The sequence below is a fragment of the Eptesicus fuscus genome, chromosome 4 (genome assembly GCF_027574615.1).
Source record: "Eptesicus fuscus isolate TK198812 chromosome 4, DD_ASM_mEF_20220401, whole genome shotgun sequence".
Taxonomy (NCBI): Eukaryota; Metazoa; Chordata; class Mammalia; order Chiroptera; family Vespertilionidae; genus Eptesicus; species Eptesicus fuscus.
Window position 1 is genome coordinate 4585414 of NC_072476.1, and position 121896 is coordinate 4707309.

A 121896-nucleotide genomic window follows, 5' to 3' on the forward strand; every position below is an offset into this window, starting at 1 on the left:
CCAGATGGAATTTGCTGTGGTGAAGATGCTGTGAAGGTCTCTGAGATGGCAACAGAGGATTTAGAATATTCCATAAACTTAGCTGGCAAAGCAGCCACAGGGCTTAGAGGATTGACTCCAGTTGTTTTTAAATTTATCAATTTTGAGAGAGAGAGAGAGAAAGGCTTGTTCCAGTTCTGATTCATTTATTGGTTGATTCTTGCATGTGCCCTGACCGGGGAGCGAACATGCAACCTTGGCATATCGGGATGAGCTCTAACTACTGACTTACCCAGCCAGGGCTGGATTGACTTCAATTTTGAAAGACGTTCTACCATGAGTAACATGCTGCCAAACAGCATCACGTGCTACAGACAAATGGTTTGTGAAAGAAAGAGTCAATCAATGTGGCAAACTTTACTGTTGTCTTATTTTAAGAAATTGCCACAGCCACCGCTCCTTCAGCCTGATCAGTCAGCAGCCATCAACATCAAAGCAAGACCCATCACCAACAAAAAAGATTACACTCACTGATGGCTCAGATGACGGTTAACATAGCCTATATAATAAAAGGCTCATATGAAAATTATCCCCTCAACTGGGGAGTTCAACTGGGAGTTCAACCAGGGGGCAGGGCCGGCCCACCAACTGCCCTCAAACCCTCCCCACGGCCGGCCCCGCCCCCAATTGGCCTCCTCAACCCTGATAGGGGCAGGCTGGCCAGACCCCACGTGTGCACAAATTCGTGCACCGGGCCTCTAGTTTTAGAAATAAAGTGTTTTTAAATTAAGATGTATACATTGTTTTTTTAGACACAATGCTATTGCCCACTTCATAGACTACAGTGTAGTGTTAACATGACTTTTATATTCAGTGGGAACCAAAAAGTCTGTGTGGCTCACTTCATTGTGACACTTGCTCTATTGCAGTCATCTGGAGATGAACCCGCAATGTCCCGAGGGGTGCCTGCATAGGGTAAAATAATATTTCCAACTAGAGGAAAAAATAAAATAAAAAATAAAATTATACAGTGCAGTAATCAGTGTTGGGTTCATTAGTTAACCATTTGGAAGAACATAAGTTACAGCTGGATGTCTATCTGATTCCTTACACGAATTAAATTCCAGACGGATAAACAATTCAGTTGTAAATAAACAAAACAAGAAAAAAAAAGCATGCAAGTGTATACGCATACATAATTTTAATTGGAGAAAATATTTCTATGCAAGACACAAAACTCAGAAACTAAAAAGGAAAAACTGGCTACATAAAGCTTAAAATAGCTGCACAGAATAAAAATAGCACAGGCTAAGTTAAAAGGTAGTCAGCTAGAAAAATGAGTGTTGCACAATCCAGACTACAGACCAAAAACAAACAAACAAACACACCAAACAAAAAAACAATTTCCTTAATACACAAAGAATTCTTATAAATAAAAAGGAAAATATGAATATCTTTAAAATTGGACTAGAAATAAAAACATGTAGTTCATAGAGCCCTGGCTGGGCAGCTCAGTTGGTTAGATAGTCATCCTGTGTTCTGAGGTTGCGGTTCAATCCCCGGTCAGGGCACATACAAGAAGCAACCAGCTAACGCATCAATAAGTGGAACAACAAATTGACACCTCTCTCTCTCTCTCTCTCTCTCTCTCTCTCTCTCTCTCTCTCTCTCTCTCTCTAAAATCAATAAGTAGGAGGAAGGAGATGTGGGTGGGGGTCAGACTCCCTTTATTTGTAAAGGAGCATGAGCTGAGATGTGGTCCCCAAGGGGCCGGTGATCCCAAATGGTCGAGGGTGGCTTAGAAATGTGGGATATGGTTTTCTTTGGAGCCTCTCCCCTTCTCTGCCAACCAAGGCCCTATACTCAGCCTCCCCATCCCAAAACTTAAGGAGCTGTGGGAGCTTTGTGAAATCCCAAACAAAGGAGTGTTGCACAGAAGGGAAAGTTCAGGGCAAACACAAGGACTGGACTTAGCTTTCTAGGTGCCACGGTCAGTTGCTGGACACGGATTTATATATAAATATATATATATATAAGTGTATATATATACCCACTCATCACGGCCATTTTTGTTGTAACTATTTCTGTGTTTATAAATGCATTATCGCTGAGAATTTTCATATTTGATCTTTTGTTCATTTTTGTCCCTTTTCCCCCCACCCTGTCTTCTGATCAATGACATTTTTATTTTCCTTTGTCCTTTTTTTCCCCCCAATCATGTCAGATTTCAGAGAAAAGAAAATGGGGGGAAAAAAAGTCAGGAAACCAGTTGTTATAAAGCAATTTAAAATGAAGGAAAAACTTATGTACAAACCAAGGGGTGTTTTTAGAACCTTTTATAGAAATAAATTCATGTAAAAGGAAAAATAAATAAATAAAAATAAAAAAATAAAATCAATAAGTAAAAATAAATTTAAAAGATGTATTTCACAAATAAAAGAAATATAATTGCTTATAAGCCCATAAAAACTTCTCAACATCACTATTGACTGAAGAGATACAAATTAAAATGACATAACAGGTTGGCAAAAAGAAAAGTGCATAATAGAGCCCAAAATGAGCAAGAGGAAATAGTTGCTTTTATAGATTGCTGACAAGGGTATAAATTGGCACAATCTCTTTGAAAAGCATTTTGGTAAATTTATCACCTTTTTAAATATTCATACCTTTTGACACAGCTAGTCTACTTCTAGGAATCTATGCCACGGAACTCTCAAACACATAAACAGATGTGTAAATAGAATAATTTTTTAACAATCATGAACTAACAGAAAATTTGGAAGTACAGAAAAATAACTTTTTCTCTTAACCAACTGAGAGTAAATTGCAAACCCAACCTGGAAACATACCTAAATACATGTCACATCAACTAGATAGATGAGTAAATATCTCCTCCGAGCGAGGTAATTCTCAGCACAATCATTGAAATCAGAAATTGGCATTGATGTCCCTATCAGCTTCATAACTATTGCAATAGTGTGTTTTAAGCAAAGGAGTCCCTTTCAGAATCAAGCATTGCTTTCATTGTCAGCCTCTTAAGTCTCCTTCAACGGGCACAGCTCCTCAGTCCTCCTTTGACTCTCATAATCTTGGTACTTAAAAAAGTTCCTTTGAGGAACTTTGAGGAGTGCCCAGTTTCATGGGCTGTGGTTTCAAGAGCCTCACTCCTGATGGCCACTGTGACCATGCCATGAAGGTGGTGTCTGCCAGGCTTCCCTAATGTAAACTTACTCCTTTTCCTTTGTAATTTATAAATAGTTTGCAGGAAGTATTTTGAATTATGCAAACATCTTGTTCCTCATCAAACATTTTTTGGAAACAGTCTTACTAACTCATCTTTTTAAAGTGCATGATTTGATAAGTTTTGACGTAAGTATACAACTGTGAAACCATCACCCCAATCAAGATAATGAACATATCCATCATTCCCAAAAGTTTTCTCCTGACTTTGTAACCTTTTCCTCTCACCTTCCCTGAATCTTCCCCAACCCCAAGCAAGCATTGACCTACTCTCTATCACCATAGAATAAGTGGCATGGTCTAGAATTTTATATAAATGGAATCATACACTTTGTGCAATTTTTGGTCTGAGTTCTTGCTAGCAGCATCATTATTCTGAAGTTCATCCATGTTCTGTATAGTTCATTCCTTTGAAGTGCTGAACAATGTTCTATGATATGGATACATGCCAATTTGTTTATCCATTCTTCTGTCGATGGACAATTTGCTAGTTTGGAGGTATTCAAATGCAGCAGCTATGAACGTTCATGCACAGTCTTTGTGAGGACAAATACTTCCATATCTTTTGGCTAAGTAGGAATGTAATGGCTGGGTCCTATGGCAGGTGCATGCTTACCTTCCAAAGAAACTATCAAAATGGCTTTCCAAAGTAATCAATTCAATTTTTACATTCCCGCCAGCAAGAGCTACAGTTCCTTCACATCTTCACCAAGGACATTCTTATACTAGTAGGTGTGCAGTGGTACCTTACTGTGATTTTAGTTGGCATCTCCCTAATTCCTAGACATGTTGAGTATGTACATATCTTACTTACTGATGTGTGTGTTCAACTCTTTGGCCCATTTAAAAAACAGGTTGTTTTCTTATTATTGAGTTTTGTGGCTCCTTTATATATTCTGGATGCAAATTGTTTATTGAATATGTGTTTTGCAGATATTTGATCGCAGCCTGTGGCTTGTCCTTTTATTCTCTGGACAGTGTCTTTGGAAAAGCTGAAGCTCTTAAATTGGATGTTTTATGTATTGTGTTTTTGATGACTATAAAATCATGGCTAATCCAAGGTCACAAAGATTTCTCCTATATTTTCTTCTAGAAGTTTTGTAGTTTGGGGTTTTATATTTACATTTCTGATTTCACTTGGAGTTAATTTTTTTTTTTACATGATGTGAGGTATGATTTGACGTACTATTTTTTTTTTACATATGGATAGCCAGCAAATTTTATTGAAAAGACTGTCTTTGCTCCATTAAACTGCCCTTGCACCCGTTTGGAAAATAAACTGACCATATGCATGTAGGTTTATGTCTGGACTCTGTTCTGCTGCATTGATCTGTGTGTCGATCTTCATGCCAGTACCACACTGTCCAGATTACTGCAGCTTAATGTCTTGAAGTCAGATTGTCTACATCTTCCAATCTGGGTCTTTTTCAAGTTTGTTTTGGCCTCTAGGTCATTTGCTGTTCTATCTGAGATTTAGATTCAACTGGTCAGTTTTTACCAAACAAAGAGAGCCTGCTGGATTTTGATTATTATTATACTAAGTCTATACAACAATTCGGGAAGAACTGACATCTTAACAACACTGAGTTTTTCAATCCATAAACATTATATATCACTCAGTTTATTTAGGTTCTCTCTAATTTTTCTCAGCAGTATTTTGTAGGTCTCAGTGTATATATTGGTTTTGCACATTTTTGTCAAATTTATCTCTAAGTATTTCCCATTTTTATGCCATTGAAAATGGTTATAATTTGAAATTCCAAAATCCAATTATCATTGCTATTGCATAGAAATGCAATTGATTTTTATATATTGCTTCTATATTCTACAAGCTTGTAAAACTCACTTATTAAATCCAGTAGTGCTGTTTTGTAGATGCTATAGAATTTTCTGTATAGATGAAATGCTATGTGTGAATAAAGGCAGTTGTACTTCTTTCTTTCCATGCTTTTCCATTAGCTAGAACCTCTAGAACAGTATTGGATAGAAGAGTCTGAGTAGGCATGTTTGTCTTGTTCCTGATATTAGAGGGAAATATTCAGCATTTCATCATTGGTATGATGTTGCAGAATTTTTGTAGAAGCCTTCATCATGTTGAGGAAGTTTCCTTCTATTTCTAGTTTTCTATAAGGTTTGATTTTGCTTTGTTTTTTAAATCAGGAATGAATATTGTATTTTGTCAAAAGCTTTCTCTGCATGTATTGAGATGATAATATGGTGTTTCCTTTTTAGTTTTATAATATGATAAATTACATTGATTGCATTTCTGGGATAATACCACTTGGTTGTAAAATATTGTCATATTTATGTATGATTGGTAGGTTGTGGGTTTGTTTGTTTTAGTGTGTGTGTGTGTGTGTGTGTGTGTGTGTGTGTGTGTGTGTTTTGTTTTTGCTTTAAAATTGTGCATTTGTGTTAGAGATATAGGTCTGTGGTTTTCCTTTTTCTTTTTTTTACAATGTCTTAGTCTTTGGTACTAAAGTAATGTTGATCTTATAGAAGTAATTGGGAAATATGCTTCCTCGTTATCTAATTTTCTGGAAGAGTTTGGTAAACTTTGTTTTATTTACTTCTTTAGTTTTGGGTTGAATAAATAAAGCCATATGGACCTGGAATTTTCTTCGTGAAAAATTTTTAACTACAAAGTTAAAATTTTAAGTAGATATAAGACTATTTAGGTAACCTATTTCTTCTTGAGTGAGTTTTTGTAATTTGCGTCTTTCAAAGAATTTGTCCACTTAACTTAAATTGATGATTTTTTTTTTTTTTTTGGTGTAAACTGGTTCATGATATTTTCTTATTGTCACTTTAGTAGCTACAGAATTTGTAGTGATATCACCTCATTCATTTCTGATATTACTGCTTTGTGTTTTCTATCTTTTTTTCCTGGCTAATTTTATCACTCTTCTCAAATTTTGGTTTCACGATTTTTCTTTATTATTTTCCTGTTTCACTAATTTTTCACTCTGATCATTATTATTTCCTTTCTACTCTTTATTTTGGGCTTTATTTGCTTTTCCTAGTGTCTTCAGGTAGAAACTGAGATTGTTGAATTGAGACGTTTTCTAATATGGATATTTGGAGTGCTATTAATGTCCCTTTAAGCACTGTATTAGCTACATTCTACACGTTTTGGTATGCCGAGTTTTCATTTTCATTTATTCATACATTCTAATTTACCTATTGATTTCTCCTTTGACCTTTGGGTTATTTAGCAGTGTGCTATTTTGTTTCCAAGTCATTAGGGACTTCACAGATCTCTTTCTGATATCAATTTCTAATTTTATTCCATTGAGGTATGAGAACATATTGTATATGATGGAATTCTTTTTTAACTTATTGAGATTTATTTTAAGACTTAGAATGTTGTTTATCTTGCTAAATATTCTGCATGTGATTGAAAAGAATGTGTATTCTGTGGTTATTGTATGGAGTGTTCTTTTTCTTAAAAATATATTTCCATTGATCTCAGAGAGGAAGGGAGCGAGAGATAGAAACATCTATGATGAGAATCATTGATCGGCTGCCTCCTGCATATCCCACACTGGGGATTGAGCCCAAAACCCACATCAAACTGTGACCCCCTGGTTCATAGGTCGATGCTCAACTACTGAGCCACGCCAGCCAGGCTGTTATTTTTTTTTAAATCTTTATTGTTGAGAGTATTACAGATGTCCTCCTTTTTCCCCCTTTTGCCCCCCTCCACCCAGTTCCCACCCCACCTCAGGCCTTCACCATTAGAGTATTCTAATATGTCAACTCAAGTTGTTTGACAGTGTTGTTCAGATACTCTATGTGCTTACTGGCTTCCTGTCTATTTGTTCTAGCAAATACCTGGTATTGAGAGAAGGATGTTGAAATCTTTGGCTACAGTTGCAGATTTGTCCATTTTTCCTTGCAGTTATAGCATTTTTGCTGTATTCTAAAGCTCTTCTAGTAGCTGTATATACTTAGGATTATTGTTCCTTGTTGATGAATTGACTCTCCCCCCCGCCCCCCACCCGGTAATATTCAGTGTTCAAACATCTATTTTGTCTGTTATTAATATAACCACTTTAGGTTTCTTTTTATTAGTGTTAGCTTAGGTAGTTTATTTTCTCCATCCTTTTGCTTTTAATCTATTTGTATGTTAGTGTTTAAAGGGAATTTCTTACAGGCAGCATACAAATAGATCCTTCTCTCTCTCTCTTTTTTAAATCCAATCTGACTGTCTCTGACTTTGAATTAGGAAGCTTAGACTACTTATATTTGATGTGACTTAGTAGATTTTAAATTTACATTTGACTATTTGTTTTCTATTTGTTCTTTGTTTCCATTTTCCTTCCCCCATGCATACTTTTAGTTGAGTAATTACTATGATTCCATTTTACTTCTTTGTCAATGTCAGAACCATTCAATAGTTAGAGGACAGTCTTGCAACAAATAGTTAGAGAAAACAGAACATCCACATGCAAAAAGACAAAGTTGGGTCCTTACTTTACACCATTTTACTCCTTTGTTGGCTTATGAGATATAACTCTTTATTGTGTGATTTTAGGGGTTGCAGCAGGGTTTACCTTAAATTATAGTTAACATATCATCTACCTTAACTCAGAGTCTACCTTTAAGCAATAAAATATATCTTGGTAGATAGACATTACAGCAATATATCCGTTTTCCCCTTCCCAGATTTTGTGTTATTTCTGTCTTATATTTTATTTCTACCTATGTTGTAAACCCCACAATACACGTTTCTCATTTTAATTTTAAACAATTATCTTTTAATGACATTTAATTAATAAGAAATTTTTTTATATTTACCTATGATTTACCTACTTAGGTACTATTTGCAGTGTTCCTCCTTTTACATAACTATGTTTTCATCTCATCTCATTTTCCTTCTGTCTGAAGAACTTCATTTTACTTTACTTTATATTTATTTATTTATTTTAGTACAGGTCTGCTACCCAACCAAGATGAAGCAACAAATAATTCTTTTGGATTATCTAATTCTGAAAAGTCTTTATTTTATCTTTAATTTTGAAATTATTTTTTACAAGTAATAGAATTCTAGGTTGATCTTTTTTTTCTTTAAATGCTTGCACTTTCTGACAAAAAGTCTGCTGTCAGCTGACTCTTTATTCTGTGGTTTATAACATGTTTTCTTCTCTGGATGCCTTTAAGATGCTTCTCTTAATCACTGTCTTTAAATGATTTAATTATGATGTTACTTGATATATTCCCCATGATGTGTGTGTGTGTGTGTGTGTGTGTGTGTGTGTGTGTGTGTGTGTGTGTGTTGATATTCTTGGATCTGTGGTTTATAGTTTTCATCAAATTTGGGGAAAAATTTACTATTATTTCTACAAATAGTTCTCCTATTCCCCAGTTCTCTTATTTAGGGACTCAAATAATACATATATTGGGCTTTCAAGTTGTTTCATAGCTAATTGATGCTCTCTTTTTTTAACTTTTAGTCTTTTTTTATCTATTTCATTTTAGGTAGTTTCTGTTGGCTGTGTGTTACTAGTCTTTTCTTCTGCAACGTCTAGTCTGCTGTTAATCTCAGTCAGTATATTTTTTCTCAGATATTGTAGTTTTCATTTCCAAAAATAAAATGTCTTCTTTAAAAATATCTTCCAAGGTGTGACTTAACTTTAGAGTACATAGAATATGGTTTTAATAACCGTTTTAATGTTCTTTCCTCCTAATTTTAGCATCCATGCCATTTCTGGGTTGGTTTATTTCAATTGATTAGATTTTCTCCTCATTTCAATCATATTTTCCTACTTTTTTGCATGTCTGATAATTTTTTAAAAATATATATTTCAGAGAGGAAGGGAGAGGGAGAAAGAGATAGAAACATCAATGATGAGAGAGAATCTTTGATCAGCTCTCTCCTGCACACCCCACACTGAGGATTGAGCCTGCAACCTGGACATGTGCCCTGACCAAGAATTGAACTGTGACCTCCTGGTTCATGGGTCAATGCTCAACCACTGAGCCATGAGCCGGGCTGTCTGGTAATTTCCTATTGGAAGCCAGACATTGTGAATTTTCCCTTGTTGGGTGTTGATAAGTGTTCTTGGGTTTTGTTCAAATAGTTTGAACTTTCAAGGATGTCTTTTAAGCTTTGTTGGGTAGCACCAGAGCAGTGTGTATCTAGAGCTAACTTTGGTCCAATCATGAAGCAAAATCCTCCTGAGTATTTCACCTATTGTCCCAGGTGTTCTATCTCGTTGATGGGAACAGGAACTATTCTAAGCTCTCTGTGAGCCCTGGATATTGTTCCTTTAATTCCTTTTGTGTGGGTCTTCCCCAGTCTTGATATGTAGTTTTATGATATGCATGTACCACTCAGTTCTCAGCTAAAGAGCCAAGCATGAGCCTCTACAGATCTCTGGAGCTCTTCATCCCTGTGGTTCTCCTCTCTATAGTACTGTGACTTGTGAACTCTAGCCTCCTTGACCTCTCCAGACTCTCAGCTACACTGCCTCTACTTAGGGAGTCCACTCTGCTTGGGTTTCCCCTTCCCATACCACTGTACCATCATTGCCTGGAAACTCTCCTCAAACAGTAATCTAGGGAAATCATGGGGTTCACCCCCTTTGTTTCCCATCTCTCTAAGATCACAGTCTTCTATTATTAGACTAGAGGCCTGGTACACGAAATTCGTCCCTCAGCCCAGCCTGCACCCTCTCCAGTCTGGGACCCCTTGAGGGATGTCCGACTGCCCGTTTAGGCCCGGTAAATGGGCAGTCAGACATCCCTCTCACAATCCAGGACTGCTGGCTCCCAACCGCTCGCCTGCCTGCCTGCCTGCCTGCCTGATTGCCCCTAACCGCTTCTGCCTGCCAGCCTGATCACCCCCTCACTGCCCTCCCTTGCCAGCCTGGTTCTCCCCCAACTGCCTTCCCCTGCAGGCCTGGTTCCCCCCAACTGCCCTCCCCTGCAGGCCTGGTCCCCCTCAACTGCCCTCCCCTGCAGGTCTGGTTGCCCCCAACTGCCCTCCCTTGCAGGCCTGGTCCCTCCCAACTGCCCTCCCCTGCTGGCCATCTTGTGGAGGCCATCTTGTGTTCACATGGGGGTGGCCATCTTTGACCACATGGAGTGGCCATCTTGTGTGTTGGAGTGATGGTCAATTTGCATATTACCTCTTTATTATATAGGATGTTCAATGTCTTTTTTGTTTCATAAATTTTGTCTTTTTAGTTGTTTTGGAGGAAGGGTAAATAGAGCTTTTGTTGTTCCATCTTGGTTGGAAGTAGAAGTCCTTGTGCCTCATTTAATGTTTACTGAATGAGTAAGTGATATACATGTGTATCTATACAGAAATCTAGTTTTCTACTTTGTTGAGTGGATTATAATGCCTTAGTATAATTGTTTATTTTAATGTTCAAATTATCCCAAATTTGGTCAATGGGAATAAAAGTTTTTTAATATAAAAATGCTTACTGTAGCATTTCTCCACTAACGAATGGACTGAGAGTGAATAAGTTTAGCCCTTAAGAAAAAGCAGGGTGCCATCATTGCTTGTAGCATTCAAAGAAAAAAATAGGGAAACAACAACTGATTATTTTAGCAATGAATGTTGAGGGATGTATAAGAGGTTAAAATACCCACTTTGTCCTAAAAAAACAACAACAACAAGGATGATGCCTGGTGAGTCTGATGGAAAACAAGAGCATTATGGAAAGAACTAGAAGCCCAGTGCACGAAATTCGTGCACGACGGGGGGTTGTCCCTCAGCCCAGCCTGTACCCTCTCCAATCTGGGACTCCTGGAGGGATGTCCGATTGCCCTTTTAGGCCCAATCCTAGATCGGGCCTAAACGGGCAATCGGACATCCCTCTCACAATCCAGGACTGCTGGCTCCCAATTGCTTGCCTGCCTGCCTTCCTGATTGCCCCTAACCACTTCTGCCTGCCAGCCTGATCACCCCCTAACCACTCCGCTGCCAGCCTGGTTGATGCTTAACTGCTCCCTTGCCAGCCTGTTTGCCCCCAACTTCCCTACTCTGCCAGCCTGGTCACCCCTAACTGCCCTCCCTTGCAGGCTTGGTCCCTCTCAACTGCCCTCCCTTGCAGGCTTGGTCCCTCCCAACTGCCCTCTCCTGCTGGCCATCTTGTGGTGGCCATCTTGTGTCCACATGGGGGCAGGATCTTTGACCACATGGGGGCAGCTATATTGTGTGTTGCAGTGATGATCAATCTGTATATTACTCTTTTATTAGATAGGACTAGTAGCCCGTTTGCACGAAGATTCGTGCAATAGACCTTCATTCACCTGGCTGCCTGCACCAGTTTTCTGCCGGCACCGGGGACCCAGGCCTTGGCTGTGGCCACCGCCTTCTACCTTCTTTCAGGGTCCCGGCTTGGCCCTGGGCGGTGGCCTTGGGCTCAGCTGCACCCAGCGTCCCTGCGACCCGATCGCGATTGGAGCAGGCACCCCGCTGGCGCCCAAGGCCCGGAAAGCCCCGGGCAGCTTTCCGGGCCTTGGGCTCCGCCGCACCCCAGCCTGGTCCCTGCGACCCGATCGCAGGAGCGAGCCGAACCCCCAGGTCGGCTCGCTCCTGCGATCGGAGCAGGCACCCGGCTGGCGCCCAAGGCCCGGAAAGCCCAGGGCGGCTTTCTGGGCCTTGGGCTCCGCCGCACCCCAGCCAGGTCCCTGCGACCCGATCGCAGGAGCAGGCACCCGGCTGGCGCCCAAGGCCCGGAAAGCCCCGGGCGGCTTTCCGGGCCTTGGGCTCCGCCGCACCCCAGCATCCCTGCAACGGTTTCCTGGTGGGCGTGGTTGATGGGCGTGGCTTGGTTGGTGGGCGTGGCTTGGGCGTGGCGAAGGTGCAGTCAATTTGCATATTTGTGTATTATAAGGTAAGATAGAGGCCTGGTACAGGGGTGGGGGCCAGCTGGTTTGCCCTGAAGGGTGTCCCGGATCAGGGTGGGGTTCCCTTGGGGCGTGGGGCGGCCTGAGCGAGGGGCCTGTGATGGTTTGCAGGCCAGCCACGCCCCCTGGCAACCCAAGTGGAGGCCCTGGTATCTGGAATTTATTTTCCTTCTACAATTGAAACTTTGTAGCCTGGAGCAGAGCCAAGCCTGCTGCTCCCTCCGGGGCGGCAGCCATTTCTGTGGCAGTTAATTCACCTTCTATAATTGAAACTTTGTAGCCTTAAGCAGGTGCGCTCGGCCAAGGTGTGCGGAAAGCTTTGCTTCCCCTGTTGCCGGCGGCAACCCTGGCCTGCTCTCTCAAGCTCCATTCTGCCGCCATTTGTTTGAATTTGTTTACCTTCTATAATTGAAACTTTGTAGCTTGAGTGGAGGCTTAGGCCTGCAACGGCTATGGAAAGCTTGGCTTGCTCTGTTACCTGGGAAACCTTGCTCTCTGTGGCTGTAGCCATCATGGATGGGGTTAATTTGCATACTCACCCTGATTGGCTGGTGGGCGTGGCTTGGCTGGTGGGTGTGGCTTATGTAGCAGAGTGATGGTTAATTTGCATATTACCATTTTATTAGAGAGGATATTGTTTGCATCTGTAAGATAAAGCAAAACCCAGTAGTTTGAAGAAGCCAAACAGATGTCTAGGAGAATCTAGACAGGTCTTGCTAGAAGTCAAGATGGTAACAAGCAGGCACCTGGGAGAACAATGATGCTCCTTGACACATTATACAACTGCTTGGAGAAAAGACTACATTCATTCTTTATCATTCAACAAACAGTAATTCAATGCTTAATATGTCCTGGGCACTGCTCTGGGTGCAGGCAAATACAACACTGAACACAACAGACAAGTTGCCAGGAGTGGTTGGATAAAAACGAGTTATCTCATGAGAACATGAGAAACCCAACCCTAACTACTCAAGGGGTTCTCTCTAGATGGCTGAGTTTCTACCTGAATAGGAGGAGAAAGATTCAATAAGGTCTTAGTTAGTATTGTACTTGACTTCCATTTATATCACTATGAGCTTCAGAGAATCTCAGGGAAGGCTTGACAAAGGAGGATACATTTGAAATGGGCTCTGAAGTCTGAGTTTGTTAGGTAGCCATATTAAGGGAGGTGTTCTACTCAGAAGAAATAACATGTTCAAGTCACAGAGGCATTGAAAACATAAAACAGTATCAATAGTTCAGTATCACTGGAGTACAAAGTAGGAATTCTGGGAAATGGGGAAGGTTAGGTAGTACATTTCCGATACTATTCCATAGAATATTGGGAGCCATTCAAGAATTTTATTTTTATTTTTTATTATTTTTTAAAATATATTTTATTGATTTTTTACAGAGAGGAAGAGAGAGGGATAGAGAGTTAGAAACATCGATGAGAGAGAAACATCGATCAGCTGCCTCCTGCACACCCCCTACTGGGGATGTGCCCGCAACCAAGGTACATGCCCTTGACCGGAATCGAACCTGGGACCCTTGAGTCTGCAGGCCGACGCTCTATCCACTGAGCCAAACCGGTTTCGGCCCATTCAAGAATTTTAAGCATCAGCAGGACCTGAGTGATTTAGTCGTTAGACCACTTTGGTGGCCATAGCAAAGCATATAAAAACTATTCTTTCATTTAATAAATATTATTAAGGGCCCAAATGTACTAGGTGTTGTGCTAGATGCTAAAGACATAATGATGACAAGGTAGGCATGGTCCTTGCTCTCCTGGAGCTTGCAAAGACTCTGGAGAATCAAAGGTTAAACAAATAGTGGCAGAAATACTTTATGCAAATGTGCTCGTGCTGTGAAGAAATCGAGGATGCCTTTAGAATGTGTAACCGGAGACCTAATAGAGTCCAGGCAGACGGTGGTCTTCCCGAGGCAGTTACCTGGGGGGTCAGAGCTGAAGGATGGTTAGAAGCAGGCTGGAGGAAGGAGCTGCACCTTTCAGAAAACGGAAGAAAAACTTGGGATCGTCTGGAGCTTGGGGGAGTGCCTGGTGATGACATCGGAGAGACACGGCAGACCTTGTTAAAGATATTAGGCTTTGAATCAAGAGCCCTGCAAAGCCTTTGAGTTGTTTCAAGCTGGAGAGTGAGGTTTTCCTTTTAAGAAATATCTCTCAGGCTGCTATTTGGGGGATGCCTCTAAGAGGCTAGGAGTGAACATGTGCAATGCTGGAGCAACCGGACCGTTTCCTGGGATGGGACATGTAGCCCGGTGTTACCATTTTAGAAACATCTTATAGTTTCTTATAGAGTTAAAAAAATACAGTCATCCATAATTATATTCTAGCTATTTATCCAAGAGAAATGAAAACATATGTCTGCTGTCCCCAAAATAAGATTTGTACAAGAATGCAGCTTTATTCATAATAATGCCAAACTGGAAATAATCCAAATGTCCATCAGGAGGAGGATGGAAATCAAATTGTGGTGCATTCATTCAATGGAGTACTTTTCAGTATTAAAAAAGAATGAACTTCGATACATGCAGCAACATGAACGACTCTCACAGACTGTTCAGCAAGAGAAGCCATATATATATGACTCCATCTATATGTATAAAAGCCTAAGCGACCGTTACAACCGAATGACTGGACCACTGGTCAACTGGACCACTGGTCGACTGGTTGCTATGACGACACACTGACCAACAGGGGGCAGACACTCAATGCAGGAGCTGTCCCCTGGTGGTCAGTGCGCACCCACAGGCAACCTCCCACAGCCAACCTTCCACAGCCGGCCAACCTCCCATGGTCCCTCCCCCCGGCCAGCTGGCCCTGATCACCCGTCAGCCCCAATCGCCGGCCAGGCCGAGGGACCCCACCTGTGCACAAATTCATGCACCTAGCCTCTAGTTTAGAGCATATGGCCCTAGAACAGACTGGTGTAATTTATAGTAATATCAGTCAGAAAAGTGGTTTCCTGGTGTCAGGTGTGTGCATTGGGGAGAGCAAGTGAGCGACAGAAAGGGACACAAAAGCATTTTCTGGGGTGATGGAGGTGTTCTATATATTGATTATGGTAGTGGTCACCTGGGTGTATTTATTTGTCAAAACTCATTGACTTTTTCACTTCAAATGTGTGCATCTTATTGTATGTAAACTATACCATAACAACAACAAAAGAGGAAGATATGAGAAGCTGCAGTGTTTTCAGAGTGTACAGTGGTAAACAGGAAAGGAAGAATAAAAGAGAAGTTTGGAGACAAAATAACTTAGTGATGGATTGGATGAGGTGGAGGGTGAAGTCGAAACTGACGCTTAGTTTTCTGGCCGGGCAGCTTAGTGACTGGCAGTGTTATCACTGACAGGAGTGTGGTGGGAAACGATCCCTTTAGGGAAGTTTGTGTGTGGGGTGAGGAGGACGCAGAGAAGGAATAAGGAGGCTGCGTTTTGCAATGTCAGGCTGGGAGGCATCATTTGACCTCACTGCACTCCCCTTACCCTACTTTCCTTCCCATCTTGCTCCAAGCTTTCACTGCAGTATCAGGCTTTCTCAGGATTCACGCCTCCACACGTCTCCCTCCATAGCAATGGCTCACAGTAAAGTAATACCTGAGCACCACTCCTCAGAGAGTTTGGGGACCCACTGAAGTGTTTTTGGCTGTCACAAAGAATGTGTGTGTCGGGTGGGGGGCAGGGGCAGTGGTGCTATTAAGATTCAATGCAAGGAGCTGTGGGTGCTGGACAAGGATAGTCCCACAGAACGGAGACTTGCCCATCACTGAAGGTTCACATAGGTAAAGGCGTGCTTATAATTGTCTGAGGACCGAATGCCTTACTTTTGCAGTTGTAATATACCCTGAAATGTCCAGTAATGCAGTTAGCACATAAATGGAGGAAGAATTGTTTCCTAGTGGTTCAGAAATTGACTGGGCCTTGTTCTATATTCCAGAAAAATTATGCCTCCGACATCACATAGTCTTGGTCTGTGGATAACCAATGTGCCACTGCTGAGTCGATCTGCATCAGTGGTGGGGATTCTACCCAAGGGCCAGCGTCTGCCTGCCTTACCCAGACTTCCAGAGCAGACCAGCCCACACATGTGCTTAGCAAAAGGCATTAAATTAAATTAATTAATTAGTTTTTAAAATATATTTTTATTCATTTCAGAGAGGAAGGGAGAGGGAGAGAGAGATAGAAACATCAATGATGAGAGAGAATCATTGATCGGCTGCTTCCTGCATGCCTCCTACTGCGGATCGAGCCCACAACCCGAGCATGTGCCCTTGACTGGAATCGAACACGGGACCCTTCCAGTCTGCAGGCTGACGCTCTATCCACTGAGCCAAACCAGCTAGGGTGGCATTTTATTTTTTTATACTTACTTTTATCTTATCCCTCTTTTTATATCAGAGATAAGTCATTATCATATGTATTTTGAAATTATGTGTTAGGTAGTATATATTACCTATGTTTACTATTTGGGGATAGTAAGAAGTGGTGTTATAAAATATTTCTCAAAGGGGCTACAGTGTCCAATATGATTGAGAAAATGAAATCTACAATGTAGTAGTTAGTGACCTGGACTTGGGCGCCAAATTGCCTGGTTCTATCATACTAGTTATGTGACTTTGGGCAAGTTAATTATCCTCATCTCTAAAATGAGGGTGGCATTCCTACCCCATTGGACTATGTGAGGATGACAATAATGACTAGTTCATATCTGTAAAGTACTTAACTGGGAACAGTGTATGGCTGGCACATCTTTATTAAGTACCAGATAAGTTTTAGTTAAAACAAGTAACACACTCTCCAGGAAATTTTGTTCATGTTCATGCCTCAATTTCCATTTATACATTATTGTGGAGATTCTTCTAAATTTAAAAATATTTGAGTGTGCTTTACCTAAAAAATACATACATATCTCATGATGATATTTTATGGTAAAGTCTTGGGAGGAAAAAAAAAAAGCATCTTCTTTCAAGTACATAATTTCCCAAGTACCAGGCTAGTCATGTATTCTAGTCAGTAGAACAAGGAAGAGAGGGGTGGAGAATATATATTTTCTGGTGACTTCAGAAACCAAAGGAACAAAGCACCCAAGAAAGAAAGACAAATGGAGAATAAAAGGCCTTATTTAAATTTAAATTTGTACAGTCTCTATTTCTTATTATGCTTACTAAGAAGAAGCAAGGACCTTCCTGAGATAGTTCTAGATTCTTCCTGAACGATTCCATAAAAAGTTATTATTGAAAAAGCATTTAATACCACAGAAAATAAATTCTCTAACTGTAGACTTCAATCATAAGGCCTGCAAAAATTCTAATATTCATTTAATCTATGGAATATGCTTGTTGTAGAACATGGTATTTGCTTACTTAAATGAGCTGTGTCAATGAAACCCATGTTAACGTAAGGAACATTTAAACCTGTGAAGAATTTTTGTGAGTTTACTTGAGCCAAACTGTCAACAAAGGCCAGGAAGCTGAGTCTCAACGGATTGAGATAATGCTCCTGAGAATGGTAGTTTTGCATCTTGTTCTATACCAGTGATGAGCAACCTTTTGAGCTTGGTGTGTCAAACTTCGCCAAAAAACTGAGCATAACTCGGGTAGTGTGTCACTTTGAGGAAAAAACATTATTTTGCAAATGTTTCATCCTCGGCATGCGGCCGCCTCAGCGGCCGTGTGTCATCAGAAATGGCTACACGTGTCAGTGCTGACACGCGTGTCATAGGTTCGCCATCACTGTTTTATACATTACAATCAAAAGAGGAGACAGAAATGGATTACATGAAATGCATTGGTGATAGATTAGGGAGGTGGGAGAAAGCAAAGTGGGGAAACGTCTGGGATTGGATAAAAGGGAAAATGATAGATGCATACTTATTTTTCTTAGGTGGGTGCAGGATAGTTAACAGTCAACAATTAACTCAATAATAATAAAGGGATTTGTGGTGCCTGTGCTTTGAGGGGTCCGGAATAAGGAAAAGAACTTTGACATTCCAACAATATGTTATCGTAGATGCAAAAAGACAATAGCCAGGCTCAGTTAAGGTAAAGATTGACATTTGTCAGGGACGATACCAGCCTAGGACATGACTACCCACCATAAACTGCTTTTTTGTTTAAAAAGTTTTAATTTCAGACCCTCCTTTGTGGTTGCTTTAGGTCTTTGAGTTTGCAAGGCCGCCACGTAGGCCTTCCCTGAGCTAGTGAGGTCAGCACGCGGCCCCTTTTCGCTCACACCCATTACTCTATAGAGGACTCTGTTTCTGGTTTTGTTCCTAATTGATTATGCAAGTAAAGTAAAAATGGTGCCTCCAGTGGATCTAAAGTATGAAATCTGTTTTTGTCCACAAGGTCAAACCTCCAGCCTGAGCGTTGGCCGGTGTGGCTCAGTTGGTAGGGTGTCCTCCTGCGCACTGAAAGGTTGCCGGTCCTATTCCTGGTCAGGGCACATGCCCGGGGTTTCAGGCTCCATCCCCAGTAGGGGGCGTGCAGGAGGCAGCCAATCCATGTTTCTCTAACCGATGTTCTCTCCATCTCCCTTCCTCTCTCTCTAAAATCAATAAAAACATATTTAGAAGAAAAAAGAAACATCGAGTTATTCAAAGCTAAGAAAAGCCTAATTTAAAAAGTCAGCTAAACTTGACAGCTGTGCAAATGTTGATAGTATTACTGTTTTCATTGCCTTATGCTTTTGTGGAAAATTAGTCATAAGCCTGGCATGAAAGCATACTGTGATTCATATTTTTTAATTCCTAAAGAAATACTGTAATATATGTTTTTAAAATACATTTTTATTGATTTCAGAGAGGAAGGGAGAGGGAGAGAGAAACAGCAATGATGAGAATCTTTCTACTGGGGATCCTGTGCCCTGGGCATGTGCCCCCATTTGATAGGGAATCAAACTGGGACCTCCTGATTCATAGGTCAACGCTCAACCACTGAGCCACACTGCTGGGCAATTTTTAACATTTTAAGTAGAAATAACCATAAAGGAAAACGAAAGTAAATATACGTGTGGATGAATTGAGGGTAGGGACGATGGCAGGAAAAGGAAAGTAGCTAGCATTTATGTGGTGCCCCCTACATTTTACAGTTTTTAAACCTGATTAAAAAAAATTTTTTTTACACATACTCATTGTATAAAAAGAAAAACCACATACACACACAAACCAGATACATTAAAAGAAGAAAATTAACATTTTGGTGCGCGTGTTTTAGGACTTTGTGCATTCATTCATTCATTCATTCAGTTTTTATTACACATCTCCCCCAGAGAGGATGGGAACGGGGCAGTCGTGGTGGTTTTGTTTCCTTTTAATGGGAGAAATTTGGGCATTCTTTAAAGCCCGAGGAAGAACGTAGTTTAGGAAGAGGAAAATGGGATGAGAGAAAATCCATTCCTTCTCAGAATAAAGAACGGGTTAGGAAAAGAGGCATTGTGCGAGGATGGAAAGAAAGCACGCGAATGTAGGTACCTAATTTTACCTACAAGTGTGTCTATTGTCCGTCTGCCTTCCGCCCTTCCTGGTGGTTTGTATCTATCGGTTATCGATCCACATGCAGGCAGGTTTGTCTTCTCACGGTAGTCACACGTCTGTAGCTTACCGTGTCTGCACATGCAGCACCGTAAGTATCGTATGTTTCTTACGGGCGAGCTCCCTCGGGCCCGGCCTTCGCACCGGCTCCATCGTAACCTCTTCCCGGCGGACCCTGGTTCCCGCCGCGGCCGCTCGCTGCTGCCCCGCGGGGCCCTTTAAACCCCGCTCTACTTCCCGCTGGGCCAGGGCGCTGGCCTCCTTCCCCTCCGACTGTCCAATTAAACATGACAGCAGCCAGCAAGCACAATCGCCACCCCGTGCGGATGAATTAAAGTGACACCTATTTTTGGTCAGTGCTGCGGAATTTCTATCGTCTGTGTGCCGTGATGTCCGCCCGCGGGCCCGTGAGGGCCGGACCGCCCCCCGCCACGCTGGGCGCTGTGGCCGTTTTCAGCGCTTCGCCGCCACCCCCAGTGCCAGGACTTCATGTCTGAATGGCCATCTGTAGATACTGAGGAGTATTTCCTGCACAGGAACTCCGGCAAGGGCCAGGCCGAGGCCACGGCTCCGCCAGCTTAGGGGGGAAACCTCCTTCCACCTGCCACGCCGGCGCCGGGGTGTGCGCTCCCGGCCCGAGGGGGACGCGGGAGCAGAGGTTAAACCACCGGCTCAAGGTCACACTCAATCCCCGCCGCGCGAGCTCGTCAGGCGGCGGCAGGGGCAGAATTTGCGGTTTAGGAGATTTGTGTGTGCGTGTGTGCGCGTGTGTGTGTGCGTGTGTGTGTGTGCGTGTGTGTGTGTGTGTGTGTGTGTGTGTGAGAGAGAGAGAGAGAGAGAGAGAGAGAGAGAGAGAGAGAGAGAGATTGAGAGATTCTGTGGGGGAGGGGCCGGCGCAGGAAAGGGAACCGGTGTCGCAGCAGAGGAGAGGCCTCCGTCACATCGGAACGGCGCGGCGACGCCGTCGGGCTCGGGACCCCGGCCCCGCGCTGTGCGGGGCGCCCGGGCGGCGGCAGGAGGGACGGGCGGGGGGGCAGCGCCCGCGCCCTGGCGGTTGCCACGGGCTTGGCCGGTGCGCGGGCCCAGTTGCTAGGTCGTCCATCTTGAGGCGGCTGGCGGGGCGCCCCGGAAGGGGTTGCGGAGCAGGGCATTCACTTCCGGCCTGGGGCCTGCGGCGGCGGTGGTAGCTGCGGCGGCGGCAGCGGCGGGTCGGTGGAGAAAATGGCGCTGGCGCGGCTGCTCGGGCCTGTCCCCGCGGCGCTGCGCAGGGCTTGAGGCTCGCGGCCTCGCTCGCCCGCCCCACTCGCTCGTGCACTTTACACATGAGGTGAGCGGCGCTCGGCCTCCTCCGGCGGGCGAGCCGCGGGCGCTGCCGCAGGGCCCGCGACCGTAGGTGGCGGGGGGCCGAGCGCCCGAGCTGCGGGCCTGGGTGGGGGCGCGGGCTGCTCCGCTGCGGGCGCGGGCGGGAGCGGGGCCGCGGGCCGGCGGGGGTCGCCGGCCGCCCCTGGGCGCCGAGGGCTGCAGCCCCGCAGCCGCCAGGCCCGCCCCTCCCCCACCGGCCGCGCCGCCGCCTCTGCGGCAGCGGCTCCGCTTCAGGCGCGTCCCTCTTTTCCTCTTTCTTTCTTTCCAGAGAATTGGAAGCTAAAGCGACCAAAGACGTAGAGAGGAATCTTAGCAGGTAAGACGGGCGCGCCGGCCGCCTCCCGCCCCTGCAGTCGTGAGCTCCCACTTTGCGCCTTTTTTGGGTCCGCAAGTTCCCTGTGTCATTTTCTTCGCACGCAGGGAGCACACTCGGGGGAGAGGCCGCCGCGTCCTGGATGCGGGCTCGCGGGGAGCTGCGTAATTACGCGTGTTTGCCTTTATTTGGGGAACCAGCGAGGAGCAATTCTTGTAAACTTAGTTAAAGCATTCTCGCCCTTTTAGAATTTAATTAGGGGACTTGTGCATTAATTACTGTTGTAAGTGGTTGCAGGCATTGTGTGACTCATGATTGAGGCAGCCCTTAGGGCGTGCTGTCAAACTGTTTTGGCTTCCCCGTTATTACTTGGTAACTCAAATTGTTGCCTTTATAAAAAGATACTAAGTGTTCGCATTTTTTTTTTTCTCAACACTGTAGTCAGGAGGGTTCTGTTGCACTGGGAACGGTTTTGCCCTTGAACTTCACTAAGCAGAAACTGCGTTTTGTTTTCTTTCGAAACTACGATTCGTGTCTACGCTCTTTTATAGGCTGGTAAAATAATCTAAAATATGTTCCCAATACGTGGTTATCATTCTTACTGGGCTTGAGTGCTTTTGCACTGGTAACTGAAATCATCACCACAGAGGGGGTGTTTTCGTTTTTTTACTGATGCCTTTATGTCATCAAGTTTATGGAATTGTTTACTTTTATTGAGCTGTAATTGCTTAAGCGTCAAAGCAATCAATGCACCATGCTTAACTCTTTTTCAGTGTTCTGTCTTACAGTCTTTTCCTTTCCTATTCTCTGCTTTCTTTTGCATCACTTGGGACATTCAGAGAAACTTCCAGATTAACCTAATAAGTGAACAGCTTTGTTTCACTTGAACAGAATAAAATAAAATTTCTCCTGTCTCAGGTCTTCGTGTGGTTTTTGCTTGAGGATTGTAATGTTTAGGTTTATGTTGAGGTTAACACACAACGCCAATTGCCTGACTGTTTTTTGCCATATAGAATCATTTCAAATTGCTGGTCTTTTGAGTTTTTGAGATATGAATCTGTTAAAGTGATCTTTAAAGATTCTGTTCAGTTGGTGAAGGGTAGGCATCATTGACTACCAAGGAAGAGATTTTCTGTTACTTAAAATAATGATGGAACCATTTAAAGGAAATTAAGCCTGACATCACTGACTTAACTGTTTGTTGGACATTTAAATAAGTTTTGTTGTCAAAAGCTATTAGGGAAATGTTAAAGATACAAAACAGGTGGAGTTTTTAAGGTGTAATTTCAGCAGCAGGAAGGAGCTTGGAGTTTGGGTCTATTTCTCCCTCCATTTTTGCTTTGTCAGGTAACTATCAGTATAATTCCTGTAGAGGTTTTCTGGGACTTAATTAAAAAGTGGTCTCTACCACAGATACAGTTTTCATATGTGATTACAGTCAGTTAGATAGAACTTGGATTCTCTGTATCAGTTAAGTATCAGAGTTTGAATCCTAACTCTACCACTTACAACATGACCTTGACTCTTGGCAATTCACTTAGCCTCTCTGTGCCTAATGTATAAAACGACAGGCTTGGGCCAGACAGTTGCTAAGGTCTGTAGGCCCTTGGGTTATATAAAAAGGAGTCCAGTGTTGTCCCTGGCCATGGAAAGCTTGTACAGTCGACTAGGAAGACTACAGTAAGTCCATGAATAATTAATACAGGGGAGATGATGGTCGGGGTCCAGAGAAGACACCTTCTCATATGAATGAGCATCTTCAGTTGGTCAGAAGAGACAAAAAGGAAAATCGGAAGGAGGTTACAGGATAGTGTGTCCTGAGGACCATGAGAGGGGCACATTTCCTAGGGGGGAAAGTGTTCTGTGGAGGGAGAGATGTGAGGAGGAGGGCAAATGGTTCCTTTCACCTTTAGCTCTTGCTTCCTTTTTCCCAAATAGAGAGCATTTATGTATCTTTACCTATTGGTGCCCTCCCCAGGAAGAACGGGCATTGTTCACTTAGTAAACATTCTTGAGCATCTTCTATGTTCCAAATGCAAGCCAAGACCCTAGGGAGGAGAGGAATGAAAGTAGCTAAGTTTATTGAATGCTTATATCTGCCTGGTATACTTTCCCAAGGGCTTTAAATGGACTCATCTGATTCTTGGAACATTCTGTGAGGTAGGTGCTCTCATTATCCCTGTTTTATAGATGAAGACTTAGAGGCACAAGAAGGTTAAGTAACTTTCAGGAGATCATGCTACTGGAAATTGGAGGAGCTATCTGGCTTCAGACTATATTCTCTGATTAGAAACATGCTTTTTCATCTTGAAATATTTGAATATCTGGGGAGGCAGAAACCACAAATACATGCAATTCTTCTAGATCGAAGTTTCTCAACCTGGGCACTGTTGATGTTTTGGATCAGATCATTTATTATTGTAATGTCTGCCCTATGCATTGTAGACTGTTCAGTATCTGCCAGTAACACTCTCCATGCAATTGTGACTGTCAGAAATGTCTTCATATACTGCCAGAATCCCCCTTGGGGGCGGAGCGGGGGGGGGGGGGGGTCGGGGGTGCAAATTGTCCCAGTTGGAAACCACTGTTCTGGAGCTTTGTATTTTTTTCTGAAGATAACCATGTTGATGTTAAATCTTTAAATGTTAAATTAATTTAAACATCTTTTAATACCATGGGAGTGTAAATCCCATTGTGTGGACCCCTGGCTTCTAGTATCTGAAATGTCAAATTCATATTGCCAGAAATTCTCCTTTTCCTCTGCTAAGTTACAAGTTCTCAGGACCCTGTGCCAGGGAAGCAGGTCAGTAAAATTGGCACAAGAGATAATTTTCGTTTGCCACCCTAGGTAAGCTGTCTTTCTCCACTGTTGGCCAGTAAAATTGTCTCTTTATGTTAGTATCATGGACACTGAAAAGGGAACTGATCACCATTGGAACTGAGCTTTAAATAATGGAATCGATTTTGAAAAGCAGAGAAAAGGGCTGTGTAAGAACAGCAGGGGTAAAGGCACACGATCCAGAAAGTACAGGGAATTTTGAAATGGCAGTGAGTAGTTCAATTGGCATAAAAAGGTGGGGCAGATGAAGAGATTCTTGAATATCAGATTGAGGAGCTATTATATGTTTCAAAGTAGTAAGATGATAGAATGATAACTAGTGATCTAGGCAAAAGGTGATGCAGACCTGAACTGAAGTGGTGATAGAAAAGGCGAGATAGAAAACGTCCCTGAGGAAGTGGAACCAGGGACGAGTTGTGAGAGGAGTCTAAGTGGCCCTTCATCCTGGGTGAATGGGAGATTCACCCAGCCTCCGAACAGAGTAGAGGTCAGAACAGAAATAGCAGTTAGGGGCAGGAAGATAAGTTATATTTTCTAGTTGTAAAAAAGTCTAAGTCAACTGATTTAATTAAAAAATATTTTGGTGGCCAAAACCATGGAATTACTGCGTATTTAGAGCTGGACCATGACATTAAGTAGAGACCAGTCAGCATTCTGATCCCTTCATTTTACACAAGAGAAAGCTGTGGTTGAGACAGAGCCAATAACTTAGTCAAGGTTATATTCCCTTAACAAGTGACAGGCCTTTTGACTCCCACTGTCCCTACAGCTGTGCAGTGTTCTGTTCTACATTACACAGTAGAGAAAAAGATAGCTTTGGTTTCTGCTTTCTAAACATTTTAGAACAATTTTTCTCTATATTTTGGGCCCGTTCTAGCAAGGAATTTATCATAACGTAGGGCATATTGTCTAAAGCACCAGTGACATGCTTCATGTTACGCTGTTTGTTTTTCTAAACCAACATTAAATACCATCATGTAAGAGAAGTTGTTAACAACACTGTAGTACTGCATGATGTAGCATCTAAACAGACATTTGTATCTGAGGTGCTTTTGCCTGCCTGGGACAAATGCTGAATGAGAAAAGATGAGGAACAACAGGCATAAACCAGGGCATTCAGTGTCCCTTAGGGAGCGTGGACCCTGCTCCTGCAATTCATCAACCTCTGTCTGGAAAAACAGTCATTTGATTTGGTTCAGCTTTTCTGTTGCTTTCTTGTGAAACAGTTTGTAGGCCAGCAGATTTATATTGATAGGTTTCTTTCTAGCTTACTCCAGCAGCTATATGGTAAGTCATTTGATAGAATAAATGAATCATAAACGAAGCTTATCTTTAAAATGTGTAACAACCTTTTGGAAATTTAAATATAAATGTCATGAAAAAATCCGAGTGCTGTTCTGTAATCTCTTGTGAATTTTGGCATCTGACGTCAGTCTGCAAGTATGAGTTAAAGTCTTTTACAGTTGTGTTTTATGACAACCTCAGAAGTCTCGCCCATGATTGCAAAGACTAACGTTAGGTATGTGCTGTATGCATTCTGCTCAGACTGACTTATGATACACTTCTCACTCAAAATCGAAAAAATGTCCTCCCATTTGCAATTTAAAAAAATTTAACCCTAAGCAAAGAATCAAGAATGGTACGATGAACACCTGTACTGTACCTCTCTCTAGGTTTACCAAGTATAACTATTTGCCAAATTAGTTTTTTGTGCCATGTCATCACTAAACAACTTTCATGTCCCAGAAACAAGGGCATTCTAGGTAAAAACAAAAAATTATCACCACGCACAAGGAAGTTAACTTTGTTACTGTCTATTGGGTCCACATTCAGATGTTCTCTGTTGTTCCAACAACGTGTTTTTAAGTATGTTAAATATGAATTTAAGCCTCAATGCCTTAATCCGGGGCTGCATGTAGTTGCCTTGTCTGTAATTCCTTGCATCAGGAGCAGTTCCTTGTCCTTTTCTTCCCCTTTCGTGACTGACATTTTGGAATATCCAGACTAGTCATGTTTGCGGCTTCGGTTGGGGTTTACCTGGTGGTTTCTGTGTGAGTAGATTCAGCGAGACCTTTTGTGCAGGGCTGTCACATACGTGATGTGTGTGTTCTCAGTGTCTCGCCTGCCACCCTCCCATACACACCATTTTAAAGTAAATTAACACAGTTTACCCAGTATGCTCTATGTTTACCTTATACTAACTCAGTTTCTTTTATTTTACAATGTGCCAGACAATTCCTTTACTAGTAAACTGTCATCTAATTTAAATTGCTGAAATTACAATAATTACAGGTCTTTGATCAGTTGTAATGATTGAGGCCTTGTTGAAGGGTTATTCTGAAGGGAGCTCCCTTTTGGACATCAGAGTTGCCTGTTTTCAGCTTTCACCGGTGACAAACTTACAACCCTGGTAAGAGAACGGAACATAGGGCCTGGACTTGTGATATGCATTCTTGAAAAGAATGCCCTATTGAAGTTAGGGTGGCATTGTGCCACCAGAACAGGGGTTCTCGTCCTGAATTCCAGAGAGACCAGATGGCAAAGGGTCATGGAGATTTTAAGATTCAAAAGAGAAAGTAACATTCCACTAAGGCAGTGGTCGGCAAACTCATTCATCAACAGAGCCAAATATCAACAGTACAACGATTGAAATTTCTATAGAGGGCCAAATTTTTTAAACTTAAACTTCTTCTAACGCCAATTCTTCAAAATAGACTCGCCCAGGCCGTGGTATTTTGTGGAAGAGCCACACTCAAGGGGCCAAAGAGCCGCATGTGGCTCGCTAGCCGCAGTTTTCGGACCACGCCACTAAGGCATAGTTTTTATTTTCAAAACAAGCAAACATAAAACTAATATAGTTTAGGTTTCTTATTAAGGTAGTCTTATTTTTAAGTGATTTACATACTCTGTGAGTTGGCTATGAAGCAGAATCCTAGCATTTCTACTCTTGTAACTAGAGAAAAGCATTTTGAATTTTCAGCAGTACTATAGTATGTTATATGACGATGACTCAGCTGACTTCCCAGCTCTAATGGAATGCTCAAAACAGATTGAAACCTGGTTTCGGAATTTGTACTTTGAACCTTTGAGATATTTTCTGCAAACAGTGATTGATTGGATTTGTATCATAAACAAGGTTAAATCAAGTCACTTATTTGCTGTTCTTACTAGTGGTTTTAAGTTAGCTAACATTTATTAAGCAGCTTGCTGCAGTGATACTGAATACATTTATAATTTTGACATCTGTGTTTTGTTGACTTTGGGCCCTTCTTTTATTCTTTTGAAATTCCCCCTAAAAAATAGTGCTGGTGGTGCTTAAATATGCACTGATTTTAAATGTATTTTTAAGTGTTATTCACTCTTTGATAATTGGCCATACACAGGGTGTTAGAGAAGTTGGTTTACTAATATTCTGCTTGTGATTCCCTAGGTGTAATGTAAGGCATATAAGCGAGACTCTTAACATGTCAGATAGAAAGGGACATAAAGTGCATTCTCCACTCTGCTGCAGGTTAGTCATCCTCAAGCGACAGTTCTAAGCCTGCTACTATTTCTTAGAAAGCTTTGCTTGCTCTCCTAGTGACTCGAATTTAAGTCCAAACTCTAGTCTGTGCTCAGCTATCTGTTTAGCTTTATGCCCTGTACCTCTTGTTCTATCCTCAACTCCTTTTTCTCTGAATGTTCCCTTCAGTTTCTCTCTTTTTTAATAACAGCTTCATTGAGATAAAAATTAACCCTTTTAAATTATACACTTCAGTGGTTTTTAGTATATTCAGAATTATCACATCTCCCTAATTTCAGAACATTTTAATCATCCCTCCTCCGACCCTGGAACAAAAAAAACCCTGTGCCCATTAGCATTCACTGCCCATTCACCCCTACCCCCAACCCCTGGCAACCACAAATTTATACTCTGTGTCTATGGATTTACCTACTGGGCATTTCATGTAAATGGAATCATACAATATGTGGCTTTTTATATCTTGCTTGTTTCACTTACCATGCTTTCAGAGTTCATCCATATTGTAGTGTGTTGTCAGTACTTCATCTCTTTATGGGCAAAAGATATTTCATTGAATAGCTGTAATACATTTTATTTATCCATTCATTCATCAGTTGATGGACATTAGGGTTGATTGCATTTTTGGCCTATCTACACTAATAAAAGAGAAAGATGCAAATTGACCGTACCTTCGTGATGCACACCAGCCAATCAGGAGTGAGTATGCAAATTAACTCAACAAAGATGACAGGTTAATTTGCATACGCAGGCACCGAGTGGCCGGGGGCAGGGTGGGACGCTTGCGTCGTCAGGCATTCCACACCGCACCAGCCGCTCTGGGCCTCTGGGCAGCGTGGGAAGGCGGAAAGGCAGCTCCGGGCCCAGATCAAAGGCGGTGCCGGCAGCCAGGGGAAGGAAGGCCCATTCTTGCACGAATCTTCGTGCATCAGGCTTCTAGTTATAAATAATGGTGCTAAGAGCATTTGTGTGTGTTTGTGTGGACATATGTTTTCAGCATGTGGTAATTCTGTGTTTAACTTATTATTCTTTAAAATATATCTTTATTGATTTCAGAGAGGAAGGGATAGGGAGAGAGAGAGATGGAAACATTAATGATGAGAGAGAATCATTAATTGGCTGCCTCCCACATGCCCCCTACTGGGGATCAAGCCTGCAACCCAGGCATGTGCCCTTGACCCGAATCGAACTCGGGACCCTTGAGTCCGGAGCCAAACCAGTTAGGGCTGTGTTTAACTTTTTGAGGAATTGTCAGACTCTTTCCAAAGCAGATGCACCATTGTACATTCCCACCAGCCATGTATGACTATTCCATTCTCCACTTTCTCACCAACACTTGTTATTGTTCCTTTTTATTGTAGTCATTTTAGTGGATTTGAAGTGGCATCTCATTGTGATTTTTGATTTGCATTTCTCTAATGACTAATGATGATCATCTTTTTATGTGCTTATTAGCCACTGTGTATCTGGTTTGGAGAAATGGCTATTCAAATGTGCCCATTTTTAAGTTTGGTTATATTTTTACTGAATTGTAAGAATTTATCTATTCTAAATACAAATCCTTTTTTAGAAAAGTGTTTTGTAAATATTTTCTCCCATTATGTGGGTTGCCTTTTCACTTTTTCTTGATGTCCCTTGAAGCACAAAAGTTGGTACATCTAGTTTACCATCTTAACCATTTTTTGAGTGCACATTTCAGTGGTATCAAGCACATTCACAATGTTGTGCAACTATCACCGTCATACATCTCCACAGTCTTTCATCTTGCAAAATTCTCCCCTCCCCTCAACCCTTGGCAACCATTATTCTACTTTCTGTCTCTATAAATTTGTTCCACATACCGCATATAAGTGGAATCACAATGTTTGTCCTTTTGGGACTGGCTTATTTCACTTAGCATAATATCCTCAAGGCTCATCCACATTGTAGCACATCAGACAGTTGATTTGTGTGTGTTGATCCTGTATTCTGTATCTGTGCTGAACTCCTTTATTGTTTCCAATAGAGTGTGTGTGTTCCTTAGAACTTTTTATATATACTAGAGGCCAAGTCCCCTCAGCCCAGCCTGCACCCTCTTGCAGTCCGGGAGCCTGCAGGGGATGTCTGACTGACAGCTTCGGCCCACTCCCCCTGGGGCAGTCGGACATCGTTAGTACTGCCGCCACCGCTGCTGCGCTCACCAGCCGTGAGCCTGGCTCAGGGCTTCTGGCTGAGCTGCACTCCCCCTGTGGGAGCACACTGACCACCAGGGAGCAGCTCCTGCATTGAGCCTCTGCCCCCTGGTGGTCAGTGCACGTCATAGCGACCGGTTGTTCTGCCATTTGGTTAATTTGCATAGTAGCCTTTTATTATATAGGATGGTGATGTCATTTGTGAATAGAGATAGTTTTCTAACTTCCTTTCTGATCTTGGTGCCCTTTTTTTTGTTTTCCTTGCCCAATTTTCTGACTAGAAGCTACATATAGTACAGTGTTGAATGCAAGTGGCAAAAGCAGACATCTTTGTCTTATTTCTAATTGAGAGGAGAAGCACTTGGTCTTAAAAATAAATGTGATGTGAGCTGTGAGCTTTGGGTACGTGCCCTTTGTTAAAGTTTCCCTCTAGCCCTGGCCGGGTAGATCAGTTGGTTGGAGCGTCCTTCCGTACACCAAAAGGTTGTGGGTTCGATCCCGATGTTTCTCTCACAGATTTCTCTTTCTCCCCCACTCCGTCCTCTCTTCCCTCTCCCCAGTTCCCCTCTCCTTTCCCCCTCTTCCCCCTCTTCTCCTTTGCCCCTCTCCCTCTTTTTCTCTAAAATCAATAAACATATCCTCGGATGAGGATAAAAAGAAAAGTTTTCTTCTATTCCTGCTTTGAGTGTTTTTGTTTTTATTTATTTATTTTTTAATTTCTTTATTGATTAAGGTGTCACATATTTGTCTTCATCCCCCCATTCCCATCCCACACCCCTCCCCACGGATGCCCCAACCCCCTGTTGAACTTAACCATTGGATAGGCTCATATGCATGCACACAAGTCCTTTGGTTGATCTCTCCCCCCTCCCCCCACCCTCCCTATCCTCCCTCTGAGGCCCGATAGTCCGATCGATGCCTCCTTGTTTCTGGTTCTGTTCTTGTTCCTCAGTCTATGTTGTTCATCATTTCCCCTAGATGAGCGAGATCATGTGTCACTAGATATCTAATCTAATAATAGACAAATATGCAAATTGACCGTACCTTCGCTACACCCAAACCACGCCCACCAGCCAAGCCACGCCCACCAATCAATCAGGACGAGTATGCAAATTACCCAACAAAGATGGCGGCTAATTTGCATATCAAGATAGCGTCGAAACGGGGGGAGGGGAGGAGAAGGGAGGAGCGAAGTCAGGGCTGGGGGTGAACGGAAAAGCAGGCGGGCTGGAGGAGAAGGCAGGGCGGGCGACAAGGGCAGGGCGGAGGCGGGGCCGGGGGCGAACGGAAACGTGGGCGGGCTGAAGGAGAAGGCGGGGCAGGCGACAATGGCGGAGCGGAGGCGGGGCCGGGGGCGAAGGGAAACGCAGGGGGCTGGAGGAGAAGGTGAGGCGGAGGACAAGGGAGGAACGGAGGCGGGGTAGAGTGCAGCAGGAAATCCTTTTGCAGGATTTTTCCTGCAACGGGAAAGCTAGTATACTTATAAGAACTGAATGTGAGACGAGCAATAATAGTTATGCTGACAGGCAAATGAATCAGTCTGTAGTGAGTTTCTTTCTGGACCAACAGTTCTTTTGAGACCCAATTTCAATGTCCACCAGTTCCTTATGTGTACATGTCAGCACTGACCCCTCAGCTCTGGATGGTGGACAAATGGTGGTAACGGAGGTCTGACTCCCTCTGGTTTGGTCTCGGCCGGACCCAGGGGCATGGCTTCACCCGGACTCAGGGGCACGTGGCCTCACCCAGACCCAGGGGGCGCGTGGCCTCACTCGGGCCCGGGACCCAGCCTCACCCGGATCCAGGGACACACGGCCTCACCCGGACCCAGGATCCGGCTTCACCCATACCCAGGGGCGCAAGGCCTCACCCGGACCCAGGGGCACATGGCCTCACCCGGGCCCAGGGACCCAGCCTCATCCGGGTCCAGTGGCGCATGGCCTCACCCGGACCCAGGGGCGCGTGGCCTCACCCGGGCCCAGGGACCCGGCCTCACCCGGGTCCAGGGACGCAAGGCCTCACCTGGACCCAGGGGCGCGTGGCCTCACCCGGGCCCAGGGACCCAGCCTCACCCGGGTCCAGGGGCGCATGGCCTCACCCGGACCCAGGGGCGCGTGGCCTCTCCCAGACCCAGGGGCGCGTGGCCTCACCCGGATCCAGGGACACATGGCCTCACCCGGACCCGGGGGCGCGTGGCCTCTCCCAGACCCAGGGGTGCGTGGCCTCACCCGGACCTAGGTGCGCGAGGCCTCACCCGGATCCAGGGACACATGGCCTCACCTGGACCCGGGGGCGCGTGGCCTCTCCCAGACCCAGGGGCACGTGGGAGTGTTTTTATCTTGTCATGAAAGGGTGTTGGATTTTGTCTCTCTTGTCTGTTGAGATCATCATGTACTGTTTTCCTTCATTCTATTAATATGTTGTACCAGTATTACATTGGGTGATTTTCATGTTATACCAACCTTGCATTTCTGGGGTAAATCCCACTTGGGCATGGTATAGCGTCCTCTATATGTTGCTAGATTTGATTTATTAGATTTCATTAAGGATCTTTGTGTTCGTATGCACAAGGTTATTGATTTGTAGTTGTGATCTTTGTCTTATTATGGTACTTGGTATCTGGTTTGGAATCTGGAATCTGGGGTCTTGAGCTATTGGGTTTGGTGTCTACCACATTCTGCTATAATAATTTTATATATTGAGTTCCATTTTTTTTCTCTAAAAATTTTCAGCTTTTTAAACAAGTAAAATCAATTCCATTTTCTCCTCCTCCCACCCCCTGCAGTTAGTGCACTGCTCTTGTGTGGCATGTTTTTGTTTTTGTTTTTAGTTGAGAAATATTTGACGTCTAACTTATTATAAGTTTAAGGTGTACAACGTGGTGATGTGATATATTTAAGTAGTCCAATATAATTGCCACCAAGTCATTAGCTAACACCTCTAGCATGTCACATAGTTTTTGTGTGGCGAGAACATTGAAGATCTAGTCTTTTTGCAACTTTGAAATATATACTCTAGTACTGTCTGTAATCACTATTCTGTGCATTAGATCTCCAGAACTTATTCCTCTTCTGGTTGTAAGTTGTAAGTCAGTTCCCTCACCTCCTGGTAACCACCTGTTTCTATAAGTTCATCTTTTATATATTTCACATATAAGTGATATCATACAGTATTTGTCTTTCTCTGTCTGGCTTACTTAGCATAATGCTCTTAAGGTCCATCCATTTTACCACATATGACAGAATTTCCTTTGTTCTCATGATAAAATAGTATTACATTGTGTGTGTGTGTGTGTGTGTGTGTGTGTATTACATCTTCTTCATCCATTGACACACACTTAGGTTATTTCCATATGTTGGCAATCGAATAATGCAGCAATAAACATGGGAGTGCAGATATCTTTTTTGTTGTTGTTGTTGTTTTTGTTAATTCTCACCCGAGGATATTTTCTCCCCACTGATTTTTAGAGAGGAAGGGAGGGAGAAGGAGAGAGAGAGAAACATCCTTGTGAGAGAGCCACATTGATTGGTGCCTCCTGCATGCCCCTGGTTGGCTGGGGATGGAACCTGCAAAACTATGTGCCCTTCACTGGGAACCCGAGACCCTTTGGTGCAGGGGAGTAGGGGTGGGGTGTGGGGGAGTGGAGCTCTAACTATTGAGCCATACAGGCCAGGGCTGCAGGTATCTTTTTGATATTCTGTTTTCATTTCTTTTGGATATATATCCAGTAGTGGGTTTGCTGGGTCATTGGTAGTTGTCTCTTAAAATGTTTGAGGACTGTTCATATTGTTTTCCATAGTAGATGAGCCAATTCACATTCCCACCGACCGTGCACAAGGGTTCCCTTTTCCCATGGCCTCTTGAGCACTTCTGACCTTGTCTTCTTGATGATAGCTGCTTTAAGAAGTGGCAGCTCTATTTTCTACTCTATGTTCTCCCTTCTTTGGTAGCAGCCTTAGCCTGGTGTACTGTTTTGTATTTGGTATCTTGTAGTTATTAACATTTAGTGTACGCTTATTATTTGCATCTGTTAAGCACTTGGTCTGCATTACCTAATTTAATCTTTACAACAACCCTTTGAGGGAGATACAGTTTGAAACCGCTCATAAATGAGGAGATGATGACTTTAGAGAAAATAAACAATTCACTTACAGCAGGCAGTGGAGTTGCGAGTTAAGCCCACTTCTCTTTGTCATTGGAGTCAGAGCTGTGAACAGGGAAATGCCTGTTTTTCAATAGTGCATTGGACTTATACTGGTCCTTAAAGAAGTAGAATGTGGGTGGAAGTAAGAGTGAAGAGTGTATGTCAGTGGTGGTGATGGGGCTAGCGAGTTAGTAAAAGCAAAGAAGCAGGAATTGACATTTATTGGAGTGCCCAGTGCTGGGGAGCACAATGCAAGTAGAACTGGTTTTTGTTCCCAGAGCTGCAATTAGTCTTATTTGGAAGAGTGAGATTAACATCTGAAATAATTAGAAAATGAGCATTGTTTAATTAGAGGTCAAGGGTGAGGTTTGTATGAGTTGGAGAGTAACTAGTAATTAAGATAAACCTCAAAAGAGGAATAGAATCGAGGAGGGTAATTTAGAAATCCGGATTTTGGGTCAGCCTTAACACTGCCTTGTACCATACAACTCACTTAGCCTTTCTGATTCTTAGTTTCTTTAAATGTCAAATGGGAATAACATCAGTACTGTGTTTCAGAGTTGTGGGTTCAAAATGGATAATATCTAATATATCTTTTGTAAACTATAGAATACTTCTGTTATTATGGGGGTAATTTCTAATCTCACCAATTGTCCCCAACCTGAGCTTTTTATTTTAAAACTAGAGGCCCAGCGTGTGATTGAAATCATGCGAGGAGGCGCCCCGCGGGGGGGCCGGAACCCGCGCCTGACCCACGTAGCACCGGCCGCTGCATTGTGTCCGCTGGGGTGGGGGCAGGCGCTCCTGTGTGTTGTGACTCCGCTCCGGCCCAGCCCCAGCCCCAGCCTCTCCGTGTGTTGTGTCTCCATTCTGGCCCGCCCCCAGCCCCAGTCTCTGCGGCACGCAGTCCCCTCCCGCCCATCTGCGTATGCAGCTCCTCCTGAGTGGTCGTGATACCTGGCTAATTAGCATATTCTCTGTTTAGTCCTAGAGAAATTTTGTAAGAATAGAGCAAAGAATTCCTGAATATCCTTCACCTCTATTCCTCAACTATTAACAACCACATCTGCTTTTTCATTCTCTCATTAGATTTTTTTAAATTGATTTTTAGAGAGGGAAAGGGAGAAGGATAGAGACACAGAAAACATCAATCCATCAGTTGCCCCCTGCATTGAGCCAAAACTGAGTAACACTGGCCAGGCTATTCTTGTACATTTTGCCAATTAAAATTTGTAAATAAAAGTGGTATATCATTATAGCTTTAATTTGCCTAGATTAGAAAGAAAACCTAGCAAGTTAACTTAAAAATTGAATTAGGTTTATACTAGCAAACACAAGTTCGGTTCAATAGTAGAAAATCTATTGAAACAATCTTATATAATAAAAGCCTAATATGCTAAGTGTCCAGTCATCTGTTCAACCAATCAAAGCATAATATGCTAATGATATGCTAAGGACACTCAACCACTCTCTATGATGTGCACTGACCACCAGGGGCAGACAGTCGACTGGTTGATCAGTCGCTATGAGGTGCACTGACCACCAGGGGGCAGATGCTCCGACCGGTAGGTTAGCTTGCTCCTGGGGTCTGGCTGATCCCGACTGAGCAAGATGGGCCGGACCCACACTGGAGCCCTCTTGTGGTCCCTCCCCGGCTGGCCAACCTCCTGCGTCCTTCCCCAGCCCCGCTCTTGCACTGGTGGGGTCCCTCAGCCTGGCCTGCACCCTCTCACAATCCGGGACCCCTCCGGGGATGTTGGAGAGCCGGTTTCGGCCCGATCCCGCAGGCCAGGCTGAGGAATCCCACTGGTGCACGAAGTCGTGCACCAGGTCTTTAGTTAATTATATCAGCAATCAAAAGTCAAAAACCATATGACTGCTATGATTTATACAGTGAGATCTCCCTTCCTCTGGTTCCCAATCCATCTCTTTGCTTCTGCTCCCTCTGCCACAATCACTATGAGTACATATCCTTTCTTTTTACACAAATGGTAGCGTGCTGTGGACTCTGTCATGCACCTTGCATTTTTCCTGATGAGTTGTCTTTTTTAAGAAGGACATTTTTGCTCATTTCTGATAGCTTTCTAGATACCTTCTATTTCTCTCGTTTAAAAAATGAACTATTTGAATTCCTCAAATGTGGGACCTCACAGCTTAGCTATTCACTAGTTGTGGTCTAATTGTTTCTCCCACACCACTCCCCCACAAACATTCACAAAAATAAAAGTACTGGAATTGCTGTGTTAAAGACTACCAGTGCCTTCTCCTCTTGTCAAAGCCAGTGGCTGTTCAGTCTTTGTCTTTGATTCTTTTGCTGTTCTTGCCCCTGATCACACCCCACCATGCCTCTTGGAACTTGAATACTTTGTACGTTCGTTGTGTGTTCTTGTAAAGGTGGAAGGAAATAAGAAAAGGATTGTGGAGGTGCAGTCTGGAGAAGATCACTTAATGCATCTAAAGGAAATGGACTTATTCTCTGTGGCTCCTGAAAAGAGTGAATACTTTGCTTGGGAGGGGAAAGGAGAGACCATGGCATTTTTTTATATTTAATTTTTTATTGTTTATACTATTACAGATGCCCCTAATTCCCCCCCCCCCCCGCTTTGCCAAACTATCCCCCCACCCTCACCACACTGTCATCTTTGTCCATGGGGTATGCAAATACTTTAGCTAAACTATTCACCTTCCTTTATCCAGTCCCCAACCACCTCCCCTCTGACATTTGTCAGTCTGTTCCATGTATCCATGCTGGTTCTATCTTGTTCGTCAGTTTATTTTGTTCATTAGATTCCACATATTAATGGGATCATACGGGATTTGTCTTTCTCTGACTGGCTTATTTAGCTTAGCACAATACTCTCAAGGTCCCTCCATGCTGTCGCAAAAGGTAAGAAGAGCTGCTGCTTCTCTTTTACAACCATGTAGTATTCCATTGTGTAAATGTACCATAGCTTTTGTTGTTGTTGTTGATCTTCACTTGAGGATATTTTTCCATTGCGAGGGCTGGAGGGATCGAGGGAGGAAGGGAAACTGGTAGCCTCCTGCATGCACTCTGACCAGGGGTGGAGAGTGAACCCACAACCCAAGTATGTGCCCTTGACCAGGAATCAAACTCTCGACCCTTCAATGTGCAGACTTATGCTCCAGCCACTGGGCAATACTGGCCAGAGCTACCACAGCTTTTTTATCCAGTCATCTACTGATGGACACTTGGGCTGTTTCCAGATCATGGATATTATAAATAATGCTGCTATGAACATAGAGGTGCATATGTTCTTTCTGATTGGTGTTTGAGGATTCTTAGGATATATACCCAAGAGTGGGATCACTGGGTCAAAAGACAGTTCCATTTTTAACTCCATACCATTTTCCACAGTGGCTGCACCAGTCTGCTTTTCCACCAGCAGTGCACGAGGGTTCCCTTTTCTCCACATCCTCACTAGCACTTGTTGATTTGTTGATAGTAGCCATTCTGACAGGTGTGAGGTGATATCTCATTGTAGTTTTAATTTGCATCTCTCTGATGATTAGTGACCTTGAGCATGTTTTCATATGTCTATTGGCCTGTTGTGTGTCCTCTTTGGAGAAGTGTCTATTCAGATCCTTTGCCCATTTTTTTAATTGGATCATTTGACTTTCTTGTGTTGAGTTGTATTCGTTTCTTTTATATTTTAGAGATTATTTATCAGATGAATCACTGAGGAATATGTTCTCCCATACAGTGGGTTTCCTTTTTAGTTTGTTGGTTTCTTTTGCTGTGCAGAAGCTTTTTATTTTGTAGTTCCCTTTGTTTATTTTCTCCTTAGTCCCTTGCCCTTGGATACATATTGGCAAAAGTATTGCTCCCGAGAGATGTCTGGGATTTTACTGCCTATGTTTTCTTCTAGGGTTTCTATGGTTTTGTGACTTACATTTAAGTCTTTTATACATTTTGAGTTTATTCTTGTGTATGGTGTAAGTTGGTGTTCTGGTTTCTTTTCTTTCTTTCTTTCTTTCTTTCTTTCTTTCTTTCTTTCTTTCTTTTTTTTTTTTTTTTGCATGTACCTGTCCAATTTTCCTAGCGCCATTTATTGCATAGACTGTTTTTACTCCATTGCATGATCTTGCCTCCTTTGTCAAATATTAATTGACCATAAAGGTGTGGGTTGATTTCTGGGCTTTCTGTTGTATTCCATTGATCTATATGCCTGTTCTTGTGCCACTACTAGGCTGTTTTTATTACAGTGGCCTTGTTAGTATATTTTGATATCCAGATTGTGATCCCTCCAACTTTTTTCTTTCTCAAGATTGCTGAGACTATTTGGGGTCTTTTTTTGTTCCATATAAATTTTTGGGATATTTGTTCTATATCAGTGAAGCATGCCATTGTTATTTTAATAGGAATTGTGTTGAATCTGTAGATTGCTTTGGGTAGTATGGATATTTTAATGATGCTAATTTTACCAATCTATTAACATGGTATATAGTCTTCGACTTGTTTGTTTCTTTTTCAATGTCTTATATTTTTCCAAGTATAGGTCTTTTACCTCCTTGGTTAAGTTTATTCCTAGGTAACTAATTATTATTAAATTTTTATGCGATATTAAATGGCAGTGTTTTCTTAGTTTCTTTTTCTGCGAGTTTGTTATCCTACCTAATAAAAGGGTAATATGCAAATAACCATCACTCCGCTACGCCCACGATTGGGCCGGCAGGAGGCTGGGGGGCGGGACTCGGGGTGGCCTCTCAACAGCCAGATGGGCTGCCGCTGAGGGGGGACCGATGGGGCCGAGGGGGGACCGATGGAGCCGGCGGGAGGCGTGGTGGGAGCGTCGGCGGCTCCCAGTCCTGCCACTCAGCGTTCGCGGGTCGGAGCGGCAGCGGCGCCCATGTCCCTCCTATCACTGAGGAACCTGGTCGGTGGCGGATGGCGGCGTGGGGCCCGGCAGCTCCCGCCCCACGCCGCCGCCGCCGCTGGGGTCCAAGCCCCCACCCTGAAAGAAGGCGGAAGGAAAACTGGTGCCAGTAGCCAGGTGAAGGAAGGTCTATTGCATGATTCTTTGTGCAAAGGGCCTCTAGTTGGTGTATAAAAATGCCACCCATTTCTAGATATTAATTTTGTATCCTGCTACTTTGCTGAATTCATTTATTAAAGTTGTTAGTTTTTTGGTGGAGTCTTGAGGGTTTTCTATGTACAATATCATGTCATATGTGAATAATAACAGTTTTACTTCCTCCTTTCCAATTTGGATGCCTTTTATTTCTTTTTGTCTGATTGCTGTGACTAGGACTTCCAGTACTATGTTGAATAAGAGTGGTGAAAGTGGACATCCCTGTCATATGATCTTAAGTGAAATGCATTTATTTTGTGCCCATTGAGTATGATATTGGCTGTAAGTTTTTCATATATGACCTTGATTATATTGAGGTATGATCTCTCTATGCCCACCTTGCTGAGATTTTTTGTTACAAGCCGGTGCTGGATTTTATCAAATTGCTATTTCTGCATCTATTAATATGATCATGTAATTTTTATCTTTCATTTTGTTTATGTGATGCATCACACTTGTTGATTTGCAAATATTGTACCAACCTTGCGTCCCTGGAATGAATCTCACTTGGTCATGGTGTATGCTCTTTTTAATGTATTGCTGTATTGGACTTGCTAATATTTTGCTGAGAATTTTAGCATCTATGTTCATCAGGGATATTGGCCTGTAATTTTCTTTCTTTGTGGTGTCTTTATCTGCATCTGGAATTAGGATAATGCTGGCCTCGCAAAAAGCATTTGGAAGTCTTCCCTCCTCTTGAATGTTTTGAAATAATTTGAGGAGGACAGGTTTTAATTTGTCTTTGAATGTTTGGTAAAACTTGCCTGTGAATCCATCTAGTGCAGAACTTTTATTAGCTGTGAATTTTTTATTATTGCTTCAGTTTCATTAGTTGTTATAAGCCTATTCAGGTTTTCTGATTCCTCCTGATTGTGTTTTGGGAGATTTTATGTGTCTAGGAATTTGTCCATTTCGCCCAGGTTGTCCAATTCATTGGAATATAGTTGTTTATAGTATTTTCTTACAATCCTTTGCATTTCTGTGATGTCAGTTATTTGCATCTTTCATTTCTGATTTTATCTTTTCAAAGAACCAACTCTTGGTTTAATTAATTTTTTGTATTTTTTTTAGACTCTGTCATTTAATTTGTCTCTGATCCTTATTTCCTTCCTTCTGCTTTTCTTGTTTTCTTTCTAGTTCTTTTAGGTGTAGGGTTAGACTGTTTGAGATTTTTCTTGTTTTTTGAGGTGGCCTGTAACTCTAAGACCTTCTTTCGCAGAACTTTGTGTCCCATTGATTTTGGGTTGTTGTTTGTTTTTATTCATTTATTTCTAAGTAATTTTTTATTTCTTCCTTGATCTCCCTGGTAACCCATTTGTTGTTTAATAACAATAAGCTATTTAGCTTCCATGTGTGTTTTTCAGTTTTTTTATTGTGGTTGATTCTAGTTTCATGCCATTGTGATCTGAGAAAATGCTGATATGGTTTCAATCTTCTTGAATTTATAGAGACTTAGTTTTTGCCCTAACATGTGGTCTATCTTTGGGAATCTTCCATGTGCACTTGAGAAGAATGTATAATTGCTGCTTTGGGGTAAAATGTTTTTTAAATATCAATTAAATCCATCTTACTCACTGTGTCATTTAAAGTCCCTGTTTCCTTGTTGATTTTTTTGTCTGGGAGATCTATCCAGTGATGATAACGGGGTGTTAAAGGCCCCTACTATGACTGTGTTTCTGCTGGTCTCTCCCTTAAAGTCCACTAAAATTTTTTTAATATATTTAGGTGCTCCTATATTGGGTGCATATATGTTTATCAGGGTTATGTCCTCTTTTTGGATTGATCCCTTTAGTATTATGTAGTGACCTTCTTTGTCTCTTTTATGGCCTTTGTTTTGAAGTCTATTTTGTCAGATTTGAGTATTGCTACCCCAGCTTTTCATTTTTCGTTTTCATTTACATGGAATATTTTTTTCATCTCTTCACTTTTAGTCTGTGTGGGTCTTTTGTTATGAGACATGTCTGTTTTAGACAGCAAATATATGGGTCATGTTTTCTTATCCATTCAGCTACACTATGTCTTTTGATTGGAGCATTTAGTCCATTTACATTTAAGGTTATTATTGATAGGTACTTATTGCCATTTTTTCCTTTATACTTATATTTCTCTCTGTTGTTTTTCTTCATCTTCTTAAAGCATCATCTTTATCAGTTCTTGCAATGCTGGTTTAGTGGTAATGTACTCCTTTAGCCTCTTTTTGTCCAGGAAGCTCTTTATTTCACCTTCAATTTTAAATTATATCCTTGTTGGATAGAGTAGTCTTGGGTTCAGGTCCTTGCTTTTCATTACTTTGAATACTTCATGCTAAACCCTTCTGGCCTGAAGTGTTTCTGTTGAGAAATCAGCTGGCGTTCTAATGGGTACTCCCTTATAGGTAACTTTCTCCCTCTTGCTGCCTTTAAGATGATCTCTTTGTCTTTAATGTTTGTCATTTTAATTACGATGTGTCTTGGAGTAGGTCTCTTTGGGTTCATTCTTGATTGCAACTCTTTGTGCTTACTTTACTTGTGACTTCCTTCACCAGCTTAAGGAAGTTATCATTATTTCTTCCAATAGGTTCTCCTTGCTAACTTTCTTCTCCTTCTGGTACGCCTATCATGCAGATATTGTTATGTTTCATGGTGTCCCAAAGTTTCCTTAAACTATCCTCCTGCTTTTAAATTCCATTTGCTGCTCTAATTGGGTGTGGGTTTTTTTTCCTACCTTGTCTTCCAAATTGGTGATTTGATCCTCTACTTCATCCAGCCTACTTTAATTCCATCTATAACACTTTAATCACTGAGAGTTATATTCTTGATGTCAGATATGGTATTCATTTCTGACTGTTTCTTACTCATGGTTTCTTTGTCTCTTTTCATGCTGATAAAGTTCCTGCTAAGTTCCTTGTAGTTCTCACTAAGTTCCTTGAGCATCCTTATAATCATTACTCTGACCTCTATGACTGATAAGCTGCTTGCCTCCATTTCAATTAGCTTTTTCTGGAGAGTCCTGTCCTTTCATCTGGGGGATGTTTCTTTGTCTCCCCATTTTAGCTGTCTCTTTGTGTTTGTTTCTTTGTATTAGATAGAAATGCTATGATTCCCAGTCTTTGTGGGGTAACCTTATATAATAAGTGTCCTGTGGGACCCAGAGGTGCACTGTCTTAGATCTCCTAAGCTGGATGCTCTAATAATGTTCCATGTGTGGGTTATTTGGGCTCTCCTGTTGTAACTGGGTCTTGATTGTGTTGTCCTGTTCATGGGTGGGATCTCCCTCAGACTGTCTTGACTGTGAGGTTCAACCCTGACCATGTTGTGTGAGCTAATGTACAGATATTGACAGAACAAAACAAGAGACAAAACAAAAGCATACAAGAGACTCCAACAACAACAGCAAAAACAACCACAAAAGAAAAGAGAGTTAGGAAAGAGAAAAGAGGACACAAATTAAAAAAAGAGTAGAAAAGAAAATTGAAGGAAAAAGGGGGAAGAAAAAAAGAATATGAATGGAGTGAAAAATAAGAATAATGAATAGGAAAAGGAATCGAGTAAAGAGAAGAGGAGGAAAAATTATGAAAAGGAAAAAAGAGAAAGAAGAATGAAAAATTAAAAGGAAAAAAGAGAAGGAAGACAAGTAGAGTAAGAAGAGGAAAGATAAAAATAAGAGATGAAAAAAGAAAGAATAATAACAAGGCAATAAAAAAGAAAAAATAAAGAAAGTAATGAAAAAGAAAAAAAGCAAAGTGGAGTTCAGCAGAGTTTAGTGTCTGCTGCAATCTCCCTTTGGATCCTGCTCTTATGTTTACTGAGGCTGTTTTGCATGCTAGTTATGGGCTTCCTGGGAGGTGCTTTGGTGCTAGCCACTGTCAGAAGCTGTCCTTTTTTTGCTCTTGGGAACCTGTGTGAAGCTTCAAGTGACCCACAGTTTGTGGCTGCCTCCACAGGGCTTGGCTCTGCACGGGAGGGTCCAAGCTGCGCTCCAAGGCTGGCTTTTTAGCAGCATGGGGCCCAGGATAAACCATGAATTTGAGAACCAGATTTGAATCCTGGCTCCTCCCTGTACTGGATATGTGACTTTGGACAAGTCACTTAACCTTTTTGAGGTTCAATTTTTTTTTTCGTGTACAAAAGGGAAATATATTTACTTATCATTTTTTAAAGTAACAAATGAGAAAATATACATAAAATACCCAGCATAGTCACTAACACTTCAATCACTGAGAGTTTTATTCTCATTACTAGGTCCAGAATTTGCATATTTGAGGTATCCTGCTTCTAATATTCAGGGGATGAATGAATGCTGGCTGGAATCTTATCTTTGTGAAGCAAATATGATGGATCACTTAGACCTATCAGGTCCATCAACCTTACTCTTTTAATAGATACCTTAAAATGGAAGAGCCATATGTCTTAAATGAATCTCTACTAGCATTTAAATCCTGAAAGCTGAAGTGTTTGGGCATAGGTGGAATTGTATATAATAAAAGACTAATACGCAAATTGACCAAACGGCGGAACAACTGGTCGCTATGATGTGCACTGACCACCAGAGGGCTGATGCTCAACACAGGAGCTGCCCCCTGGTGGTCAGTGCGCTCCCACAGGGGGAGCGCTGCTCAGCCAGAAGCAGTGAGCCGGGCTCACGGCTGACGAGTGCAGCGGTGGTGGCGGTAGCCTCTCCCGCCTCCATGCCAGCGCTAAGGTTGTCCGGGTCTCCTAGACTGCAAGAAGGCACACGCCAGGCTGACGGGCCCCCCTCCCCCGAGTGCACGAATTTCATGCACCAGGCCTCTAGTATTTATATATATATTTCCAGTTGGCTTTCTGAAGGAAATGTAGGGAAAGTGGTTAGTTGGCCTTGAAGAACAGAATTTTTATCTCTATGCTCACTAGTATAGTAGCAGCTGATATTATAGTATTTCCTTGAGAGGAAATATGGTTCTTCTTTTAAATACTAAAGAGACCATTTTTGGCCAGGAAAATACTTGCTTAGCCTCATCAAAAAGCTTTGAGAATGAAGTTTGAGAAGGGAGAAAATATTCCAGATAGATAGTAAAGTAGCATCCTATGGAGTAAAATTAGTGACACAAGATTAGAGAAGGATGTGCCTATGACTCCCATAACACAAAGAACAGATGCGGAAGATTCCTGACCTTTACTACATAATAAATGCTCAGAGTAATCTTGAGAAAAGTAGAATAAATGCAGTTTTTTTTGGTGCCACTGAGAATTGGTGAGAAGAGTTCATGACTGGGCATTTGAATGCTTCCTAGAGGCACTATGTTAAGTAACCATTTCTCATTTAATCTTTATAAAAATGTTATGAAGTAAATATGTACAGCCATTTACTCCCAGTTTTAATACAGAAACTGTGACTGAAGGCAGTTAAGTATTTAGAGCTAGTAATGAACTTTGGATGGGTAACAGGACAGTGATAGAATTTAATTACTTTGTTTTCTAACTTTACTCTTCCTCTCATATGCTATGGCTGGCTTGATCCTTGACTTTCCAGGATAGCAGTGAGAGTGAGCGCACTCTCATTACCTCCCTCACAGAATTTGGGAGTGAGTAAGTCATGGTTACAGTTGGCATCAATATATTTTGCTACTCTGTTAGCCACATGACAGTTCTGCTCTGGACAAAGGACAACGAAATATAACAAGTAGTCATCCTCTCCCTCCAACTTCTGATTTTAGCAGTAATTCTTCACGGTACTAAATGATCATCAGTCATACGTGGTGTCACTCATTTAGTTGTTCACTGTCTACCTGCATCTCCACTGTCTGCTCCATCAGCAGAGCCATCTTGAGTTTCGTGTAATCTCACTTCAGGTCATCCACAGCACCCCTCCCAGTTTCTTATGTACTTGCCAATTTCTCTCGTTTTATTTTCTAGTCTCACCCCTTGGATCTCCCCTTGTCTGCCTTCTATTCATAATGTCCCTTCTGGAAAGCTTCCTCAAGGCAGAGTTTAGGTACTTTCTCTTTGTGTGTTGATTTTTTTCAAGTATCTGATGATTTTTAGTTGTCTGTTGATACTATGAGTGAAGGTTTAGGTTCCAGACCAGGGGTGGGAACGTCCAGCCCACAGGAAGTATACCATAAGGCCCTGCCAAGGCAGTAGGGGTGAGTTAATTAAATGTTTGACCAAATATAGCAGGCTAATTTTTACATTGATAATTTTGTATGGTTCATGAATGATGATTAAATATCCAAATGGCCCTTGGCAGAAAAAAGATTCCCCACCTCTGTGTAGACTGTATGGCATTAGTGTAGGTTACTGGAGTGTATTCCCCTTAACTTTAGTTAACTTTTATTACCCAGTAGGCTCCTCCCTCAAACCGGAGGGTTGATGCTGAGCTCTAGGTGTGGTAGGCAGGCTTCACTTTAGGGCAGTGATGGCGAACCTATGACACGCGTGTCAGCACTGACATGCATAGCCATTTCTGATGACACGCAGCCGCTGAGGTGGCTGCATGCCGAGGATGAAACATTTGCGAAATAATGTTTTTTCCTCAAAGTGACACACTACCTGAGTTATGCTCAGTTTTTTGGCGAAGTTTGACACACCAAGCTCAAAAGGTTGCCCATCACTGCTTAGGGTATGAGGGAGGGGAGTGGCAGTAGTTTCCATAAGAAGGTTTAGTTTCTTATTTTCTTTTTTTAATTTGTAAGCACCTTTTCTTTGCCAGATCTTTACTCAGTAAAGTCTTCATTTAGTATGTTCAAAATGTAAGGTTTGGAGTCTATAGAAAGGGTTTCTTTGGTGTTGGGCTTAATTCAGTTGCAGCTACACCTTTAGCCAAGTAGGCATGGGAATGGAAAGTGCTTGGGAGGAGTGAATCCCAGCCTTTTGAATCTGTAGGCACTTCTGCTCCATTCCAGTTTCTGCTCTTCCAGCTCTGACCTTGGAGCCTCTCTAGCGTGCCAGCAGAGGATGGCACATACATTTCTTTAGGACTTTCATGTTTATTCTTGGGTTGGGATACTTTTGCTTTTGTTTATTTCTCAGCTCTGAATAGATTTATTACCTTTTTTCTCCTATCATTTCAGTAAGGTAAATGGAAAGGAAGAGGCAAGCACATTTGCCTAGTCTATCATTTTGAAATGTTGAGCCAGAGGTTCTTTTGACAAGTTTGAGTATTTGTGATTTTAAGAATCGAAACAAGCTTATTTAACGAATGTATTATTGTTTCACAAGTATTTATAGAATAGTTTGGAATGCTTATAGAACGTGAAGTTATTGTAATGTTGAAATACATCATCTATGTGTGTCTAACTTGTATTTTAAAAATGGTTATAAAGCTTTTTAGAGCAAAGACAGCCATAGATACCCCAAATACTTAGGCAGGAGAGGATTGTGGTGCAGTTCCAGGCATTGCCATTAGCTAGTAGTAATTTATAATTGGGGCCAGAAACAAGGTAACTCTGGCTCATGTGATGTTTACATTTTTGAATTGTTTCCCATGTAACATTTGTTAATTTTAGCTTGTCTTCCTTGATGTGATGTCTGTGTCTGTCTGTCTGTCTGTCTATCTCTCTCTCTATCTCTGTCTATCTATCTATCTATCTATCTATCTATCTATCTATCTATCTATATGCCTCATATGCAAAGTGTCCCCTTGGGAGTTCGACCGGAAGACCGGGAGTTCGATCGCTCACTATGACATGCGCTGGCCACCAAGGGGTGGTGCGGAGCGAAGGAAGGCCCCGGCCGGCAGCCAGGGAAGGGAGGCCCCAGCCGGCAGCCAGAAGGCCCTGATTGGCCTTGATCACCGGCCACGCCTAGGGACCCTACCCGTGCACGAATTTTGTGCGCTGGGCCTCTAGTATTAAGATAAAACCTCTACTACATGTGTTTTACTAAAAGAAAGGACTGTCTGGTGGCCCTATAGTTAGATTTAGGTTGCAGTTTGTGTTTATTTCAGTGAATGATAAAAGAATAATTTGCCATGTCTGTACTTCTAATAGAGTGAAAATGAATCTGTATGCAACATTATTTTTATTTCTTAATATGTTTTGGGAAAGTTAATTGCAACTGTATGGTTCAGGGATTTAGTGCAAGAAGAAGAACAGTTGATGGAAGAAAAGAAAAAGAAAAAAGACGACAAGAAAAAGAAGGAAGCTGCTCAAAAGAAGGTAGTATATGTATAAACTTTATATTAAGCAGTTTAAACATAAATTTAAAAATAAAATTATTCTTATTGAATTTTTAAAGCATTTGATTTAATGTTTTAACTTCAGTGGAGTTTCATTTTAACCTTTAATGTCTTTGACTATGCATGTATAGTAACTTGCCAAATGCATACAATTTAACATATAGTTATTTAATCTTGCCAATAGTTTTTTTTCAAAGGTAAGTGCTTTATAAGGTCTTTATCCTCCTATTAGCTGTTGCTAGGTTTTCATAGTCCATCATTTTGTAAGTGAGAAGAGCATGGAATTGGTAGCTGCATAGAGGGGGTTTGAAAGCTGGCTCTCCAATATAGCATGCAGGACAGTATGGCCTTAAACTTTATTTAGCCTCTCTGGGCCTCAAAAGTTTTCTTATGTTTTGTAAAATGAGAATTAAATGAGATAGTGTAATACATACACATAATAATACACAATTGAAAATAAAATAATACATGAATATGGTAATAAGGGAAACATTAATGCACATAATAGGAAAAAAAGTTTCACTTTTTTTTTTACTTTTTATTTAGTACCTGGACTGATTTTTAAAATTTGCAGTTTATATTAGGATATTTTAAATAAATCTAAGATAATTTGCTGCAAAAGCTCTCTAGCCATCAGAAACTATAATCAAAGCAATACAAATTACAAAAAAAATAAAAGATTATATTTATAATTACAAAAATTTTTACAAATTAATACTACAGGCTTATGACAGTTAACTAAACTGGGTCTCAAGGTTGCAAGGCCCTTAACATGTTCTGAAAGACCCAGTGAAATTGCTATTCCATTTTTGTATTCTAATGAAAAATTATGACTTTTTGATAGATGCATAACTCTTGTGCCAGGCACTGTGCTAGGAACAGGATATATACTAATAGCAACATATCTCCACATTTAAAAAAATATTTCATTTAAAAAATATTTTATTGATTTCAGAGAGGGAGGGAGAGCGGGAGAGATAGAAACATTAATGATGAGAGAGAATCATGGATCGATCGACTGCCTCTTGCACGCCCCCCACTGGGAATCAAGCCCATAACCTGAACATGTGCCCTGGCTGGGAATCGAACTGTGACCTCCTGATTCATAGGTCGACGCTCAACCACAGAGCCACACCAGCCAGGCATATCTTTACATTATTTAATAGGGAAAAACATAGGATACAAAACTATGGCAGATAGGGAACTGTTGAAGCATGGAGAGAAGGGCTTAACTGGGCCTGAAACAGTGCAGGGGGCAAGGAAATTTTTTTGGAATAGAAATTAGCCAAGTCAAGAAGGAGCAGAATACAAAAGGATTCCAAGCAGACTAACCTCAGAAGAAAGCGTCCATAGTCTCCTCTTAAACTATGGGTTTTAATGGGGAGGGAGCCAAGGGTAGAAATGTCAGGTGATGTAACTAGGGGTGGGAGGGTTGGTGGTAGCTATCAGCTCTTTTAGGGGTTTGGGCCATTGAGTCTACCTTGGCAAATTGTAGAATTGAATTAGAAAGGGTCGAAACTAGAAGCTGAGATACTGGTGAAGGGACTATTAAAAAAATCCACAGAAATTTTTGAAAGGATATGAAGGGCAAGGAACCTAGATTGACTCTTAGGTTCCAGATTGAGTGGCTAAGTACATTTTGGGAGCAGTTAACCATGTTAGAAGACACACAGAACTGGTCATCCAGGAATGTTGATGAGATGTGGGAATTTAACTCGTTTATATCAATTAGCTTATGGTGAATTGGTTTCACTTTACTGCTTTCCCTGAAGTTCCCAGAACCTGTCCAGGACATTAAGTGAGGATTTACTTTAACCGGGGAAGGGCCATGGAGGAGGATTAAGGTTGGGATGATAGGTGACTCCTATCATTAGCCTTTTGGTTGCTCTCAGGAGTGACTATTGTCATAGTTAGGGTTTGGAATAGGTTTCTAGTTCAGGTATCCCTGCTTTTTGAAAGTTCATGTTATACCACTTTGCTTTTATGAAGACCTACATTAGTATTATAGAGTTTTGGCCTTGAATTTGATGATGCCATAGGCCTCTGCCAAAGACCTGTGATATAGGATGGTCTTTGCAATCTGATCAGTCTTTGCTCAGGATTTGTTATGAAAAAGTTGTGTCCTCTCTAAGTAGTAAGATTGGGGGAAGATTTTTCAGACTCTTCGATGGTGTGAAGGTCATTTACTTAATGAAAAGAACTTGTAAGAAACAATAGATTTGTTGAGGAAGATTTATTTATTGATGTAGAATCACTAGTTTAGCAAGCACCTGAGATCCCTGCTTCTAAGGAATCTTAAGATTTAGCTGGTAAGTCAGGATGTATGTGAAATGGTTAGAAAAGAGGCCTAAGGTATTATATAACGAAGCATGTTTATTTGTCTATTCACTCACTTCAGTGAGGAAATTCTAAGAAAAGGAAGGTTCACTGGAATTTCTTTGAATGTTGTGTTTGTAAAATATGTAATGTGAGTATAATTTTTAAGTTGTAACATACAAATTATGGCTCTAGTTGTTAAAGTGTACGTTTTTTCATATCCAGTCTGTAAATCACCTGTCTTTAACATGTAAATGATGATTTTTGTGCCATTTGGCTTCTTACCAGATCTGAAGTAATAGCTTTCATCCCTGCCTCACTGTATGGTTCTAGTCTCTCATCTCAACCATGTCCTACCAGAACCATCATCAGAGGCTTCATATGGGGAGTGTTTCCTTCTTTGGCCAGACCTTCAGCATTGGTAGGGTATTCTGTATGTCCCAAAGACAGTCGTACCTCCTCATGAACACAGTGTGAAGGGAAGGCGAAGACCTCTCCTGTTCAGTTTAGTGGGCTAGACCGCCACTATGGTGAGGCTGTTCTTCAGATTCCAAATAACCAGCTTCCAGCTGAATTTAAATACAACCTGTTGGTGAAGTGAGGACAGCTGGTATTTCTATAGGCTGTTACCAAATAAATAGAAAAAACAAAGCAAAACAAAATCCTCAAAGGAGTACACTTAAAGCCCATATGAAAGATTGTGAGTCATAGGAGTTTCTGGACAAGTTTCTTCGAGCTTGTCTGTTGTAGGAGTAAGCAGGTGTATCCAGGTAGGTGACAGACAGACATCTACATAAGCCAGGTAGGCGGGCCCATTATATAAATGTTGGAATTCACTAAAGGAAAAGCAATTTGCCTGTTTCATGCAATCTGTGTACATTTAAAAATTTTTTTTTTGTATTTCATTTCTGAAAAAGACTTCAGATACTATATGTTCTAATCCACTCTTTATATATATAAGGAACTCAGGCATTAAAATTACTTAAGTGGCTGCCATGGTTTCATCAGGGTGATGAAAATAGGGATGCAATTGACATCTTCTACTTGCTCAGCTGGTTCTTTTCCAGAACTTGGTACCATGGCTTTATTCTTTGATACAGAACCTTCTTACACGTTTGCCTTATTTTCACAATCTAAAGGTGAACTTTAAAGCTGGAAATGATATATCACAGTCATTTTTATAAGGCATTTAAAAGGTCTTTATGCCACAGATACAGAATACATAGTTTCTAGTAGCTTTTATAGTCGTTTAAAGAAAATTAACTTCAGACCACAGGTTATATTTTTAAATAAAAAACCAGATAACACAATTCCTTATATAAATAATCAGACACCAACAAGGCTCACTACCGTGTTTTTATTATGATAGTTTTTCTTATTTTGTCTATTATTTAAATAGAAATTTAATTAAATTCCTCCTTAAAGAAAAGTTACACAAAAATTACATGATTTTTACTATGTTCCAGCCCCAGTACATCTCTATGAGTAGAGATAACTTTGTTTAAAAAAAAATTTTTTTTTTCAAAAGCCTATTTCACATCTAAGAAGTATGGCTATTATCTTCTGATTCTAAGACTTAGGAAATAAGTTGGCATAGCACTGAAAATATAGTTCCTGTACTTAAAAAGGGGGAAACAATTGTAGCAATAAGTTGTTACCATATATTTATACCCAGGTTCTGTTCTTAGAATAAATTTCTAGCAGGAATCTTGAATATGCTGTAAGGAGGAAAAAGGAGGTTGAGAAATGGGTTAATTATAGAAGGGATAACTTAGTATAACCTTTACTTTAAGTTTGTAATTGTAGTTCCTAGAAAGCATTTAATTGTTGAGGACTGGAGGGATGCAACAATACAAATTGGGATCTTATTTTAATTGAGACAGTTTTGTTACTGTATTAAAAGCTGAAGGGACTTTTATAGGCTTTGTGGATTCAAATGTGCTCTATTTGAATATAAATGAGACTTCATTCTCTTTTGGAAATTTTAGTGTTTACTTTTCATGTCTCCCAAAGACCATTTTGTTCTGAGACTGGGGATCATATTCAGCAGTCTAAGTAGCAGGGTTGTTTTGTTTTGTTTCTTTCTTTCTTTTTTTTTTTTCAGTAAGCTAGGTGGAGCATTGCACTCATCTGCCCCTTATTTTAGCTTCCTACAGTCAGATGCTGCATAATGATGTTTGGGTCAATAACTGACTGCATAAATAACAGTGGTCCCATAAGATTAGACCGGAGCTGAAAATTCCTATCTCCTAGTGACGTGTTGTAGCATGGTACAGTACACAAATACCATTGTAGCATGTGGTATAGGTTCGTAGTCTAGAAGCTGTGGGGGTATAGAACTTGTCACCCCTAAATATGTCTCTTTGGCATAAGGATTATTTTAGGCTGGTTTATTTTAAGAAACAGCAGATGTGGGAGAAGTTCTGAAAACCAACTAAAGTTACCCTGTGTAACAGACATCTGCATCGTAAGGGAAATCTCCATTTGCCAGGGTGTCTCCCTGCCTGTACGAGGAAGAGGGGATGACCTTATCTCTAGAAACTCTTTACCAATGGAGAAGATAATGACAAAACTACATTAACCACCTTACCCTGGTTTACTGTGCTTTTCCTGGGACCTTCATCACTGATTCCCACCAGCCCCAGCATCTTCATGTTTACTGAAGATGGTATTTAAGGTGGTGGGTCCAGCTATTTTGGTGAGACCTAGTTTTCCTGGATATTCTCCCAGGTACCCAGGAGGTATATGTGTTATTAAACTATTTTGGTTTTCTTCTATTAATTTGTCATTTATTACAGATGTCTCAGTTAAGAACCCAGAAGGTAGAGGAAAAGTTATTTTTCGTCTCCTGCAAAGCTGTAGGTTATATATACCATACGGCCTAGGTGTGCAGTAAGCTATACCACCTAGGTTAGCGTAAATGCCTTTGTGATCACACAGCCATATCACCTCACAACGCAGTTCTCAGAATGGATCCCCATTGTTAAGCGGCACCTGACTATTCCCTTTTACCTTTTTTTCTTTTTAGACTCATTTTAGTTCAGCAGTCCTGGGTTCTAAACTGGGTGCTACTTGCTAAGAAATTATAGAAAAGTTTTCTTACCACTAATTATCTTATTTAAAGCAGGTGAATTGAACTATTATTTCCTTATTCTAATACCTGGCATTGTTAAGACATTGTAGATGACTAGAAAGAGAGAAAAAAGCAAGACATTGGGGACTGGGAGCGAGATTGAGTCAGGTTATTTGCAAATATGAGAGAAAGGACTGAGCCAGGTGGGGCTGGTAGCATTGGCTGCTGATAATCTTTTGAATGTTCTCTGTATGCCAGACACTGTCCTAAGCATTATATTTGAGTTAAATCATTTTACCCTCATACCACACTAGGTATGTGTTTTTGTTCTTATATTATAGATGAGGAAACCAAGCTTTAGACAAGTTAACTAATTTTGACCAAGGTCACGGTGTATAAGTGGTAGAGCCAGGACTCAAAGCCAGGCAGTCTAATTCAGGCTCTGACCTCTTAACCACTGAGTGTGCTTAAGGATGAGGAGTTGGGACAAGTGGTGCAAAGCCCAACAGAAAGAAAACACCTATCTAACGCCCCTGTCTAATGCCTTCATTAATGAATTGAGGCAGTTGTGATCATTACTTGTGGAATCACAGTTCAGGTTTGTTTGTTTATTTATTTGCTTGCTTAAGGAAGAAAAATGTATTCAAAATGGAAATATTCTGCTTCTAGACTTTTCGGAATTCTTTAATTCTGTTACACAAGAGGATCTGTATAGCAACTCCTCACGTTTGAATAGTATTGTGTACTTTTCAACTAAAGATGCTTTCATATTTTATTTAAGCCTCATAATAGCCCTGAATGGCAGACGGTACAGATTTCCCCCCCTTACATTTGAGGAATTAGGAAGCTGAAACTGAGAAAGTTTAAATGACAAGGTCATTTACAAGTCAAAAAGAAACAGTTGAAATTAGTTTTAATATGTTCTATGTAACCCAATATATAACCAAAATATTAACATCTAATCAGTGTAAAGTATTGAAATAGTTTCCTTTTTTAATACTAAATAATAGGAATTTGCTATGTATTTTATACAAATGAATTTGGACTAGCTATTTTTCAGTGGCCAGCAGCCACATCCGAATACTGGCTACCATTTTAAACAGTGCAGACAAACACTCAAAAAGTTCGAGTAATATGCTAGGTCCTGGATCAGTTCACAAAAATCTGTTTTACAGAAATGGAACCCTATCGGTTCCATTTTCTCCTCGTCAGTAGTGCTTGGATTCCATGACTTAGATTTCTTCACTGTATTAATCAGTGTTCTGATGGGCAGACACCGTCAGGTGTCTAACTGAATGATTGATCATTGTTCTGAAGCAACATGGAGCTGTTCCAAAGGAGTTGCAGACTAGGTGTCCTTTATGTTGTAAGGTCTAGAGGAGCAGCACTGTATATCTTGGAATTTAGTATGTGGTCATGGTTCTATGTACTGTAACTTAGTTTCCTTTGAAAGTAAATTATGGAAGAGATGAGAGAGTTAAAAAAAAAGAGATTTTCAACTTGTAAAATAATTTTTATGCTAAATTTTTGGCTTTAGAAAACTATGTATGTTGTTGCTTGATGTAACACTTCTATACTTCAAAGTGTTTATACACCGAGTTCTCTCTAATAAGACTGTTTTACTACTGCTTGATTTTTAAAACTAGTTTCTCCAGAAATAAATTAAGTGTTCATGCTAATTGACTCATCTTTTGCCATTGTCTTTCCATCAATTTTTTAAAAATACTTGATCCATATAAAGTAAAAGATGGGCCTCCATTATTTAACATATCACTAATGCTCTAAAACTCAGTAAAGCCCGTCAAAACCTGGACTGATTCTGGCTCTCCGGGGAGAAAGATAATGTTTGGTGTGTCTTCAATATTAAGGTAATTGCCATATAGTTCTTTACCATATAACTCTATAATGATATGGTTAACAATTGGTATTTTTGTAACAGTAATTTTATATGACAAAGCAAATGTGAATTATCAAATCAAGCCCCATGGCAGGCAGTTAAGAAATGCTTCACTTAGAAATAATTTCTGGTTATCTGTTACAATTCAGTCTTTCCTCACTTCCCTGCCTGTCCTTGTATCTTTTATTTTTAGGACTCCCATACAATTGGTCTTAATAAAAAGAGTTGATTTTTGCTGTGGCCTCTATGTATAATCAGTTCTCTCTTTTGAGCCACGGTAAGGAATCTGTATAGTGCCAGAGCCCTTCTCCCTGCTGTGTCACAGACAGTGGAAGTAGGGTAGGCATGGAAAGCAAGGCTCATGTCCATGTGAGTTTACCTTCTGAACATGGATATTTTAGTGAATTGTCAGATATGTCAGAAGTGACATGTATTTGAAAATTTTTCCCAATCAAAAATACTCAAAAGTTAACTATGTTTAACTGTAATAGCAGCCTAATTATTACTAATTTGGCTAAAGTGTTATCTTCAACTTTTCTTTCAGAAAACTTAATTCATTTTTTATCATTTGAAAACAATTTTTAAGCCATTTAAATGTGCAGACCTCATTAGATGCATTAATGGAAAGGTGACAATTATATAAAAATCACTTAAAAATTAAATGATAAATGCAGTCCCATTTTTTATTGTACATTGTCATACAGTGTCTTCTCTGCGTTGCATCTACAGAAACATTTTTTTTTTAAAGTTGACTAATAAACATTGTATCAGAGACAATCGGGCACATCTCTGGGAAAAGCATGCTGTCTTTGCATATCTTTTCCAATGTATTTCACCTAAATGACAAATTCCTTATAAAAGTGTATATGTCTTATGTAATAGTAATCTATTAGCATTTTATCATAACAATCCATTTCTTTCAGTTTCATATTTACATTGTTTTTTATTTGTTTTTATTTTAGGCCACTGAACAAAAAATCAAAGGTACGTTTAAAGCTATTTTTATTCTTTTTTATTTTGTTTTTATTCACCTCTAGGGTGGGAGAGAGACACGAGTGAAAGGATCAGAAGGGTGGGGGCAGACTTCTTCAGAGGCATCACATTGGAGTTATCCTTTGGGGTTTGTGTTGTATTGTGATGGCTATTACACTTTTAGAATAAACTGCCTCGGGACCTATTTTACAGCTGTCTCTGAAGATGAACGCCACTTCCTAACAAACTTCCTTGGTTTAAGTATGTGAGCACAGGTACCTTTCTTTCTGTCTTCCATCAAAAGTCTTATCTGGGGCTACCTCTAGGACTCACCTCGTCCCTTGCTTTATTTCTTGTTCTCTGTATACATTGTGCCCCACTCCTTCCTGTAGGCTGACCTGACATCCACTCTGTATTATCACTGAAGATAGGAGATTGCTAACCTTAATGGTCATTTGTACCAGGTTGAACAGCTCCCAGTATATAGCAGGCAAAAGACTTCAGGGAGGTAAGGTAACAGGAACTGACTTCCTCTCAGATCCTAAATCAGGAATTCTTCACCCTCCCAGGAGTTGATTTACTTGCTAATGAAATGTGTAGGGCTCTCAGATGCTGAACTTATTAGGCCTCTCAGATGCTGAACTTATTAGGCCTAAAGATTCTGAATTTTTACTTTGAGCTGTAGCAAAAGTATCATCTGTGCATTTGGTTGATATACAGTCAGTATTGCCTATTTTAATTTGAGGTCAGTGTTGGTGAAGGTAACATTTATTAGGTACAGTTGTATATGAGTGAACAAAAAATATTTGTAGCTTATATTTTATTGGAGAAAGTGGCAATAGAAGGGCATACCCAAACATGATATATAATATGATGTGATTTGGTTAAAGTAAAAATGTCTGAGTTGTCCTGGAGTCTAGAGGGGTAATAATTAGCTTAACACAGTGGATTAAGGAAGGCCTCCTTGAGGAAGACCTTGAGATTATGACTCTTAAAAGATAAAGGAGCCAGTCCCCCCCCAAAAAAAAGAATGAAAAGGCAGAGGGATCAGCATGATGAAGGCAAGAGATAGGCAACAATGTGATATTATGCATAGTAGTGGAATTTCTAGAACATTAAATACCCAGTGATGAGTGGGCAGGTTGGAAAGGTTTTTCTGAAGGGATAGGTAGGGGTCAGGTAAAAGAGAGCTTCATATCCTGTGTGTACCAAGATGGGACTTTTATAGGCAGCTAGGAGCCACTGAAGAGTTTAAGAGGAGTGACATGGTTGGTGTTTTTTGTTCCATCTTTAAAGCTTTCAATCATTGTGAATGGAGAGTGTTGGCTGAAAGATGGAGCTGAGAAAAAGAAAGGCACTCAGCAGAGGAGGCAGGTGGACAAGACAAGGGAATATTTAGGGAGTGATTATAGGGGTGTTGGGAAGTGGCAGAATATAGGCCTGGAGGTAGGCAGACGAGTGCTTATGCTGGTAAGAGAGTGGAGAGCCAGCAAAGGTTTCTGCATTTAGAGGTCATGGTTATAAGCTGTGCTTTAGGAACATTTCTTTGTCAATAGTGTTCAGCGTCACCAATAAAAGCAGTACCAGAGGGTAGAGAAGGCGTAGAAAGGGTAACGAAGATCTCAGCTGCGGTCTTGGCAGTAGGGGTAGAAGATGGATGACAGATGTGTGAGGCATAAACAACAACTGGTGAGATCAGAAGAAGGATTGAAGGTGATATGTGGCTTTGAACCTGGATGTCTGAGAACGTTGCAGGGATGTAGAAGGATGTTGGGAGGAACGGTTGTCACATTACTTTAGTAGGAATGTGAGCAAATTTTCTTAAAACTCCACTTTCCTCACACCACTCTTAAGTTGTCCCTTCCTCTTTGCTTGAAGACCAGACTCCTCTGGTTGGCTCTCAAGGCCCTCTTTAATCTGACTTCCCATGGTCTAACCAACCTGTTTCCATCTCTCCCTTACACTCTTCAGAGCAGTCTTCTTAGCCAAGGATGCCTTTTAGCCTTTCTAACCGTCTCAGAGTTTATCTTTAAATCTTTCGCCCCAACTGCCATTCGTTCCTCCTTTTCTGATTTCTTAGGATGTGATGATGTGTCTTAACTTTGGGGCACTTGGTTATGTTCTCTCTTGGATTTTTGACTGGATATCCGATGGATATTTGTTACTCCAACATAACCTTCCAGTACCTATTGTTTGTGTCCTTTCCAAATATAAGTCATCCTTTTAGATCCATACATCAAATATGAACAGATTTGAATCTCCTGAAAACGTTAGGCTGCAGAATGCGGTATGTTGTTTTGCCTGCTCTTTTACTCACTCATCCTTACATTGATAGCAGCTACCTTCATAATTGGTCGTGTTTGTTCCGATTCACGCAGGTGTATTGCTGACCTTTGTGCTCTGTGTAATGCCTGTGTGGTGCTTATGGTTTGGGAATTAGAGATTACCAGCCGGAAACTCGGGGGACAGGTTTGGCCCATAGTTGTTGGTGGTGTTTACTAAACTCTGTATTTTGGGATAATTTGTGATTCACAGAAAAGTTGAGAAGATACTACAGAGAGTTTCCCATATACACCTCACCCAATTTTTCAATTATTGACATCTTCCATTTCTGTGGTACATTTGTCAAAACTAAGAAACCAACAGTGGTACTAATTGAACTCCAGACTTGATTTAGATTTCTCCATTTCTTCCATTAATGTCTTTCTGTTCTGGGATCCAGTGCAAGATGCATGACACATTTAGTTGTCATGTCTTCCCAGACTCCTCTGGTCTCCATAGGGTGTTTATATTATTATCCTTTAAATTTTTTATTGCCAGCATTAAAAAAACAGGAGACCCCCCCCCCATCCAAAATTGCAGTTTTTATTGCAGTTTGTACTGTCAGCATCATTTTTTGTCTTTCTGTATTAGCAAGCCTATATAAAGCCCAAGGTTAGTCACATGTGGCTACTGAGTCCTTGAAATGTGGCCGAGGAGCAGAATTTTAATTTTATTGGTCTGCATAGCTCTAGAGCCTTCTTGATTGTTGAGAGTCAAACTGAGCATAACCAGTTAGCCGCAGCACCCCTGTGGGATTCTGCGGTAATGAGCTGGTTCTTCCTAAGGCTGCTGCCATTTTCAGTTAAGTAACACCCACTAATGTTGCTGCCGCTCAGTGGTTCAGCTGTTTATATGAAAGTTGGATTTTTGTCAAGTGTCATAAATTAAATTCTTGACCAGCTTTCTTATGTGTAGATAACTAGATGTTTATTTCTTGGTGCAATGGATTCATGATTCACCTAATAAAAACATGGACTAGTATAATGAGTGGCAATGAAATTCTTGAACGTTTTATTTTTACCTTGTGGAAAACTGTAAAGAGCATGAATAGTTGAATGTTTGGCTATTTAAAATATTTAAAAATATATATATGTTATGGCCCTGGCTGTGTAGCTCAGTTTTCAGAGCGTCAGCCCGACATGCCAAGGTTGCAAGGTTCGATCCCCGGTCAGGGCACATACAAGAATCAAATAATGAATTCATAAATAAGTGGACCAACAAATGCATGTTTCTCCCTTTCCTCTCTCTCTCTCTCTCAAATCAATAACAACTTTTAAAATTTGTATATTATGATTATTTCCTTGAAACAGCAGGGGAGTGAAGTGTTGAAAAATTTACAGTGAGGTACAGGAATAGATGGATAAACTTATATATAACATGCCCTGTGGCCTTTATCATGTAGGGCACATGCCTGGGTTGCTGGCTCAATCCCCAGCAGGGGGCATGCAAGAGACAGCCAGTCAATGATTCTCTCTCATCATTGATGTTTCTATCTCTCTCCCTTCCCCTCTCCCTCTGAAATTAAAAAAGGAGTAATCCTTTTTATTGAATTTTGGGGAATGTTTGGGACCCAGAGGAGGACCCACAGCAGCAAGCTGGGAATTCACACTGTCCTTGGAAACCTGGTGAAGAATAAAGGTCATTTAAAAACAAACAAACAGGTTTTTAGTTCTTATTTTGGAAGCATGCTGATTGTACATTCCTTACAAAAGAACACACACTGCTGCCTTTGCTGGTGGCTCAGCTGGTTATAGCGTTGTCCCATGCACCAAAAGATGGCAGGTTCCATTCCCAGTCAGGGCACATGCCCAGGTTGCGGGTTGGATCTCCCAGTCTATTTTTTTCTCTCTCCTGCCCTTCCTTCTCTCTAAACATACATACATACATGCAGATTTATGTAAAAAAAAGTGCACTGATAATTTTTAACAGCTAATATTTATTTGTCTATCTCTCTACCTATGAATCTATCATTCCAGTGCTTTCTTTAGGTGACTTCATAAGCAAGCTATATTTCAGAGACTAACAAACTCAGAACCCCTAAAGGAGGAGAGGGGAACCTGGGATAGAAGCAGGAATAGAGGAAAACAGATTTGTTTTGTTTTCTGGTGGTCACATGGGGAAGCATAGTTTATTACTGCTGTTCTCATTCTGGATTAAAAAACTCATGAAAATTGAATCAATATTTAAAACACATTTTTGTTCCTGCCACAGTTGGAAACCATTATTCTTACTCAATTCTACCCTTACAATTTTTTAAATCAAACACAATCCTATTGCTTAAATCCGTTGATCTAGAAAGTGATCAAAATACATGTTAAGTCGTTTTGGAGACATCCTGACATCTAACTGCGTACTTACTGTGTGCATTTCACTGTGCTCTATATACTCCATTTAGTTAAGGAAAATATTCTAAACATTTAATTACTAATAACAAATGGGCCCTGGCCAGTGTAGATCAGTTCGTTGGTTGGTTGGTTGGTTGGTTGGTTGGTTGGAGCATCATCCTGTGCACCAAAAGGTAGCGAGTTTGAATCCCGGTCAGGGTACATTCAGAAGACAACCGATCCATGTTTCTCTTTTGCTTCCCTCCTCTTCTCCCTTCCTTTGCCCTCCCCTCTCTTCCTCTCCCGACCCCCTTCTTCTCTTTAAAATCAATTTTAAAACATTAAAAAATAAATAAACAAATGGGTACCAGTGATTCAGAATATGTACTGGAACAGGGTCCTACAGCTTAATGTCTTAAGAGTAATCCTTTTTGCCTTAGCTGGTTTGGCTCAGTGGATAGAGTGTCGACCTGTGGACTGAAGGGTCCTGGGTTTGATTCTGGTTAAGGGCACATGTCCAGGTTGTGGGCTCGATCTCTAGTAGGGGACGTGCAGGAGGCAGGCAAACAATGATTCTCTCTCTCATTGATGTTTCTATCTCTCCCTCTTCCTTCCTCTCTGATATAAATAAAAATAAAGGAGTAATCCTTTTTATTTAATTTTGGGAAATATTTGGGAACCAGGGGAGGGGCCACAGCAGCAGGCTGTGAATTCTGAGATTTGTGCATTGGATATTTAAAAACTAAAGTGTGAGTGGGGCTTCATCAACGTGTACTAGAAATGGTATACATCTGCATTTAATCCCTCCAGCAATAATAGTATCACCATTTATAGGTAAAGTCAAGGCCAAGGAAAAGTTAAGTAACGAACTCTACTGGGCTTTACTGTTTCTTTTTCTTTGAAAACAACCCTGTAGTTTAATGGAAGGCAAAATAGGAAGGTTACACCATTGCCCATCTTCTATACTAATAAAAGGGTAATATGCTAATTAGACTGGGAGACCGGCCAGGGAGGGCAGTTGGGGCCATGAGGCCAGCAGGGGAGGGCAGTTGGAGGCCATGAGGCCAGTGGGTGAGGGCAGTTGGGGGCGATCAGGCCAGTGGCGGCGGGGGCAGTTGGGGGTGAGAAGGCCGGTGGAGGGGGCGGGCAATTAGGGGTGAGTAGGCCGGCAGGCAGAGTGGTTAGGGTAATCGGGCAGACAGGCAGGTGAGCAGGTGAGGCAGGCAGGTGAGCCAGCGGTCCCAGATTGCGAGAGGGGTCCCAGATTGGAGAGAGTGCAGCCCGGGCTGAGAGGACCGCGCCCCCACCCCCCACCCCCGGTGCACAAATTTCGTGCACCGGGCCACTAGTCCTATATAATAAAAACTGAATGTGCAAATCAACCGAACAGCAGAATGACTCGTCAGCGGGGGGCAGGGCCAGCGAGCAGGTGGCGCCAGGCCAGCCAAGGCAGTTGCCAGTAAGCAAAGGGAGGGGATGGCCATCGGGGCGGGGCTAGCCGCTCGTCAGCCTGTGCTGTTCCCCAGTTGACCCACCGGTTGCCTCCTGCAGAGGGAGGTCAGACTGCTCCTCTTGGGCCTAAGCCGCCAGTCGGACATCCCCTGAGGGCTCCCGGACTGCAAGAGGGCACAGGCCAGGCTGAGGGCCCTCCCCCCCGCCCCCCAGTGTATGAATTTTCATGCACCGGGCCTCTAGTGTTTTAATAATATTCAACAAATGAACTAAAACAAGGCATCTTTTAAAAATATTCCAGAAAGATCTTAGGTTTTGTATTATTTCCCTTCTGATTTAGCACAGATAAGTAGAGAATTGTATCACCAGCATAATTTTATGAACCAGGGAGGATTTGACAACTTTGCCATGTGTGAGATGGTTGGCTTTTCAGGAATCATTAGAAAAAACTCTTAAATTGTTTCTTGCACCTTTGAGTGTTGATGAAAAAGAATAGGAGTTTTGAGGACCAAGCAAAAAACTGATTCTAACAGCTTTCTCCATGCTTCAGGCCTCTGTGCAGTAAAAAATGTATACTGTATAGAGCAAAACACCTGACTGCTAGTTAAGCGTGAAATGCCTTGCTCCAATTCTAAGGAAGGTGTAAAGAGACTTTTGACGAAAAAAAAAAAAAAATCACAGCACCTCCATTTCATGCATTCTTCAAAAGGATAAGAAAGCAACTTCTGATGGGCTTGGGCAGTAGTTCCTTTCTAGATGTTTATTGCTGATAAAGTTATATGACGCAGTATAACTATTGGAATACATACTACTAAGATGACTCAGTTGGAGTCCAAGGAAGAAAAGTGTTTAATTTGCCCCCCCTTTCATTATTAAAAAATGTATTTCTTTACTTTTTCCTTTTTTTAAAAAAAGATTTCAAATTGATTTTAGAGAGAAGAAGGGAGGGGGACGAGAGAGGGAGAGAAACATCAATTCAGAGCAAAACATTTATCAGCTGCCTCCTGCATGCACCCTACTGGGGTCCAAGCCAAAACCTGGGTATGTGTCCTGTCCGGAAATTGAACCGGCAACCTTTCGGTGCATGGGACAGCGCCCAACCAGTTGTCACTGCCGGTATCAGCCATGTTTCATAATCTCATGAGGTCTTGGGGAACAAAATTGAAAAATAATTGTGTACTAATTCATTATCCCAAACTTAGGATCCAGAAAGTACCATTGTTTTCTTCAACATTTATGAAATATTTATTGTGTGCCAACCCTGTTCCATGCACTATTGCACATGAACAACAAACCCAAGTCCTCGTCCCCGCTGCCTTTCTGTTCTCACCTTTGTTTTAGTTTAGTAAAGGTAAATATATGTACCTGGGATCTCAGCTTACCACTTCGCTTTATCCACAAGGGCTTACGATTCTTAATCACAAAGCCTCCTACAATAAGGAAATTTAGGAACTTGGGTGGCTTGACAAAGGATTTCTTTACTACATAGATTTTAGGAGATACAAGGCACAGATAGGTTGTGACTTGGAGCACATTGCCTGACCTTGTTCACATAATGTACATAGAAAATGGTATCTGTGGGGCTGTTAGAGTACAAGAAGCAGTTTTAAAATTATTGTTTAAAACATGATTCAGGTATTAATGAGCCCATAGTTGGAGGCTTGTGAGAGCATCCTGGAATTGTGTCCTGAGTCCTGAGATTCTACCTTGGCACAATAGGTCTTCAGTTTCAAAGAAAACAAATCAGCAGTCTTCTGGTTTAAATATTGGAGTAGAAATCAGGATGGATTAGCAAGAATAGCTTTATCAGTTAAAACCAGGTAAGAGGAAGCACAAGACTAGGAAAAAAGACTGTATGTGTCATAATTTGCACTTTCATTCGGTTCTAGTAAGAGAAGTAGCTGTGCCTCAGGATGCGTCCTGAGTGAGAGCTCTCAGTGCTGTATCCTGAGCAAAAATGTGCCTGATAAAACAGGACAATCATTCCCCCTTATCCACAAGGGACATGTATCAAGACCCCTAGTGGGTGCCTGAAACCACGGACAGTACTGAACCCTATATATAGTATGTTTTTCTTATATATATATATATGTACCCGTGGTAAAGTTTAATTTATGAATTAGACACTATACGAGGTAACAAAAATAATAAAATAGAACATTTTTAGCGCTATACTGTGATAAAAGTTAGGTGAATATGGTTTCTTTTAAAGTGTCTTACTGTACTGCACTCACACTTGTGATACAGTGCCTGTGTGATGAGATGAAGTGAGATCTTCAGAATGATAGGCAATTTAAAACTGATTTATTTTTGGAATTTCCCATATAATGTTATTAGGACCATGGTTGACTGAGGTAACTGAAACGGGGAAAAGTGAAAACGGAGATAAGGTAGGGGGTGGGGGCTACTACTGTACTTACAGACAACATTTGGCCAGAAGTAGAAAGCATTGAATAATCTACTAAAGATGATCCTGGAATTTTAGCACAGACTCGGCATAGTGGTTAAAAGTTCAAACTTCTGAGTCAGATAGACTTGAATTTGAATATTGCCTTTGTAGTTCTTATTTCTTTGACTTGAGCAAGTTCCTTAACCTCTAATCCTCAGTTTGACTCTGTTAAAAGGAAATAATCCAGGCAATTTCATATTGTGGGAATGAAATGATATAACATAGATCTCAGGACCCAGAAGGTAGTAGATGCTGAGTATGGAATAGATATCTTATTAAAGATGCTAAGTGACTTTGTACCAAGGTGACTGTGCCACATACTTAATCATTCCCTTATTCTTGGAGAGTTTAATTTTGCTTTTACAAGTAAGATGAAACTTAATTTATACTAGAAGGAACATTGGACTGATGGTCAGATTTGGTGTTGCATTTCAGATGTAGATGTTTGATCATGGGCAGTCTTTTCTGACCCTTAGCTGCCTAATCTGTAAAATGGAAATAATATTTCAGATTTATAGAATCATGATAAGGGTAAAGAGATACCAGTTATATTGTCTGGCATCAGCTGATACTTGGTACATTTTAATTTCCACCACTATAGTTTGCAGTATCCTAGCAACCTTTCAGCCCCTTAAAACAACATATAAGTAGTTTCCCCCATCATTTCCAAGTTCATCCTCACCCACACTATGACTTGCTTTTTCCTCTCATTAAAGTAGAACCCATTCTAGCGTGGGTGAGTCACAGTGCCGTGTCTCTGTCATAGTGCAGGCAATATGTCTTGTAGCACGAGAACAGGACATAATGTCCTTGTGAGCTTGGTAGGCCAAGATTGGTATATTATTGCCTTGATTTATGTTTACTTGTGTATTGGTAAAACGGGATATTATATGTTTAATTATGTGTACTTTTTCCCTTTTTTTAATTACCCATTCTTGTTTTTTTACCCATTTGCCCCTTGGGCCTAGAGTTTTTGTTATCAATTTACGTGAACTCATTGTATAAGAAGCTTATTAGCACTCCAGCTGATGTATTTGATGCAGATATTTTCAACATTATGGATTGCAATATATGTTCGAAGTTGTTCTGAGGTTGGGATACCAGGTAGAAATATCTAACTTTTGCCCAGTACCAGACCCTGTAAGGGATATATACACAGAAGATGCAAATATATGTTCAGAAGAAGTAAAGCAAAATTAATAAGTTATGCAGGGGTTGGGAACCTTTTTTCTGCCAAAGGCCATTTGGGTATTTATATCATTTGTGGGCTATATACAAAATTATCAACATAAAAATTAGGCTGCTTTATTAGGTCAAACATTTAATTAACTCACCCCTAATGCTTTGGCAGGGCCAGACCAAATGATATTGTGGGCTCTTTATGGCCTGCAGGAGTTGTAGTCTTAGCTGGAACTCCAGTCCTGAACTCTAGCGACTCTGTTGAAGGTACCCTGTGTCAGGCTTAACAGCCTTAACCAAAATAGCCCCTCCTTTCCTTCATTTGGGGAAAACAGGTGGGCAATGGGAGGGAGAGAATGCATCCCTTTAACTTATTTTTCAGTTTGCCTTTTACTTTGGAATAAACACACATACCCCTTGAAAAAATAAAATGTACTCATGATTTTATTTGGTCAAACTTAATTTTTCTTGTTTCTCTTTTTTACTCTTATGCTGAAAAAAAAAAACAAACCTACCTTTTTTCCCCATATTCAGTACATTTTTGGCCTATGTTTTCTAAAAACTTAATTTTTATATATTTAATTTATCAAAGCTTTATTTTTTAATATTTGGAACTTTTTCTATTTAAAAAAATCAGTTAAACCATCCTATATTTGTTAAATGATTTGTGTCTTCAGTGATTTATGACAAATACTTTACTGTATAACTTTTGCAACCCTTCTTAAACTTTATTTTATTTTAGTGTGTTTGGAACTTTTTCTTATTCTTGTTACAAACGTCTAAGTTTGGGGGATAATTCCTAGAATTGTAAATTATGAAAGAAAGTTTCAGAAATGTCTAACTTTTTTTAAAATATATTTTATTGATTTTTACAGAGAGAGAGGGAGAGAGATAGTTAGAAACATTGATGAGAGAGAAGTATCAGTCAGCTGCCTTCTGCACAGCCCCCACTGGGGATGTGCCCGCAACCAAGGTACATGCCCTTGACCGAAATCGAACCTGGGACCCTTCAGTCCGCAGGTCGACGCTCTATCCACAGAGCCAAACCGGCTAGGGCTAACCTTTTTTTTTTTTTTAAAGCATGTTCCTCTATCTGAAAAAAATCTATTTTTCATTATCCCACTTTTCTGAATCTCATCCTATCTAATAATAGACAAATATGCAAATTGACCATACCTCCGACATACCCACAAGCCACGCCCACAAGCCACACCCACCATCCAATCATAGCGAGTATGCAAATTAACCCAAACCAAGATGGCTACAGCCACAGAGAGCAAGGTTTCCTAGGTAACAGAGGAAGCCAAGCTTTCTGCCTACCTTTGCCAGGCCTAAGCCTCCACTCAAGCTACAAAGTTTCAATTATAGAAGGTAAACAAATTCAAACAAATGGCCGCAGAATGGAGCTTGAGAGAGCAGGCCAGGGTTGCCGGCGGCAACAGGGGAAGCAAAGCTTTCCGCACACCCTGGCCGGGCCCACCCGCTTAAGGCAACAAAGTTTCAATTATAACCCCAACACAAATGGCTGCCAGCCTCGGAGGGAGCCCCAGGCTTGGCTCCGCTCCAGGCTACAAAGTTTCAATTGTAGAAGGAAAATAAATTCCATATACCAGGGCCTCCACTTGGGTTGCCAGGGAGCGTGGCCGGCCTGCAAACCACCACAGGCCTCTCGCTCAGGCCGCCCCACACCCCAAGGGAACCCCCACCTGATCTGGGACACCCTTCAGGGCAAACCAGCTGGCCCCCACCCCTGTACCAGGCCTCTATCCTATCTAATAAAAGAGAATATGCAGATTGATCATCACTGCAACACACAATATAGCTGCCCCCATGTGGTCAAAGATCCTGCCCCCATGTGGACACAAGATGGCCACCACAAGATGGCCAGCAGGAGAGGGCAGTTGGGAGGCACCCGGCCTGCAAGGGAGGGCAGTTGGAGGTGATCAACCCTGTAGGAGAGGGCAATTAGGGGTGACCAGGCCGGCAGAGGAGGGAAGTTGGGGGCAAACAGGCTGGCAGCAGAGTGGTTAGGGGGTGATAGGCTGGCAGGCAGAAGCGGATAGGGGCAATCAGGAAGGCAGGCAGGCAAGCAGTTGGGAGCCAGCAGTCCTGGATTGTGAGAGGGATGTCCGACTGCCCTAAACGGGCAGTCGGACATCCCTCAAGGGGTCCCATATTGGAGAGGGTACAGGCTGGGCTGAGGGACAATCCCCCTCCGTGCACGAATTTCGTGCACCGGACCTCTAGTGTTTGGATAAGATTTGATGGACAGGTTAACCATCCATCTTGGAAGATACCATATTCTGAATATTATGCAGTATCCTCCAACTCTTCCAAGATCTTGGAAATACCATATTCTGAATATTATGCAGTATCCTCCAACTCTTAAAGAAGATAAGTGCTTTAGAATCAGGTATTCTTGCTGACAATGTAGAAATTTTGCTTTATCTTATCGATTATGCCTAATCTCATTGATTGAGAAGGCAGGAAATTTTTTCTTAAATATAAAAGATGCTTAAGCAAATCTTACATTGTTGCTCTTATGTGAGAATATTTTCTGAGTAGCTTTAATTAGTACATATTATCTTGTCTTCTAAGAGCTTAACTTGATAGTTTTGTTTTTCCTATGTAATGATACATAGTGAGATAAAAATAGAAATTCTAGGTGAATATAAAATTTGCCAAAAGAAATTTTAAAAAGCATTCTATTCTACAAATGCTTATTAAATATACTTTTAGCAGGTAACATTTTAACTGTTTCAGCCCTTTTAAGGATTCAGATGCAAATCTATATATTCAAATAATTTCAGAAGATTTACAATATAGCCAATATGAAAACTATTATGCAAAGCTAAATTGTAGACTTTAGAAGGATAAGAATAAAGGAAGGGCTTGCGGTACAAAGGCCTGGTGATTGATGTTTTGGGTACTTTGCAAGTAATCCAAGGTGATTGATGGCTGGTTCATATTTAAACTCTTGTTTCTATTAAACTTACAGAGAGCCAAAGAGAGGGCCATTTATTTACTATTTCCTAAAATAAATATACTAAAATGCATTATAAAAAACTTACTCTAATGACTTAGAAAGTATTAATTTAAAATAATTTAAATTATTGAACAGAATGGAGTTTCCTCAAAAAGTTAAAAATGGAACTCTAATTTGACCCAGTAATCCCACTTCTAGGACTATATCCCAAGAAATCAGAAACACCAATCAGAAAGGACATATGCACCCCTATGTTCATAGCAGCTAATTTATAATAGCTAAGGTTTGGAAACAGCCTAAGTGCCCATCAGCAGATGAGTGGATTAGAAAACTGGTATATCTACACCGTGGAATTCTACGCTGCTGTAAGAAAGGAATTCCTACCATTTGCAACAGTATGGATGGAACTGAAGAGCATTATGCTAAGCAAAATAAGCCAGTCAGAGAAAGATAAATATCACATGATCTCACTCATATGTGGGATATAATGATCAACATAAACTAATGAACAAAAATGGATCCAGAGACAAGGTGGTACTGAACAGACTGTTCAACCTCGGGGAGAAGGCAGGGTGGGAGGGTTAGAGAGCAACCAAAGGACTTGTATGCATGCATATTAGCATGACCAATGAACACAGACACTGGGGCGGTGGGGGCTTGCCCACTGGTGGGAGTGGCGGGGGAGGGGGGTTAATCTGGGGAAAAAGGAGACTTGTAATACTTTAACCAATAAAAAATGAATTAGATCACATAATGTATGTGGATTTTCATTCCTTAATAGTCAATAAAATAATAAAAGATAAAAAACTTTAATGACTTAGAAAAGTATTAATTTAAAATAATTTTAATTATTGAATAAGTAAATAAAATTTGCTTCTACAAATTTAGAACCTGGTATATTTAGAACTTTAGATAGTAAACAGTTTATCTTTTACTTGAACATAAGACAATTGCTATGGTATTTTTTTCAATTAATAAACTTTTTTAGAACTTTTAGATTTACAGAATGATAGGATGTTTTTACATAAGAAATTATCAGAAAATGCATAAATGTAGCAAATATTAACAATCTAATTATAGTATTGGTTCATTTCACTGTTTCACAAAGTGTGAAGTCTTGATTTAGAACACTGTAGGAAAATTTTGGTTTAAATGAGCAATGCTTTCATTCTTAACAATTAAAAAAATTTTTTTCTGGGACAATTCAAAGTTTGCTCGCCTCCTTTAAATTTTGCAAAAGATAAGTCACAATATGACAAGAAAAAATATAATAAAAGTTTTTAGTGAGTCTGTGTATATTTTATACCAGCTGAATGAAATTCCTTCAAAATATTAGTTTGTTGTTACATAGGATATCTCTCCACATTAAGGACCAAGTTGACTGAACTTATTTTCTGCTGATGCTAGCTTAATTGATAGCAGAGATTTGTTACTCAGCAGCACACTAACCAGCTACCATCATTGCCTTACCCTTCCTACTACTCCTGATCATTCTTCCTCCCTCTCATTTACTGGTTCGAAATTATTCCGCCTCTTGAATGTCGGTGTTCTAACAACGTTTCTCTGTATTGTTCTTTGGATTCAATCACCTTATATATGCTGACACTTCTTACCTTTGTCATTCAACCAGTAGTTCTTTAGCATTTGCTGTGCGTGGAGTCGGAAATACCTGTGATAAAGGGGAGGAGGAATAAGAAAACTGCACTTAGGAGCACGTGCAGTTTAAGGGATACTTAAGAATTTTATGAGCCAACGAGTCATAAAATGCTTCCAAGATTAGCTGAATCTATGAGCGGATGGTTAGTTGTTTCCTAGGAAGGCAGGATAAGATTTGCAAGAAAGGTACCAAGGCATTTTAGGCAAAAGGAATATTATGAAAAAAGCATGATACCTTTTACAGAATTACAGGTGTTTGGTGTGGAAGAGAAGGAAATGTAGTTTGTGGATGTAGCAGGATATGAATCTGGAAAAGTGGCCATGCTAAGAACTTTAGATTAATTCTGAAAGCACTTTAATTATATAGGAAACTTGGGGCTGAGAGATGTGGGAAGAGGTGAAAGTGTGTATGGGTGGGTGGGTTGGGGGGTGTAATCAAGACTTGATCCAGGGAGACCAGTTAGGTTTTTGTAAGAGTAAACTGATTTGAGCCTAAATCACAGCAGGGCCATTGGAGACAGAAGCATGCATTTGAATTATCTCAAGGAGGTATCTGCTGGACCTGTTGATGGACTAGATTTAGTGATAGAACTGGAGGAAGAGAGCCCTGCTTGAGTAACAATAGATGGTGAGACTGTTTACTGAAATAAGTAAATAACTTCTCTTCCTTCCTTCTGGCACTTAGGACTTATTCTTGCCTTTGCTTCTTCTGTTTACTATGCAAACCTATTCTTTTTGTTGTTGTTTTTAATCCTCACCTGAGGATATTTTCCCCCCATTGATTTTTTTAGAGAGTGGAGAGGGTGGGCAGAGACATCTAAGTGAGAGACATAGTGATTGGCTGCCTCCCAAAAGCACCCCCAACTAGAGCTGAGAATTTAAAAAAATAATATATATATATATTTATTGTTGAAAGTATTACATTTGTCCCCTCTTTTTTCCCATTGACCCCTTCCAGCCTGCTTCTGCCCCCCTGCCCCAGGCATTCACCACCCCACTGTCTGTGTCCATGGGTTATGCATATATGCATATAAGATCTTTGGTTGATTACCTCCCACCCATGCTCTCTCCCCCGCCTTCCCTCCAAGATTCTGAACTCTGTTCCATGTTTCCATGTCTCTGGATCCACTCCGTTCATCAGTTTATTTTGTTAATTAGATTCCACATATGAGTGAGATCATGTGATACTTGTCTTTCTCTGACTGACTTATTTCACTTAGCATGATATGGAGCTGAGGATTGAACCTGAGACTCTTTGGTGCATAGGCCAATGCTCTGACCACTTAGGCACACTGGCCAGGGCCAAACCTATTCTTTTTTTTTTTTTTTGTCTTTATTATTATTATTTTTTTAATAAATCTTTATTGCTCAGATTATTACAGTTGTTCCTCTTTTTTACCCCCATAGTTCCCCTCCACCCGGTTCCCAGCCCACCTTCTGCCCTTACTTCCCCCACCTCCCAAACCTATTCTTTAGGTCTTGCCATTTCTTCTCATTCTGCAATGCTTGTGACTAGGTCTTTTCCACCTCTATGCTGAATCCTAAACCTGTACTTTCAGTTCAGATTTTCACTGAACTCTAGAACTGTATATTCAATTGCATTCTACACATGATTATCCTATAGCACGGTTTTCTGAGTTTGAGACCTCTTGAGAGGCTGCTTGAAACTTTCCTGAGATCCCCAATGTCAAAATTATTTTCATAATAGGAAGACTGTTCTGTTCACTCTTATTCCCTCATTAGTATGTAGTAGAGTTTTCTAGAGACTACGGAATATGGATATCACAATATGGAAAGAAATGTGGGAATCCACCTGGCTTCAGTTAAGCCAGGTATTAAAAAAATGTAAAACAATGCAAGTTTCTCACTAACTTTTTGTTTTAGAAAATAGCTACTTTAAAATGTATTTATTTTAATATGTAAAGGGTTTATTTTTAAATGCATTATTAAATATTTTTAAATTTCTGATATGGTAAATATCTATAGATGCAACCCACATAAAAGATCTTTTAAAAGTGTAAAGAGCTCTTGAGACCAAAACGTTTGAGAATTGCTATCCTACAATATCAGCAAACCTAACATTTAAAAACTGAACTCATTCTCTTTCACATACTTCCCAAACTTAATTTTTTTATTTATTATTGATTTCAGAGAGGAAGGGAGAGAGAGGAGAGAGAGGGAGAGGGAGAAGGAAGGAGGGAGGGAGGGAGGGAGAGGGAGAGAGAGAGAGAGAGAGAGAGAGAGAGAGAGAGAGAGAGAGAGAGAGAGAGAGAAAGAGAGAAAGAGAAACATCAGTGATGAGAGAGAATCACCAACTAGCTGCCTCCTGCACGCCCTCCCCCCACCCCCCCACAGGAACCAAGCCCTCAACCCAGGCATGTGCCCTTGACCTAAATCGAACCTCGGACCCCCAGTCCACAGGGTGATGCTCTATCCACTGAACCAAACCGGCCAGGGCCCAAACTTAATTTTTGTGTTCTATTTCATATCTTGGTAATGGTACCACTGTTTGTCCAGATTCCAGACCAGCAACTTGGGGGATCATCCTTATTCCTCCTTCTTTTCTTAACCTAGATGGTAATGGTAATCACTAACTTCTAGTGAGTTCTAACAATGTGCTAGTACCATTCTTAGTGGTTTATACCTATTATCTTTTTAAAGCCTCACAACAACCCTACATTTTGTAGGTATTAATACTTACTCCCATTTTTACAGATGAGGAAGCAGAGATACAGAGTGGTTTAAGTACTTTGCCCATATAAATAGCTAAGTACTTTTATATATCAAATCTTAGTCTCAAAATAAGTGGTTTAGTCATATCATGGTCATGCAGCTGGTAAGTTGCAGAGCCAAAATTTGAATCCAGCCAGTCTTTTGAACCAGTACTTTCTGTTTTATTGGCATAGATTCAATAAATTCAAAAATATCTGTCTTTTACTTTTTGCAATTTGTTGATATTTTCTTTAGAGAGAGAGAGTATGTGTGTGTGTGTGTATGAGAGAGAGAGAGAGCTTTTTATGACTGTTTCTTGGGTACTTGTACATAGTACTTTCTTTCTAGAATCTCTAAATTTGAAATTGTCTTTTTTTTTAATATTCCAAGTACTGTTTCTATCTGTGTCGCCCTCCCCTCCCCCCCCATTGTTTGGGAGTACTACAATTTTGTCTGACTTATGATAACTCTGTTATGTTTATGTTCCATCTTATGCTGTTTCTTAAAAATATGCTAGTAAGAAAAAGGAATGCATGGTTATATTGATCATTGAAACCATCTGATACTGATTGGTGATTTTATAAATTTCTTCTATGCTTATTAATCTGTGTAGTTTTCCTCCCTCTTCTTTTTTTTTTTTATATGTATATTTTATTGACTTTTTACAGAGAGGAAGAGAGAGGTATAGAGAGTTAGAAACATCGATGAGAGAGAATCATCTATCAGCTGCCTCCTGCACACCCCCTACTGGGGATGTGCCCGCAACCAAGGTACATGCCCTTGACCGGAATCGAACCTGGGACCATTCAGTCCGCAGGCCGAGGCTCTATCCACTGAGCCAAACTGGTTTCGGCTTCCTCCCTCTTCTGAGATCAGTGTTAAATGCTTCCCTTCTCCAGCTTTTCAAATTATTTATAGAGTTGAGCTTAAAGAAATATTTTAATTTTAGAAAATCTTTTCTTTTTTTCTATTTTAAATTTTTAAAAATCGGGTTAACTGGTAGTTTATTCTTCCATAGAACCATGCCTTGGATTTATTGGTTCACTTTTAAAGTAATCGATTTCTATTTTATCTTTACTAATTCCTTCTTTCTGCTTCCTTTGATTTGTTTTTAATTTGAGTTGGATGCATTATATTCTTTCTTGTTTGCTGAAAATAATTAAGGCTATGAATTTTTCTTTGAGCACTGGTTTAGTCATATCTTAAAATTTATTATGTATGTTTTCGCTGTTATTTTCTTGATAACCCTGCAGTTTTGGTACTTATTACTTAACTCAAAATTTATTTAAGGCAATTTTATTTGCTAGTTTTATTGTTTCTACTGTGATTGCATTGTAATTCAGAAATATCTGTCTTCTACTTTTTGCAGTTTGTTGATGTTTTCTTTAGAGAGTGTGTGTGTACTTTTTATTACTGTTTCTTGGGTACTTGTCAAAAAGGTGTTATCTGTTTTCAGAGTATATTGTTTTGCTTTTATTCAGTTTTTCTCAATCTGTCTCCATTTGGTTTTACATATTTTGAGACTAAGTTTTGATATATAAAAGTACTTAGCTATTTATATCTTTTTAATTGGTGTTTTTAATAAATACAGAATATCTCTTAGCCTTTATAATGCTTTTCTCCTTGGATTAAAAAAATCTGATATTACTGCTGCTTTCTTTAAATTTTGTTAGCATTTCTTGGTAGTATCTGTTTCTACATCTATTTCCCCCAACCCCCAATTTCTCTGCATTGTTTTGTTTCAGGAGCAATTTAAAAAACACACACATATTTGTATTGATTTCAGAGAGGAAAGAAGAGGGAGAGAGAGATAGAAACATCAATAATAAGAGAGAATCATTGATTGGCTGCCTTCTGCGCACCCCTATTGGGGATCAAGCCTGCAACCCAGGCATGTGCCCTTAACTTGAATCAAACCTGGGAACCTTCAGTCTGCAGGCTGATGCTCTATCCACTGAGCGAAACTGGTTAGGGCTCAGGAGCAGTTTTTACAAAGTATATTCCTTAAGTTTGATTTTTATTTTCTTAACTCCGTTTAAGAGCTTTAATTAACAAGTGAATTTAACACATGCACGTTTATTAAAGACAATATTGGGATAGTTCTTTTTATTGCATTTTCTGTATCTGTTGAATGGATCAAGTTTTCTTCTTTCATTTTTTTCTTCTTCCAATGGTTTGGATATTTACTGATATGATTATCCTAAGTTTTAACTACTCATGCAAAATAGCCAATATTTTAAATAAATTTTATAGTTATTACCCAGCAACTTTGCCCTCCACTCCACCTACATACACTGTTAGTTTCTCCTCTGCTCTTTACTACTGCATCTCATGTTTACACTTGAGATTTAACTTCAGGTTATTTAGTTTCATTTTGTAATTAATAATTACATTGTCTTAGATGTTTTTGGTTGTTTTTTTCTGCATTATTTTTTTGTCTTAATGTTTTTACTTATTTCTAGCCCCAGAACTGAGTACCTATCTCAGCTTTAGTTTCCTTGTGGCACTTGACTGATAAGAACAGCAATTGTTTGAAATAGGAGTGGAATTGCTGGGTGGCATGTAAATCCTGCTTTCAAATTCCCAGTCACTTTTGAGGTAGTGTTAGGGTTCTCATACATGTCTTCATGTGGGTCATTCAAGTGTTTTATATAGGTTATATTCTGATTCTTTGACTGCATTAAAGAACATTTTCCTGTTGCTCTCACACAAATATCATCTTGTTTGGGTATTTAATTGCTGTCACCATCATTTCCTCTTAATAAAGTAGCAGGCAAGCCTGTTTTTTTAGCAGAGTGTAGCTATACCACTTAAAGGTATATTCAAGTGCCAAATACCACTCTGAGTCCCAGGACTAAGTGTGTAAAAGCTGAGTTAAAGTTTTTTTTCCCCTTATAATTTTATAATTACATACACTTTTTTGTTGTTTCAGAGGTTCTTTAGAATATCCAATGCCCTATATTTTTCGTGACAAAGGAATATACACTATTGCTACATTCTGGGAGCATTAAATTGTCTGGGAGACAAAAATTTCATACATAAAGAAATTAGACTTAGAATGTACTTGGCCCAAATGATTATTAATAAGAAGCTTTTCATTTGCCCCCCCCCCCCCAAAAAAAAAAAAAAGGAAAGGAGCCTGGCTGGTGTGGCTCAGTGGTTGAGCGTTGACCTATGAACCAGGAGGTCATGGTTCGATTACCTATTGGGGCACACGTCATGGTTGCAGGCTCCATCCCAGTGTGGGGCATGCAGGAAGCAGCTGATCAATGATTCTCTCTTATCATTGATGCTTCTATCTCTAGCTCCCTCTTCCTTCCTCTCTGAAGTCAATAAATATATTTTTAAATAAGAGGCCAAAATCATATGTTTAAAAGTATTAGTATTGCTCTGGCTGGTTTAGCTCAGTGGTTAGAGTGTCAGCCCACAGACCAAAGTGTTGTGTGTTCGATTCCCAGTCAAGGGCACGTACCTCGCTTATGGTTTTGATACCCAACCCCAGTTGGGCACATGTGGGAGGCAACCAATTGATATGTCTCTCTCACATTGATGTTTCTCACTCTCTCTTTCTCCCCCAATCCTCCTTCCACCCTTCCACTCTGTTTGAAAATCAGTGGAAAAATATCCTCGGGTGAGGAATTAAAAAAAATAAGTAATTGCCCAGCCAGTGTTGCTCAGTGGTTGAGCATCTACCCAGGAACCAAGAGATCACCTGTTTAATTCCCAGTCAGGGTAACTGCCCAGCTTGTGGGCTTGATCGCTGGTAGGGGATGTGCAGGAGGCAGCCAATCAGTGATGTTCCTCTCTCATTGATGTTTCTATCTTTCTATCCCTCTCCCTTCCTCTCTAAAAATCAATAAAAACATATTTTTAAAAAACTGTTAGTGATATCTAAATCCATCAGTTTTTTTCAGAGAAAGGAAACACTAGTGGGGCTAGATTGTTAAATGAGAGGAGGCTGTAGAACTGAGGGTGTGTAAGTGGAAATTTGATGACTATTGGAAACCACACAGGTGACCAACACTTTATCACAGCATCATACACACTGTAGGCATTTGAATAAACACTTGTTTTATTTGGGCCACAGTAATAGCTTCTGTTTACTGAGTGTTTACATTATGCTGGATACTAGAACAAGACTGTACTGTATACACAAGGAGAAAGACAGGGATAACCCAGCTAGTGAGTCGTGGCTGTTTTAATTTAAGGCCTGGAGGTTTTAACCCTTGAACAGTTTTCTGTGAGTGTCCTCACAACTCATGTGGAGACATTTCACTTTATTTATGTGACAATGGCATTTGTAAAGATGCATCAGAATCTCACAGAAACATTAAACTGCTACAGAAGTTGAAGGTGGTATTGTGCCACTGTTTATATAGCCTTGTGTTTGGTGCCCTGTGAACAATCCACATATATAACCTAAGGACAGCCCTGCACACTTTTATCCCCGAGCCATGGGCTCAGTTAGCTTCCTGCACCTCGCCCAGAGGCACAGAGCTTAGGGAAGGCAACCTGGGCTGGAAACCTGGTCAGTCTCGCACCAGAAGTTCATGTACTGTGCTGTCTCTGTAGTTCTAGAGATTGGGCATACCTTAACTGGCTTAAGGCATGTCTGTCCATTTATTTACTTATGTAATCTCTTCTAGGAGTTCAAAAATTCACTATTTGTAGTTTCTGGTTGTTCTTATAGTAGACAAATAGCTATTTCTGAGATTTATTTCTCCAATTTTGATTAGTTTCATAGATTTCATCCTGTTATCTTTGTATTTACTTCCCTGTTCTCAGTTTGATTCAGACTTTACATTTTAACACAAAAACATTAACTTCACCTTTCTGTAAGGAAGCAGATTATTTCCTTCCTTCCTTTTTTCCTTCCTTTTATTTTCAAGCCTCATCTGAGGATATTTTTTTCCATTGATTTTTTTTTTTTTTTTTAAGAGATAGTGTGGAGGGGAGGGAAGGAGAGAGAGAGGAACATCTGTGTGAGAACGACACATCGATTGGTTGCTTCCTGCACATGTCCTGGCCAGGGAACCAAACCTGCAACTCAGGTGTATGTCCTTGACTGGGGATTGAACCCACAACCCTTCAGTGATCAGGCTGATGTTCTAACCATCTAGCCACACCGGCCAGGGCAACAGATTGTTTTCTACTCTTGTTTTTGTGTTGTGTTGTCTTTCAAAGATGAAAATAGAGGCCAAATACATTAAACATGAAGCAGATTAAGAACAGTTACCAGGGAATCGAGGATTCTTTTAGGGTTACCAAAACTTTATTGTGAGTTCCATAGTTGTATAATCAGTGCTTGTTCTCCAATCAGAGAATGGACTAGGGATGGTAAGCACAAGCTATCGTGGACCCAGGAATGGCGGTGGTCTCCATGACCTCGCTGGATAGGGAGTTAGCAGAAGGCACCATGACTGCTGATAGTGATCTCTCCTAGGAAAACGAGCCCGTGAATGCGGATGTCCCCACACATTTGAAGTTTTATTCCTTTAGGATTGTTTGTCTTAGTGCCTTTTTACTTAGATGGCTAACTATGGAGGTACACTTTACTGGCTAATCTTTTCCACCCCTTTTCTTTTGTCGGGATCAGTGCCAGAACAGATAAAGCCCAGTGTAAGCCAGCCTCAGCCTGCCAACTCTAATAACGGCACTTCCACAGCAACCAGCACTAATAATAATGCCAAACGAGCCACAGCCAACAGTCAGCAGCAGCCGCAGCCGCCACAACAGCAGCCACAGCAGCCACAGCCACAGCAGCCGCAGCCACCACAGGCCTTGCCTCGGTATCCTCGTGAAGTACCACCACGATTCCGCCACCAGGAACATAAGCAGCTTCTAAAGAGGGGTCAGCATTTTCCTGTCATAGCAGCAAACCTGGGATCTGCTGTTAAAGTGTTAAGCAGCCAGTCAGAAAGCAGTGCTTTAACAAACCAACAGCCACAAAATAACGGAGAGGTGCAGAACAGCAAAAACCAGTCAGGTGAGAGAAGGTGTTTCTTACGAGACTTCAGCTGTCATCACTAGCGGTGTAGCAGGGTTATGAATTCATGGCTTTGGGGTAATGTATTTGTATTCATTAGTATCTGGGTAGCAAAATAACGATCTGTACAGGGAGTTATGAATAGGGAGGGAGTCTTGAAATGTTGCCTGTAAGGTCACTGTCCATCCTACTTAAAAAAAATCTTTTTAATCATTCTCCCTCCAGATTCTACCTATTTTAATAAGCAGCTTAGAGTTAAAATTGATCATGCGACTATAACTGAAATTGAACACTTCCCTCAATTTATATTCTAAGCAGTTAGACATATTATTGCATTTAATCCTCAGCAACCCTGTAAGGTGTAAGCTGTTCTTCTCTCCTCTTTTCATTGGAGGAAACTGAGGCACCAAGCCATGAAATAACTTGCCTAGATCACTCAGTTACCATGTGCCATTGAAAGGCTACCACTCATGAAAATCATATTCACACAGCACATGCCTTCAGTTGTTGCCTCAGAGTGGCTTTTCTCAGCTCATTAATGATGGTGAGGCAGAAAGTACATCTAGTTTGTGGTTACAATTTTCTCAAAGCCCAGTGTATTACGACATGTTGTTCTGATAGGTTTTGAGGGTTGGTTGCTTTGTCCATTTTCTCTTCAAAATATTTTGAAGCTTTTATCACAGGCCAGATAGAGAATTGAGAATCAAGGTTCCCACACATGGCAACACTAGCATACTGGCAATGAATCAAGTCTCTGGAGCCAAATGGACCTGGTTTTCGTATCCGAGCTCCACCTACATGCTCCATGTGTGTGAGTCTCACCCGAGCAGCCCTCTCTACTGTCCCAGGCAGGTGTCACTGTCTCTTTCTACACTCTGTCTATGGAGCAGGAGCTGCTCTACGTATTACGGTATTTCACAGCTAATAAGTAGCAGAGTCTCGACTCGGCAATGTCTGTCTGACTCCATAGCTGTGCTCATAACAACCATGCTGTGCTTTGGCAACATACTGGCTGTGATGGGTAAGGAGGAAGAGGACAGAAATGCAATTTTTCTAGCGTAGGTAATTAGAACAGCATGTTGTTATTGGAAAGGATAAAAACTTGCATTATCATCCTGAGTTAATACTCCCTCCCCTCCAGACAGTTATTACCATGTGAGCTTGGCTAGATCACTCAGCTCACCTGAGTCCCTTTCCTACTCTGTCAGTGTAGGCAGTAATATCCAGCCTGTGAGATTGCTCTGAGGATTGAATTAGGTGACATGCTAAAGCAAATAGCTTTGGCACTGGATGAATTCTCTCCCCCAAAAGTTGTACAGAGGACCTCCACTTTTCAGAAGAAGAGTCTGCTTTAGACACAGTCCTGATGCTGAACAATTGATAAGTTGGTTTCAAGTTCATCTGGGAAGTCAGATTGGAAGCAGATGTATTGACTCATCAGCATAAGAAATGCAGTTAAAACCTTAAGAGAGGTTATTATACAATACTTGAGTACCTACTGCAAGCTAAGCAATAGTGGTATGGTAATTAAACAGGGAAGTGGGTGGGAAATTGAGAAAATGATATATGTTGAATATGCTTTTTCAGTTTGGGAAATGAAAGAACAAAGCTGTTTTTGAAATGTAAACAACTGGAGTGTAAGAGTCTTGCTTCTCAAAAAGGGATATGGTTCAAAAAATCCAAAAGTGTTACAGATGTACGTTCAGATGACAAGAAGGCCTAAGATGTGGGCATAGGAAGATGTCTTCGAAAGAGTCTGAGATGGAAAAGTATCCCACCTGTTCCAAAGGACTTGACAAGCGCAAACAGCGTTCATACGGAGAGTGGGTGGAAGTGAGGAGAGTGCAGCTGCCTGACTGCAGTCTGAGTTAGTCCCGGCAACGAGAGTGCAGATGTTGAGGAAAAGCATTCTGCAGGAGAACCAGATTTGTGCTTTTGTCTCTGTAAACATTTGTGAATTCCCACCTACCAGCAGGTGTCACCCATTTACATTAAAATTTCTTTGTGGTGCTGCTAGGAATGGTTGTAGAAACTTTAGCCACAGAATAGACCCCTGGGTATCTGTGAATCAGGGAAGACTTCTTAGACAGTTAACTTTGTCCCAGCTCCTGAAAGGTTAATATAACAATAGTGACCAACCCTTAATTTAGCCTGGTGGTTGTGAGGAGCAGTGTTGTGGACAGCATCACAGCACAAGCAGTGGCCCAGAAACAGGCATTTTGTGTTGTGAACTATATACAGTTCAGAATTGTGGGGGTCAATCTGTTTTCATTTTTATCTATTTGTATTTACATTTGGCTTTTTGTTTCCTGAATAGAGATAGTTAATGGAGTAGAGTTGACATTTAAATAACTACATTCAGTACATACATTAAAAATGTATTTACAGTCTTTGTGCAATGCTGGATGTGTCTCCCTTTTCCTCATATAATGCATTTCTCATTTATTCAGTGCAGTCTGGGAGTAGGGATAGTACCTACATGAGATTGGGTACTTTATAAATCAGAGGTCGCAAACTAAAATGCCTTCACGAGCTGGCAGGTAAGTGATGTAAAAGGTGAAAGGGAGTGATGGGACCAGGGGTAAATGTACTGATTTTTGTACCCTGCCTGAAATATGTTTACATTCTTATGTCATGTTTTTTAGAATCCTGTGCTGGTCAAACCAAACAACTATGCAAGCTGAGCTTAAACACTTAGTAACGTTTCAGTTGGTGCTCTGAGACCTTTTGCAGTTGATTCCTTAGAGCTGTGAGGCATCAGGCCCTGCTACTGCCCAAATGACACTGGAATTTGCAGAGGACCAATGCTTAACAGGGCTGGCTGCAGTATTGTTCTTGTGGCCCAAAGGGTTCCCAACCCACATTTTATTGTCGAGCTTGCATGATAGATACAGAGACATGAACAAATGGAACAGTAAACCCCTATATGCTGTCCACCCAAATCTATTAGTTGTTACTACTTACCTATGCACACCCTCCCCCATCATATAGACATACATGTGCACATGTGTGCTCAAACATTCATTTCTCTTCATCTTAAGTACTTCCACAGGTAATTTCCTAAGAATAAGGACAGCCGTAGTATTATGATCACCCCTAAGCAAAAGGGGGACACTCACATTTCTACTGGTTGTCCCAAGAATGTCTTTCTGTTTCTTCACAGTATGGTATCACTTATCCTATATAATAAAGAGGTAATATGCAAATTAACCCTCACTCCCTCACAAGATGGCTGCTTACAACCAGGCCTGCAGGGGGGTTAGTGAGGGACGACCAAACAACTGAACAAGCAGGCTGCGTGGGGCAACCAGGCTGGCAGGGGCATTAGTGAGGGACGACCAAATGATTGAACAAGCAGGCTGCATGGGGTGATCAGGCCGGCAGCAGGGGTTAGTGAGGGACGACCAAATGATTGAAAAAGCAGGCTGCATGGGGCGATGAGGCTGGCAGGGGGGTTAGTGAGGGATGACCAAACGACTGAACAGCAGGCTGCATAGGGTGACCAGGCCGGCAGAGGGGAGCAGTTGGGGGTGACCAGGCCGGCAAGGGACAGGGGGCAGTTAGGGGCGACCAGGCAGGCAGGCAGGTGAGCGATTAGGAGCCAGCGGTCCAGGATTGTGAGAGGGATGTCCGACTGCTGGTTTATGACCAATCTCTGAGATCGGGCATAAACTGGCAGCCGGCCATCCCCCAAGGGGTCCAGGATTGGAGATGGTGCAGGCTGGGCTGAGGGGACCCCCACCCCACCCCATGCACGAATTTCGTGCACCGAGCCTCTAGTATAAAATATAAAGCATACAAAACAACATAATGTATTGCTTAGTGATTAATTAAAATACAGCATTTTGAGAAGTTACCACTTGGTTATGCAATGGGAAAGGAAGGAGATAGACTAGTAATCAGAAGCGTTACACAGGGGTTTCATACTAAAGTGAGTAGTATATTTCTTAAGGTGAGCAGCATGCAGGTGTTTTTATATTACTCTTTGTACCCTTTCTTGCTTTAGAACTTTTTTTTAAAGGAGCTCAGGGACATTGATCTATAATGGTGAAACACCAAGACTTGGGGGAAATATTAATGAAAAAATGTTAACACTAAAATTTCCAGTGATGTTTAAAGATTAAAATACTGTCCATCCACTTGTGCTCTTCACTCTTTTCTTTTTGTTTTATGTTTTTATTGACTTCAGAGGGAGGAAGGGAGAGGGAGTTAGCAACATCAGGGATGAAAGTGAATCATCAATTGGCTGCCTCCTGCACGCCCCCTCTCCCCTACTGGGGATCGAGCATGCAACCCAGGCATGTGCCCCAGCTGGGAATCGAACCATGACCTCCTGGTTCATAGGCCAATGCTCAACCATTGATCCACACCGGCCAGGCTTGCTATCATTTCAATGAATGGGGTACATATCCTTGCTGTCCTGTAACTTCCATTTCTCGCTCAACTTGTACCTTCCCCTTGGTCTGTGAACATACTCAAGTCTCTATCACCCTTTAAAATAAATTCCTTTAAACTCCCATTCTCTTGATACTATTATAGAATTTCTTTCCTCCACTTTGTCTTGGAGTTCTTGAAGTAGTAGCCTGTACTTGCAGTCTACTTCAGTCCTTTGTAATCTGACTCTACTCATTTGATTAATAACATAGCTCTTTCCAAGGTCACTCACTGATCTGTGAATGTCAAGTACAGACTTGATTTTACTTTTAAATGTGATAAAAAACAGACTTTTTGTTTTTATCTTAATAGGTATCTACATGTTTTATTGTTCACTTTCTTCTTAAAGCCCTTTCATTTTTTCATTTTTCATTGACCAGTTTTCAGGTTTTATTCCTTCCCATAGCTTTGTTTCAGATCACTCCCATTTTTAGGTTCACGTGTTCCAGTCTGGATGTTTTCAGCTGATTTGGGGCACATCATGCTCAACATGTCCAAAATTGAACTCATCATCTTACCACATGCCAGTTTCTCCTCCTGATTCCATTACTCAAAAGTTTGGCATCCCCATTCATCAGTCGCCATCTAGAAATCTTAAAATCATGCTTGGCTCCCCTCTTCCTTCTTAAGGTCATGGGTTTACCATGCCCTGCTGATTTTAACTCCACAGTGTCTCTTAGCTTTTCTCTCTCGTCTGCACTGCTGCCACCATTGGCCTGGCCGAGGCACTCGCCCTCTGATCTAGAGCCCAGCCCCAGAATGCCCTTTGGCTGTCCCCCACCTCCCCTACCCCAGTTCTCAAACCAGAATCCAGTCATGACCCACGTGTTGCATTTAGTTGTGATATCACCATTGTCTTTAATCTAGAACAGAGGTTGGCTTGTAGCCTGTTGGTCTCCACTCCCAGTTCTTTGCATGTTGTCTGACTGTTTTCAAGCTACAGTGACAGAGTATTCATTGGCAGAGTAGTTGCCACAGGGAACACCTGGCTGGCAAAACCTAGAATATTTACTGATTGGACTTTTACAGAAGAAGTTTGCCAAACCTTGGACTACAGGCTAGAATGACTGAAAAAAACATTTTGTATTTTCTCATGTAAGTGATACTTGAAATTATACATCTAAGATTCTCATATTTCCAATGATACCATTTCATACTTTCTGAAAAGACTGTAAAACTTCAAGTATTACTTATTTCTTAAGGTCTTTCCTCTTTGGAGAGATTGAAAGTCTTCAAGGCAGAAAGCACATATTTACCTAAATATGCTAAAAATTTAATAAGAAAAATATATGAGCTTTCCTGGCTCTAATTTCATCCTGAATTAATCACTTGACTTATCCGCAGTCTTTGTCCTGCCCCACACGTGCTCTCTGGTGGTCCTGGGCAGGTGCTGTGTGGTGCACAGTTGCATTTTTTCTCAGGGGTGGTGCTCGAGCTGCTCCACTCTCTAAGGTAATTGTGTGTGCGAGCAGGATGCTGGTGACATTTTGGACTTCAGCTGTTTCTCAGTGAAGTACAGTCATCCAAATCTTAGTTGCCTCAGCAGTGCAGTGTATAAAATTTTGTATTTTGCATACACTCAGCAAAACTCCACTGTGCCCTTTGCTCCACCTGCACTGTTTCTTACTATTTCCTGTAAGAGTTTTATGGTCATCATCTACTTAATCATGTTTCTATACATGTGTTCTCCAGATCATTTATAATGATGGGTTTTAGCTTCCTGTAAGGAACTAGATTATTTGTCTTCTTCCAAATCTGAAATAGTCTGACTGGGAAATGATTTAGTTGTGATTGTTGAGGAGTCTTATTCTTTTACAGCTTGTTAGATTAGTATCTTTATACACACACACACACACACACACACACACACACACACACACCTCTGTGTTTTGTAGCTAAGCTGCAACATTTTCCATAACTAAAAACGTCCTTGTGATTCACCCTTGGTAAATGCAATTTTGAAAGAGTCTTTTAATTTAGTGTTTTTGGAAGTATCAAGTTCCAAGTTAAAAAATTGAATTTTATCGAATAATTACTGTTGGCTATCTCTCCTTGTTTTACTAGAATACATAGCAGAAGGCGAACTTAGACCCCACCACCTCCAAACGAAGCTGGGACCAGATTCTGAGAGAAATTTTCACTAACAACTCAAGGTCTAGGATAGAGTTAGTTTGAAAATGTGTATTTTACTGGCTTTTTTTCTTCTTTTTTTCACTTTTGATGTATGATGACATTTTAAAAGCTTTACTTTTTTGGCAAGTAGTCAAGTCTGCCATTTTGTAAATTTCTTTCTTTGATTTTATGTATAGAAAGTTCTCATTTGCTGATAACATCATGCTTTCCTCTTTTAACACTTAGATTTATTTGGAAAATTGCCTCATTTTAAAAAACCTTTTTAAAGTATTGTACATTCCTTTTCTCCTATGGATTTAAAAAGCTAACCTTCAGCATGCTTCCGGGTCGCGCTCTGCCCAGTTGAGTGCCTACACGCTCTGGCAGGGCAGTGCTGTTTAATGCAGGAGATGCTGTTCTCCCGCCCCCTTCCCACTCGGGCACTCTTCTTTTTGAGGTTTTTAAAAATTCTCATTTATATGAATTTTTAATCACTCCTAATCAAGTTACAGACACTTGTTAGCCATTTCTTATAATTGGATTAAACTTCAAACATGGTTGCAGCTTCCTGTTGAGAAAATTTTCATACTCATCAAGTTGCCTTCAATATGGCATGCAATAAACTCAATCACGTGTTACTTGAAGGGTTTTTGTAGCTTTATTCCAGATTGCTTTATAGTTTTTTGGGGATTGTTACAATGAGGCTCTTTCTTTCCATTATATTTTCCTGGAGTATAGAAAATATTATTTTTAAAATGTCAATCTTTCCGTTTCTTTTTTACTATCTTTGCCTCATTTTGGGATCATATTTCATTGGTTAGTATTTCCAGCACAAGATTGATTAGTAGTGCTGATGACAAATATTCCATCTTTTTCCTGTTATGGGAATGTATCTGATGTTTCATTGTTAAATTTCAGGTCCCTCCCTTTATTTTCAACTTGGGTAATTTTGTCTAATATTCCCAATCTTATATTCTTATTCCTGCTGTATGGGTGTGGCAACACACATACACATATACATACACCAAAAAGCAAATAATGGCAACAGAAATACTTTTGCTATAGCCAGTAAAGAGGCGGTGATGGTGGCTTCATTGCTTTAGATTTGGAGAAAAGTGGATGGATTTGGGGCGTGGTAACGTTTGAATTTGCTGTGCGCAGGAAGGAATCAAGGATAAATCTTACTGAGGTGAGGAAAGTGAGTAAATAAGTGGGATTATTTTTTTATTTGGGGAGAAGGTACCTCGAGAGGGGCCGGAGGCAGTTGCCTGTGCTTCGTGGACTCAGTGACAAAGTGCCCATGAAGTACATGGGCCGTAGTGCTGAGTGGTGTTGCTGGTAGTTCAGGTACTGGCATGCTGATTTCTTTTTATCTAGTATGACAGACTGGTTTTTTGATACCCTTAATTTCCTGTGGGTACTGAAAGATGTCAGCTTAAAAAAACGGTTCTTGCCCGGCCATTGCAGCTCAGTGGTTGAGCATCAACCTGGTTCACGGTTCAGTTCCCGGTCAGGGCACATGCCTGGGTTGCGGGCTCGATCCCCGGGGCGGCAGGGGGGTGTGGTGGGGGTGCTGCAGAAGGCAGCCAATCAATGGTTCTCTCTCATTTGTTTCTATCTTTCTCTCCCCCTGTCCCTTTCTCTCTGAAATCAATACAGATGTGTGTGTGTGTGTGTGTGTGTGTGTGTGTGTGTGTGTGTGTGTACATATATATATATATCTTTTTTAAATGATTCTTAAATGGAGTGAAAATCAGTCACTTATAGAACTTTAAAATAAATATATGTTGAAATATATATACATTTTTGGTCTCTGTAGTAGTACTTTTTTCTGCTACTCTATCTTGTTCCATCACCTTTTGCTGCTTAACAGTAGTGCTTTGAGAGAAAATGGTGTTACTAATAGGATCTCATTTTCCTATTAGTAATATCCTAATAGTGAGTTACATTTATTTTCTAGGGCTACAACCCAGTGGTGGGTTCATTAGGTCTAGGGCAGTGATGGCGAACCTATGACACGCGTGTCAGCACTGACACGCGCAGCCATTTCTGATGACGCGGCCGCTGAGGTTTATTAAATACAATTATATATAACAATTATACATTTATGTTATTTAAACTATAAATATCACGAAATAATGTTTTTTCCTCAAAGTGACACACTACCCGAGTTATGCTCAGTTTTTTGGCGAAGTTTGACACACCAGGCTCAAAAGGTTGCCCATCACTGGTCTAGGGCATGACTTGAGCATGTGTGTTAAAAGCACTGCAGCCAGGTTGCCATGGTTCAGTGGTTGAGCATTGACCTATGAACCAGGAGGTCAGAGTTCGATTCCTGGTCATGGCACATGCCCAGGTTGCGGGCCCAGTATAGGGTATGCAGGAGGTAGCTGATCAGTGATTCTCTCTCATCATTGATGTTTCTATCTCTCCTCTCCTTCTCTGAAATCAATAAAAATATATTTAAATAAATACATAAAAATAAAAGCACTGCATATGCTGATTACTTCTCTAAAGAACTGAAATATAAGCTACCCCCTAAGGGCTGTCAAAATGCAGCCATCTTCTGTGAGGAATTGCTAACTATACCAGATCCTTAAACTGAGTTAGAAGCACTAAAACTGCCTGCCCTGCCTGCTGTAAAGTAACTAGATGATAATAAAAAGCAGTAAATGTTAAGAGTATTGGGTTATATGACTGATCATTAATAGTCTTCAATATCAGCAATTGATTTTTTTTAAAATGCATTTTTATTGATTTCAGAGAGGAAGGAGAGGGAGGGAGATAAAAACATCAATGATGAGAGAGAATCATTGACCGGCTGTCTCCTGCACGCCCCCCACTGGGGACCGAACTCGCAACCTGAGCATGTGCCTTTGGCTGGAATTGAACCCAGGACCCCTCAGTCCACAGGCCGATGCTCTATCCACTGAGCCAAACCAGCTAGGGCCAGCAATTGATTTTTAATCATAGTCATTCGGTGATCTTCAAAATATTAGTTAACTTTTCTGTTGTCTTTCGATTAGCTTATGGCTATGCAGATAAGTTAAATTTTTATGAAGAAGAGAAGAACTGAAATTGTTCTTTCTTGTGTGCATATCTCAGGTTGAATGTAAACACTAGGGAAATGGAAATATAATAGCAAAGACCTTGTAAACTTGTCTGCAATATTTCAGGTTGAATATGAACACCAATGAATGGAAATATAATGGAAAAGACTTTGTAATTCTTAAAAACTTGTTATAGTACCCCAAACAGATACGTGAAAAAGCTATTCTAGCCTGGCCAAAGTGGCTTAGTTGGTTGAGCATTGCCCTGTGTGCACCAAAAGGTTGCCAGTTTGATTCCTGGTCAAGGCACTTCTAGAGTGTTTCTCTATAACATCTATGTTTCTCTCTCTTACTCTCCCTCCCCACTCCCTCCCTCCCTCTAAGTATGTCCTCCAGTGAGGATTTAAAAATAAACAGCTCAGCCAGCGTAGTTCAGTGGTTGAGCGTCAACCAATGAACCAGGAGGTCATGGTTTGATTCCCAGTCAAGGCACATGCCCAGGTTGTGGGCTTGATTCCCAGTGTGGGGCGTGCAGGAGACAGCCGATCGATGATTCCTTCTCATCATTGATGTTGCTCTCTCCCTCTCCCTCTCCCTCCCTCTCTCTCTGAAGTCAATAAAAATATATTTAAAAATAAATAAACAGTTCTAAGAAAGAAAGGCTAGGGTAAGATTCCTAATATACAGGAGTGGGCAAAAGTAGGTTTTACAGTTGTGAGTATGTGACACAGAGTTTATTATTGTATTAGTTATTATTATATTTGTATTGCAACTGTAATTGTACTTTTGTCCATCCCTGTATTTCTAATACATTTCCTTAAGTTTGGCCTGTTCACTTGCCCTTACCCATCTGCATCTCAGACCCTTTTCCCATGTCGGGTCTCTAAGCCTGGGTTGCTTCATACACACTAATACATTACTACCACCACATCCTTCCTCACTTGAAATTCTTCTACTTGCTGATAAGTTAGGAATTAATTCATTCAGCAAATATTTATTGAGTAGCTCTTATGTTCCAGATACTGCTCTAGGCTCTTAGGACAACATTGGTGAGCAAAGTGCAGACCTCCCTGCTTGTGTGGAACTGATTGGTGGATGTGGAAAGTGGCTGGGATGTAACCATTGCCCTTGTAACTGTACTGCCAAGTTTTGGTGTGTGTTTTTTTAAGAAATTAGTTCAACATCTTTTTTAATTAATTAATTTTTAATCCTCACCCAAGGATATTTTTCCATTGATTTTTTTTAGAGAGAGTGGAAGAGAAGAGGGAAAGAGAGAGAAACATTGATGTGAGAGAAACACATTGATTGGTTGCCTCCTGCACACACCTGGGCCAGGGAGGAGCCTGCAACCAAGGTACGTGCCCTTGATCGGAATCAAACCCAGGATCCTTTGGTCCACAGGCCAACACTGAGCCAAACCGGCTAGGGCTGTACTGCCAGGTATTAATATCTTGTTGATGTTGAGTAGCCACATACATTTATCATATAGCCATCAATTGTTCAAACACTTCATAAACTTTTGTACTTTTATTTTAGATACTAACCACAGCGCTTCCGGATCTCATTATGAAAATTCACAGCGGGGACCTGTGTCTTCTTCGAGCAACTCCAGCACAGACTCTAAGGATGCTGTTGTAAACAACTCCCCTGAGAAAGAAGCATGGCCCTTGGTCCCTGGCAGTGATCCAGAGTTGGCTTCAGAATGTATGGATGCTGATTCTGCCTCCAGTTCTGAATCAGAAAGAAACATCACTATCATGGCTTCAGGGAGCACAGGTGGTGAGAAAGATGTCCTTCGAAACAGCACTGGACTTGGTTCCCAAAACAAGTTTGTGGTTGGCGGCAGCAGCAATAGTTTGGGTCGTGGAAGTAGTACTGGGCCCTGGGGCTTCTCCCATGGAGCCGTAATAAGCACATGTCAGGTCTCTGTGGATGCTCCTGAAAGCAAGTCAGAAAGTAGCAACAATAGAGTGAATGCTTGGGGCACTGTAAGCTCTTCATCAAATGGAGGGGTAAATCCAAGCACTTTGACTTCAGCTAGCAACCATGGTGCCTGGCCAGTATTAGAGAACAACGGACTTGCCCTAAAAGGGCCTGTAGGGAGTAGTAGTCCTGGCATCAATATTCAGTGCAGTACCATAGGCCAGATGCCTAACAATCAGAGTATTAACTCTAAAGTGGGTGGTTCTTCTACCCATGGTACCTGGGGAAGCCTTCAGGAAACTTGTGAATCCGAAGTAAGTGGTACACAGAAGATTTCATTCAGTGGTCAACCTCAGAATATCACCACTGAAATGACTGGACCAAATAACACTACTAACTTTATGACCTCTAGTTTACCAAACTCCGGTTCAGTACAGAATAATGAGCTGCCCAGTAACTCGGGGGCCTGGCGTGTGAGCACAATGAATCATCCTCAGATACAGGTTCCATCGGTTATGAATGGCACTTCCCTTCCTCACCTTAGCAACGGAGAGTCAAAAAGTGCAGGCTCTTATGGTACTACCTGGGGTGCCTATGGTTCTAACTACTCTGGAGACAAATGTGCAAGCCCCGACAGCCAAGCTGATGGTGACACTGTGAACACAACTCTGATGCAGCCTGGCATGAATGGGCCTGTGGGCACGAACTTTCCAGGCAACACAAATAAAGGAGGAGGCCTGTGGGAGTCTGGGGCCACAAATTCCCAGGGTGCATCCTGGGGAAGTGGAAATGGTGCAAACTTGGGAGGAAGTCGAAGAGGATGGGGAACTCCTGCACAAAACACTGGCACTAATGTACCCAGCGTGGAGTGGAGCAAACTGCCTGGCAATCAGCATTCCAGTGACAGTGCAAACGGCAATGGTAAGAAGTTTACAAATGGATGGAATTCTACTGAGGAAGAGGATCAGGGTTCTGCCACATCTCAGACAAATGAGCAAAACAGCATGTGGGCCAAAACAGGAGGTACAGTGGACAGTGAAGGTAGTACAGAGAGCACTGGACGCCTCGAAGAAAAAGTAACTGGGGAGACTCAGAGTAGAGACAGAAGAAGAATTGATCAGCACACATTACTCCAAAGCATTGTTAACAGAACTGACTTAGATCCACGTGTCCTATCCAACTCTGGTTGGGGACAGACTCCTATTAAGCAGAATACTGCCTGGGATACTGAGACATCGCCTAGAGGGGAAAGAAAGGCTGACAATGGGACAGAGGCTTGGGGGAGCTCTGCAACACAGACTTTTAACTCAGGGGCGTGTGTAGACAAGACTAGCCCTAACAGTAATGATACCTCATCTGTATCGGGGTGGGGAGATCCCAAGCCTACTCTGAGGTGGGGAGATTCCAAAGGCTCAAACTGCCAGGGGGGATGGGAAGATGATTCTGCTGCTACAGGAATGGTCAAGAGCAATCAGTGGGGGCATTGCAAAGAAGAGAAGCCCATGTGGAATGATTCACAAAAGAACAAACAGGGCTGGGGTGATGGACAAAAGTCAAACCAAGGGTGGTCTGTTTCTGCCAGTGATAACTGGGGAGACACATCAAGGAGTAACCATTGGGGTGAGGCTAATAAGAAATCTAGCTCAGGAGGTAGTGACAGTGACAGGTCTGTTTCTGGTTGGAATGAACTTGGTAAAACTAGTTCTTTTACTTGGGGAAATAATATAAATCCAAATAATTCATCAGGATGGGATGAATCTTCTAAACCTAACTCTTCCCAGGGGTGGGGAGATCCTCCAAAGTCTAGTCAGTCGCTGGGTTGGGGAGATTCAGCAAAGCCAGTCAGCTCTCCAGACTGGAACAAGCAACCAGACATGGTTGGGTCTTGGGGAGTCCCTCCGGCTCCAGGCAAACCCTCTGGTACAGGCTGGCTGGGAGGACCTATTCCAGCGCCAGCAAAAGAAGAAGAACCCACAGGCTGGGAGGAACCATCCCCGGAGTCCATACGGCGCAAAATGGACATTGATGACGGAACCTCAGCTTGGGGAGATCCCAGCAAATACAACTATAAGAATGTGAACATGTGGAACAAAAATGTCCCAAACGGCAGCAGCCGCTCAGACCAGCAAGCACAGGTGCACCAGCTGCTGCCGTCTGCAAGTGCCATCTCAACCCCAGAGGCGGGCGGTGGCTCCGGTGAGTTGTTACTTGTGGAGTCTGATGGTCTTACAGACACTTCACAGGACTGTGGGCCTTGTTTGAGCTTACTTTACGATAAGATGTGTTTAACCGTATTTGCTGTGCACACAGAGGCCTACTTGACTCTAATCCAGAAGCTTATAGGGAAGAAAAGGATAGGTAAGGTGTTCACCATCAGGGAGCAGCTATGCCTTTGGCAGATTGGGTGTGAGTCCTGCATACTCTGTTCTCTTAGGAATGCTGCAGAAGGCGGAATTGGAAAGGTGGTGTCGGGTGGGGATGCTGTACACTTTTCTCAGTTCTTCTGAGTCAAGCTGCACTTTTTCTTCTATTATTGGACTAGAATACCCTCAGAAATAAAGCAAGTGTTAATGACCATGCTCTAAATACTAGCTACTATATTTGGCCTTAGCAGGGATTTATCTAAGTAGGCATGAGATCCAAATCTATTAGATGCATTGTGTATGCGTGTGTGTGCCTGGAAGATTTGACAGTGCCTTTCGAGTATATTCCCACTTTCCCTCATAAGGAACTGATTTCTGTCTCTGCAAATGATCTTGACAGTGACATTTTCATTAGGTGTCATTGGAATGTATTTTCTTAGTTATTAATTGGATGTGGCGATAGGAGTGTTTTCATGAACTAACCTTTCAATGCCCAATTTTTATCCTGAGTATAGTTCATTGAATTAATTTAACTAGTTTAATTCTTAGAAGAAACAGCTGGTTATCTAAGGGGAAGGCTGTTTTTTGTTGGTTTTGTTTTTTTCAATATGTTTATGGCTTTCCCTTTCTTTGCTTTGGACAACTTAATAATACTTCAAAATTTTTAAGAAGCATTGTCCAGCACATAGAAACGTAGGGTGCGTTTATCCCGAATGATGTTGATGAAAGGTTCCATGTATGGCAAACATTCTATACACTCACTATTACCCAGCATGATCACCTGCTTTAATTAACTAGGTGCAGTTCAGATAGACTTGGCTTTTCAGGAATTAAATTTAACTTGTTTAAAGGAGATGACTTGCCATGAATAAGGTTACTAAAAAGAGTCTACTCTATACCCAGAGGGCACTTATTGCAGTTAAATTACAATGATGGGAAATGATTTATCTTTACATAATATAGATGCCATCTATTTTGCTCATCACAGCATCACTATCTAATACAAAAATGTGAAGTTCTTCATCTTTTGTTCCCTAAGTATTCTTTATTGCCTCTGATTCCACTGTACTTCCCTACCATGTGCTGATGACTTCTTTTCCCACACTTTCTAAAGGCTGGGGTGAGCCCTGGGGGGAGCCTTCTACTCCAGCCACAACTGTGGATAATGGTACTTCAGCGTGGGGTAAACCCATAGACAGTGGTCCCAGCTGGGGGGAACCCATTGCTGTGGCATCCAACACTTCCACGTGGGGCTCCAGCTCTGTTGGTCCACAAGCGTTAAGCAAATCTGGTAAGTTACTGATAATCCCTGGTAGCTCTTTTATAGCAGTGGTGATCTCATTGAATGTAATTAATTGGATCATGTCAGTCATTGTTAAGGTAGCAGTGTATCCTCATACTAGATGCCACTCACTGTTTGGCTCTTTGAATTTGTAACATAGTTCGCTCTTTGTCTTTCTGAATTTTTCTCTTTTCTCAGTTTCCTTAGAACTGCAACTATTAATGATTTGCATATACTTCGTCAAGTTTAAGTTATATTTTACCAGATTAGGTTATCTGGAAATAGTCAAGCAGCTATCAGGCTATCCAGCATGAGAGATGGAATATAATAGTCATGGGAACACATATATATACCAATTGTCTGGCACAGGTTCCCTGGACATTATACAGAAAATGAGCACATTTCAGGAAGGACCCGGTATTCAGATGAGCATTGTCATTGTCCCATAGATTGTGTACAGGACACACTGTAGAAATTCCCAAAGCCGAGTGTATAGACAGGATGCTTTCTGCATGTGACTTGGAATCCTTTTGGCCACTCGCCCTGAAAATATATATGAAAATGAACTCCTCTGAGTTTCATCTATCTTCTTTGTTCTGTGTGTTGCCATGCAGATTAAGTGCGTGCAAACAAGAATGCCGCTATTGTCCTGTGTTTAGGAGCCCTTAGATTTGTGAAAGCATGGAAGATTTTTTTTAGAACTTTTAATAAAAATTAATTCTTGCTTAATGAAACTTTTAACTCAGTATTGCTATGCAAATTTGGGAAGGGAAATAAAAGTGGGCTTTTTTATTCCCACACCCTGCCCCCTTACTGTATGCTCAATCCTCCAGAAAAAGTTGTTTTATTAAAGTACGTTTCTCTTTGTATCACAAATCCACAACCAGGACCAAAATCTATGCAAGATGGCTGGTGTGGTGATGATATGCCATTGCCTGGAAATCGCCCCACTGGCTGGGAAGAGGAAGAGGACGTGGAGATTGGAATGTGGAATAGTAATTCATCTCAAGAGCTTAACTCGTCTTTAAATTGGCCACCATATACAAAGAAAATGTCATCGAAGGTAAACATTTCAAGGGCAACGCCCTTGCAACTTTAAATTCCAAAGGTAGTTTACCCACAGAAAGTTAATGTTCTGCCCATTTATGGCAATCAATATAGTCCAGGCAGTCCCCAACTTAGGCATAGCGTCCTGTATGGGCAGCCACCTAGGAAAATAACACCACAGGAACTTCCTTTCTCCCCACTGCTACAGCTTGGGATTTCTCTCCTCCTCCCCTCCCACCAGTGCTGCCTGGGACAACCCTTCACCCTAAGGTGTTGCCTGCAGTGGTGAGAAGGAAGAGAAGGGCAAATCTCCATGTTGACTCTTGCCATCGCACTGCCAGTTCATCTCCCATTCCACCTCCTCACCTGGAGTCCTGACTTACCCTGTACCCAGAGTCATCCTCCTCCACCCATTACCTTTGCCCCTCTCCCATCCCAAAAGGTTCTGTGACAAAAATCCCTAGGAATGAGCCGAGCTCAGTTTTGCTTTTATATGTGGGCAAATCTTATTCCCAGACCTGGCTGTACATCAAAATCATGTGGGATTTGTCAAAAGTACAGCTTCCTGTATCCCAGGCCTACTGTACTTTGGAAATTGAGCCATGTTGCGTGTCCTAGACACACTTCCCAATGTTTATGCTGCAGAGCCAGGCTTGAGAAGCACAGGTGTAGAGCTCCAGTTCTTAAGAGGTGGTGTTGGATGCTGGTGTCTGATTCTCCTGGAGACCATTTTCAAAACACGTGCCCACTCCCCCAGGTGATTCTGATACATCCTCCCCACCCTGCTTGAAACTGTTCTTTTTTAAGAGACCCTAGGAGTCAAGTATTTTGTAGTACAACTACCTGACTGCTAGGATCCCTCTCTTTTAATCCTGGGATTCTAAGTCTAGGACCTGCCATTTTCATTAAAAAACTTTTTTATTTGGCTGAGTTTGCCCATTGCCTCACCATATAGCTTATAAAGTGCTTTCCCATATTTTACATAAATCATTTGATCCTTTTAACCTTCTGAGATAGAATATTGATGAATTTGAGACTAGAAAAAGTGGTGACTTGCCCAAAGTTTGCATAACTAGTAAGTGACAGAGCAAGGACTTAAGTTTATGTCTTCCAGCTCCAAACCCCGTGTTCTTCCCACTGGACCATGCTGTTTTGTGACTTTGTCTTTCCTTACAGGGTCTGAGTGGCAAAAAAAGGAGAAGGGAAAGGGTGTGTAGCCTTTTTACTCTTTCTCCTTTGTCTCTACTAGTAAAAATCTTTTAGAAAACAACTGCAAACATTTATTTAGCCTCTGCTGTGTGCCAGGTACTGTGCTTGGTGCTGGGGGTTCAAAATACTAATCTGCGAGCTGCACCTTCAAGGAGCTCAGAGTCTAGTGCGGTCATTAGGAGCTCTCTAAGCTCTCTTCAAGTGTCAGCTTGAAATTGGAACATGCCTACGGGGGGAGGGGGAGGGTGTTTTAAGGAAAATAGTAGCCTGACATGACCAAAATGTAGATTTTTTTTTAGGAGATCTGGCTATGTAGTTAGACTAAGGGCAGATTGTAAAGGGTTTTCACTACCATGCCCAAGAATTTGAACTTTAGTCTGTATAAGAATGGAGCCAATGAAATTGAATAGAAGGTAGCATTGGTTTGATTTTTTAAATTAATTTCTTTAAAGAACTTTAACCAGTGATAGGATGAAAGGTAAATTGGAAGAGGAAAGACCAGCATTAGGGCTCTGAGTTGCGAAGCAAGAATGGATACATAGTGGAAGGGACTGATGTGAGAGACATTTGGATAGGACAGAAGGCCTTGGCAACCAGTTAGTCTTGGGGTGGGAGTACAAGAGGAAAAGGAATCAAAGACACTTCAAAACCTCACAAAGGGTCAGGTGCTTGCTTCAGAGACCTGCCTTTAGGGGGAAATTAAGCCGTGTTCTGTTCCACAGTCAGAAGGAACAGGTAGTAGCATTGGGGAAGGGAAATTAGGGTAGCAGACTGCGAGTGGTCCTGTGAGCTTTACCTAAGTGGGAGACGTTGGTCCCTGTGGCTTCCGGTCTCCCTGTCTACCACCCTGCTAACCATGGACCATTCATTCTCTCAACTCACTTTCCAAAGCATGTCCTGTGTGACCCATATCCCAACCAGCCTCCGAAAGCCAACACCAAGGAGGAGGAACCCCAGGTTTAACTGCCGCTGGGGATGGTGTGTTCTTGGCAACACAAATTGAAATGCTGAAATGCTTTACATATGGAAACGTGTTTTTTCAAGTATGGGGCACACAGCATAATTAGGTTATGGGGTAAGCTGGTGAGAACCTGATGGCTGTGCTCACTTTGGTTTGGTGTGAGAACTCTATAAATCCAAACTATAATGTATCCTTCTCAACACAGTCTGTTTGAAAATTAGAAACTGAGCAGTTCTCTGTTATTCCGAGACCCTTTTGTGGGTCGTGGAGGCCCTTTGCTTCTGCCTTTTCCTTCTGACTGCTTGCCTTCAGGGAGTTCTCTGTACATTACAGCTATACCAGAGGACTGGAGCAAAGGAAGTTGAAAATCAAACAAGTTGATTTAAAATTTTTAACAACTCTGTTAAGAGTTGATTGGAGGAGAAATTGGCTAAAAATGAGAGTTGAGAATTGTCTTAGTTTATTAATCCACCGCTATTCCCAGATAAATAGAAATGGCCATGGCATCTTTCTACTCTTTTATTTTACAAAGGGAATGATGAAGGGTGGAAACAAACAAGAAGAAGCATGGATAAATCCATTTGTTAAACAGTTTTCAAATATCAGTTTTTCGGTAAGTGTGTTTTGTTTTCTTAACAAATAAATTCTTTATCTTTGAGTTCTCATGAATAAGCTTGAGGTTAGAGTAAAATTGGTCACGGAGCCTTTATTTTTATAGTTTGAGCTAATAAACTGTAGTCACTTATCTTATTTAAGAGGGATTTTTTTATTAGGCAATGAAAAATGTTTTATGATGCACTTGAATTTCACAAATAATGAAATACCAAGTAAAGTTCACTTTTTATTTATTTTCATTGATAAATTAAGGTCTGCTAACATGCTGCTTTTTCTTAACTTCAGAGAGACTCACCAGAAGAAAATGTGCAAAGCAATAAGATGGACCTTCCTGGAGGTAAGGAAAAATGAAATTAGTTTGAGTTTATATTCATCCTGATGGACAGACATGTCTGTGGCATGGTCCTACTAAAACTGCACTGGCCTCGGCCACAAGTGGACGCTGGGCTCCGGGTGCAGAGTCGATGTGCATATATATATATATGTATTTATGTATACGTGTATGTATATGTATATGTATATATGTGTGTGTATATATAATTTATGTTTTTTAATCCTCATCCAAGGATATATCCATTGATTTTAGAGAGAGAGAGAGGAAGAGAGGGGTGGGAAGAGAGAAATACCTATGAGAGAGAAACATTGATCAGTTGCTTTCGTTATCCACCCCACGAATGGGATCGAACACTCAACCTCTTTGGTGTACAGGATGATGCTCCATCCAACGGAGCCACCCGGGCAAGGTGTGTCGATGTGCCTTTAAAGTGCAAATCACTGCGAAACTAAGGTAGTGATAACATCAGTCTGAAGTATGGGATTAAAAAATTTTAAGCAGGAGAATGACATGATTTGGATTCATGTTTTAGAAAAATAATCTTGGCTGTAGATTGAAGATATCTTAGGCCGGAAACCATTGGCAGCAGAGGACAGACAGAAAGATACTAAACACAGCAAAACCATTAGGTATTTGTTGCAATAAAGAGTGAAGAGTTTCTAAGCTCCAAACCAAGACAGTAGGTGTGAAGAATCTAATTCAGTGAAGATGTGGGATTTAGAATCAACGAAAGTTGAACCAGTTTGCTGTGGAGGGTGAGGGTATGGGTTTGGTAAAAGGTGGTCCCCAGTGTTCTTGCCTGGGCAGTTCAGCAGTGGTTGCATTAAGTCTGAGTCTAGGCAGGAGAGGGAAACTACATAGTAACTTGAACAGGGGAAGTTTAACATAAATTAGTGTTGTAATAATGATGGTTTGGCCAATAGAGGTAAAGAGAAGGAATGTTGTGAGTATTCTACAGAATATATAAAGAGCAGACATAAGGAGAAGTCACTAACCTTGGGCCTAAGATAGCCTGCCCCACCCGCCTCACTCCAGGGCTGGGACCAAGACTCTTGGACATGCCCTAGCCGGTTTGGCTCGGTGGATAGAGTTTCGGCCTGCGGACTGAATGGTCCCAGGTTAGATTCCAGTCAAGCGCACATGCCCAGGTTGCAGGCTCAATCCCCAGTAGGGGGCATCCAGGAAGTCACCGATCAATGATTCTCTCTCATCATTGATGTTTTTCTCTCTCTCTCTCTCTCCCTCCCTCCTTCCCTCCCTCCCTCCCCCTTTCTCTGCGAAATCAATAAAAATATATTTAAAAAAAAAAGATTCTTAGACATGGCCTTAGCTCAGTGCATGGCAGAGAAGTCACTGAGGTGTCACCCCTGTGGGACTGTTGGAAGCCCACCTTTTAGAGGAATTGTCTCCCTGGAGGCGCTCTGCTATAAAACTGCCTGGGGCTGCTGACAGGAGCTGCTAGCCAGTGGTGAGCAGGCATGGCCGGAGCCGGAGCCGGAGCCGGACCCACCCACTGCCTGTGCTGCAGGGGGAGCCCTGGAACCAGGAAGCAGCCTTTCTTCCGACAGTGTCTCCCTGCACCTCTGCTGAGAGCTTCAGTGTCTCTGGCAAAGGAAATAATGTGGAAACCAACTGCATTTCTAAAATGTGTCTACTCTGGGAATATTTTTGTTTTGTTAAAAGCTTTTCTTTTCCACTTGCCTGGAATGAAGGTAGAAAGTTTTGTGGTGGTGGCAGTAACAGATACCTCAAAGGACAGCAGTTGCAAAGAAATCGATGGGTGAGATTGGAGGACAGAGAAAATAGGGAGAATGAGAGCCAGGGAGATAGAGAAAGAGATTTTCAAATCTGTATGACTGGTTCGGTGAAGGAAGATCTGGGGAAATGTGCTTGGTGTCACCTGTGAGAGGTTATGCTTATGAGCAGGCAGTTAAAGATGTGGGACTACATGCAGGCATGAAATCGAAGTGGACATTTGTATTTGAGGAGCACATGAATGGGAGTGGCTGTCGACACGTAGGGAGCAAAATAGTAAGGGAAGCGCATTTGTCGAGAGAGAATACTGAGTTTCTCTGCTTTGACTGAGTCAGCCTCGGAGTATCCCAGCACTGAAGAAGCACAAGGAAGTGGGCCCCGCTGTGGAGAGAGGGGCGAAACCAGGATGGGCATTTGGTAAGGACGTGGAGGCAGACAGCAGTGTCCACGTTGAAAAGACTTGTTGAAGTATGGTAGCTGGGGCCTGGCTGTTTGAAGCAAAGGTGATTTTGCAGGATGGGAGTTTCCATGAGAGGAGATCCTGTTTGTTGCAAAGAAATCAAAATGAGGAGATTAATGGGCAGAGCAAGACCTGTTTGGCCTCCAGCCTCCTCATCTGCTGGCAGCAGTGAATAGGAGCTGTGGGCACTAGCTTGGAAGGCACAAAGCACATAGAAGAGTGCCTGGCAGTTTGTCATGCTGCTGTTTTCTTATTGTTACTGGAAATTGTTTCTTAAGAAATTAGCCAGACTAGCGATGACCAAAGATGTCTTAGCCTTCTGTTTTCAAGTTAACTGGTTCAGTAAAATAAGTGTTTGCCAAGCCCAACTTGGCTTGTGAGGAACACAGGGTTTACTGAAGGCACGTGCATTTCCCATGTTCTTGTCCAGGCAGAAGACAGGTCAGTTTGGGAAGGGAGGATTTTGCTTTCCACTGCAAATTTGTCTGAAACCAAGTAGATTAATTGTCTTCCTACTGGATAACGTCATTTCCTGCATTTGTTAGGAATGTTACAAGACAAACGAATGGAGATAGATAAACATAGCCTAAATATTGGTGATTACAATCGAACGGTCGGGAAAGGCCCTGGTTCTCGGCCTCAGATGCCCAAAGAGTCTTCCATGGAGCGCAGCCCTTACTTTGATAAGGTGAGCTGTTTCTTGTTTTACCCCTGGGGCTAATAAACCACGACACTGAATAGCATAATTTTCTCATTAACCGTTTAGAACATTTCATGTAATATAAAGTGTTATGATCCAGTGCCAAATCCTCTTACTGGATTTGTAGTTCATTGTCTTTTCTATGTCTCAATTTATCATAGGGATTGCATTTGTATTTTCTTCTTAACCCCATAAAATGTGTTTGGTTCTTTTTATGTGCTCTAGAATTAACACTAATCTGATCTCTTCTGTTTTCTGCCTGTTTCCTGTTGATGCTGGAATGTCATGTGACTTCTCTTCTGTTCCTGCAATGATTTCTCCCTTCCACTTGTTTGCTTGGCTGGTGTTGCGCATCTTTCTGTCTGTCCAATCAGGATGGCATTGTAGCAGATGAATCCCAAAACTTGCAGTTTATGTCCAGTCAGAGCATGAAGCTTCCCCCTTCAAATAGTGCACTACCTAACCAGGCCCTCGGCTCCATAGCAGGGCTGGGTATGCAAAACTTGAATTCTGTTAGACAGGTAAGTCCACGTGTGTATTAGGCTCTGTTGAATGATTTGTAGAAGCAATAAGCTCTCTATGTGTAGTCACTGTACTTAAGTCAGTAGTACGATGTGGTAACGAGCTGTCGGTCCTGAAGAGCTGGCTGTTTGTTTTGTAGAATGGCAATCCCAGTATGTTCGGTGTTGGAAACACAGCAGCACAACCGCGGGGCCTGCAGCAGCCTCCAGCACAACCTCTCAGTTCATCTCAGCCTAATCTCCGTGCTCAAGTGCCTCCTCCATTACTCTCCCCTCAGGTTAATAAATTTCTATGGTATTCCCTTCTACTTACCTGGAAAAGAACCTTGAATAATTTTATAATTGAACTAGAGACCCAATGCATGAAATTCGTGCAAGAGTAGGTCTTCCTTCTCCCAGTTTGCCGACACCAGCTTCCCTCTGGCCACCAGTCTTACCTCCAGCTGCGGGCACCCAGGACCCAAGCTTCCCTCCGGCCGCTGGCACCCGGGACCTGGGCTTCCCTCACAGAGGGAGGCCCCGCCCACCTGCCGCAGCCCGCTGGTCGGTGGCCTAGGCCTCCCTCTTTGGGGCGATCGTGGAGCCCCCCAGTTGATTGCTCTGCTGGCCGGTGGCCTGGGCCTCTCTATGGGGTGATCATGGGGTGATGGCCAGGCCCCCGACCAATCGCATCACACCCGCCTTTGCTGGCCTGGCACCAGTGGGTGTCATAGTGTGGTCCTGGGTGGTCGTTCTGCTGTTCAGCTGTTTGGTCGATTTGCATATTACGCTTTTATTATATAGGATTAGGTGAATGGTTGGTCATGATACATTTTTTTTAAATATGTATATTTTATTGACTTTAGAGAGAGAGAGGGAAAGGGAGAGAGAGAGAGAGAGAGAGAGAGAGAGAGAAACATCAATGAGAGAAACATCGGTCAGCTGCCTCCTGCATGCCCCACACTGGGGATTGAGCTGCAACCTGGGCATGTGCCCTGACTAGAAATCAAACCTTTACCTGTTCATGGGTCAATACTCAACCACTGAGCCACGTCGGCTGGGCAGTTATAATACTTTTTATTGACATCTTTGAAAGGCAGCTTATTCAAAGGATGTAGGGAGGGTGAAGAAAATGAGTCAAAGGTAATTTAAAATTTACCATTATATTTCATAAAACTTCTGAAGGGGGACAATAGTAAAGTACATTTACTGATTTAAAATTCATCTCTCATGTTTTACTTCATGAAAGTATATGTGAATAGTAAGTTAGTTAAGCAGAGAAAACAGAAGGTACATGACATGCTCCCCAAAACAATAGTCTATAAATTTAATTGCTATGTTGATAATTTAAAATACATTGTACCTGTAGCTAGTTTGCATTATTTTACCCCATTATTAACTTACCATGGTGATCCTCAGGTTCCAGTTTCATTGCTGAAGTATGCACCAAACAACGGTGGCCTGAATCCGCTCTTTGGCCCTCAACAGGTAGCCATGCTGAACCAGCTCTCCCAACTCAACCAGCTTTCTCAGATCTCCCAGTTACAGGTGCGTGGAGTGCTGGCCTGTCATACGGTGTGCATTCAGTGTGTCCACTGTGGGCTAGATTGCAGGAGGTAGTGCAGTGGGCATACCAGCAGCCATGATTCTCGTGGAGCTTCCAGTGTGTCCTTGAAGAAGATGGTGAGCCCAGTGGGCATGATGCTGTGAGAGCAAGCCCAGCCAGGTCGGGAGTGCGGTGGGGGTAGAGAGATGAGGAAGAACTTTTCTGATGAAGTAGAAGTTTAGATTGAACAGATCTGCTGGAGGCCAGAGTCCATGAAGAGATTGTGTTCGATTAGGCAGGACATATTGGTGCTGAGCGGATGAAGCTGTGCCTCTGCAGGTACACCTGCCACAGTCACTGAAGCTTGATCTGCGATGGCGTGGCACTGACATCTCTGCAATCTTCCCCGCAGCGGTTTTTAGCACAGCAGCAAAGGACGCAGAGTCAGAGAAGCGTGCCTTCTGGGAACCGGCAGCAGCAAGACCAGCAGGTAGGTCCGAGTCTTCCCCTTGCTGTGCTGACCCGCCCCTCATATCACTTCCATTGTAACGAGACTCACAATGCCTTCCTGAAAACATAATGCAGTCGGTTGTTGACTAAGTCCTCTGTTTGCTCAGAGTTATACCAGCTGGTACAGGGTGACTGTGCACCTTCCGAGGAGAGGAAAGTGGATGAAAAAATGAAGGGGAATATGTGGGTATCTGGAAAGTCTTCTCCACAGTTTTTCCCAATTGTTTTGTCGTTTTAAGGGTCGACCTCTTAGTGTGCAGCAGCAGATGATGCAACAGTCTCGCCAACTTGATCCAAACCTGTTGGTGAAGCAGCAGACGCCGCCATCTCAGCAGCAGTCACTCCATCAGCCAGCCATGAAATCTTTCCTTGAAAATGTCCTGCCCCACACTACACCTGAGCTGCAAAAAGGGCCATCTCCAGTAAATGCTTTCAGCAACTTCCCTATAGGTGGGTTTCTCCTTGGCCCCACGTTCAGCTGGTGCGTGGAAATCCCCGACCTGGCAGGGCTGTCCCCTCGTGAAGACAACACTGGTCCTTTAGCTGTTCCCTTTGTAGGTGCAGCCTGTCTTCCTGTTTCAGGGAAGATGCTTCATGCTGTCTATTCAAGAAAACCACACTGTTTCAAAACACCACATTCATAATCGAATGGGTTAGAATAAAGATAATATTTCTCTTAAGACCCTCAGGTATTTTAATTGTAGGATATGAAGAGAAGTGGGATGGGCCAGTGAAACACTGAGCAGCTGCTTTGGCAAAACAGCTGAGAACAGTAGCATTGTAGTTTTCAGAAGCTATAAATTTGACTACTGTCTAGATCAGGCGTCCTCAAACTACGGCCCGCGGGCCACATGCGGGTGTTTTGTTTTTTTACTTCAAAATAAGATATGTGCAGTGTGCATAGGAATTTGTTCATAGTTTTTTTAAACTATAGTCCGGCCCTCCAACGGTCTGAGGGACAGTGAACTGGCCCCCTGTTTAAAAAGTTTGAGGACCCCTGGTCTAGATATTTATACATAACTAGAGTCCTGGTGCACGAAATTTGTGCGGGGGGCGGAGGGGACATTCCCCCTCAGCCCAGCCTGCACCCTCTCCAATCTGGGACCACTGGCTCCTAACTGTTTGCCTGCCTGCCTGATCACCCCTAACTGCCCTCCCTGCCAGCCTGGTCACCCCCAACTGCATCCCCCCGCAGGCCTGGTCTCCCCTAACTACCTCCCCTGCTGGCCTGATTGCCCCTCACTGCCCCCCTCTGCCAGCCTAGTCACCCCTCACTGTCCACCCCCTCCCAGTCTGGTCACCCCCAACTGCCACTCCTGCCGGCCTGGTCACCTCACGCAGCGTGCTGTTCAGTCGTTCGGTTACCCCTCACTGCCCCCCCTTCCAGCCTAGTCACCCCACACAGCCTGCTGTTCAGTCGTTTGGTCGTCCCTCACTAACCCCCCTGCCGGCCCTGGTCGCCTCACGTGACCTGTTCAGTCGTCCGTTTGGTTGTTTCGGTTGCGATGGTCACTTAGGCTTTTATATGTATAGAATACTGGGATAAAAGTAGGAAATGGGGGTTGCCTTGTCACATTTCCTGTAGCTTTCCCTTCCCTTTCTCACTCTGTCTGCAGACTTGTACTCCCTCTGGAAACGTCAGGCTTGTACGTGTTCCCCTGCCTTAGGTCCCTTTTCTCCTTATGCCTTCGATTCTATTTTGACCCTTGTTTGATCCCATCCTATTAATTTTTACTTTTATGTCTCTTCCCTGACAATGGTTTCTTGTAATGCAGCTTTATTGGTTGCTCACCCTGCTGGTCCAGCTGTGTTGAAGATGGTTTGTTTCCTTGTACCTTCTGGGCTGTGGGCAAGGGTAGGGCCTGCTTTTGCTGCTCCTTCACTCTGGCTGAGCTGATGCAGGATTGGCTCTCCCTGGTATTGCCATGGGCTCTCAGCTGGGGCCTACGTTGCACTTTGAGTCCTGGGGACTGTTCGCTGTCTCTTTCCATTCCCAGATGTGGTTTCCTTGTCAGTTGCCACTGCAAGTGGTGACCAGGCGACCCCAGAAACAACAGTGTATGTAGTAGTAGTAAAAGAATACCCCCAGACCTTGAAAGGTTTTGGTCTCTCCAGCAAAGGGAAGTGATGCACTGTTTGGTTGCATACTGGTCATATATATTGGGCCAGTGAGGAGATAACTGTACAGTGGAATCTTGTTTCTCAAACATCTACCATCTCGAACAATTTGCTTCTCAATCTGACAGCCCTTTCATGCTGATGCCTGTATGATCAGTCACGCATCATCTCAGGATATTGTGCTGTGAATATTTTTGTGTTTTGTTGCTTTTGTTAAATTTTCATTTTTTTACTGTACATTTTCCTTTTTGTTAAATTTTCATTTACATTTCATGTCCTTTTTGTTTTTAAAGTGTTTATAGATTAGTCAGTACAATAGACATGTACAGTACATGAGAAAGGTTAAAATGGGGGGCTATTTGGGGACCTGGAATGGATTAATTCAATTTACATTATTTCTAATGGGAAAAAAATGATTCGGTTTTCCAACAGCCTTCCGGAACAAAATAAGTTCAAGAAACAAGGTTCCACTGTATATGGATTTCCTGTCCAGGCTGGCTTCACAGCAAGAATACTTTTTCCTGATTAAAAAAGTCTGCTTAGCCTATGCAAACACCAGGATAGTTCTCTAAATCAGTTGTGAAAAACTAGAGCCTGTTGCCTAGATTTGGCCAGCTGCCTAATTTTGTAAATAAAGTTTCACTGGAACACAGCCCTGCTCTTTCATTAATGCATTTTCTGTAGCTTTTGTGCTGTAACAACAGTAGTATAGAAACAGACCTTGTGGCCCCAGAGCCTAAGATATTTACTCTCTGAACCATTAAAGAATTTGCCTCACTTGGGTTTAATTAATGGGTCCAGAGAATAGCAACTGTAATTGCTCTTTTCAAAAATAGATATGATATTAGAGAATTCGTGTTAAAGTTCTTAAGTCTTGCTGACCTAATAACCCGTGAACTGTCATGAGACCCAAGTATTTAAAACCATTTGTTTTTAAAACTTTAGGATAACCAGCTGGATGTGTGTTAAAGATCTGACTTCATTTTTAATAAGCATCTCAGATGATTCTGATGTTGACTGTCCCCAGATCACATTTTAAGAAACATTGGAGGAATAGGTGCATTTTCTGACCACAGTACTAAAGATGGACATTTCCATCCTTGTTCCATCAGACTAATCCTGAGATATCATTCTTAGAGTTATAGTAAATTGCACCTTAGAGCAGACGTCCTCAAACTACAGCCCGCGGGCCACATGCGGGTGTTTTTGACGTTTTGTTTTTTTACTTCAAAATAAGATATGTGCAGTGTGCATAGGAATTTGTTCATAGTTTTTTTTAAACTATAGTCCGGCCCTCCAACCGTCTGAGGGACAGTGAACTGGCCCCCCTGTTTAAAAAGTTTGAGGACCCCTGCCTTAGAGTATGGGGGTCTGGCCCTGAGGTGCAATTGTTAGAGCAGGACAGTTCTTTTGTTTGTTTTTTATTTAAATACTAGCGGCCCGGTGCACAAAATACGTGCACAGGGAGGGTCCCTAGGCCTGGCCGGTGATCAGAGTTGATCGGGGCCTTCCAGCTGCCAGCTGCCCGGGTCCTTCCTTCGCTCCACGCCACCCCCTGGTAGTCCACACACATCATGAGCGATCGAACTCCTGGTCAAACTTCCCTTCAGGGACACTTAGCATATGAGCCTTTTATATATTTAAATATATTTTTATTGATTTCAGAGAGGAAGGGAGTGAGACAGAAATGTCAATGATGAGAATCACTGATTGACCCCTCCTGATGTGCCCTGGCAGTCTTCTTTGACTGGTCAGCGAGTTGAAAATTATTCAGTTTGCAAGCAAAAGATAGCAACTGAAAGTGATCATATATAATATTTTATGCATGGTACTCTTGGAAAGTAGCTAAAGAGAGATATCTTATTAGAGATAAGCTTATAAACTTCAATATTTGGCCTCTTAAATTTTTTTCTCTTATTCTGCCAAGGAATCCTATATAATAATCCTATATAATAAAAGGGTAATATGCAAATCCGAATGGTGCAATGACAGATCGCTATGTCATGCACTTACCACCAGGGGGCAGATGCTCAACGCAGTAGCTGCCCCCTGGAGATCAGTGCACTCCCACAGGGGGCGCACTACTCAGCCAGAAGTCGGGCTCATGGCTGGCAAGTGCAGCAGCGGTGGCGGGAGCCTCTCCTACCTCCGCAGCAGCGCTAAGGATGTCCAACTACGGTTTAGGACATTCCCCGAGGGCTCCCGGACTGCACAGGGCACAGGCCGGGCTGAGGGACCTCCCCTCCTCCTGAGTGTACAAATGTCATGCACCAGGCCTCTAGTTTAAAAATAATCAAAATTATGTGGAGAAATAGTTTCCCACAAATGCAGTTTTATAGTAGCAACAGTTTTATGATTTGAAAACGTATTATTGAGTATCAGAATAACTACTTAGGAGTTCTGCGTTGCGCTCTCTGGTAACCTCACTGTGGCTCTTTCTCCCCACACTGTGTCTGCATGACATTGGCCAGGGACAGAGTGTCGGTTCCACCTTCCCGGCCTTTGTCTGTAATTATTTGACTGTGTCACATTTGCAGGATTATCTTTATTAAGGAATTCAGGCAAGATTGAAAACATTACTTAGTTTTTCTAGGCAGTGGAAGTTATACAGGAAGAGGAACATGCTATATATTATAAATTTTTAAAATTGTTATTTTATTTTTAAGGCTTGAACTCAAACTTGAATGTAAATATGGATATGAACAGTATTAAAGAGCCACAGTCAAGACTAAGGAAGTGGACTACAGTGGACAGCATTTCTGTGAACACATCGTTGGATCAAAACTCCAGCAAACATGGTATAAAATGCATTCTTATCTTAAAAAACAACTGTGGAATATTAACTTTAGGCCTTTATTTTAAATACGTATTTATAAAAGCCAAGTTCTCTTAGAACCTTTCCTCGTTTTTAAAAGTGCTTTATTAATAAATCTTAGTTGAAACAAAAAAAGCAAAATTAATGTTTATTATGTTATAAAAAATAGAAATCAGATTATGCATTTTTTTAATATATTTTACTGATTTTTACAGAGAAGAAGGGCGAGGGATAGAGAGTTAGAAACATCAATGAGAGAGAAACATGGATTAGCTGCCTCCTGCACAACCCCTACTGGGGATGTGCCCACAACCAAGGTACATGCCCTTGACCAGAATCAAACCTGGGACCCTTTAGTCCGCAGGCTGATGCTCTATCCACTGAGCCAAACTGGTTAGGGCCAGATTATGCATTTTTTTAAAAAATTATTTCCTTTTTGATGGTCTTTTAGTTTTTTGCAATTGATTTTATTGTTCTAATGTTCTATTTGTTAACATTTACACAATTTAATGTGATGTAGGGTATTAAACACTTCTACCATAATTTGATTTCTAGCATTTTCTTATATATTGACACATTTTCTTTATATATTTTGTTATCTATAAATCACATAGATTCAGTATTCTTTTCACCAGTTAATTACAGTTTTTAAATATCATTTTCATCTTATTTAATATCCATTCATCTAGCCACTGTAAATAGACTACCTTCTGCTTTCCCAGGACTGTTCCTGGGATGCATAGGTACATATGTACATACACAGCTGAGTATGTAAGCAAGTGAAAAAGTCAGAACCCAATGGAGGATTGAACAGGGAGTGACAGCGATGGGGATGGCTTTAGAGAGACTCATCATGGGTGAAGCCTGCAAGTTCACCAACTGAATAAGAGAGAGAACAATAAAGAATGTATGTAGCACATGAGCCCAGGCTGGTGTGTTCAGTGGTTAGAGCGCCGGCCCACACACCAAAGGGTTGCGGGTTCACTCCCCACCCCCACCCCTGTGGGGGCTCGTGCGGGAGGTGACCAATCAATGTATCTCTCTCCCTCTCCCTTTCTCCCTCTCCCCCGCCCCCCCCCCCCCAAAAAAAAAATAGAAGTAGCTAGAAGAGGAAGCCAGAAAAGAAGGGAAGGGAATTGGTGGAATGACCGCATCAGGTCAGGGACAGGTCATGCCCTGGCGAGTGGCATGAGGGCCTGGCGAGGTCCTGCCCTGCCACCCTCAGTGACTGGCACAGGAATTTTGGAGGCTGTGACCTGCCTCCAGGGGAACATGTGTTTCACCAGAAGCTCCAGCTAGAGCAGCTCAGTCCATGAACCAGAGCTTCTCCCACCCACGGAAATTCAAGGCTGGTGGCCAGGTCCTGGCTCTCCTTTCTCACCCTTGCCCTCCCATTGCAATCAATTGTGCCTCCTTCCATCAAGTTATTGAAGCTGGAAACTTAGAGACATTCGCTTTTTAGTCAATGTTCATTGAGATAATTTACAGATAATATAACATTTTCTGAGGTGTACGATTCACTGGCTTTCAGTATATTCTCAGTTATGAATCCATCACCACACTCAATTTTTGAACATTTTCTTGCCCCAGAAGAGCCCCTCGGGTATCACTCTTCCTGCCTCTACTTGTCCATCTCTCCTAGCCATAAGCAAAAGCTCATCTTCCTGTGCTCAGTACACTTGTCTATAATACACAGTTGATGTAAGTGAGTAGCATTTTGGCTTAGCACAGTGCTTTCAAGGCTCATTCATGTTGCAGCATGCCCAGTGCTTCATTCCTTCTTCCTTCATTCAGCAGTCGACCGCTGTTTGGGTCCGGGAGATTTTCTTGAGTTCTTCTTTGCTCCCACCTCCACATCCAGTCCACCTGTGACGAGTGCCCCTTCCACTTCCCAAATGCATGGTGCACGCACCCATGTGTTCCGCTGTCTCCTGACGTCAGCCCGCTTCCATGCACACCTGCCTCCCGGGGTCCTGAAACATAGCCCTAGTCTCACTTCTCTTAAAACGCTTCAAGGAGAGGTCCTCCTCGCTGTGTCCGACAGAGCCCTGCATGAGCATGCTGCCCTGGTGCCTTCCAGGACCGCTGTCTGCAGCAGTGAGGCCTGGGGCAGCTGGAGCAAGCACACCACCCCTGCCGCCTTCGATTCCAGACGTTTAGAACAGCAGGCTCGGGCATCCCTCCCTTCGAGATCAGGACCCCATCCTCCATGTTGCTCACAAAATGGCCTTTCAGTTCTCAGACTGCTGCTCCGTTCCTCTCCTCGGGTCCTTACAGGCTGCACCTGCACCTAGAATCCCACCCCAGCCTTTTGCATGAGGGCTTGGCCTCTCCTTGCCTTATGCTCTGTCCTTCCATCGCTGTTCGCTTGGTCACCTCTGTGTGAGAATCCACTGTCATGAAGGGCGAGGACTCCATTCAGCTCACTCAGCTTTCTGTGTCCGGCATTGAACACAGCGCCTGGCCTGTCTGTCCTCATGAGAAAGCGCTGGTTGCCACTGTGTAAAGCGTTCCTCATTCTAAAATGAGCTCGGGGATGGGCGTGGAGGATAGATCTCAACACAGACGGTCATTTCTAAATGTTAGCTGTGTTTTGATGGGCTCTCACACTTGTGGTAACAGATACCTTTACCCATGCTATGTAGTCCCCAGGGGCGGAGTAGGGGAGAAATGTGAATGTCCCGGTGGAAAAGATCGTCACTGTCTCCTTACCTACACATTTCCTGGGTTCCCGCTCTTTGTCACTCAGGATGTTTTTTTGGGGGGTGGAGGGTGTTGATAGAAATGAATATTTTTTAAAATTTAAATTATTGTTTAAAGTATTACATATGTCTCCTTTTCCCCCTATTGACCTCTCCCCAGCCGCTCTCAACTCCCAACACATGCCCTCACCCCCCTACTGTCTGTGTCCATGGGTTATGCTCAAATGCATGCATAAAAGTCCTTTGGTCGATCTCTTACCCCCCTCCCCTGTCTTCCTTCTGAGGTTGGATGTCTGTTCGATGCTTCTATGTCTCTGGCTCTATTTTTGTTCATCAGTTTATGTTGTTCATTATATTCCACAAATGAGTGAGATCATGTGATATTTATCTTTCTCTAATGGCTTAATTTCACTTAGCATAATGCTCTCCAGGTCCATCCATGCTGTTGGAAATGGTAAGAGTTCCTTCTTTTTTACAGCAGCATAGTATTCCATTGTGTAGATGTACTACGGCAGTGGTCGGCAAACTCATTAGTCAACAGAGCCAAATATCAACAGTACAACGATTGAAATTTCTTTTGAGAGCCAAATTTTTTAAACTTAAACTTCTTCTAACGCCACTTCTTCAAAATAGACTCGCCCAGGCCGTGGTATTTTGTGGAAGAGCCACACTCAAGGAGCCAAAGATCCGCATGTGGCTCACGAGCCGCAGTTTGCCAACCACGGTACTACGGTTTTGTAATCCACTCATCTGCTGATGAGCATTAGGCTGTTTCCAAATCCTAGCTATTGTAAATTGTGCTATGAACATAGGGGTGCACATGTCCTTTCTGATGGGTGTTTCTGTTTTCTTGGGATATATTCCTAGAAGTGGGATTACTGGGTCAAAGGGCAGTTCCATTTTTAATTTTTTGAGGAAACTCCATACTGTTCTCCACAGTGGCTGTACCAGTCTGCATTCCCACCAGCAGTGCACGAGGGTTCCTTTTTCTCCGCATCCTCGCCAGCACTTGTCATTTGTTGATCTGTTGATGATAGCAGGATGTTCTTGACTGCAGCTCTTTCTCCTCCCACCCCAGTACCTCTCATTCACCCCCAGCAGGAATCCCACAAAGGGTGCACTGTGCTTGTTCTTAGTTTAGGCCTCAGTATGAGTGTCTTCATGACTTGGCAGTAATTTTGTACTCTTATCCTGGTCACTCAGGCCCTTCTTGGAATGACATGAGCCGTGACAGTATCAGCTCTCAGCCGTGCATCTTCACACACCGCAAAGCACAGGACGGACCTTGGTCATGTATTTTGCTCCCATCTCATGGTCATATTTCTCCTTTTAGGTGCTATTTCAAGTGGTTTCAGGCTGGAAGAGTCTCCGTTTGTTCCTTATGACTTCATGAACAGCAGTACTTCGCCAGCCAGCCCTCCAGGCTCAGTGGGAGATGGCTGGCCACGTGCCAAATCGCCCAATGGCTCTAGCAGTGTTAACTGGCCACCAGGTAAGATGCCAGCAGCTTCCGTCATGACTTGGTAATGATTTAGCCCAGTTCTGGCTGTTGGACTGAGTGCTCAGGGTACAAATGAATGCCGAGGGACAGTGAAGTCGGGCATCAAGTCTGCCCGGTGGCCAGTGCCTTATGCTCCAGGCAGTGAGAGTGGGACTGTCCCCCCACTGGCACTCATGCTCCGTCTTCACCTGTGCCAGGGAACCGCCTGGGCAGCATTTCAGTTGTGCCGCGGAGTAGGCAGACACGCTCCTGTGGCCGGCCCCGCCTGCTCAGTTGCTGTGGCTTTGTGTCTGTAATAGAGCACTGTAGGATGTTACTGTTTGAGGTATACAAACCCAGAGCATTGGTTCCTGTTGTTATTCATAAATAACAGCCTATGTCCATCTCATTTTGTTAACGAATCAAAATACTTGTGATTTACATAGGTTTTAGGAGTAAATATTTTACATTATTTAGAATGGTGATTCAGCCTGAACTAATTTAAAGTTTTCATTTCCAGAATTTCGCCCTGGTGAACCATGGAAAGGTTACCCAAACATTGACCCAGAAACTGACCCTTACGTCACTCCTGGCAGTGTCATCAACAATCTTTCAATTAACACTGTGCGGGAAGTTGACCACCTCAGGGACAGGAACAGTGGTATGTAGGCGGGTACACTTCCGTTTCTGGACAGCATGGTTCGAGCATGGCTCAGAGTGGGTGTGAGGCCTCCGCAGCAAGGTCACCAGCACATCTCAGCCCCTGACGCCCAGGAAACCGGGCAGTGGGAGCAGAAGGGTCTCGTTCCATAGGGACTCTTCAGCCCTTTTTACGTGAGGAGGATTTATTCTCACTTGATATGGTAAACACACATGTGCAGTTAACGAAGGACCAACAACTATTTGCTTTCCAGTCATTGTATTAGCAGCTGCAGGTTATTGCCTCCTTTATCTTGTTGTGGCTGTTGTGGTTATTAAGAAATGGGTGTTTTTTGTAAAAGGTGTATCTTTGTTATTTATTTATACAATCTGGATATTAAAGGACTGTCATCTGGAAAAGCAATTTGACTTTCTCTTTCAGAGAGTGGAAATAATACCCATTTTAAGGATCCCTATAGTCCAGATGCACTTTTTAATGGGTTATCAAATAAAATCATCCTACTACCTACACGTGGTTATATTTACTGTATTTCGTGGGTGCACTGGAAGGAAGGAGAATTAAATGAGAGTATTTTCCGTTCTTGTAACATTTATCCTTCCATCTGCCCCTTTAAACCATTTTTAATAAAGAAAATATGCGCCAGTCTGCACCTTCTATTAGACGTGTCATTGGTGAGCAGGCGTTTGCCATATCACAGTGACGAGGAGTCGTCCTTCTAGCACAGTTGGGCAGACAGCTCTGCAGAAGTGGGTAGAGCCACTGCCTTCCCAGGGGAAGGAGTAGGGACAGCCACACGGCATCCTCCTGTCGTGGTGGCTCATGGGAGACGTGCTCGCAGAGATGGCGGCTTCTTATCTGTGGGAATTCTGAAAGTCGGGGGGGTTAGTTTTGATATTAAGAGAAACCACTAAGGTTCTGAGTGGAAGAGTCGACCTTTATTTAGGTGGGTGAACAGGTGGACTGGAGTGGGAGGCCCAGCAGGAGCCGTTAGAGCGATCAGATAATGGTCAGTCTGGAGGTAAACTAGAGAAAATGGGCATGGGCTAGGTTTCGGAGACTGACTCTGGGGCACGGTGGAGGAGGAGAAAGGCCTGGCCAGGCCGAGCTGTCCAGGGAGACAGCTCTCAGCATGCTATTTTGAAGGCGAGAAAGAAGGGGCAGTCTTGGGTAGCGTCTGTGAGCCTGAGCATGCCTGTCCTTTCTTGAGATGGCTGTGAAGTTGCCGTTTCGCTGGGCGCTTTTGCTTATTCTAAGACACCATGTCACTTACTCTGGGGATGACTAATTGGGCTCTTCCCCCACATAGGGTCATCCTCATCCTTGAACACCACGCTGCCTTCAACTAGTGCCTGGTCATCCATTCGTGCCTCCAACTACAACGTTCCCCTCAGCAGTACAGCACAAAGCACTTCAGGTGGGCGGGGCGGGGTCGTGGGGGTGGGCCCTCTCCCCTGTCTGCTGAGATCACCTGCTCTCAGCACGCTCTCCGCTCTCCGCTCTCCGCTGGAGCAGTGCTGTCTATTCACAGCACACCCACTTCCGTGAGGACGCAGCCAGGAAATTAGCTTTCTCTCGCTCTCTTTTTTTTTAAATATGTTTTTATTGGTTTCAGAGAGGTTGGGAGAAGGAGAGATAGAAATATCAATGATGAGAAAGAGTCATTGATCGGCTGCCTGCGGGTTCTGGGGTTTGGAGGTGAAGGAGCCCTTTCTTGGCTTGTTTTCTTTGGCAGTTTGGTTTGATTTAGGGGTTTTTAATAGGGTCTCACTTTGTTTAATTTAGTTTCAGCGGGAGAGTGGATGTTATTATTTAAATTTGATCTTTTCTAAAAGCATTATCTCCCCCCTCCCACTTTTTGTTCCCTTTGAGTAGCCAGAAATAGTGATTCCAAATTGACGTGGTCTCCGGGGTCAGTCACAAACACCTCTCTGGCCCATGAGCTGTGGAAGGTCCCTTTGCCACCTAAAAACATCACTGCTCCATCCCGCCCACCTCCGGGGCTCACTGGTCAGAAGCCTCCCTTGTCTACGTGGGATAATTCTCCTCTTCGTGTAGGTGGAGGATGGGGAAATTCTGACGCCAGGTACACCCCAGGTAAGATGAGGTGCGGAGCACTGGCCAGCACACGGGCTGGTGTGTGACGGAGGCAGTGCCCTCTGTCAAGGGGCTAGAACTAGAACAGCGTGCTCCCGCTGCGCACTCTGCTCGGTCTCCACGTCGCCCGTTCACCTAAGAACACTTGGCAGACGGTGGTGAGTGCGTGGAATGGGGTAACTTCTCACTCCTGGCCGGCCTTCAGAGCACACCGCGTGTGGCACATAGGGCAGAAGCCGCCACGGCCAGGCCGGGAAAGCCTGGCCTTGATGTAGGGGCTTCAAATAAAATGTATTGCGGGGGTTTTTTTGTTTGTTTTCTTTATATATTCTTTTTTTTTTTTTTTTAGAGAGAGAGAGAGGAAGGGAGAGGGATAGGGATAGAAACATTGATCGGCTGCCTCCTGCACAACTCCCACTAGGGATCAAGCCCACAACCCAGGCAGGTGCCCCGGCTGGGAATCGAACTGTGACCTCCTGGTTCATAGGTCAATGCTCAACCACTGAGTCACGCCTGCCAGGCTAAACAGAGACATTGGAGAGCGATGGGGTGCTGCTAGTCAGACAGAGCCAGAGGCATAAGCAGACGGTCTTAGGAAAGGGGCAGAGAGCGCTCCTCCTGGACCTCCTGCACGTGCCCAGCTCCCAGCACACAGCCCCAGGTTGGACTCAGAGCTGTCTGCCGGCTCTTACTTCCTTATGCCCTGCCCCCAGGCTGTACCAAACTTGGTCATCTCCAGGCTGAAAATGGTAATATCTCAATGATTTCTGATCTTTAGACAGGTGACTGGCTGAAATAAAACTTACAGGGTTTCCTTTGGGGGAAGTTTTGATTACATGAAAATGCTTGAGTCTGTTTTAAACTACTAAATGCAGATTAATGTAGTGGGTGTTGTGTGTACGTTGTTCTTTCCGGCCACAGCCACCTGGGGGCCGGCTACTGGAAGTGGCTAGTGTGTGTGTGAGGGGATGCCTGCGAGCCCGCCCTAAGGAGGCTTGGTGGAGTTGAGTGGGATCGGGAAGCCAAGCAAAGCAGAGGGAGCAGCATAAGGCTCAGCCCTGGGGACGCACTAGGGTTCCCTGTAGGCCTTAGAAGAAGGTTCAAGAGCCGTGTGCAGGGAGAAGTGGGTGGAGCTACCTCCCGAGTGGTACGGAGTGTCTGTGGGGCACCTGGGAGCAGTTGTAAACGGGGCTGACTGGATCACATCTTCAAGGTCTGCTGCTGGGAGAGAGCAGAAAGCAGGTGGCATGCTCCCGTGGTGACCCAGACAGAAACGAGGCTGTCTGCTCAATTACCAGAGCTCCACCCTGGGGGACACTCGTGCCAGTTCATCAGAGGAACTGGAGAGGCCTTCCCCAAGGGGTAGTCTTTTGAGATAGCTTTAGCTTCATACCTGCAAATACCCCAAAGGGAGGCCCGCCTCTGTACCTCACTAGCCAGGAGCCCCGTGACCACCACGTGCCGTGATGAGACCAGGATGTGCTTGTCCTGAGTTACCGCTCCAGCCACAGTCTCAGGAACTGACTTGCCCTCTTTCTTCCTTGTTCAGGGTCCAGCTGGGGTGAGAGCAGCTCAGGGAGAATAACAAATTGGCTTGTTCTAAAAAACCTTACACCTCAGGTAAGAGCACGGGCGCTGGTGGGTGCGGATGCACAAGGTGGCCTGGGAGAGAAGGTCTCCAGGCTTTCTAAGTGGGGGAAAGGGCTGCCGGGCCTGAGTGGGAGTCAGGGCTAGCAGAGGAGATGGCTTTAGGTCCCCGGCGGGCTGCGGTCTGGTGCAGCCCTTCTGCCTTGGGAAATGTGCGATTCCCTGGTCTTAGCCCAAGACGGGCAGTGATGTGGGCTAGGATCAGGGCTGGGCAGTGCACCAGGCCAGCAGATGAGCGTGATGCACTTGGAGGCTGATGTTCGAGCCCACCCTCCTCCCACAGGGAGCAGTGCCTTGATGGGTCCTGCCTCAGGGCCGGGGAGAGAAGACTTGAAGCCACAGCAGGGCAATGGCTAACTCAGGAATTGGGGACATGGGAAATGTCTCGGGGTCCAGAGGCCACGGAGGTATGGCTCTGGGACCAGTGGAGGTGGGGAGGGGGCACCGTACCCCATCACAGCAGTGAGTCCTGGGGAAAGTGGCACCAGATGTGAAACATCGCAGGCGAGGGAGGACGAGAGTCACACCCGGACAGCTTCCCCGGTGTCCTCACGCCGCGCTGCGCAGCTAACGGGCACTCGCTGTCTCCTAGATCGACGGCTCGACTCTGCGCACCCTGTGCATGCAGCACGGCCCCCTGATAACATTCCACCTGAACCTCCCGCACGGAAACGCTTTGGTCCGCTACAGCTCCAAGGAAGAGGTGGTGAAGGCACAGAAGTCTCTGCACATGTAAGTGGGCTGCTCTGGGCGCCCCCCGGGAGCCCTCCCGCCTGGAGAGCTGGGGTGAGAGCACCCTCCCGCAGCACCCTGGTCTGGGGGCCCCAGAAAACCCCTGGCACTGCTGCCCTGTGGGGGATGGTTTTGTAGGCACGTGCTCATGGAGGGAGGCGGGAGGGTGCGCTGGGTACCTGGTGTGTCCTGGACACTCTGGTGCCACCCTCACTTGAGTCCGTGGGCGCCTCCGGTCGCTGGGTGCTCACGTGCGCTTCTCCCTCCCCAGGTGTGTGCTGGGGAACACTACTATTCTCGCTGAGTTTGCCAGTGAAGAGGAGATCAGTCGTTTCTTTGCACAAAGTCAGTCTCTGACCCCTTCCCCTGGCTGGCAGTCCCTCGGGTCCAGCCAGAACCGGCTGGGCTCCCTCGACTGTTCCCACCCGTTCTCCAGCCGGACTGATCTCAGTCACTGGAATGGTGCTGGGCTGGCGGGGACTAACTGTGGAGACCTCCATGGCACTTCCCTCTGGGGGACCCCCCACTATTCCACAAGCCTGTGGGGCCCTCCAAGCAGCAGTGACCCCCGAGGAATGAGCAGCCCATCCCCCATCAATGCTTTTCTTTCTGTTGACCACCTCGGTGGGGGTGGAGAGTCCATGTGACAGGTAGAGGCAGACTCGTGACCGCGACCTCAGATGCAAAGGAAGGGGCACTAAGTTGAGCTCGCCGCCTGCAGCGGGGCGCCTGTGGGAACAGCTCTTCTGCACATTTTCCACTTTGTTTTCCCCGAAACATATCAGTTGAATACTTGAATCATGCAGGCCAATACTATAATGTGAAGGTGTCTCGTTACACTCCCACTGGCGCCATACGTGCTGACCGCGTAGTGAGCTCACCTGTGCGAATTCATCATGTTAGCCTTTGGGTTCTTTTTCTTTCTATTCCCACACCCCCACCCTTATTTTGTTCCCCCAAAACCATTGTTTGGGCTGATAACGTATGAGCTTTTACCTTTGCACTGAATGATGTTCTCTCCGTCTAATCGGCAATATGGGGGGGCAGCTGTTCCGTGTGATGTTTACTCAAGGATGTCCTTAAGGTGTGCGCTCTCTACTATGCCTTGATGTCCGCTACCTTACTGTGTGTCGTGGAGTTGGAGATCACGTTATGATGCTGACTTAGGACGATAAATGAAAGTGTTGCACCCGTTTCTTCATGTTCTAAAACTAAAGAATTTCGCTCTGCAGTTTGAAAAACTGTGGCCACAGCTGTGACTTGCAGCCCACCTGCACCAGGGGGCCCTGCACTTTGAATGGGCTTTCCATTTTCTTTTGAAGGCTCTCACGTTGACCTTCTTGTTTACAGATTTTTTTGTTTGTTTTTTGAGAAAAAAAAAATGTTTACTCTTCCATCATTAAAAAAAAAATTAAAAGACAAAAAAAAGGAGGATTTAAAAGATGCTTTCTATCTCTGGGAAAAGGAGCAGCATTTGGCCATGTTCTTGTTCCCTCTTCCTGTCCGACATCAGAGCATGGTTCTCAGGAAAACCGGGTCCCCAGGCAAACAAACAAAACCTTTAGTTTCTTACAGGAAAAGAGGAACCCCCCAAGTTTTAGCACTGATACTATGTATTGCTCTGTTAAAGAATTTTCTCTGCCAAAAAAAGAAAAAACAAAAAAAACGCTTCAAGCTGGAGTTTGACGTTCTGCTTCAGATGCTGTCTTTTTATTAGTGTGATGATGGTTTGCTAATGATCAGTAGGGAATCATTTTTGTAATTCCATCAAGTGGCTCTGTTCCTGCTGTCGTGACTGTGTTATGTCTAATGTTGTACCTTAAAGCCGAAATCAGTAACTATGCATCCTGTAAGCACAGTTTGGGGCTTACAGAGTCGTTCATTGTAGAAAGGAAATTTTAAATGTTGTTGCAAACTAACGAGTTACACCATTTTTACAGTTTCTTTCTCTCCTCCCCCTTTTTTGCCCACAAATGGTATTATAATGCTTGCTTAGTCGAAGGAGAGACTAAACAAGGGTAAAAATTTTAACACAGAGAATTTGCCATCATTTCATTGCCTTGATTCTAACTGTTTGTGTCCTATGATGCAAAAGAAGTCAGTGGCTTTTAACTGTTTACAAATAGAATGTGATTGTAAAATGTACAGTTTGGTTGTGTTTAATTATGAAATTTCTTCAGATATAATAAACCATGACTTTTTGGCTGCTCAACATCAATTGTCTCTTTTTTGTGAATTTATTTGTACGCTCTTTTTTATAATGAAAGTTTTCAAGTTGCTATGTATGAGGGTTCTCATAGAGCAACCGATTAAAAATATAAGCAAATATTGGAACATTTTAACTGAATTTATCCACAATCTCACCCTGAAATAATGTGAGAACTATGGGAGACGGTAGCTGGCTCCCGCCTGCCCTCCGCGCCTGTGGGACCTGTTGCTCAGCGCTCCTGTGACTCATCTTCCCTGCCATCCGTGCCCATCGCAGGCCTCAGCAGACACGCGGAGCAGGAGGCTCACTGCCCGGCAGTGTCTAGTGTTAAGCTCAGACCTCTGTTACCGAGCAGGAGCCGCCGGACCGGCCCCTCCCGCTCCAGCGGGCCCGGCGGCCTGTGCTCGCAGCGCCGGCTTCACTGCGGCCGCTTGCCAGGTGTAGCCGTGTTCCGTGCATTCGATGTGTATTGACTTCCACACTGGTTTTTCCAAAAACCAAAGGTAGCTTTGAAAAACCACGTCTGGAAATGTTTGGGACGTCACGCTAATTGACCTTTGGGGCTTTGAGTAGTATATAATTGACTTCATAACTGCGTTAATTGTATTGTTCAAGTGTTTGGGAGTTTTTGCGCTTGTTACGTGGAAATAAAGTGTTTGATTAAAAAATGAGCCAGTGGTTGGTTTTTGCTTGGTCCTTCCGTGATACAGCTCTGCTCCCTGAGCCGCTGGGTTCCCCGAAGCCCACTTTCATCTCCCACCTGCCCACTTTCATCTCTCCCACCTGCCCGCCTTCATCTCTCCCACCTGCCCGCCTTCATCTCTCCCACCTGCCCGCCTTCATCTCTCCCACCTGCCCGCCTTCATCTCTCCCACCTGCCCGCCTTCATCTCTCCCACCTGCCCGCCTTCATCTCTCCCACCTGCCCACCTTCATCTCTCCCACCTGCCCGCCTCATCTCTCCCACCTGCCCGCCTTCATCTCTCCCACCTGCCCGCCTCATCTCTCCCACCTGCCCGCCTTCATCCCGGGGGAGTCTGACGTTCCCGGGGTCCTGGTGCAGGTCGCTGGTGCCCGCAGGAGCCCAGCTACCCGTCCACATGTCCGCCAGAGCACGGCCAGTCCTTCCCGAGGGCGCTCATGATGCTGCCGCTGCCCGAGGTGAGGTGTCCCGCTGCCGCCCGGGTCGTGCTGGGCTCTGACACTGCCTCACCCTCGCAGACGTTCCCACTGTGCTCCCGTCCGCAAGGTGCCTCCGCCCCTCGCTGCTCCCGTTGCTACACGTGTCTTGCTGTCCCAGCAGGACCTCCAGGTCCTGTGCCAGGTGACAAGGAGGCTCCTGCTCAGACGCATGGTAGTGGCTAAATATGGGAAGGAAATAAACTGTTACCTGTTGGCACTTGTGGACCAAAGACGGTGGGTGAGCCAGGGAAGGCGGAGGTGAGGTTCTTGACAGCAGGACAGGTTTCGATCCAGACAGGAGTACAGACTGCGGTTGCATCGGGCAACTTGGCTGTAGGTCCAGCTGTATGTTCCACCATTGGCATGTGACCTCCCCTCTTCTCCAAAGTTTAGATCTTCCCCTGTGGATCCTTCATTTTCAGATGAGAGCGGCGGGGTCGCTGAATGAGGGCCAGACTGCAACCCGGATGGACCTGAGAGCCCCTGAGACCAGGCGCTGGCCCGGGGACCTCCTCCCAGCAGGCATTGGGAAAGCGGGAGGGGAGGGACAGTACTGGTGCTAGGCTTACACACCAGGGGATCCTACACGGTTCCCGCCTCACAACTGGGTGCCCCAGCCACCCGGGACTGGGAACTACCATAGTGCAGTGTTTCCATTGTGTGGCCCCCAAAGCTCGGGACTGGGTGAACCTCCCTCGGGATCTGGGCCAGAACTTGAAGCTTTGCGTTTGAGGTTAAAGCTGAGCTATGTTGCATTCTGCTCTCTCACATCTGTATTCATCCAAAACTAAGTTTGAGCTAGCCAGTTAAACTCGCCTTCAGAAAGCGGGGCCGCACAGGGCGAGCTGTGCGCAAGCTCACGTCCCCAGGAGCAGAGAACTCGAGTGGCCTCTGCTCGCGCCCTGTCCTGGCCGGCGGCCCGCTGGTAGGGAGAGCCC

The 121896-nt window shown here is 42.6% G+C and overlaps 1 protein-coding gene across 4 annotated transcripts; it reads left to right on the forward strand.

Moving 5' to 3' along the window:
• Nucleotides 1-20621: 20621 nt before the first annotated feature.
• Nucleotides 20622-119782, forward strand: TNRC6A (trinucleotide repeat containing adaptor 6A). Of its 4 annotated transcripts, XM_054714444.1 has the most exons (25): nucleotides 20622-20946; nucleotides 21250-21297; nucleotides 47087-47174; nucleotides 55443-55464; nucleotides 78129-78518; nucleotides 89651-92233; nucleotides 93515-93691; nucleotides 94570-94745; nucleotides 95906-95938; nucleotides 97432-97512; nucleotides 97800-97851; nucleotides 100609-100751; nucleotides 101138-101284; nucleotides 101425-101562; nucleotides 102683-102811; nucleotides 103222-103299; nucleotides 103559-103769; nucleotides 108104-108235; nucleotides 112288-112446; nucleotides 112955-113095; nucleotides 114402-114509; nucleotides 114968-115189; nucleotides 116739-116809; nucleotides 117429-117568; nucleotides 117840-119782. In XM_054714444.1, exons 1-25 carry the CDS (start codon nucleotides 20942-20944, stop codon nucleotides 118213-118215), a joined length of 5850 nt encoding a protein of 1949 aa, XP_054570419.1. In that variant the 5' UTR covers nucleotides 20622-20941; the 3' UTR covers nucleotides 118216-119782. The 4 variants fall into 4 exon arrangements, with proteins under 4 accessions (XP_054570419.1, XP_054570415.1, XP_054570417.1 ...); XM_054714440.1 differs by lacking the exon at nucleotides 101138-101284; XM_054714442.1 differs by lacking the exons at nucleotides 95906-95938; nucleotides 101138-101284.
• Nucleotides 119783-121896: the final 2114 nt, after the last annotated feature.

Bases quoted from the DNA above. Each gene is read 5' to 3' on its own strand.
- TNRC6A (XM_054714444.1), top strand. The intron at 47,175-55,442 runs GTAGTATATGTA...TTTTTATTTTAG, and splicing joins AGGAAGCTGCTCAAAAGAAG to GCCACTGAACAAAAAATCAA. The intron at 100,752-101,137 runs GTGAGCTGTTTC...CTGTCCAATCAG, and splicing joins GCAGCCCTTACTTTGATAAG to GATGGCATTGTAGCAGATGA.